Below are 144,179 nucleotides of genomic sequence, written 5' to 3'. Positions count from 1 at the left end.
AAGGAACCAGGATTAAAGCACACACAGCCGTTGGGCTCCAGGGACAGACACCAGCTGCTGCCCCCAGCAGCTGCCCCAGCCACACGCCTCTGAGGGGAGGTCAGGCGCCTGGGGGAGGCCTGATTCTCTCCCCCAAACCTGCCCACCCTTGGCCAGTGGCGCCCAGGACAGGGGTTTCCCGGCAGAGAGACAGACGGCAGAGAGCCTCATGACTGGTACCCAGGCTGCCCTGGACATCTGTCATCTGCCTCTGCCCTACCTCCTGCCCTGCTCCATGAAGCCTCCTCGATTCCTGTCCCCTTTGGTTTGGGCAAGAAATTTATGGCCCAGGTGCCCCAACCGGCCTACCCCTTCCCTCCATTCCTTAAGTGTTCCGTAAGCACCCACTCTGGTTGCAGGCTCCAAGCTGGGTGATGCAGCAAGATCTGAAGCTGATTCAGACAGGGTCTCTGGAAGTTCCATCTAGTGGGAAGAGGAAGACCCATGAATGAATCCTCAAAACACCCCTCAAAGGGGCAAGGAACTCTCCTGTGGATAGCTGTGAAGACTGCCCCAAGGAGGATGTGTGGGAATCCTTCTTCCTGAGGTGTTGGAGGGTGAACAGAGTTGCCCAGTAAGATCACTGGAGAGAAAGGCATTCTAGGCTTAGAGACCAGCCCAAGCCAGGCCAGAGGATGTCCCCATGTGGCTGACACTATCTCGGGTTCCTCTGGCCATTTGACACCTGTGGTCTGAGAGCCTCCAGAAGGATAAATGGGGTACCCTTCTAAGGTGAAGCCCACTAATTTCCCAGGTAGGACAATGGGTTCAGTCAAGGACAGACAGTGGTGTAAGGAGGACTTGCAGGAGGACAGCGCCTTTGTACAGAAGAGAGAGGCTGGACTGGAGCCCAAACCAGAGTGTTTGCTGTGCTTGGGGATGCCAGGCCCTGAATCCTTCCACACTCCTACTTGGGGCTCACCCTCTGGACAAGGAGAGAGACATTGGACTCCTGTCTCTACTCCCATTCAGGAAGGAGTTTGGCCGGGGGTCCCTGCCTGCCTGGCCTCCCCGCCTCCCTCTTGGGCCTCCCTTCTTGGCATGCAGAACTAAGGCCTGTCCTTTGATCTGTCCCCTGGCCCAGCGGGGCAGGGGTGAGTGAAAGGGAACCCTGAATGAGGGGGATGCTTGGCATAGATGTGGAAGCCTGTTCCACAGACTGGAAGGGCAGTTAACTTGAGGTCCCCACTCCAAGGAGCACGGGGGGCCGTAAATGTCACAGTCCTCGGCTTTGCTTGAAGGTGTGGCCCTCTCAGGCCCTGTCTGAACCTGGCTTTGGAGAATATGGTGCTGCTCTTGCTTGGCACAGAGACTGGGTCACTGGTGCCTGGGTCTGTGCTCCCAACACCTCCAATGGACTTAAGAGTCCGACGGACAAACACTCAAATGCTGGCGCTGCCCCTCACTTCCCTTGGGGGAAGTCACTTCCTTTGCAGTCTCGCCTTTCTTAGCTGTAAGGCGTGACTACTCCCAGTGCTCATCTCTCTGGATTGTAAGGGATCAATATGCCAAGGCTTGTGGCATCCTTGAGCGAGGCCCATCTCACGGTGCTCAGTAGGGGCTTGGGAATTATTTTTGCCTGACGAGCTCTCCCTTTGGATGGAAACTCTGAGTAAGCAGTGGGTGGGGTGAGGATGGGCAGTGTGGGGCCTGGCCTGGTTATTCTGGGCTCTGAACCTTTTGGAGCCAGGGGTCACGGTGGGAGCAGGGCTGCTGGAAATGTGGGGAACCATATAGCCGTGAAGCCTTGTCTGCCGCAGTGGGTGTTGCCGCCTCCACCGTGCACATGGGCAGCCTGCCAGTCGCCCCCAAACAAAGTCTGGCCCAGGGAGGGGAGCAGAGCAGGCTGATGACAGATGCAGCGAGGCTGGTGCAGGCAGGGCGGGGGGTGGGGGCTGGGAGAGGCCAGAGGAGGCAGCTCTACAGAAGGCAGCCCCGGAAAAGGCTGGGGTCCAGCAGAGCTTCCGGCCCAGTGGCCAGGGGCCCTGCCCCACCCCAACACCAGTAACAACATTCATCCCTGCTGTGTAGTGTAGAAATCTGAGGCCTGGGGTTCTAGGCAACTTGCTCAGGGCTCATTAAGTCTTAGCTATGGAGGCCCTGAGATGGGAACTCTGGTCTCTTGGCTCTACACATCTGGCCAGCTCTTGGAAGTCCAGATCTTGGAGACAGGGGAAAGGATTTGATGGCTTCTTGAGGGCCCTTTATATTCCTAGGATTCTCTGGAGAGATAAGGATCAGTTTGCCCCCACTTCATGCCCTCCAAGCAGGGATACTCCCATGTGCTGGACATGGGCAATTGTTAAGGTCACCAGAGGCTGGCATTGATTTGGTTTCTCTGTGGTCAAGAGGTGGCCACCCTTGCCCTGACATCTGACCCCTGATCCACCAGGCTCAGAAGTCTCTGGTCTCACTGTCCCTCTTTAGCTATTTGGGCTTGGGGACTCAGTGGCTTGTCCCAGAGGCCAGGGAGGTGGGAAGAACATGGAAAGAGACATCTGGGCTTGGGGTCCTGCTGGACCCATCAAATATGCTCCATGTCCATTCAGCCCCTCCTCTGCCTCTTATTCCCTCCCTAACCAAAATTTCTTCTTCTTCTTCTTTTTTTACAGTTTTTTAAAAATTATGAATAACTTCAAACGTAAAGGTTAAAGCGTCTGTCTCCAATGTGGGAGACCTGGGTTCGATCTCTGGGTTGGGAAGATCCCCTGGAGAAGGAAATGGTAACCCACTCCAGTATTCTTGGCTGGAGAATCCCATGGACGGAGGAGCCTAGTAGGCTACAGTCCATGGGGTCGCAAAGAGTAGGACACGACTGAGCAACTTCACTTTCTTTCTTCTTTTCAAATGTAGAAAGAGACATAGCAGCATAAAGAGCCTGGCTAATAGCTCTGACAGCCATTAGCTCATATCCAAAGCTGACCTGTTCATGTATTTTCCCTTTTTCCCATCCTGTTGTTGTGAAACAAATTTCAGACATTATATCATTTCACTTGTGCATATTTGATTATATATTTCTAAAACATCAGAACTTTTGTTGTCATAAGCACAATACCATCAAACTACCTAAAAAACTGATAGTAATTCCTTTTACCACAAAATATCTAAACAATAATCAAATTTCCAATTATCTCAGATATGTTTTTATTTGTTCATTTGTTTGTTTGACTCATGATCCAAATTTGGCTTACACATTGTGATTGGCTCATCTTTTTAAGCCTCTGTAAATCTAAATTCAATATCTTTCTTCCTTTGTAATTTATTAATTGAAAAACAAAAACTCCATTGTTTAGGGAATTCTCTGGTGGCCCAGTGTTTAGAACTGAACACTTTCACTGTCACAGCCCTGTTCAATCCCCGATTGGGAAATAAGATCCCACAACCCAGGCGGCGTGGCCAAACAAACAAAAGCTGGGTTGTTTGTCCTGCAGAATTTCCTATCGTCTGCAGTTTCCTGATTGCACTCCTGTGGCATATGTTTGTTTGTTTTGTTGCTGTTTTGCTTACTAATATAATTTTTAGACTGAAGCGTGACCAGAAGACTACATTTTCCAGATTCCCTTGCAGCTATCTGTAGCCATGTGAGTAAGTTCTGACCAATGGGGTATGAATGGAAGTAATTTGTAAGCAACTTCTTAGTTATGACTTCTCCTTTCCTCCTCCCCTTTGGTTGGAATAAGGGTGAATGACAGGAGTTGGAGTAGACATCTGTGTTAGATTAATGGGCCACCAAAGACGTCCATTTTCTAATCTCCAGAACCTGTGGATTACATGGCGTAGAGGACTTTGCAGGTGTGATGAACTTAGAGATCTTGATAGGGAGATAATCCAGCATTACCTAGGTGAGCCCAAGGTAATCACAAGAGTCCATAAAGGAAAAGGCAGAAGCAGGAACATTCAGAGAAGAAAACTGATTACAGAAGCACCAGTCAGAGTGATGTGGCCATGAGCCAAAAAATACAGATAGCTTCTAGAAGCTGGAACAGGCAAGGAAAGAATTACCCTCTAAAGCCCTGGAAAGGAATGCTGCTCTGCCAACACCTTAATCTTAGCCCTGTAAGGACACTTGTAAGATAATAGTGTTGTTGCTTGTTCTACACTGTCTTCTGAAGTTTGCTCAAATTCATGTTCATTAAGTTGGTGATGCTATCCAACCATCTCATCTCTGTTGCCCCCCTTCTCCTCCCACCCTCAATCTTTCCCAGCATCAGGGTCTTTCCCAATGAGTCAGTTCTTCGTATTAGGTGGACAAAGTATTGGAGCTTCAGCTTCAGCATCAGTCCTTCCAGTGAATATTCAGGGTTGATTTCCTTTAGGGTTGACTGACTTGATTTCCTTGCAGTCCAAGGGACTCTCAAGAGTCTTCTCCAACACCACAGTTCAAAAGCATCAGGCTTTCGGTGCTCAGCCTTCTTTATGGTCCTACTCTCACATCCATACACGACTACTGGATAAACCATAGCTTTAACTAGACAGACCTTTGTTGGCAAAGGAATGTCTCTGCTTTTTAATATACTGTGTAGGTTGGTCATAACTTTTCTTCCAAGGAGCAAGCATCTTTTAATTTCATGGTTGTAGTCACCATCCACAGCCCAAGAAGATAAAATCTGCACAGTTTCCACTTTTTTCCCATCTATTTGCCATGAAGTGATAGGACTGGATGCCATGATCTTAGTTTTCTGAATGTCGAGCTTTAAGCCCGCTTTTCCACTCTTCTCTTTTACCCTCATCAAGAGCCTTTTTAGTTCCTTGTCACTTCCTGTCATTAGAGTGGTGTCAGCTGCATGTCTGAGGTTGTTGATATTTCTGCCAGCAATCCTGATTCCAGCTTGTGCTTCATCCAGCCCAGCATTTCACATGGCATACTCTGCATATAAGTTAAATAATCAGGGTGACAATATACAACCTTGACGTACTCCTTTCCCAATTTTGAACCAGTCCATTGTTCCATGTCCGGCTCTAACTTACTTTCCAACCTGCATACCGGTTTCTCAGGAGACAGGTAAGGTGGTCTAGTATTCTCATCTCTTTAAGAATTTGCTGTGATTTGTTGTGATCTACACAGTCAAAGGCTTTAGCATAGTCAATGAAGCAGAAATAGGTGTCTTTCTGGAATTCTCTTGCTTATTCTATGATCCAACAAACGTTAGCAATTTGATCTCTGGTTCCTCTGCCTTTTCTAAATCCAGCTTGTACACTGGGAAGTTCTCGGTTCATGTTCTGCTGAAGCCTAGCTTGAAGGATTTTGAACATTACTTTGCTAGCATGTGAAATGAGCACAACTGTATGGTAGTTTGAACATTCCTAGGCATTGCCCTTCTTTAGGGTTGAAATGAAAACTGACCTTTTCTAATCCTATGGCCATTGCTGAGTTTTTCAAATTTGCTGACATACTGAGTGCAGCACTTTAACAGCATCATCTTTTAGGATTTGAAATAACTCAGCTGGAATTTTATTACCTCCACTAACTGTGTTCATAGTAATGCTTTCTAAGGCCCTCTTGCCTTCACACTCCAGGATGTCTGGCTCTAGGTGTGTGTGTGTGTTTAAACTGGAGGATAATTGCTTTACAATGTTGTGTTGGTTTCATTGTACAACAAAGTGAATCAGCCATAAGTATACATACATCCCCTCCCTCTTAAGCCACCTTCTCACCCCACCGTCCCCTGCCATCCCACCTCCTCTAGTTATTTTAAACCACTGTTTGTGGCACTTTGTTTCAGCAGCAATAGGAAACTAATATAACCATTTTAGATCATGTGATGGAAGTTATTTACTAAGGATCACAAAGCAACAAGATAGAAAGAAGCTGGATCCCCAGTATTGTTAAGCTTCCCTGTAAGTCTTTGGCCCCTCCCTGGAATTTTATGTAAGAAAGAAACAAACTGTACTTTTAGTCATCTTTGTTATTATAGCAGCTTAACCTATATCCTAATTACATGCATCTCCTACATGTCTGGAAATGACATGGGTCCTGAAAAAATAAAATGTATAATGCACATGGTAAGTGTGGTGGCTGAGACACATTCAGGAAATTACGTAGGCATAAACAAAGGAGACAAGAAATCTTTGCTGGACTAAATTGCTGCTTTTTCTTCAAGAAAAAAAGAATGCAGAAAGGCAAAATAGTTGTCTTAGGAGGCCTTACAAATAGCTGAGAAGAGAAGAGAAGTGAAAGGCAAAGGAGAAAAGGAAAGATACACCCATCTGAATGCAGAGTTCCAAAGAATAGCAAGGAGAGATAAGAAAGTCTTCCTAAGTGTTCAATGTAAAGAAATAGAGGAAAAAAATAGAATGGGAAAGACTAGAGATCTCCTCAAGAAAATTAGAGATACCAAGGGAATGTTTCATGAAAAGATGAGCGCAATAAAGGACAGAAACGTATGGACCTAACAGAAGTAGAAGACCTAAGAAGAGGTGGCAAGAATACATAGAAGAACTATATTTACGTATCTTTTTAAAAAGATCTTAATGACCTAGATAACCGCAATGGTGTGATCACTCACCTAGAGCCAAACATCCTGGAATGCGAAGTCAAGCGGGCCTTAGGAAGCATCACTATGAACAAAGCTAGTTGAGGTGTTGGAATTCCAGCTGAGTTATTTAAAATCCTAAAAGATGATGCTGTGAAAGGGCTGCACTCAATATATCAGCAAATTTGGAAAACTCACAGGACTGGAAAAGGTCAGTTTTCATTCCAGTCCCAAAGAAAGGCAATGCCAAAGAATGTTCAAACTACTGTACAATTGCGCTCATCTCACACGCTAGCAAAGTAATGCTCAAAATTCTCCGTAAACTAGGCTTCAACAGTATGTGAACAGAGAAATTCCAGATGTCCAAGCTGGATTGAGAAAAGGCAGAGGAACCAGAAATCAAATTGCCAACATCCGTTGGATCATAGAAGCAAAAGAATTCCTGAAAAATATGTACTTCTGCTTCATTGACTATGCTAAAGCCTTTGACTGTGTAGATCACAACAAACCATGGAAAATTCTTAAAGAGATGGGAATACCAGACCACTTTATCTGCCTCCTGAGAAACCTGTATGTGGGTCAAGAAGCAACAATTAGAACCAGACATGGAACAACAGGCTGGTTCAAAATTGGGAAAGGAGTACGTCAAGGTTGTATATTGTCACACTGATTATTTAACTTATATGCAGAGTACACCATGTGAAATGCTGGGCTGGATGAAGCACAAGCTGGAATCAGGATTGACAGGAGAAATATCAATAACCTCAGATATGCAGATGATACCACCCTCATGGCAAAAAGTGAAGAGGAATTAAAGAATCTCTTGATGAAGGTGAAAGAGGAGAGTGAAAAAGCAGGCTTAAAACTCAACATTCAGAAAACTAAGATCATGGCATCTGGTCCCATCACTTCATGGCAAATAAATGGGGAACCAATGGAAACAGTGACAGACTGTTTCCATTGAGCTCCAAAATCACTGCAGATGGTGACTGCAGCCATGAAATTAAAAGGCCCTTGCTCCTTGGAAGAAATCTATGACAAACCTAGACAGCATACTAAAAAGCAGAGACATCACTTTGCCAACAAAGGCCCATAAAGTCAAATCTACGGTTTTTCCAGTAGTCATGTATGGATGTGAGAGTTGGATATAAAGAAAGCTCAGTGCCAAAGAATTGATGCTTTTGAAATACTGTGGTATTGAAGAAGGCTCTTGAGAGTCCGTTGGACTGCAAGGAGATAACGCTGGTCAATCCTAAAGGAAATCAATCCTGAATATTCATTGGAGGGACTGATGCTGAAGCTGAAACTCCAAAACTTTGTCCACCTGATGCGAAGAACTGACTCATTAGAAAAGACCCTAATGCTGAGAAAGACTGAAGGTAGGAGGAGAAAGGGACGACAGAGGATGAGATGGTTGGATGGCATCATTGACTCAATGGACATGAGTTTGAGCAAGCTCCAGGAGATGGTGAAGGACAGGGAAGGCTGGTGTGCTGCAGTCTATGGGGTTGCAAAGAGTTGGACACAACCGAAGGACTGAACAACAACAGCAAACTCCTGCTAGGTAAGCAAGGATAGTTTTCTTCATTTTGCAGAGATGGCCAAGAGGTTGGTGACTGTTCCCCAGGCTAACAGATGGTGTGCCCCTGAGATGGAAGCAGAGATCCTGGAGTGACCTTTAAGGAAGATGAAAAATAAGAGCCACAGGAAGGGAAGTGATGTCGATAGCGTGGTTATGACTGTGGGCTCTGGGAGTCAAGCTGCCTATGATGATTCTGCTACTGACTATGTGACTTTGGCAAGCTCCTTAATCTCTCTGAGCCTCACTCTCCACATATGAAAGGTGGAGGTGTAAGTTTGTCAAAGTGCTGTTGTGGATATTAAATAAGAGCTTGTATGAAAAGTGGGTCCAAAGCACAGAGCTGGGAACATAGTAAGGACTCAATAAACTGCTATGTTTAAGGTCACACCTATCCACAATTCAGTGGTGGTTCCACCTGTTGAATGTTAGAGCGATCCCACACCCTTGAGTTTATGATTTCTGGAATGAAACCTAAATTTGAATCCCAGACTTGCCACTTATGGCTATGTGCTACTTAACCACTTTGTGCTTCAGTTTCCTCACCTAAAAATGGCATATCAAAACTAGAAAGCAACCAAGATGTCCTTCAGCAGGTGAATGGATAAATAAACTGTGGTACATTCAACAATGAATTATTATTCAGTACTAGAAAGAAATGAGCTATCTAGCCATGAAAAGACATGATGAAAACTTAAGTGCATATTGCTAAGTGGAAGAAAACATTACATACTGTATGATTCCAACTATATGATATCCAAAAAGGCAAAAAACAATGGTTGCCAAGGGTCAGGTGGGAGGGACACATGAATAGGCAGAGCACAGGGGTTTCAAGGCAGTAAGACTATTCTGTTTGAAACGATAATGGTAGATACATGTCACAATAAATTTGTCTAAACTTATAGGATGTAAGGGGCTTCTCTGATGGCTCAGATGGTAAAGAATCCACTGCAAATGCGAGAGATGTGGGCTTAATCCCTGGGTTGGGAAGATCTCCTGGAGAAGGGCATGGCGACCCACTCCAGTATTCTTGCCTGGAGAATCCCCATGGACAGAGGAGCCTGGTGGGCTACAGTCCACGGGGTTGCAGGGAGTCGACTGAGAGACAAAGCACAGTGCAGTGTGGGCTGTGAGACGCCAAGAGTGAGCCCTGATATAGACCATGGCCTTTGGGTGACTATGATGTGTCAGTGAAGGTGCATTGATGCTGACAAATGTACCAGGTGACAAATGTAGCAGGATGCTGATATCTGGGGAGGTAGTGTGTGTTAGGGGGATGGTGGATAGATGGGAACCCGCTGTACTTTCCAGTCAATTTTTCTGTGAATCTAAAGCTACTCTAGACATATATTGTCACCCTGCCTATTTAACCTATATGCAGAGTACATCATGAGATACGCTGGGCTGGAGGAAGCACAAGCTGGAATCAAGTTTGCCGGGAGAAATATCAATAACCTCAGATATGCAGATGACACCACCCTTATGGCAGAAAGTGAAGAACTAAAGAGCCTCTTGATGAAAGTGAAAGAGGAGGGTGGAAAAGTTGGCTTAAAGCTCAACATTCAGAAAACTAAGATCATGGCATCCGGTCCCATCACTTCATGGCAGATAGATGGGGAAACAGTGGAAACAGTGGCTGACTTTATTTTTCTGGGCTCCAAAATCACTGCAGATGGCGATTGCAGCTATGAAATTAAAAGATGCTTACTCCTTGGAAGGAAAGTTATGACCAACTTAGACAGCATATTAGAAAACAGAGACATTACTTTGCCAACAAAGGTCTGTCTAGTCAAGGTTATGGTTTTTCCAGTGGTCATGTATGGATGTAAGAGTTGGACTATGAAGAAAGCTGAGCACCGAAGAATTGATGCTTTTGAACTGTGGTGTTGGAGAAGACTCTTGAGAGTCCCTTGGACTGCAAGGAGATCCAACCAGTCCATCCTAAAGGAGATCAGTCCTGGGTGTTCGTTGGAAGGACTGATGTTGAAGCTGAAACTCCAATACTTTGGCCACCTGATGCGAAGAGCTTACTCGTTGAAAAAGACCCTGATGCTGGGAAAGATTGAGGATAGGAGGAGAAGGGGATGACAGAGGATGAGATGGTTGGATGGCATCATCGACTTGATGGACATGGGTTTGGGTGGACTCCGGGAGTTGGTGATGGACAGGGAGGCTTGGCGTGCTGTGGTTCATGGGGTCACAAAGAGTTGGACACGACTGAGTGACTGAATTGAACTGAACTGAAAGGTACTCTAAAAAATAAAGTCTATTTTTTGAAAAAGGTTTGTGTCTTTTATCTATTCCTATGATAACGCTTATATGTCATGTTCTACTCCACAACTCAGTGGCTTCAAACAATAAGCATTTAGTTTATGAATCTGCAGGTGGGCCATGCAGATAGGACTATTGTGGGCTCAGCTGGGCTCACTCACCTGTTGTGGCTGCTCCATGCTGGACTTGACCTGGGTGACTCAGTTCTTCTCTGCAGGTCTCTCATCATCCAGCAGGCTGGCTGGGCATGTTTTCATGGTGAGGGAAGTGGTGCAAAAGTGCCAAAGCACACAGCATTTTTTCAAACCTCTACTCAAGCCCCTTGAGAGCCACAACAAGTTACCTGATTGAACTGAGAACCGAGGGATGAAGAAAGAGGCCTCTTGACGTGAAGAGCTGCAGAGTCACATGACAACGGGGACAATGAGTGTTAGGCATGAAGAACTAGGTCTACTACTGTGATCAGTTTACCACATGGGGATAATAGTGTGCCTTTCCCACGAACATCAGATGCGATTAGATATATGAGTCTAACAGAGGCCTGCCTGGCCCATGAAAGGAACTTATAAAGTGGTTCGTTCCTCCTCACGCAGGAATCTCAGGCTGCTTCTGGGACTAGGGGGATAGAGTACGAGAATTGCCAGAGACACAGCAGCAAAGGGTGACACAAGATGTATGCTTTACTCTGAAGAGCCCGTCCCTCATGTTCCTGTCATGACTCTTTCTCGAGTTAGGTCTTCAGCATTGATGAGCACAATGTCACTGGTTGACAGACATTCACTCATCATTTGCAGTGTCCTGTTCATCTACATAGATTCCTGTCAAATGAGAGGAGTCACTGAAAGACTTTCGAACCATGAGCTTCCTTACTACTACACAGACACAAGTCCCTGACAAATAAAAATTCGCCTTTTGCCTTCTGAGCAATAATGATGATGATGATGTCAGTAATAATATTCATAGCTCCCACCTACTAAGTAGGCAAAACTGAGTCTCATCTGATTCTCACATTAACTCACTGAAGTTAGTACTATTACTCAGCCCATTTTACAGATGAAGAAACTGAGGCTGAGAGAAGTCACTCAGCTAACAAGTGGCAGAGTTGGGACTTGAACCCAAATCGCTCATTCGTGCCCAACTCTTTGCGACCCCATGGACTGCAGCCTACCAGGCTCCTCTGTCCATGAGATTTTCCAGGCAAGGATACTGGAGTGGGTTTCCATTTCCTTCTCCAGGGGATCTTCCCAACCCAGGGATCGAACCCAGGTCTCCTGCACTGCAGGCAGACTCTTTACCGACTGAGCTACAAGGGAAGCCCCTTTCTCCCTTAAAGCTCTTGTGTTTATTCTGCCCAAGTCAGGCTACTTGACATTTGTGTTACTTTCTGCAAGCCTGCTTCAGCCATTACCCACGGACTTCATGTCACACACTGACAAAGAACAGCAGCTCTGAAGTAAGGGAGTCATGGTTGAAGGGAATTTTTCCAGGTCCGTACAGGCAAGGGACCCCCAACTGCAGGGCTTCCTCTGCTCACTCCCAGAGTTACATTTGAAACCTCACCCTTCCCTTGAAGGCCACTGCCTGCTGGTCATTCCTGGGGACAGCCTGAGGTCTTGGCCAAAGTCAAGGCCTTGCGCTGGCTCTCCTCCAGGGCCCCGACATCTCATGGCTCGAATCTAGGGGTCAGTGAGGAGCAGGACTCTGGGAGGGGAGGCAAGTCCCGGAATATCAGCCCTGAGTTGGAGAAACTCGAGAAGGCCCCCAGAACAGCTGACTCTGGGCGCCACGTTTTGGAGGCGGCTGCCCCCTCCCCCACACTGGCTGTGCTGTGAGTCACGGGTTTTAGGCTGAGCACTCTGGGAGATTAACCAGCTTTGTGACCAGCTGCTGGAGGAGAATACTTGGCCGAAAGAAGCAGGATAAAGTTACCCTCTCAGAAGTTTATAGGAAGGCCCATAAATGCCCCCAACTGCTGTGGGGCCCATGATGCGGGGTGCTTCTGGATCCCCCCTTGCCAAGGCTCTCGGTGGTTGTACCTGTCCCCCCAACTCCTCACCCACCCTCATCTGGAACCCACTGGGAATGCCCGCCACTTAGGGTTCCAAGAAGGGTCTTGGGCCATGGGCCTTCCTTCGCCGGATGACACACATTAGGAACAGAGCCCAGACTGGAGTCAGTTGGGAAGGGCCTGGCTCCCTCCTGGCTCCGGCCTGGGGCAGGGGCTGGTGGGAAATGCCTGGAACAGGATGGTGGGCCGCTGGCACCCAGGGTGAAAAGAACAGGAAGGACCACATTGCATCATGGCTCCAGAATGCATCATGCTGAGGGTTTGGGAGGCTGAAAGGGAGCCCTGGGACAGGGAGCAGGAGGCCTGGGTTCAGCCCAGATCTGCTGCTGACTCTCTGTCCTCATTCACTAAAAGGAGGGCTGGACAAGTTGTTCCAAACAGTGCTTGGTGGAGTCCTGGGCCATTCAGAAGTGACTGGGGGCTACCACAAAGGCTGGATGAGCATTTCAGCCCAGTAGGATTCTCCAATTATCTTCGTGAGCCCCGTCCCCCATCTCACGTATCCGTATTTATCAAAATAACCTTATTTTTTCCCCAGCAATTGACTATCCATTCAGTCAACAATTTATTGAGTGCCTAGCATGTGCCAAGCTCTGTTGTAGCTGATAGAAAAAAATGGTGTTCTTTATAAGAAATAAGAACTATACATTTGAACTGATAAAATTAACTTGTAACAACAAAATGGCATGCCCACATCTGCTTTGTGGATCTGAAGGTAGGATTCTGTTTCTAAAGAAGTTTGGCTTGGGATATCTCCAGCGACTTCTGGTCCACTTGACACCATTCCCAAAGCCTAAGCTGCCAGTTACTCGGGGAAGACCCAGGAAAGGGCGAGGAGGAGGCATCTTGGTCCCAGGGTAGCCATTGGTGTGGGGGTTTCCCACACCATGGAGAAGGCTCTGTCTGCCCTCTGCCCTGGGACCTGAAGGGTATGTGGGCCAGGGGACTGTGCTGGTTGTTGCCCTTACCCTGGATCCAAAGATGGGTTGTCCACACTACTTTATATAAGAGAAACAACAAGGTACTATTGTATAGCACAGGAAACTATATTCAATAGCTTCTCAGGGCTTCTCAGGTGGCTCCAGTAGTAAAAAATTCATCTGCCAGTGCAGGAGATGCAAGAGACACGGGTTCAACCCCTGGATCAGGAGGATCCCCTAGAGGAGGACATGGCAACCCACAACAGTATTCCTGCCTAGAGAATCCCATGGACAGAGGAGCCTGGCAGGCTACAGTCCATGTGGCTGCAGAGAGTTGGATGTGACTGAGCAACTAAACAGCAATAACCCATAGTAGAAAAGAATCTGGAAAAGATTTAAAATGTTGTGTTGGTTACCAGTGTAAAGTGACTTCTAGGCTAGTGGGAGACAATACCAACAATAATATCTAACACATATACTACCAACTGTATGACAAGAATTACTTCTGAGTTAACTCCACTCCTAACACTAGTGGATGGTTATCTCTTCCATTTTATAGATGACGAAACAGGGACAGAGGATTAGTATCCCAGGGTCATAGAGCAGGTAAGATAGAGCTGGGACTTGAAGGCTACCACTTGCCATGCTAACAGCCAAGGTAACACCATCCCATTAGCATTTCCGATGCCTCCAATGGGGCAATTGAGAGGGAGCCTTGCCCACACCCGCCGCTCCTACCTAATATGGGAGGCAGAGGTCTACCATAGTTCCCATTCATGGGGAGGAGAGCAGCACCCAAGGGTCAGCACAGGGGACAAGGGCATAGACAGATCTGAGTGGGAATCCTCGCTCTGCCTCTGGCTAGTGAGGTGACCTTGGACAAGGCATCTGACCTCTCTGATTCATAACTGTGTCATCGGAAAGTTGGGGATGGTAACACCCACATTTTGGGATTGCTTTAGGATTAAATAGTGTACCTACAGCGTCAAGCACTGTGTAAGGCAGACAGTAAGCATACAGAAAGGGGCGCTAGTGGTAAAGAATCCGCCTGCCAAGGCAAGAGACATAAGAGACACAAGTTCAATCTCTGGGTCGGGAAGATCCCCTGGAGGAGGGCCTGGCAACCCATTCCAGGATTCTTGCCTGAGAAATTCCATGTACAGAGGAGCCTGGAGGGTTACAGTCCATGGGGTCGCCAAGAGTTGGACATGACTGCAGCAACTTAGCACACATGGAGGAGGCAGGGAGAAGGAGGAAGAGGAGGATTTGGGAACGTGTTTCTCTCTGAGTCTTATTCTTGGCTAGAGGCTGGCCTGCTGCACCCAGCCCTGCTCTCCAGCTCCAAGTCTGTCCAGGCACCTGCTGTGGGGCCTGGCTTCTGCAGACAGGACCGCAGAAGGGCCAGGGTGAGGCCGGAGGGCGGGTGAGGACAGCTCAGCCCAGCTCCTCACTGCTGAGAGCCTAGGGCTGCTCCAGCAGCTTGGAGCCTCCCTGGAAGGACAGAGGACACGAGTGTGTGTGGAGGAGTGACCAGACTCTCCTGCCTCTTAGAAAGGAAGTCCCCAGCAGCCTCTGTCTAGTTGTTGGTGGGCGGGTGCAGGATCCATACCTCTGCCTGCCCAGCGTTTCTGCTCAGAGAGCATTCTCTGTTATCATGTGTCTAGACCTGCCTCTTCTCAGGGAGCTCCTGTCTCCAGGAGATGCAGATGACACCGGAGTGGCCTAAGCCAGGTGTGATCCAAGGTTCTTCAAGGAGAGAGAAGAGCAGGCTGGGCTGGGGTTACAGGAAGGGCTTCCTGGTGGAGGTTGCTCCTGCGTTCTAGGAAAGGGAGGGGCCTTCCTCTAGGCAGAGGGAACAGCAGATGCAAGGGTCCAGAGGCTTATCTGTGACATTTGATAAGAATTTTCAATTCTGACTTTGCCCAGATCTGATTATTTTGGGCATGTAAAGCAAGTCTGGGGGCCCTGAGCTAAGGCCCTGGATTCAGGACGGGCTTGCGGAGGCAGGTCTGAGTTTAGGGAGCCCCACTCAGCACATGGCTGAGACACTGCTGTGGGGAAACAGCTTGAGGGAGGTGACTGCTGCAAAGGCCATGTCTGCAGAGGGGACTTGGGCAGCCCGGCCCAGGGAAGGTGGGCCTTCTTCCTGATACTAAAGACACCCGGAGACATCCCTGCAGTCTGTGGATCTCACAGTCGCCTTAAGGTCCTGGACAGTGGCACACAGTCAGCATAGGGTGATACTAGAAACTGTCACGTCGGAGAGACACGCCCAGCTCAGAGCCCCCGGGGAATCGGACCCGAGGGACTCCATCACAAGGCGACAACCGTCACAGTCTCACACAGTCACGTGGCCCTCACTTGCCCCTCAAAGCTCCGACACCCCTTCAAGCCACTGCCCCCGGCAGCTCATCGCTGAGACCCTCTCAGACCCGCGCAGCCTCCGGCCATCAGCGACAGCCGCAGGGCCCCCGGTGGCACACGCCCGCACGCCGCCCGCGGCCGCACACCCCCGCGCACACGCCGGCGCGGGCTAACGAGCCCACAGCCCTGCTCGGCGGGAGGGAGCCAGTTGTCGGGCGGGGCCGCGCGGTCACACAGCATTAGCCCTGCGGCCGCCCCGCCAGGTGCGGCCACTGCCCCTAATCCCTGGCCCTGGCCCGCTAAGCCGGGCCTGAGCGACGCCACAGCTGGGGGCGGCCGGCCACGCGCCGCCCATCACCGCAGCCCCAGCCCACCGCGGGGCCTCCCCACCCTCCACCCCGCTCCCACCGCCCCAGTCCCGAGCAACCCTCGCGCTCCCTCCGCCACCACTGACCTTGGGCTCCCACCCCAGCTAGCCCTTAGCGCCCCCCCAGCTCCTCCCACTACAGCCTCTGTCTGGGTCCTCCGGCTGGTTAGAGCTCCCCGCACCTCCCCGACCCCATTCCAGTCTCCACTGCAAGACCAGCGGTGCCCTACTCTGCCCCAGAGCCACTCGCTGCCAGCTCCATGCCCACTCCTCCAGCGGATTTGACTTGGACTCCACACTCCTCACGCCTCACCGCTCTCATTTACCTGCCCTGCCCCTTCTTCTGCTGGCCAGAGCTGGGGCCCCCCTCCCCTACTTGGGTTTGTAAAGTTTCAGGATCCCCTCTTCCCCCACCACACATATTTCCAGCCTCCACCTGCTCATCCTGTTCTCAGGCAGAAGTCATCTTCCCCCAGGGCAGCTGAACTTCAGTTCTGGATTTCTGACTCTTGCTGGACCTTGGGATGGATCCCAGGACCTTCAGAGGGATTCTATGGCCTCTTTGAATCTCAGTTTTCCCTGTCTGAAAAATAAAGAAGTGTGATTGAGATGACCTCTGAGAAACTTTTGTCTTTTCCAATCCCATAACGTTAGCAAGGTCATGTACTTCCTGTCATCTGAATGTTGAAGACAGCCATGTGTCCCCACCCCATCTCATCCCATTATTTAGCTTTCACTGTCTGAGTCACCCACGGCAACTTTAACCTCTGATATGGGGATGAGTGGGCTTCCCAGGTGGCTCAATAGTAAAGAATCTGCCTGCCAGGAGACACAGAAGTCGCGGGTTCAATCCCTGGGTGGGAATGATCCTCTGGAAGAGGAAATGACAACCCACTCCAGTATTCTTGCCTGGGAAATCGCATGGACAGAGGAGCCTGGTGGGCTACAGTCCATGGGGTCACAAAAGAGTTGTACACAACTGAGCGACTGAGGATGCATGAATGCATGGGGATGAGTAAGAGAGAATAAGGTGGAATCTGGGTGCTTAGAGCTTGGCCAAGGCTTGGAACTGGCTGTGGGCAGGGGGCATCTGCCACCTTGGGATGTCCCCTGGAAGGGCGCACATCTGGGACTGGCCTGGCGGGGGTCCTGGTCTCAGGCACTGTCAGCATTGGTGCTGATGGACAGCCCTGGCAGGTGGGAGCCGGCCGGTCACCCCCGACAGCCCTGCCCACCTGTCACCCTCCTGCTCGGGTGACCGGCTGCCTGACCCACTGACCAACTTCCTGCTGCTTTGCTGCACCCTGGGCACTGTATGATTAGGGCTGCTGTGTCCTGCCGCCTTCCTTCCAGATTTTTCCCAACAAGCTGCTGGTTCAGAACACACGAGCACACAAATATCAGGTTAATATTATGCAGATTCACACAACACAGACAGACACATACAGGGTGCAGGCATGCATGCCCATGTCTGAGCCTGCTTCATTCTCATGCAAGCTAAGCCAAGATGCTTCTTCCCAGGTAGGACAACATGGGCGTTGCTTTCTCTGTGGCCATAGGGCCCCATGATAAAGGTGAAGGCAGGCAGTCTGGGTTGCCAGCCGTGACTGTGATATTTTAACTGGGTGACTTTGTCAAGTGGCTTAATTTCCCTGGACCTCAGCTTCTCCATCTGTTCAAGAGAACTGATAATAAATACCCATCTTATAGGATTGCTTTGAGAATCAGATGAAACAATCCATAGAAAGTACTTAGAATGGTTCCTAGTATTAATACAATAGAAATCCATGATACATACTGTTAATATTATTATCTAGTGGGGGCTGATAGGTTTCTGGGATATTCTCATTGATAATTTTCCTTTAATTGGTCATTTCTGGCCATAACTGTTCAAATGGTTATAAATCTCCCTAAAAGTACTTTTATTCCACTTTCCACATTAGAAGATGTCAACTGGCAGAGGAAATCAGGATATGCCATTTCCACAGCCTTCCCTGGATCCTGGTCGGGTATGATTGCTCATGCTTTGCTGTTTAAAAACTAAGAAACTGCACAAGGCTAGACCTGAGTTGTTTAGGGAATGCTGGGCTGGGGCCTGGGACTCACCATCTTCTCTTTAGAATCTAGGCTAGACCCTATCCCCAGGGCAGGACCCCCAGTCCATGTGTCTATGGATCCTCCTCCTTCTTTCCGAAAATCAGGACAATGTCTGCTCCATCCCATACGACCCCTTCCATCCCCCAGATCTTCCTAAGGGCCACCCTTCAACAATCTCACTTTGCCTGCTCTTGGGCCCTGAGATTGGGATTTCTTGGGGCCTAAAGAGAAGACTGCACTTGGCAGAGTTTTGAGTTCTAGAACAATCTTCTTCAGCATCTCCTTCTTCAGTCTGCTCCAGCCAAACCAAGTCTGCTCTTGGCAGCCTTTGAGCAATGAATGAATGAGGCTCATAATCCCAGTGGAGGCTACAGATGCAGGATAAAGTTGGGGAGTTCTCCTGCTTTTCCACCGCTCTCGCTCACACGGGAAGTCTTCTTTGTTCTGCTTCTAAACAAAGCTCAAGAAATCCTGTTTTCCACCTTGAGCATTTTCCCGAGTCTCACTCCACATGAGTCCTCTCCCCTCCTGACTGCCTCCTCTCCAGCCCTGTCTTTGTTTTATCCTCAGGTGCGTGTCTTGCCTCTGATTTGGGGTATATTCTTCATTTATATTCTTTATCATAACTATTGTAAAGTACTGTCACTTCTAGTATAAAGCTTCCTGTGTTAGTTATCTATTGTTGCACAACAAAGTACAGTCAAACTTACCAGCTAAAAACAATAAACTGATTATCCTGCTGCTTCTGTGGGTCAGAAGTCCAGCAGCAGCTTAGCTCAGGGTTTATCCTAGGCTATAACTAAGGTGTTGGCTGGGGCTAATGTTATCTTGTGGCAAGACTAGGAGCAGATCCATGCCTATCTCACTCATATGGCTGTTGGCAGGCCTCAGTCCTGTGCTGGCTGTAGGCTGGAGATGTCAGTTCCTTGCCATGAGGGCCTCTCCACGGGGCAAGTTGCAACATGTCAGCTGGCTTCTCTTAGAGCGAGTGATCTGAGAGAGGAAAGAGACAGAGAATGCACCCAAAACAAACACTGCTGCCAGTGCCCCTGACCCTGCAGCAGGCCACTGTCAACCCACGCCTCCACAGGAGACTCCCAAACACTCACAGGTATAGAAGGACTGTTTGCCTCCCTTTTTCTTACCTGGGCCAAATCACTTCCGAACTACCAGTTGGTCTTAATGAGAGTGCTTCTCCACTCCAGGTCTCAAATGCTTGCTGTGGGTCATGGCTACTATACTGGACAGCATAGTCGTAACCTGACCTGGATACCTGGGGGTCACAGGGGGAGCAACACTGGACTGGATAATGTCTGTGAAGACCACTTAGCAGATTCTGGTGCCCCAGACAAAATATGCAGACAAAGACACCTGAGCTCAAATCCTGCCCTGCCCCCTTCCAGAAGACGCATCTTTTTATAATCTGATCTTGGAAGTAACTTCCATTACTTCCACTGATATTCATATTCAAAGGGGAGGGATTACATTAAACCAGGAGGCAGAGATCACCTATCACACTTCTCAGTGTGGTTGTCCCTAAATTAGCCCACCTATCACTGTGCTCTCAGTAAATGTTTGTTGAAAGAACGAGTGCAGTCACCAAAAGACACTTGGCAGAGGCCCTATTATCTAAATTGTTCTCCTTGGATACGACCCTCCCCTCTGAACCGCCCCCAATTTTCTTCTTGGGAGTCATTTTAAGTTAAACTTAAAAATAATGTTACCTTTGAATAACATATCTGCTCTTGGGAGTTTGTCTCCCACTTTCTATAATTTGCCTTTCCCAAACTGGGCATGTGCTTGGCATTATCTCATGCCAATAATCTCTGTGGTTATCACAAGTTCTAAGGTGATTGGTTACTTTCTTTCAGGGTTCCTATCTCTTCTCTTCATTTAAGTCAAGACTAGTTTCAAATAAATGGCCTCCCATGTGCCCCTAGCACTTGTACCCTCCTCTCACAGTGATCAGCACTTGAAGCTTTCCCATGTGTTTACGGTTCTGTCTTCTCAGCTGAACAGAGACCTACTATAGGGTCATGGAGTATATATCCTGCGCTGGGGCTGGGCGAGGGACCAGGGAGACAAGAGGGTCATTTGTGGAACTCCCAGCATCAAAATGGAACAGGTGCTCAGGAATGCCTGCTCCTCTGGGAGATCAAACTGTCAGCAAGTCCACCTCAAATATTTATCAGGTGCTGTTGTGACAGAATTTCTAGGAATGGCTCCCAAGATGCCACACTTTAATCCCTAGAATCTGAGGATGTGACGAGATACAATACACTCCCCTGATTGTATTATGATATGTGTTATACAGTTGACCTTAAAAAGGGGTGACTATCTGAGGGGGCCTAACCTACTCACATAAGTCATTGCCAGCAAGGAACTCTTACACCCTGGTGGCAGAAAGGGAAGTCAGAGAGATCTGAAGCATAAGGAGGACTCAAGAGCTCTGATCTGTTAGTTTGGAGGTGGAGGGGGCCATGTGAGAAGGAATGCAGGTGGCGTTCCGGTGCTGAGAGACGGCAGGCAACAGGGACCCCAGCTCTATAACCACAAGGACCGACTCTGCCAACAAGCAAGTACGTCTGGAAGCAGATTCTTAGAATATGCCTCATGCCACCCTCCACACCTTCATTTCAGACTTATAAGCCCTTGAGATTAGAGCCCAGCCAAGCCTGTCCAGATATCTGATCTACAGAACTGTGAACTAATTAATGAATATTTTAAAGTATATAATTTGATGCTTTTTAGTATATTCACAAAGTGTGCAACCATCATTGCTATATAATTTCAGAACATTTTACTCACCTCCCCCAAATGAAGCCTGTTAAGTAGTCATTCCCTGATCCTCACTTCCTCCAGCCCCTGGCAAACACTAATCCATTTTCTGTATATATGCATTTGCCTATTCTGAACATTTCATATAAATAGGATCATGTAATATGCAGCCTTTTGCATCTGGCTCCTGTTGCTTAGCATAATATTTCCAAGATTCATCCAAATTGTAGTATGTATCAGTATTTCACTCCTTTTTATGGATGAGTAATAATCTCTTGTATAGATGCAGCACATTATATTTATCCATTCAACAGTTCATGGATATTTGGCTTGTTTCTACTTTTTGGTTATTATGAAAAAAGCACTCTGAACATTCATGAACAGGTTTTTATGTGGACTCACATTTACAATTCTCTTAGGCTTATACCTAGGAGCAGAATTGCTGAGTCACATAATAACCCTATGTTTAAATTTTTGAGGAACTGCCAGACTGCTTCCCAAAGTAACTGCACACTTTTACACTCCCACCAGTTGTATATGAGGATTCCAATTTCTCCATCCCCACCAACCACTGTTATTTCTCTCTCTATTTTTTTAGATTAAAACCATCCTAGCAAGGATGAAGTGTTGCTTCTTTGTGGCTTTAACTTGCATTTCCCTAATGACAGTTGATATTGAGTAGATGTGGTTTAAATCCACTAAGTTTGGGGTGACTTGTTCTACAGCAATAGAAATCTAATAAAGGTGCTTCCTGAAACCCAGATGGCAAAATTAGAAATTGGAAAAAGTTAACAACAAAAGAAGCCATTTGAGTTGAGTGGCAAAGGAGTCAATAAATGGCACTGTCTTGAGGTAGGTCTGGACCACCCTGGGTGGGAGGACAGACATCTCATGTCAAGAGGTGGGACTAAATCAAGATCTAGGACAGTTATCCTGTTATAACAGGGCAGCATACATGGAATAAATCAGGGGAATATTGGGAGTAAGCTGCTTCTAGTTTTTGCCCTTTTCTGTTGAATCAGTCATAAATATAGCTGTGCTGAAGAAACCTCAGAGTCTGCAACATGTTTGACTTTTAGCCATAAGTCCCTGGTAGCAGGACATCCGGATGGATGGAGACCTCATCTGCTTAAATAGATCTCTGGGTCAGCCCTGGGACATGCTTCAATATTCCAAACTCCATTTCTATAACGCGGCCAGTGAGCTTTAGGCGATTTTCTTTTCCCCTTCACTACCTTGATTCATTCATGAATGGGCTAGGTTTTGTTCTAGGTACCTGGGATATGACAGTGAACAAAATACAGGTCTTGTGTCACTTACCTTTTAGCTGGGAGAGACGGCAACAAGCATAAAGGTAGTAAATAGTGAATTATATACTTTATGTGTATTTGTGTTATATATTAAAAAAAAGAAAAAAAGTAGATTGTAGTATGGGAGATCAGGCTGCTGGAAGACAGAAACTGATTGCAGTTGAAGGATAATCAGGGCAGACCTTGGCTTGTTGAAAAGGTGAAATTTGAGCAAAGACCTGAAGGAGTCTTTGGAAGGAGGAGTTAGGAAGGCAGATACCAGTGGGAGAATATTCCAGGCAGTGAGAAAAATTACAAAGGTGATTCCAAGGCAGAAGCATGTCTACCAAGTTTGAGAAACAACAAGGTAGTCAATATACCTGGGGCAGAGAAAGAGGAAGAGGAGCTGGAGATGAAGGCCAAGTGTGGATGAAACAAGATCATGTAGATCTTTGCAGGCATTACCAGGACTTTGGATTTTAGTTTGCAAGACATGTAGAGACTTGAAGAGTTTTGAGCAGAAAAATTATGAAGAACTAACTTGCATCTTCAAAAGTATTCCCCTAGCTGTTGTGCTTAGAACAGGTCGGGTGGGGAGGTAGGGTGTTGGCCAGGGGCCGAGGTTAGAAACAAGAGGTCTTGCACAAGGCTTCTGCAATGAGAGGCTGTCACAGCTTGGTCCAGAGTTGGGGTGGTGGAGAGGGTGAGAAGTAGTCAGGTTTTTGATACAGTTTTTGAAAGTAAAGCCAATAGGATCTCATGACAGACTGGATGTGGGAATGGAGAGGAGAGACAAAGAGAAGATTCAAAGGTAGTGTTTTGCCTGAGCAACATGATGGATGGAGTTGCCACAAGCTCAGATGGAAAAGGTTATTATATGTAGAGCAAGCTTCGTGGAGCAGATCAGGAGTTCAGTTTTGGATGGGTTAAGTTTGAGAACTTTATTGTATATCCAAGTGATGATATCAAGCAGGCTAATATAAGTTCAGAGTTTAGTTGAGAAATCTCAGCTGAAGATAGAAATTGGATAGCCATCAGCATATACGTGGTATTTAAAGCAGGGCTGAAACACAAACATTGATGCTTTTGACGCACAGGATTGTTTGTTCTTCTCTCTGAACAGATCCATTTTCTTTGTGCACATGAAATGTTTCCATCTGGTTTCTGAGGGCTGAGTCCTCATCCCACTGTCTCCATGAATTCTAAAAGATGATACTGACTTTGCTGACTTAAAATCTCAAGTTCACGGGGTTCATCACCCAACTCTGATCTCTACATCGAAAGCCAGTGAAATATTTGCCAGCTCCTCCTCCCAGGGTGCATCTCTGAAAAGCTGGGTAGCTCTTCTTTCTAGGTCAGACCAGTAGGTGCCACACCAGTTTTATCTGGCCGTCTTTCTCCCTCTTCCTCCAGTTTCAGTTTTTGGTAGATCAGTGTCAGACCAGGAAGCTCTTGGTGTGAATTTTAGTACATCATATGTGTAGAGAGTCTTAGATGGTGTTTTTAAGTCAGAGAATGACAGAATTCTAAGGTCGGCCCTATAGATCATGCAGTTAGGGGCAGGAGGTTAGCACAACTCCTTCCACCACAGCCCCTCAACACAGGGATTTGGGGTGGGTCCTAGAGTGGGGTGCTCCCTATTCTTGTCAGTTGACTATTCCCTGTCCATTTTAGGGATGGAGACATGAAATTAGGGGTGTGGCATGTGAAAGAGATGGGGTTAAGCAGTCAGGGCATGACAAAGAAGCTAACATGCAGGCTCCATGCCCTATTACTCTGGTGTATGGATTTGGGGCCTCACACAGGCGTCAGGGAAGGCAGTTGAGCTAGAACACCTCTAGGAGTCCAGCCTGGTTCTTCTGCATAATCCCCACACCCTTTCCATCCTCTGGGTTCCAACTTCCCTCTTCTGTCAGACCTGGTTCTCCTTGCCACCTCCTCCCTCACCCCAGGCAGAGAGGGGGCCAGTTCAGGGCCCTATGACTCAGGCACAGGGTGGGGGAGGATGTTTTGGATGCCGCTCTGCTGACGCTGGTGCCCTCTGTTCTTACATCCTCCTTAATTTACTGCCTGAGGAGGGGGCCAGGGCTCCAGAGAGGGGATTAGATGGTCCACACTGATCTGAGGCAACAGCTGCTGGGCTGGCGGCCGAGGAGCGAGGAGTGAGCAGGAGGCGGGGGAGGCTCATGCCTCCGCTAGGGCCGGAAGGGAACTAAGCGGGCATCTGGATGGGGCCCCTAGGTGAGGCTGGCTCTGGAAGAAGCTGCCATTGGCCTGAAGGGTGGGGCTAGAAGGTCTGCCTGACCAGTAAAGTCAAATCTAGGTGTCACACAGGAAGGCCAAGGGGGCCATCTGATCAACCATCTTGCCAGTTTTCTAAAGAAAATTAGGAAGTGCTTTCTTTAGCTTCCTGCAACCCAGGGAGGGGAAGATTGTCTTTGGGGCCTAATAGGCCATCTTATCAAGCCCTAAGATGCCACATAATTGTGTGAGAAGCTCCCTAACGTCAAGAATGCCCCACATCAGTTGGAGCAATTCCTTACAGAGAGATCTCTTCTCCCTCACTTACAGTCTACTCATTTGTTTCTTACAAAGCAGGAGGCAAACAGCAGCATTCCCATTTGACAGATGGGGAAACTGAGACCCACAGAAGTTCAGTGCCTTGCTCCAGGTCACACTTGGGGTCCGTGGTGTGGCTGTGATTAGAGCCCAGTGCTCTTAACTAAATTAGTCTGCATTTTGAATACCTGGGGACATGTGTTGACATTTTGCACTGGGGACTGGCCTCTTTTCTTTCTTCTAATCCATAATTCCAGGTGATAGTCTTGCCTAAAGGAAAATGGCCCAGGCATGGAAGCTATAAACCTGGAATCTTTGAATCAGTTAATGTCCCCTTTGGGTGACTTGGTTTTCCCATCAATATAATGGACAATATCTTGAATAGTCCTATGACTATCTTTAAAAGCCTAATAGGGTATTTGTCTTATTCAGCCAAAGGACAGGAAGGGCTTTGGGGATCATTAAAAAGGTAAAGATTTGACCTCTGGAGTTAAAATATCTGGGATCAAATACAATCTCTGCCACTTACCATTATTTCTAGTGAGTTTTCCCTCTCTTTGAATTCAATTATTTCATCCTCTGTAGTCAAGTGATAACAACACCTACCACAAATGGTTATTATGAGAATTAAAAGAAATCATTTATTCTAAAAGCAAAGCATTATTCTTGGTGCCTAGTAAATGTTAAATTACAGAAAGAGCAATAGCTATAGTAGTTGTTGGGTGTTACTTATTGCTTGCTTACAAGTAGCCACTGAGATTGGGCCAAGAGATCCTGGGCTAGTGGCTAGCTTAGGGCTGTGGTTCTCAACCTTGGCTGGCCAATCCGGACCACTGTTTTGGAGATGGATGCTTAACAAGGTTACTAGGTGACCTCGAGGATCACCCAAGGTTGGTAATCACTATCTAGGGGGCCTTCTTTGATGGTTGGATAATTGACATATCAGTTGTTTGTAAGTAAACAGGTGCTTAGTCATTTAATAGTTTAAACACTTTCCCTGATTGGCACTTCTACTCCTAATTAACTCCTAACAAGCCCTTCCTTCCCTGGGTCATGAGCAGGAATTCCCCACTGGGGGTTCCCAATTAATGAGGTATACCCAGCTTGGGGGCCTCTGGGAAGCAGGCAGGACTAATTATGCTCTTGTCCCCCAACCCCCTGGCCAAATCCTCTCCCTGTCCTTCATCAATCTTGTCCTGGCCTCCAGCTGGCTTGCATTAGCTCTGGTTTTCCAGCCCCCATGGCTGCGGCTGTAGCTGAGAGATTGAGCCAGTCCAGGCTGGATGGATCTGTCACCCGATCCTGGGTCTGTGCTGCAGCCAGTCCTGGAATCTGGGGCAACGTGATCCTGCCCTGCGGGAGCCCCTAGCCAAACCAGGGACGCCATGGCAGAGCTCAGGAAATCCCAGCTATCCAGGGACCTCTGCCTAGGCCCCCAAGGATCATATCCAGTTATTCTGAGAGCACCTCTTGTCTAAATGCCTTACCTTAAAGAACAGGAACTGGGGGCCAAGAGATGCGAGTCACCTGCCCAAGGTCACACAACCTGTGCATGGAAGAGCTTACACAGAGCTTGGATCTCTTTGATTCCAGTCCAGGCTCTTTCCCTGGCTCCTCCTGAAGAAGTGTTTCTGCAGACCATTATCTGGGTGATGGGGTCTGATATGGGGGCTCCCATCCAACCCCAGACACCAGGCAGAGGAGATCAGGGGAGGGAACTTTTGAACCAAAGCACATGATCCTTTTAACCCAGATTAAAGAAGTCCAATCTCAGGTCACTGGAATTTGGAAATGTAGGGAGTAGTGGGATTAAAAATATGGAAATAATTGAAATAAGAGCAATACATTTTTAATATGTATTTTATAGACATAACACTTTTCAGCACAATTGAGGAACACAGATGGATGGATCTGACACATAGGAACACTCATCTCTGGAATCTGAGTTTGCTTATTATCACGTTCACCCGAAGGTTATTACTTCATCCCAAAGTATGGACACCTAGACCATGAAACAGAAAATTTTATAGAGAATAGTTTGAACTTTTTCTTCAGTAGTTGAGCAAAAAGACAACTAGTTTTGTAAAGACTGACCTTTGCCACATAATTTCATTTTTTAAATACCCAGATTTTACATATCTCACTCACACCTGCTTTCCTTGTTCCTCCTAAATTACTTGAACCAAAAATCTAAGACAAGAAGTGGTTTTGTTGAGGTTCTGAGGGTGAGGACAGCAGAGACCATAGAGCTATCTGGTGTTGGCCTTCAAAGCCCCAGGATGTCAGGCAGTTCCTGACTAGAGAAGGAGAAATAGCCTCCTTCCCTCAGAAATGATCTGGGGCTTCGAGGTGGCTGAGGATGTGGAAAACATGCTGGCCCTTTGGCAAGAGCTGCCGTAAGTTGAGAAAGGGCTTACTACATCCCAAGGGCTTTGCACATCACTGTTTTTATAAGATAAGTATTTTTATACCCATCATATATTTGGGGAAACTGAGGCTTAAAGCAGTCAGGTGGCATACCTAATGTCACTAGTTTACTAAGTAGATTTGAACCCAAATATTTAGAGTTCAAAAGTCATATGTCTTTCTCCAATGCCTTTTGGGTAGAAGTGTGAAGTACTCCATACTTCAGTTTGGGTTCACATTTCTTGTTCCTTTTGACTTTATTTCCCTGTTGCTTTCCCTCAGAGTTTGTAACATTGTTCAGGAGGGCTGCAGTCAGGGTGTGTAGCCAGTGTCATCTGCTCTGCCAGCGCCTGGCCTGCCTCTGACTTCAGTCACAGCCGAAGAGGACAGACCTTTGTGAAACTATGTGAGCTCAGACTCATTCTCAATGTCCTCCCTCAAGCAGAGCCAGAGTCTTTCTGATTCTGATTCAGGGTTATCTCCTACACCACACGAGCTTGCTCACAGTCTGCAAATGCTACCCAGAAGCGTAAGGGAGTTAACTTGCCCAGGAACAACTTCCCAATCAGTGAGGCCGGGGCGGGGGTGGGGGGGAGTGGGGAGACAAACACTCCAGCTATCATTTATCAGGTGGACCCTTCTGCGAGGCATCTGCTGCCTTCTCAGAGGTTCCAGTGGACTCAAGCCTTCTATGCCTACAGACGTCAAGGAAACACACCCTCATCTTGGCTTCTCCTATTTCCCTGGTTTGCTCTTCCTACTCCACACTTCTTCCTGGGGTCACCTTCTGAGTAGACCACCTCCATCAAATCCTTGCCTCGCCTGTTCTGCTTTCAGGGTGACCCAAACTAACCTGGTGTGGTGCCTGGAAGGCTGTGTGAGTTGGGAGCAGCACCTTGTTTGTGTGCGGGGGCGGGGGGGGGGGGGTAGGGGCTATGGTGGCAAAGGAAGAAAGAACTTTGAACAGAAAATAAACTTAGAGGGACACAGGAGCCAGGATCTCCTTCCATGGAGATTCTCCATATATAAAATTCCAGGAGCTCTTGAAATTTCTGTCCAAATGGAAGGCATCCCCTGGCAGAAACATGTGATCTCAATTTGGGGCAATGGATGGGGTCATCAATGAGCAGGGTGTTTCAGAATGGGGCTGTCTCTATCACTAGTTAGGGAGGTCCCTCAGTCCTTGGTAGTGGCTCTCCCCAAGCTCTCACCAGTGCAGCTGTCTCCGGTAGATCATTACCTGGCCAGTTTCGGTGAGCCAGTTTCACTGGTCCCAGAGGCTCCCATCTTGCATGGAGTGGGGGACTGTTTTACCTGGTAATATCTTTGGAGCTGATATCCAGCCACATCCTAAGCCTCTGTATAAAAACAAAGGGGAGAATTTAACCAGCTGTAAAAATCAATTTAAATGCTTACAGAGAAACAGTAAGGCCTGACACTGCCGCCTCATTTTCACGAGGTGAGTCACTGAAACGGTTGACCTCATGGCTAATCTATGAGCAAAGGCGCGCTGGCAGTTACTGCTGGCGCGGGAATGGCCTCCGACCTGTTTCCTGGAACCCTGGCGCCAGTCAGAGCTCCGAGTGGCCTTTAGCCATTTGGAAGTCAGATTACCCCTCCAAGGAGAACGTTCCCAGCTCAGAGACGCAGGTCTAGCTGTGACTCCTCGATTTGTCAGTTTCACTGACTGGTGCCCTTTTTGAAGTTACTGATTGGTCAGATCCGCCACCCACTCCTCGCAATATGCAGCTTTCATTGGTCGCATCCACCATGTGCTCACCAAAGATCGCCTTTTCTGGTTGGTAAGTCCCACCAGCCAGACAGTGGGAAGAACCCTGCTCTCACACACCTTCGAAATAATTTCTACTTAAAGGGTAATAATTCCTGCTAGGATCTTCTGCATTTATGCAACTCTAATGCTGCTGCTGCTAAGTCGCTTCAGTCGTGTCCGACTCTGTGCGACCCCATAGATGGCAGCCCACCAGGCTCCCCCGTGCCCGGGATTCTCCAGGCAAGAACACTGGAGTGGGTTGCCATTTCCTTCTCCAATATACAACTCTAATAGATCTACTTTAAAATGCCTGTTCCCAGTCCTGTAGGGTGAGGAAGTAAGGACTGGAGATAGATGAGCTCTGGATTTGAATCCCAGATTAAACTCATCTTAGCTTTATGATTTGGAGAAGGAAATGGCAACCCACTCCAGTATTCTTGCCTGGAGAATCTCAGAGACTGAGGAACCTGGTGGGTCGCTGTCTATGGGGTCACACAGAGTCGGACACGACTGAAGCGACTTAGCAGCAGCAGCAGCTTTATGATTATAGACCAACTATTTGACTTTTGTATGCCTTAAATTTAATAGCTGAGAGCATTACAGTTAAATGGGTTCAAATATAATTTGCTGGCTGTGTGATTTTAGAAGGGTTACTTAAGTTTTCTGAGCCTCACTTTCCACAGATATAAGATAGGCGTAGTAGTAATACATAGTTGGAGAACGGAATGGCATCCCACTCCACTCTTCTTGCCTGGAGAATTCCATGGACAGAGGAGCCTGGCGGGCTACAGTCCATGGGATCCCAAAGAGTCAGACACGACTGTGTGACTAACACACACACACACACACACACTCAGTACATAGTATCTACATGTTATGAGGATTAAAGGAGATAATGAATATAAAATATTTGGCACATAATACATTCTCAACAAATATTAGCTATTTATATTGTGCATTTAGAGAGAAGGAAACTTGTAAAATAATAAAGACCCAGTCCTAAGTGGTTAAGGATACTGTCCAAAGATCAGCCAATGGGCAGACCTGGATGTTGGTCAGTGATCTCATACATGCAGTTCTTATCTTTCTGGATGTGGACAACGTCAGTGGCTGGTCCTACCTGGACCTGTTCTTCGTGAGTGGCAGGCAGAGTCTTCATGTGTAGACCGGAGGCTCGAGACAGGGAGGAGGAGGTATTAAGATGTTGCATTAAGACCAGTGCTCTGAGAGAACAATGTGTGGCAAGAATATTGGCTGTGGTTATTAAATACTCTAAAGCATTTTAAAATGAACATTAAAGCATTAGCAAAGGAAGAAATGCATACTTGCATAGGATTCAAATACAGGATGAAGAATCTGGCTTCAAACACATGACTATGGTATGATTATGTGCAATAATTAAACAACAGAGTAAGTAAGGTCTAAGGTGTATTAGAGTGTATCTTTGCACCATTCCATTAATACAACATTCTGCAATTGTCCAATAACACTTAATAACTATCCTCCTAGTCCTTACTTTGTTAAGCAGCTAAGAAAGCAAAATGCATTGTTCTGATAAAAATAAAAACACCAGTGGGTTTTATTTAAAGGGCATGGGAAATTGCTGTATTGGTCAAATCCAGCTTTTGGAATTTAGACTTTGTCAAAGAATGTTTCACCTGTATTTATTACTCTAAAATCTTGTGTTGTGTTAGTCACTCAATCATGTCGGACTCTGCCACCCCATGGACTGTAGCCTGCCAGGCTTCTTTGTCCATGGGATTCTCCAGACAAGAATACTGGAGTGGATTGCCATTCCCTTATCCAACTCTAAAATCTTAGGGTTAGGTTATCCTATGCAATCATTTTCATGTGCAAAAATAATATACATTTACCTGGTTAGTATATTGGAAGGTCCTATGTGAAATAAATGGTCATTGCCTGCTCTTTGCAAGAAGAATCTGGAAGCTTGTGTGAACATTTATACAGATAGACCACTGTGTCAGTATCTGTTGGTCTTTTGAGACTTCATTGCTTGTTAGCTGAAAGTATATGGAAATATGCAGAATGATGTGTCAGGGATTATATATGTGTGTGTATACACACACACTCACTCACACACACACACACACACACACACACACACACACAGTAATACCAAGTGGTTTGGGCTTGTGCCCTATAGCATTTCCACCATCAACCTTGTAGGGCTGAAGTGGGGAAGGAGGAGAGGATGATGTAAGAGCAGCCCTGTCAGACAGAAGGGGGAAGCCGAGAGCCCTTCAGTTGCTAGGAAAAGATAACATAAGATCAGGGTGCTGCCTTAGTCCAGGGGTACAGAGAAGGAAGATGAAAGATGCCGCAGAGGAAATACTTATCTACCACCAAGATCAGGAAATGCTGCAGGCATCCATGCCATTGTTGCACTTTCTGCCACTCTCACTGTCTGGCTGTAAGACGTATCTGGACTGGTAGCCTGAGGTGGTCTTCACATGCTATGGAAGAGATCCCAAAGTCTCTACAGGTCTCTGGCAAACAGAGAAGGTGGCCGAGAACGGAGGATTGGCGGCCGTGGTGTGGAGACACAAGGCCTCCCCCGTTGTGTGGAGGCATGAGGATCCCACGACAAGACGCTGCGGTTAGCAGCCCAAAACTGGAGGTCCAGGTAGCAACTGAAGCTGGAGAAAGCAGTCATCTCCCAGAAAACAATCACTGAGTTCTTTGCCTGTGCTGAGCACAGACTGCAAGATGTCCAGTCAGAAGCACCTCAGCAATGGATGAGGTTTGTGTCCAGGAGCCTGGTGGGTTGAGCTCCCCTTTCCCCAGGTGAGCAGAAGCCAGACCAGAGACCTCTCTCCTCCAGGGGTCCCTGTAGCACTCAGGGAGCAGGGCCAGAGGCGTGAGTGTGGAGCTCCTTGAAGAACCGAGTAACTACCACAGAGAGAACTTATGCACAGAATTTTTTAACTAGAAGAGTTGGAGTACAGTTTTTCTCCTACCTGCATTTGTTTGGAAACTTTGAATTAAGGGGAAAAAATGCTTAGAGAACAATAAACAGAAGTATATTTTCTTGCATATTTGACCTGTAATGCATAAATTGTAATCCAGTTGTTACTAAAGTGTACAGTGGCCAATGACATTGTCTTGGAGCCCCGTTGAACAAAACTCAACTGTTTTAAATCATATTTCCCACATTGTGGAACTCTCTTGGTTGAAAGGATAATACTTTAAACATTTTTGTGTCATCTGCTACAGAGCATATGATGGTTCTCTGATCTGCAGATTCTTTAGAGGAAAGGATTATAGTTCATCATTTTTCATCCTGTAATTGATACACTAGCTGCCTATCGAGACCAAATATTTCCAGAGGCAAAGTCCAGCTTTGTTTGCACTCCAAACCCACTAAAGCTGGGTGAAAAATCCAGCCTAGCAGGCACACTGACAATGTCAAAGGACTTCTCAAGCGATCCTTCAGAAGTATTATCAGTGCTGCTTTGTGTAAAATCATTAAATGCTAAATGACAAAAAATAAGCCTGAATTTGCTAGGATGGTTACTGTGAAATATTGCAGTCTAAGCACCTGGTATTCTGAAATGTAGTCTTCAGTTTGAATAATTTTTATGCCTTTTGACTTTGGAAGAATATTCATTCTCCAAATTAGAAAAAACTAAAATATTTTGAGGAACTATGGGAAGCAGCATCATTTGTGAGTGTAGCACAGCTTATTAAAAAAGCTCAAATAGCTGAACCCTCTCCCACCCAGAGGCATTGCAAAATCAAAGTATACCCTTTGTAATTTGTACAAAATTCTTCCCAGCAATAGAATATTGTTTGATTATTATATTGTCAAGATTTGTTTTAGATTTTCAGGGTTCTTTTTTCAGGAGGTGTATTTTTGTTTTAACCAATAAACCAATTATTGGTTATTACTAAAGTTATGTGCCTAGTATTTACAATAAGCTTTTATTGTGCTCAGTCCTGGATGGAGGCACCTGAAACTTTGCACTGCGATGTATTTTTCCTGCCAGAAGGTCTTGTTATTCCCTAAGATCTGCCTGGAATTCCTAGTCTTGGAGTGTTTGGGTTAAGGGACCTTCTTTATGAACTGTGCTCACCTGGGTGTGACCACAGTAGGGACAACACAAATTAGAACCTGACAGAAGAGTTAGGCAGGAGAAAACCAGACAGAGAAACACTCTTCCTAGGCTCTTACAGTGTGCTGGACACTGGGTCAAGCTCCTATCATTGTTTTTTAAAATATATTTTTATAAAATATATAATTATATATATTATATATATTTATTTTAGTTATTTAATATTTATGTAATTTATTTATTTTATAATCATATATGTAATTATATATATTATATATATTATATTTTAAAATATATTTTTTAGAAACTTTTTATTGAAGTATAGTATACATAGAAAAAAATACACATAAGTGTACAGATTGATGAATTTTCATAAAATGAACGTGTCTATGTACTTACCCCCCATATTAAGAAACAAACCATTACAGTACTGCAGAAGATTCTATGACCCCTCCCAGTCACCCTGACTCCCCCATGGGAAACTACTCTCCTGACTTCTTGCACCATTGATTTTATCTGTTTAAAAAAAATTTTTTTTAAACAATCTTAGACTCCTAAGCTGCAAAAGTAGTACAGAGAATTCCTGCTTGTTTTTTACTCAGCTTCCTCCAATAATGTATCACAGAACTATAGTATATTATCAAAACCAGCAAACTGACATCAGTATACAATGATAGAAACTTAGCTACAGATCTATCCCGCTTTCACCAGGTTTATGTACACATTTGTTTGGTATATCGTTCTATAAAATTTTATCACATACATATAACCACCATCACAATCAGGATACAGAAATGTTCCATTACTACAAAGGGTTTCACCAGGATTTGAAATTCATCTGAAAGACACCATACAGTATAATTTTATTTCTGTCTTTCTTCACTGAAAATTATGTTTGCAAGATTTATTCTTGCTGCTGTGTGTAGGTGTAATTTGTTTATTCTCATTGCTGTATTCTGTGGTGTCTCACAATTTATTTACCCATTGTACTGTTGGTAGACACTTTTGGTGGGTTCCAATTTTTGTCTGCTATAAATGGTGCTGTTATGAACATTCTGGTCTATCTCTGGGTGAATATATGTAAGCATTTCTGCTGGGCATATACTGAAGAGTGCAATTGCTGGACCTTAGCCTGTCCATATGTTTATCTTTGATACATACTGCAAATCAATTTTCCAAAATGATTCTACCAATTTACATTCCCATTAGCAGTTCACAGAGTCCTGGCTTTCATATCCTTACCAAATCTTGGGATTTTCTGTCATTTTCCTTTTAGTCATGTAATGGAATGCATGTGATATTGTGTGATAGGTTTAGTTTGCATTTCCTTAAGAACTAGTGAAGCTGAGCACCATTTCATACATTTGCTGGCCACTTGAAAATAGTTTTTTTTTTTTTTTTGAGAAGTATGTACTCAAGTTTTGATGAAGTTTTTAAAAAAATTAGTCTTTTCCCCCACCCCCCCACATTGATTTGTAAGAGTTTGTATATAAGTGCTTTGTTGGATATTTGTGTTGCAATAGCCTCTTGCAGTCTGTGTGTAGCCTTTTTTTAAGGCTTTCTTTTATTTTTTAGAGCAGTTGTAATTTTTCACCAAAATTGAGTGGCAAGTAAAGGAAGTTCCTAAAACCCTCTGCCCCTACATATGAGCTCCCTCTCCACTGTCAAATCCTGTGCCAGAGTGGTGCATCTGTTATAATCAGTAAATCTACATTGACACAGAATTATCATCTAAAGCCTATAGTTTACATTAGGGTTCACTTTTGGTGTTGTAGATTCTATGGCTGTGGACAGAGGTATGATGACATGTATTCGCCATCATAGTATCATACAGAAGAGCTTCACAGCCCTGAAAATCCACTATGCTTTGCCTATTCATCTCTCCCTCCCCTTCACCCCTGAAAACACTGATCTTTTTATTATCTCTATAGTTTTGCCTTTTCTAGAATGCACTACTGTATGTAGCCTTTTGAAACTGGCTTCTCTCACTTAGTAATATACCATTAAGTTTCCTCCATGTCTTTTCATGGCTTGGTAGCTCATTTGCTTTTTAGTGCTGGATAATACTATTTTACCTGGATATCCCACAGTTTATCTATCAGTTCACCTATTGAAGAACATCTTGGTTACTTTCAAGTTTTGGCAAATGAATAAAACTACTTATAAACATCTGTGTGCAGTTTTTCTGTGCGGACATAAGTTTTCAACTCTTTGGGGTATATATCAAGTGTGATTGCTAGATCATATGGTATGAATACATTTAGTTTTATAAAAAACTGCCAGACTGTCTTCCAAACTGTCTGTACCATTTTGTATTCCCACCAGCAATGAATGAAAGTTCCTGTTGCTCCACATTCTTGTCAGCATTTGGTATTATCTGTATTTAGGATTTGGGGCATTCTAATGGACTCTTGAGAGCCCCTTGAACTGCAAGGAGATCCAACCAGTCCATCCTAAAGGAGATCAATCCTGGGTGTTCATTGGAAGGACTGATGCTGAAACTGAAACTCCAACATTTTGGCCACCTCATGCGAAGAGTTGACTCATTGGAAAAGACCCTGATGCTGGGAGGGATTGGGGGCAGGAGGAGAAGGGGATGACAGAGGATGAGATGGCTGGATGGCCATCACCAACTTGATGGACATGAGTTTGAGTAAACTCCAGGAGCTGGTGATGGACAGGGAGGCCTGGTGTGCTGCGATTCATGGGGTCGCAAAGAGTTGGACACGACTGAGCAACTGAACTGAACTGAATGGTTTGTAGTGGACTCTATCTCATTGTCATTTTAATTTGCAATTCCCTGGGCTTCCTTAGTGGCAAAGAATCTGCCTGCCAGTGCAGGAGATGTGGGTTTGATCCTAGGGTTGTGAAGATCCCCTGGAGAAAAAATGGCAATCCACTCCAGTATTCTTGCCTGGGAAATCACTTGCCAAAGTCACAAAAATGTTCCTTTTTTTTTTTTTTTTTTTTTAAAGCTTTGGTGTTTGACATTTCACATTCAGATTTGTAATCCAAACAGAGTTGATTTTGTGTATGGTATGAGGTGGAGGGGTTCAGCATCATGTTTTTCTCTATGGATATCCAACTGACCCAGCACTGTTCACTGAGAATATTATCACTTCCCTGTGGCACTGCAGTGGCATCGTTGTCATCAATCAGGTGTCCATGAATATGCCTGTCTGCTCACATATATCTATTTTATTCTTCACCACAACCCTTTCTGAGGTGAGGGGTCTGCACTCAGGACCCCTGCCTCTCCTCAGCAGATATCTGGCCTGAGACTGGCTGGAAGTTGGGAAACTTCTGTCCTTGGAGTTAATCCTGTAGACTTTGTAATCTGGCAGATCTGTATCTCAGTCTCTGTTGTGGTTCAGTTGTTCAGTTGTGTCTGGCTCTTTGCAACCCCATGGACTGCAGCCTGCCAGGCTTCCCTGTCCTTCACCATCTCCCAGAGTTTGCTCAAGCTCATGTCTATTGAGTCGGTGATACCATCCAACCATCCCACCCTCTGTCGTCCCTTTCTCCTGCTTTCAATCTTTCCCAGCATCAAGGCCTTTTCAGTCTTTGTTATGCGGCTTAAAACAAGTTGGTTGACTTCTTTGAGCCTCATTACAAATGTGTAAAATGAAGATAAGGCTAACATAATGGCTCGATATTGAGAGGCTTAGACAATTAAATGTTTATTATTCCTGGTGTTGTTATTACTATGTATTATCTTAAGAATGATGAAGAGAGGACAGGGTGATTCCACTGCATCCTTTAAGGGCCTCAGTCCCACCCTTCTCCCCTCTGCTATTCCCATCTCCTTGGGGAAGTGCCTAGTTACTGTCCTTGTGAGGACAGGGGAATGGAAGAGGTTGTGAAGGTCTGCTTCCTAAGAGGAGCCAACTGTTTCATATCCTCAAGGGTTCTGCTTCCCCAGAGCCTCCACTCTTTCTTGCAACCATCTTTAGCCTTCTGCTCAGGGGATTGTTAGTTGCTTGCTATTCCAAAGAAGGTATGAGATGCCGAAAGCAAGAGCAAGGCGTAGCACTCAGGAAACCCTGGTCCTTAGACCTGGCTCAGTCGGTCATGTTTTTGAACAATCTTGAATGAGCTGCTCTTCTTCCCTGAGCCATGCATCCTCACCCACAATGGTGTAGCATCATTCCATCATGTCCCAAGTCTTCTTGGCACCATATTCTGTAGCTTTTTAATAAGATGTGACACCTGTGATCCCTGGTAAGATCCAGGGTAGGTTTCCAAGTGCGTTTGAGTGTGTGTGATTGTGTGCTCAGTCCAGTCTGGCTCTTTGTGACCCCATAGACCATAGTCCACCAGGCTCCTCTGTCCATGGAATTCTCCAGGCAAGAATACGGGAGTGGCTTGCCATTTCCTACTCCAGGGCATCTTCTCGGGCCAGTGATTGAACCTGCTTCTCTTGCATCTCCTGCATTGGTAGGTGGATTCTTTACCACTGAGCCATGTGGGAAGCCAAGAGGACCTGAAAGGAAGGCTTACCCCACTCTTGGGGCTTATCCTTTCCCTGAGAAAATCAGGTAGTCTGATCGCAGTTCTTAGTTGTCCCAAGGAAAGAATCCAAAATACAGAAATAGTTTTATGCACAAAGATGTTCATAGTATTGCTTATGCCAGTAAAAACACCCATTTTGGAAAGAATTGCTCTGCCTATGCCCTATCTGGGGGCAACTAGACTGGTACTCAGGATCCTCCATTCAGTATAGAAAAATTTAATATTGATTTTTTTTCAAGAAGGCAGCCACAATAGTTGATAGAGTGATCAATTAGTCAGACATCAGAGGGTTTTCATCACCCATTAAGCCCTGGGCTACAGAATAAAGAGTGACAGATTATTTTATGGGCTCCAAAATCACTGCAGATGGTGACTGCAGCCATAAAACTGAAAGATACTTGCTCCTTGGAAGAAAAGCTGTGACAAACCTGGGCAGAATATTAAAGAGCAGAGACATTACTTTGCCAACAAAGGTCCATATAGTCAAAGCTATGGTTTTTCCAATAGTCATGTATGAATGTGAGAGTTGGACCATAAAGAAGGCTAAGTGCCAGAGAATTGATGCTTTTGAACTGTGATGTTGGAGAAGACTCTTGAGAGTCCCTTGGACAGCAAGGAGATCAAGCCAATCAATCCTAAAGGAAATCAACCCTGAATATTCATTGGAAGGATTGATGCTGAAACTGAAGCTTCAATACTTTGGTCACCTAATCTGAAGAGCCGACTTATTAGAAAAGACCCTGATGATGGGAAACATTGAAGGCAGGAGGAAAAGGGGACAACAGAGGATGAGATGGTTGGATGGTATCACTGACTCAATAGACATAAGTTTGAGCAAGCTCAGGGAGGTGGTGAAGGACAGGAAAGCCTAACAAGCTGTAGTTCATGGGGTCGCAAAGACTGAGCCACTGAACAACAACAACAACAACAACAGAATGGTTATATGAAGATGACTCAGACATTATTTCTAATCTGAAGGAGATCACAATTTAGCCAAGAAAGGAGAACTCTAAGAGTTAAAACAGAAGCCAGTATAAATGTTGCATAAAAGGCAAGTGAAAGATGCCATGAGAACTCAGACAGGACGGTCATGTTTCTTGGTAAATTGGGAAGATTTCCTGGACAAGGTGGTATCTGGGTTTTCCAGACAAAAAGCTGGAAAGTAATTTTAAGAAGTGTGAGCCAAGGCATAAAGGGAACAGTACACCTTTGTGGCTGGATTGTAAGGTGCATGGGAATTGCATAAGGGGTAATATGTAAGAGAAATAAGCTATCACTCAGGACAGTAGACTAGAGGTAAATATAAAGGGCCTTGAATGGCAGGTAAGTGGTGTCAACTGCATCCAATGAATGGATTGGAGCTGAGGGGGATGTTGTCTAATATGAGAGCACTAAAGTGATGATCAAGTGATGTTTTTAGAAAGATGGATTGCAGAAGAGCAAGGATGGAGGTGGCATGATCAGATAAGAGCTGCTGATGATTTTTCAGGAGAGAAAGGAGGAAACATGGGGGCCGGAGGGCATTGAGGATAGAGAGGAGCAGAGTCCTAGTTCTATTTAGGAGGTAGAATCAACAGACCTTGTTTGCTGAAAGGATGTGGGAGGTGTGGTGAGTCTCAGATTTCTGACTCTGGCTACTGCATAGACAGTGGTGTCCTTTCCTGAGATGGGGAACTCAGGAGGAGAAGTTGGGGGGAAGATAAGGACCACAATCTGGGCTGTGCTGAGTTTTAGGTGCCTAGAATGGGCTCTCAGGAGGCAGATGGTTGGATAAACCAGGGGCTCAGAGGGAGACTGAGGCTTGTGATGTTGCTTTGGGCCGCATCAGCCTAGAGCTGGTGTTTAAAGACTTTGGAAGGGAAGACATGTGTCAGGGATCGTGTCTTGAGAGAAGGGAACTGAGGACAGTGCCGAGAGGGGCCCCCACCCCTAATGGAATGAAAAAGAAGGCATTGGAAAGGCAAAGGGAGAAAAGCCAATGAAGAGGACAGATGACGGACAGTCAGGAGACCAGAAGAGCTCCTCTGCAAAGAGAGGGATGCTCGAGGAGGGAGGTGCCAATTTGTCTTATAATGCTGAGAGGTCCAGACCATTGAGAACTGAGATGTGACATGTCCCTGCAATTTAGCAATGACATGGTTGGAACAGAAGAACTTCCTTGGGATGAAGAGAGTGATCCAGATGGCAAGGAGTTGAGCGAGTAGTGATGAGAAAGTGCAGGACTGGGAATAGAGACAGCTCTGGCTAGAGTCTTCCTGGCTAGAAAGAGAAGGAAAGAGATGGAGCAGTGACTGAGCCTGCAGGGAGATGGAGGGAGGGCTTCAAGCTGTGATGGTGGCTACAACCCTCTTTCCACCAACTTCTGGCTAGTGAACAAGCCCAGAGTGTGCTTCAGGACCTTTCTTTTCCAGGCCAGGCTTCCCATGGAAGACGGAGCCTGGGTCACATGTCTGTTCTCTTCCCCTTTCTGTGTGCGTGGGTGTCTATAGGCATGCTTATGAGCAGTTGGCATAAAGAGCCTGTAGGTAGAGTTCTGGCTCCCCAGCTGGTCTGGAGCCAGTCGTGGGGCACCCCAAGGTTCCTGAGGGGGCGAGCCTGCATCTCTTTCTCCAAGATGAGGGTGAGAAGTAGGAGGCAGGCTGTGGACCATCACGATCTGTCAGCGAGCTCAAGTCTGCCCACCATCTGGGCCCTATCAGATGAGAGGAGCGCTTCCTACGTTAATCTCTGATGAACTTGGCCTGGTTTTCATTTCAAAAGGCTCTACTTCTTTGCCTTCTTCCACTCAGCTCCTTCTTTACATCCCCTCCCCAAAATAGGACTAAAAATTATACCTTCTCCCCTCTTTGGTCTCCCCACCCAGCTGGGGCTGGGGAAAGCTTTGCAATTGGAGTAAGTCTCAGGATGGGGAGGGATGGGATGCTGATGTAGCTGCTGGGGAGGGGCTGGGAGAGGAAAAGGCCAATGGAGCTCTCAGGTGATGGGGAGAGAACAGAGATCTCTTAGACCAACTCTGCCCCCTTGGGATTTCCAATCCGCTCCTTCTCATCTCCCAAGTGTCCTTCCATCACCCTAGTCTTTCCTTTCCTCATCCCACATCCCATGTGGGATGAGGAAATAATTTCCTGGCATGTTTGTTCATCCCCTGGGTGTCTCAATAGACTAGGGAAAATCCTCTTGGCCAGTAAGGGAGTGAGTCCTGGCAAAGGCTGCCCTGTTATCAGCTGCCTGAAATCAGGGGCTTCCAGGGCCATGAGCCAGAGGCTTTGGAAACCTGGTCTTCTGTCTTCCTCCCTCCATGTTTATCATACAATATAGTGCAGGAGAACAGTGCTGAAAGGATCTGTGCCAAATGCAAAATGGAGTGTTGAGCTAACCAGAATAGATGGAGTTTATTGTATCTCGGAGTGGAGGAATCCTAGAATGGCAGAAGTAAGAGAGACCTTGAGACATATGGTCCAGCCCAATTACTGTACAGCCTTCCCTGGTGGCTCAGACAGTAAAGAATCTGCCTGCAATGAAGGAGAGCCTGGTTTGATCCCTGGATTGGGAAGATCCCCTGGAGAAGGAAATGACTACCCACTCCAGTATTCTTGCCTGGAGAATCCCATGGACAGAGGAGCCTGGCAGGCTACAGTCCATGAGGTCGTGAAGAGTCAGACATGACTTAGCAACTAATACTTTTATTTTCACTTTTCAATGTACTGTCTTCCTCCCTCAATGTTTATCATACAATATAGTGCAGTACTGTATAGTACTTTCAACGTAGAGGAAAGCAAGGGCCCTAAGAGAGGAGAGTCATCACACAAGGACAGATGAGAACAGGCAGCAAGGCTCTCATTTATGAATCTGGCTAGTGTGAGGCCCTGCAACAGGCATCAAAGATGCTTTACCTTCTGAAGCCAAGGACTGAATTGGCTTCATGGTCAGTGGGAGCCAGAGTTGTCCTGAAGGTGCTTCATGACAGCTCTGAGTTCCACTCATTGGAGATGAGGAGTGGGTGGGAGGCAAAGTTAAGGATCAGTTTGTAAAAGGGGGAGTGAGGGGAGGATAAGTGAAGGGAGTGAGGCTAAGGATAAAAGGCAATGTTAATGGGAGTCTATTCTTTTCTTTAATGGATGTATAGTTGATTTGTAACATGTTAATTTCTGGTATACAGCAAAGTGATTCCATTTTACATATATATGTATATATATATATATATATATATATATATATATATATATATATACATTCTTTATCATATTCTTTTCCATGATAATTTATTACAGATATTGAATATAGTTCCATGTGCTATACAGTAGGACCTTATTATTTATTTTATATGTAGTTGTTTGTACCAGCTAATCCCAAATTCCTAATTTATCCACCCACCTTTCCCCTTTGGTAACCATAGGTTTGTTTTCTATGTCTGTGCATCTGTTTTTGTTTTGTAAATAAATTAATTTATATAATATTTTGGATTCCACACATAAGTGATATCATGTGACATTTGTCTTTTTCTTTCTGACTTGTTTCACTTAGTGTGGTAATCTCTAGATCCATCCATGTTTCTGCAAATGGCATTACTTCATTCTTTGGCTAAGTAATGTCCCATTGTATATGTATACCATGTCTTCTTTATCCATTCATCTGTTGATGGACATTTAGGTTGCTTCCATGTCTTGACTATTGTGAGTAGCGCTGCTGTGAACATTGGGGTGCATGCAATTTTTTCAAATTATAGTTTTTTCTGCATATGTGACCAGGAGTGGGATTGCTGGATCCTATGGCAACTCTGTCTTACTCCATACTGTTTTCGATAGTGGTTGTACCAATTTACACTAATGGAAGCCCATTCTTATTAGGTTCTTATCTGTGTGATTCTTCTTCTGTTTGCTTGAAGTAGGGATTCATTCAGTAATGGAAGACTGACTACATGGGTACAGGATGGATCTCGCTACAGGAAAACACAGCTCAAACTGGATCAAACAATAAGAGAATCTAGTAACTCATTTGCAAGAAATTCAGAGATAAAGTGGGCCTCAGGATTGGCTGATGTAGCAGCTCAACCATGGCATTCAAGCCTCAAAATCTTTCTCAGCTTTGCTTTAATCCATGTCATAAGATGGATGTCTCCTAGTCATGAAGTAACTACCAGCAGAAAAGAGGAATTTTTACCTGTTTACTCAATTTAATGGGAACGAGGAAAATAATCTCTCTTCAACCATAGAATGTAAATATTTTTCTTGAGTCTACTTGAGCAACTTTGGGTCATATCGCCATCCCTGGACCAAAAGCAGTTATCAGAAACTTGCATAATTAATCCTATATAATACATTATAATAGATTAAAAAAAACACTCAAATTTTCTTGGAAATAAAAACCTGACTGGTAGGGGAAAAAATAATGGAAAGCCTGATGGACATAATCAAGGCAGAATCAGTGAACTAAAAATTAGTGCCAAGGAATTCTCTCAAAATACAGAGCAAATAAAACAAAGAGGTGGGAGGTGTAAGATAGGAGTTTAAATACAGAGTTTCGAGGCTTCTGCTTATGCCTGGGGTGTGGAAAACTGGAGAGTCCCTCATTGTTCCTGCACTAACAAAAAGAAAAAGTTGGATAAACTACAAAACCACTACATTTCTTGAAACTGTCTGTAGTGACCACCTTCCAAGACGGCCCCCAGTGACCCCTACTTCCTGGTATTTACACCCTTGTGTACTTATCCCCTTCCATTTGTACCAGGGTCAGTCTGTGTAAGCCATAAAATATTGCAGAAGTGATGCTTTGTCATTTCCAAGATTAAGTTATAAAAGAAGGTGGTATTCTGTCTTGAGTTCTCCCTCTCCCTTGCTATCTCTTCTTCTTCCCTCTCTTTCTCTCTCTCATCACTTACTCTGCAGTAGCAAGCTGCCGTTCTATTAACAGACCCACGGAAAGGCCCACCTGGCAAGGAATTGAAATCTCTGAACAACAGCCAGCAATGCACTGAGGCTGCTGACAACTGCAGGGGAGAGTTCTTCAGCCCTATTCAAGTCTTGAGCTGTCTACAGCCCTGGCTGACAGCTACACAGCAGCCTTATAAGAGACTCTGAACCAGAACCACCCCATCAAACCACTCTCATATTTCTGAGACATGGAAATGGTGAGATAATATTTCTCCTCTATTGCTTTAAGCTGCTACATTTGGAGGATGATTTGTTATGTAGCAGGAAATAATGAATAACCTATCCAGAGTGGAGGATTCAGGGTAACCAAGCAGGCTGAAATTTCAGGGAAGACAGGGTCCTTCAAGCAGAGACAGATATGAGCATTTGCTTACCTCTGGTAGAGTAGGAGAAGAGGTCTAGGTATGTGCGCTCAATCGCTTCAGTTGTGTCCATCAACTCTTTGTGACCACGTGGACTACAGCCCGCCAGACTCATCTGTCCATGGAATTCTCCAGGCATGAATACTGGAATGGGTAGCCATTCCCTTCTCCAGGGATCTACCCGATCCAGGGATCAAAGCTGGGTATCCTGAATTGCAGGCAGATTCTTTACCATCTGAGCCATCAGGGTGCCGTAGAGAAAGGTAAAAAGAAAAGAGATAGATTTTTATTTTTGATACATCAAATAAATTTATTTTTTATTGAGGTATAATTGACACATGACATTATTTTTGTTTCAGGTGTACAACCTAATTATTCAATACTTATATATATTGTAAAATGATCACCACAGTGTCTTATTAGTATCTGTCACCATACATAGTTGCAAACTATTTTTTTTCTTGTGAGAAGAACTTTCAAGATTTGCTCTCTTAGCCACTTCCAAATATATAGCACAGTATTATTAACTATAGTTCCCATGACTTTATTTTATAACTGGAAAGTTTGTACCTTTTGACCTCTGTCACTCATTTTCCCCATCCCCAATCCCCTACTCCTGGAAACCACCGATCAGTTCTCTATATCTGTATGCCTAAGTAAGATTATATAGTATTTGCCTGCGTGTGAACGTGAACCACCCTTTGAGACAAAAGTGTGGTTCAAGTTCACATGCAGGCTCTTCCTGAACCTTCAGTGGCTGCTGATGACAAAGACTTAGCAATGTAGGAGGGTGGAGAATCAAAGACCTCTGCATCTTGATCTTGGGCTTCCCAACTTTCATGACTATGAAAAAATAAATTTGTTATTTATTTATATGTTACTCAGTCTATGGTGGCCCTGGAGGATGCAGGACTTATTTTAAAGTGTAATTTCAAATTCCTTATTGATGACGTGTTGACCTTATATCCTACCACTTTGTTAAACTCACTTTGTTCTGTTGCTTCTTGGTTGACCCTTTGGGATTTTCTGCAGAGACAATTATGTCATCTGTAAACAGACACAGTTTTATTTTTTCCTTTCCACTCTTTATATCTTATATTTCTTTAAAAGTGTTTTAAATTACTTTATTTTTTAACCTTAAAAAATTTCTATTGAAAGAAAGATTCTTTAAATCCTATAATGCTTTACAATTTTCAAAAGTTTTGCACACATGGTTTCCTATAAACCCATGATAACTTTTTTCTCTTTTGTCCCCAACCCTATATGGCCTCCCCCTTCTGTCTATCTCCCCACTGGTAACTGCTAGCTTGTTCTCTGTATCTGTGAGTCTGCTGCTATCTCTTATTTCTTTTTCTTGCCTAACTTCACTGGATAGAATTTCCAGTGCAAAGTTGAATAGAAGTGATGAGAACAGATATCCTTCCTTCATTCTCAGATGTAGGGAGAAAGCCTCTAGTCTTTCATGATTAAGTGTGATGCAGTTTATACAGTTCTGTAACCATCACTGCAATCAGTAACGGCTCACCATCTGTTATCATGCTGTTTGTGCATTTAACTGAATTCCCAGAGCAGCCTTAGAATGGAAGATACTACAGTGGATGGAAGGGAGAATAGTTAATATGTTGAACCATATCCTCCCTTAAAAGTCATAACATGCCCTGGCTCTGTTAACCCTCATAGCCAGCCTGTTCTCTGCACTCCTAGTTTGGGTTACTTAACCTTTATGCTTGGCCCCTGTTCCCCACTTCTCTTGCTTCATCTGAAGTTTATCTCATGTGGAAGTTTGTACTCAGCCATCCCTTCTTCCACTCACAAAATTGCTGCTATTGTTTCCTGTTGTAGCCAGGTACACACCCTTCCTTTTCCTTGTGGTGGTGGTAGTTTAGTCACTAAGTTCTGTCTGACTCTTGCGACCCCATGGACTGTAGACTGCCAGGCTCCTCTGTCTATGGGATTCTCCAGGCAAGAATACTGGAGTTGGTTGCCATTTCCTTTCCCAGGGAATCTTCCTGATCCAGGAATTGAACCTGGGTCTCCTGCACTGCAGAAAGACTTTTTACTGTCTAAGCTATGGGTACTGTACCCTAAACTATGTCTACAACCAAGTCCTGCAGGAAGGTAACTTTCAGTGAATTTGATCTCCCTGGAGTGAATTATTTTGGAACCAGACACATGGTTGGCTTTGAAATCAAAACTCAGGAGCTGCTTAAAACTTCCCTGGATAGCTCCATGCTCTGGTCCTGAACCACAGGCCTCTGACAATGATGGGAATCTATTGATCACTCTAAGTGGTTAGAGCTTCCTTTTTTCAACCTGTTTATGTTTGTCTAGGAGAAGGAAATGGCAACCCATTCAGATATTCTTTCCTGGAGAATCCCAGGGACAGAGGAGCCTGATGGGATGCTGTCCACAGGGTTACACAGAGTCAGACACAACTGAAGCGACTTAGCAGCAGCAGCAGCATGTTTGAAGTGAATGCAATAAGAATTTTTCAAAATCCAGTGGATGTTGACATACCAGAAAGTGTTGCCTACAAGAAGTGTAGTCTTGTGTGAGGAAGCTTCTGTTGCATGTGTGTGTGGGCAGATACACACACATGTGCTGGCCAGTGATGTAGACTGTATGTCAAGATTGTGGGACTATCACAGCCCATGAAGCTGAACTATTGAAAGTATAGGAACTATGGGTTGGGCAGCATGAATGAGGGCAGAACACAAATATTTTTGATCGAACAAACTGATCAAGGAATGTTTGTGCTTAACTTTAAAAAAAAATTATTTATTTGTGGCTGTGCTGGATTGTCATTGCTGCGTTGGTTTTCCTCTAGTTACAGCAAGCAGGGGCTATTCTCTAGTTGTGGTGCACGGGCTTCTAATTGAAGTGGCTTCTTTTGTTGTGGAGCATGGGTTCTAGAGCTCGTGGGCACGCAGGCTCAGTAGTTGAGGTTCCTGGGCTCTAGAGCACAGGCTTAATGGTTGTGGCACATAGGCTTTGTTCCTCCCTGGCATGTGGGATCTTCTGAGACCAGGAATTGAACCGTGTCTCCTGCATCGGCAGGCGGATTCTTTACCACTGAGCCACCAGAGAAGCCCTGTGCTTAACTTTTAAAGCAACTTACACACCGATTACTAAAGTGGCTACATGATTTTACATTTTCACTAGCAATGTGCAATGAGGATTCCATTTATCCACATTCTTGCCAAAACTTGATGGGTCAGTCTTTCAGTATGTGGACATTCTAGAGGGTATGTAGTATAATCTCATTATGGTTTTAATTTGGGTTTCACCAATAACAAATGATGTTGAGACTCTTTACATGTGTTTATTTGCCATCATATATATTTAAATGTCAAATGAGATTTTGTTCATGGTAGAATTGCTTTTTTAAAAAGACTTCTTATTGTTATGTGGGTGTATTTCTGAACTTTCTGTTGTAGTTCATTGGAACCATACCATATTATCTGGATTACTGTCACTTTATAGTAAATTTTGAATAAAGATAGTGTAAGTTTTCCAGCTTTTATTTTTACCAAGTTGTCTTGGCTGATCTGAGTCTTTACATTCCCATATATGTTTTAGGATGAGCTTGTCACATTCTACAAAACAGGCTTGCTGGGATTTTGATGAGACTTTCTCTTTTTAAAAATCAATTAATTTATTTAAATTGGGTGCTAATTACTTTACGATATTGTGGTGGTTTTTGCCATACATCAACATGAATCAGCCATGGGTGTACATGTGCCCCACCATCTTGGACCCCCCTCCCACCTCCCTGCCCAACCCATCGCTTTGGGTTGTCCCAGACCACCAGCTTTGGATGCCTGCTTCATGCATCAAATTTGCACTGGTCATCTATTTTACATATGGTAATATACATGTTTCAGTGCTTTTCTCTCATATCATCCCACCCTTGCCTTCTCCCACGTTGTCCAAAAGTCTGTTCTTTACATCTGTGTCTCTTTTTCTGTCTTGCATATAGGGTCATCGTTACCGTCTTTCTCAATTCCATATATATGCATTAATATATTCTACTGGTGTTTCTCATTCTGGCTTACTTCACTCTGTATAATAGGCTCCAGTTTCATCCACTTCATTCTTGCATTCTTGCATCAAATGCATTCTTTTTTATAGCTGAGTAATATTCCCTTGTGTATATGTACCTAACTTCCTTATCTATTAGTCTGTCGATGGACATCTAGGTTGCTTCTATGTCCTAGCTATTGTAAACAGTGCTGCAGTGAACATTGGGGTACATGTGTCTCTTTCAATTCTGGTTTCCTCGGTGTGTATGCCCAGCAGTGGGATTGCTGGGTCATATGGCAGTTCTATTACCAGTTTTTTAAGGAATCTCCACACTGTTCTTCATAGTGGCTGTACTAGTTTGCATTCCCACCCACAGTGTAAGAGGATTCACTTTTCTCCACACCCTCTCCAGCCTTTATTGTTTGTAGACTTTTTGATGTCAGCCATTCTGACCGACGTGAGATGGTACCTCATTGAGCTTTTGATTTGAATTTCTCTGATAATGAGTGATGTTGAGCATCTTTTCATGTGTTTGTTAACCATCTGTATGTCTTTTCTGGAGAAATGCCTGTTTAGATCTTTGGCCCATTTTTTGATTGGGTCATTTATTTTTCTGATATTGAGCTGCGAGATTTGCTTGTATATTTTGGAGATTAATTCTTTGTCAGTTGTTTCATCTGCTATTATTTTCTCCCATTCTGAAGCCTGTCTTTTCACCTTGCTTATAGTTTTCTTCGTTGTGCAAAATCTTTTAAGTTTAATTAGGTCCCATTTGTTTATTTTTGTTTTTATTTCCATTACTTTGGGAGGTTGATCAATGATAGTAAAGATGATCCAAAATCTTGAAAACAAAATGAAGCTATAGATAAATAGACTAGAGACAAGAATTGATGAGAATTTCCATTGGGGTAAAATTGCCACTTTAACAATATCGAGCCTTCCAATACATGAAGAAGATATAGCTCTCCATTCATTCACATCTTTAAATTCTCTCAGCAATGTTTTTAACTTTTCCGTTCATAGGTCTTGCAGGTTTCTTAAATGTACTCCAAACTCTTTTATTCTTTTTTATATTATTGTGATTAGCATTGTTTTCATAATTTCATTTTCAGGTTGTTGCTATTATATAGAAATATAACTGAGTTTTGCATATTGAGTTTGAATTGTGTTAACTTAATAGTTCTAGTAGCTTTTTTTTGTAGTCCCTTAAGATTCTATACATAGATAATTATATAATTTTTTAATAAAGACAATATTATTTTTGCCTTTCCACTTTGTATTCTTTTAATTTCTTGTTTTACTTTATTGCACTGGTAGAATCTCTTAATGGAAAATATTCTGCCTCTGGTCATTAAGTGCGACATTAGTTGAAAATTTTTGAGATGCCTTTATCCGGTTTAAGAAGCTTTTTTCTGTTCCTACTTTTCTGAGAGTATTTTCTTTTAATGGATGGATGCTGGATTTTGTCAAATGCTTTTTCAGTGTCTATTGAGATAATGTTGGAACTAGTTCTTCACTTATTAATATTATTACTTGATTTTGAGATGTTAAACCAACTTGCATCCCTAAATACTCAACTTGGTCATAGTATAAATCCCTTTTACAAGTTGCTGGATTTTGTTTGCCAATATATTTTTTTAAGGAGTTCTGTACCCATGTTTGGGCTTCCCAGGTGGTTTAGTGTTAAAGAATCTGTCTGCCAATGCAGGAGACACAGGAGATGTGGGTTTGATTGCTGAATTGAGAGGATCCCCTGAAGGAGAAAATGGCAACCCACTCCAGTATTCTTGCCTGGGAAATCCCATGGACAGAGGAGCTTGGTGGGTTGTAGTCTACAGGGCTACAAAATGTCAGACATGACTGAGCATGCATGAATGCATGTACACACCCATGTTCATGTGAGACATTAAGATGTTTTGATTTTTATCATGTCTCTGCTGGCTTTGGTATCAAGGGAATACCAGCCTTATAAAATAATTTGGGAAGTTTTCCCTTATTCTCTTTTTTCTGAAAGAGTTTGTGTAGGAATTTGTGTTATTTATTTCTTAAATGTTTGATAGAATTCAACAGTGAAGGCATCTGGGCCTAGGGTTTTCTTTGTGGGATAAATTTTGCTTATCAAGTCAGATTCTTTACTTGATATAGGTCCTACATATTTTTTGTTCCTTTTTGAGTGATAATTAATATTTCTCAGAATTTTTTCTGTGTTTTCATTTTTTTTTTTCATTTGGGTATATGAAAACTACTGAAAACTGACCCATTGGAAAAGGCCCTGATGCTGGGAAAGATTGAAGGCAAAAGGAGAAGAGGGCAGCAGCATCACTGACTCAATGGACATGAATCTGAGCAAACTCCAGGAAATAGTGAAGGACAGGGAAGCCTGGCATGCTTCAGTCCATGAGGTCACAAATAGTCAGACACGACTTAATGACTGGACAACAATGGCAACAATAAAAACCATTTGATTAAAATTTTGAGAAACTATTAGGCCATTTGCAAAGTAACTGCATCATTTTACATTCCTGATAGCAATGTATAAGGATTTCAGTTTGTACATATCCTCTCCAATACCTTTTATTATCTGACTTTTTGATTATAGCCATTCTAGTGGATGCAAGGTGGTATCTCATTGTGCATTTTATTTGCATTTCCTCAATGACTAATGATCTTGTTTCCATGTGCTAATTGAATGTTTATACATATTCTTTGGAGAAAGCCTATTCAGATTTTTTGTGCATTTAAAAAATTGAGTTATCTGAGTTTTGTTGCTGTTGTTGTTTACTATTGATGTGTAGGAATTCTTTGTTATGGATAGTTCAATATGGATACAAGTCCATTATCAGACACATAAAGTTTGCAAATATTTTCTCCCATTTTTGTTTTTTTGTTTGTTTATTTTATGTTTTATTTTTCTTTTGAAGATGTCTTTTGAAGAATAAAAGTTTTCATTTTGGTGAAGTTCATGGTATCTATTTTTCTTTTGTCTCTTGAGCTTTTTATGTCACATCTAAGATGACTTTGCTTAACCCAATGTCATGGAAATTTACTCATATTTTTTTCTAAGAGTTTTATTGTCTTACCTCTTACATTTAGGTTTATAATCCATTTGGAGTCAATCTTTGTACATAGTTTATGGAATGGGTTCAACTTCACTTTTTTCACATGGCCATCCAGTTGTTCCAGCACTATTTGCTGAAAAGACTATTCTCCCTTGAATTGTTATGGCATGTGCGTCAAAAAATTAATTGACCACAAATGTTTGGGTTTATTCCTTGGCTTTCAATTCTGTTCCATTGATCTACATGTTATTCTTATGTCAATTTGTTATTTTTGTTTTTGTTGTTCAAAGTTGAGTCTGACTCTTTGTGACCCTATAGACTGAAGCACACCAGGCTCCTCTGTCCTCCACTATCTCCAAGAATTTGCTCAAATTCATGTCCATTGAGTTGGTGATGCTATCTAACCATCTCATCTTCCGCTGCCACCTTCTCCTTTTGCCTTCAATCTTTCGCAGCATTGGGGTCTTTTCTAATGAGTCAGCTCTTCGATTCAGGTGGCCAAAGTATTGCAGCTTCACCTTCAGCATCAGTCCTTCCAATGAATATTCAGGATTGATGTCCTTTAGGATTGAATGGTTTGATCTCCTTGCAGCCCAAGGGACTCTCAAGTGTCTTATTCAGCACCACAATCCAAAAGCATCAATTTTCAGTGCTCAACCTTCTTTATGGCTCAACTCTCACATCTGTTCCTGACTAGTGGAAAAACCATAGCTTTGCCTTTATTGGCCTTTGTCGGAAAAGTAATGTCTTTGCTTTTTAATACACTGTCTAGGTTTGTCATAGTTTTTCTTTCAAGGAGCAAATGTCTTTTAATTTTGTGGCTGCAGTCACCATCCACAGCAATTTTGGAGCCCAAGAAAATAAACTCTGTCACTATGTCAATTCCATGACTACAAGTTTGAGTGCACTTGTCAACCCACATATAGACCAATAAGCAGAGTATGGACTTTGTGGATTTTGAAGTGTTTAAGCATAACTTACGTCCAATTCATTGGCTAACCACAAAGCGAGGCTATTCTAAGTACCATGTAAGTGTAATCATACAGTATTTTTTCTTTGGTAACTGGCTTAGTTCATTTAGCCTGATGACTTCAAGGTTCATCCTTAGCAAGTGTTAGACTTTTCTTCCTTCTTCAGGTTGAATAATATTCCATTGTATGCATAAGCATTGAGTGTTTATCCATTCATCCATCAATGGAGATGTGGGCTGCTTCTGTGTTTTGGTTATTGTGAATAAAGCTGCTATAAACATGAGCGTACAAATGTCTGTTGTGTCCCCACTATCAAATCTTTTAAGTATATGCCCAGAAGCAGATTTCTGGATTGTATGCTAGTTTTATTTTTAATTTTAAGGGAAAGCCTTGTTTTCCATAGTGGCTATACCATTTTATATGCTCACCAACCACGTGCAAATGTTCAGGTTTCTCTGCATCCTCACCAACACTTGTTACTTCTTTTTTGAATAATAGCTATACTGATCAGTGTGGTATTTCATTGTGTTTTGAATTTCATTTCCCTAATGATTATTGATGGTGAGCATCTTTTCTTGTGCTTGTTGGCCATTTGGATATATACATTTCTTTGGAGAAATGCTTGAATTTGTCTTTTAAAAAAATGTGTGGTTTGTCTTTGTTGTTGTTACAGAAGTTCTATATATACTCTGGATTCAGTCATTATTTCTTTTCTTTCCCTTCTTCTCTCCTTCAGGGCCTTAAATTACACAGATTTCAAAGTCTCTTTGTCAGGCCATTGAGGCACTATTCATTTTTTCAGCCTATGACTTGTTTTAGATATTTTCTCTTATTACGTCTTCAAGTTCACTGATCTTTTCTTCTGAAATCTCTAATCTATTCTTAATCTCATTTTTGTTTAACGTTTTATGTTTTCGCCTCTGAAAGTTCCATTTTATTTAAATCTTTCTTTTTTTTTCCTTAGTAGTTTCATAATTTTCTCTGCTTTTCAAGCGTATTTGTAATAGCTGTTTTAAAATGCTTGTCAGCTTTTGTCATCACCTTTGTTGTTTCATGTCTCTTTCCATTGAACTGATTATTGTCATTGTTATGAGTCACATTTTCCAGTCTCTTTGCATGCCTAGTAATTTTTTATTGAATTCTAGACATTATGTTGTCACATGTCTGGATTTTTTTTCTAAAGAATATTTAGACTTTGTTGGGTCTTATAGTGAAATTACTTGTGTAACAACAGGGTCAGTTTGAGGTGTGTCTCTGTGCTTGATTAGGGTCGCCTTAGGGTAGGATTTACTCTAGGGCTAGGGTTTGCTCATTCCTATTTCTATTTATCCAGTCCTATTTCTAAGGGATGACCCTTTCTGGAGAGTCAGTTAAGCACACTGATGTTCAATGAGGTCTCTTCACTCTGACTGATCAGCACTTGAATTTCTCCCAGCCCTATATAAGTTCCAGAAACTGCTCAGTTTACAGTTAATTTATAGCTCTCCGCTCAACCTTATGAATGTGCACCCTACATATGTACACTTAGTATTCAGCAGCAGACTTAATCTATGCGGGTTTCTGGAGCTCTTTTTCTACACAACAACCTCTGCTCTGGTAGTCTGCCTCACAAATTCCAGCTGCCTCAGACTTTCTGAATTTGATCTCTATCTCCTCTGCTTCGTGGGACCACCATGCTCTTTGGGACTCCCCCCTCTCTGTACCTGTTCCAGAAAATACCTCCAGGAAGAAAGATGGAGCTTTCTAGTAAGATTCATATCACTTGTTGCCCTTACCTAGGGGATCCCAGCCCTGTACTGCTTGTTGTCTGATGTCTGAAGGCACAAATTTCATGTATTTTGTCCAATTTTCTAGTTGCTTATAATTGCCAGGCAAGTCAGCAATTGCAGAGTATTCTGTTGTGAGGTCATGTATATTTTCAATTGCTAAAACACACATGTTTTTTTATTGTGTTTTTACATATAAGCCTCTTATTCTATGGATACATAAATATCCTGGGAATGTTAATAAGAATGCTATTCATGTCCTTCTTGTTTCTTGAATTAGTGGTATTTCATTAAGGGAAATTTCCCCTGCTATCTCAGTTTGGACACTATTTTTGTCCAAATAGCCAGTGAGTTTTAATTGACTGATAATATATATAATAAAAGTCAAGATTAAATAGAATTGGCACCCTGTGGGGTTCCCCAGCAAATATGTAGGCGGGAAGTGGGGAGAAACATATCATAACCATTCATTCATTGGGCGATTCTGGTTCCTCTTTTGAAAGGATCACAATGATGTTTCCCACATAGGAACTTTTAAAATCTTTGCATAATTGTCATAACTATTATAATTATTATTTCAATTTTACAGTTGAAGAAACTGAAGTTCAGAGAAGTTCAGTAACTTGCCAAGGTCACAGAACTAGTGAATGAAGCAACCATAACTGGAAAACTGGCAATCTGTCTAACCTGTACAGTGTGCTTCACAGTTTTCAGAAATGTCATATATCTGGCCTATTGATGGAATTATTTCATATTTTTCATTACAAGTACATAATTTTGTAGTTTAAAATTTTTCTTTGTCATTTCATATGGCTTTTTTGAGTAATCTGAGCATAGTCAGGCCATTAATTTTTTTTAATTTTGAAATTATACCCCAGAATATTTTTCCAAATTATAAACTGCTTAAGTTACACTTTTCTTTAAGTGAAAGTCCATGATGGAACTACTGAGACAAAGGAATAGACATTTTTTGAAGGATTTCATACTTTAATAAATATTTCCTGAATTTTATCAAGACAGTTCCATCAAGCCGTGCATAAGCATGCCAGCTACTCCATGGAGTGTAGCTTTAATTGGTAGCTTTGAAGACCCAAAGTTTCTAAAATGTCTAATGGTGGAATTTGAGGCACAGTGACATATGGACAGAGGAGATATTTTTGGGAGCAGTCCCTTCCCTGTACCTCCCAAATCCCTTGCAGACCCCCTTTCTCCTTAGGCAGCCCCTCCTGCACATGCTGGGGGCAGGGCCTGGGCTGGGGCACCTCTGCCAGGGTCCTGCTGATCTATGTTCTTGTCTGACACTCAGCAGCTGTCGCAGAGGCGTGGGCTGCAGGCGCTGTTCCCCATGGGCCGTGTGCAGGCTGCAGGCCGGGGATCCTTTCCCGCCTAATCCGAGGGGCACTGGCGGTGGGGAGGGAGACAGCTGGGTGTAACTGATCTGCAAAGGAATGGAATGGTGCAGGCCTCCCAGTGCTGGGCTGGGCGTCTGCAGGCTGCCCTCCCCAGCTGCCAAGCCTTTAACCCTTCCCTCTCTTACTCCTCGCTCCCCTCCATCCTGGGAGTGGATGTCGCCCAGTTTGACCAAATCCCAGGAACATCCCCGGGTTGGGTGTGAACACCTTGCAGAGGAGCCAGCCTTGTGATCAATACTGTTGGGGAGGCTAGAGCAGGAGCAAGAGGCTGGGGCCCTGTCTCAAAGGGAGACAAAGCCCCAGCAAGTGTCTCAAACAGCAGCCGAGACTGACTGTGAGGTGGAAGCAGGGAGGCCCGCTTGGGTTGGCACTCAGGGAAGACTCCCTGGAGGAGGAAGTGAAACGAGCACTGGGTTTGAATTCATTTGATTCTTCCTCCACCTTTGCTTACTATGCAGTGAGACCTTGTATAAGTCACTGTCTCTCTAGGATCTATTTGCTGCTCCTGAAAATGTGGGGTTTGAAGCTGATCTTTATGGTTCTGTCCACAGTGGTAATAGTAGCTCCATTCAATGTCTACCATAGGCCAGGGGCTTTATCCAGAAACATTGTCACCATTACTTTGCCAGATTCTCCCATTTTAGTGACAAGGGAACTGAGAATTTGGAGAGAAGGTATCACACAGCTGCTCAGAGACAGAGCCTGGCCCCATAGTCCAGGCTCTTCCATGGCCTCCTGTTTCATCTTCATCTCCAATAGTCTGTAAATGGTGACCGAGTTCTGGTAGACTGGAGGCCCGGTGCACTGCTGGCTAGGGCCCAGCAGAGGCAAAGGCTAGCGATGAGCCCCAGAGCTCCTGGATGAAGGGTGGGCTGCAGCTGGGTGGGACTCCCTGCCCCTTTTATTCTCCTGTCTTGGGCACAGCTGGGCCGAGATCTCCTGGCTCAGCCAGGCAGCCTCACACATGGTCACGGCCCCTGCAGTTGTCCAGCCAGTTCCCATCCATGAGCTCACTTGACCCTCATGCCAAGCTTAGGATGCAGAACCTGTCAGCCCTCTTCACAATGAGGGATGGAGGCTTGAAATTTTCCAGCATTCCTATAACTGGTAACTAACTGAAGAGAGACTAGACCCCTCTTTCCACTGTCCCCTCTGGCCTCCTAGAGAAGGGGCTGGAATACTAGCTACCAGGCACCCCACGATCCTCTTCATGCTCCTGGTCCTCTAGAATTAAGAAGGAAAGTATGAGTGTGGGCTCTGGAGTTAAGCAAACATGGGTTCAAGCTCTGCCTCTCTCACTGTGCAGTTGCCTAACCTCCCTGAGCCTTAGCTTCCTCCTGTGTTGTAAATGAGATATGGGTGAACAATAAATAACTGCTGGAGGCTGGCCTGCCTCCCCCTTCCCTGAGCAGAGCACAGACACAGGCTGGCATGGGACATCCCAGATAATCAGAATGTAGGACTGGGGGTAGGGGGTGGTGCTAATGGCCACAGAGAAGGATCCTGTGCGCTGGAGTTTTGCAGTGAGGTAGGAGTCTGGGCTGGTCTGAAGGGTGGGAGGAGCTGCCTAGAGGGAAAGAGGACAAGGACATTCCGGGTGAGGCACAGGCCACAGGCAGAGGTGGGAACAGACATGGTGTGGGAGGAACAGAGATGGAGTTTGGGTTTAGCTGCCTGGGGAGGACACTTGGCCCAGAGGGAGGTGGATCTTCATGGAGAATGTGGGGCTGAGTAACAAGCCCAGAGGATGCTCAGCTCTGGAGAACAAGTTCTCCAAGGATGCAGGGGCTGTACCAGCACCCACCGTGTTGCCCACCTATCGCCTCCCTCTCCGCCCCCATCCATGGGTTGCCCAGACTGCTGGGCAAACGGCCGGGTAGGGTACGGTTCCAGCTTGGGAAAGACAGCTGTGCAGCCTCCTGCAGGGGATTAACTGGCACTGCTGCGGTATGTGGGGGGCACCTGGCTCCCGGCTCAGCCCACCCCATACCCTTTAACTTCTTGCTGCCTGGGCCCTTTGCTTTCATCTTTACAGGCATGTTGTTTCTCTTTTTGCAGTGCCCTGTGTTAGACATTGGGGGCACAGAGACAAATAGAGATCCAGGGCAGGGTCTATTCAGCCAGAGGCAAATTTGTCCATCCCTGTCTCTCCTTGTACCACCCACGGGACCTCTAAGACCCTAGATCTCTTTCCCAGCAAAACCCTTCTCTCTCCACTGGCTCCTTCTAGGATATATGGTCAAATCACTGCCCTCCTCAAACCAGCGAACAAGCAAACCTTCCTTTGACCTTATGCCCTATCTCTTTTCTGATTCCTCAGCCAAACTCCCCAGCATTGTCCATACTCTCTCTGCCTCCTCACTGAGAAGACACCGTCCACCAGACCCACTTCCACTTCTTCCCAAGCATACAGCTGGACTACGTCTCCCAGCCTCCCTTGCAGTTAGGTGTGGCCATGTATATGAGTTCTGGCCAGTGGGATGCGAGTGGAAGACAGCCAGACACTTTCAGTCCTGCTCCCTCAAACCTGCAGCGCATGCTCCCTGCACTCCTCCCGGGGTGCAGACAAGCACGGTACTTTTGGAAGGCTCGTGCTGAAGACGGGAGACCCTCCAGAAAGAGGAGCCAGGGTCTCTGAATCATTTTGGATGCGAGGTTCCAGTTACACAGGAACATCTACTTTTCATTTTCAATAGTAAGAGGGAGACAAACATCTATCATGTTTCAGCCCAAGAAAAGATTTGAGTTGCTATTCATTAAAAAAAAAAAAAAGAAAAAAAAGGAGCTGGGTCCTCTTGCTTCTCCATCTTCCCATGTTAGAAAATCCAAGAAAGCAAGGAAGAGGGGACCTGGAATTCTGAAAAGAAGGTTGGAAGAAGGAAACACTCTGCTCTGAGATTTCCTGAGGCAATATATGGCCAGTGAAGTTACTCAGGCAGCATTTAACCTTCGCTTTGGGTTGTTTCCTTTTGGTTTGGGGCTATGTTTGCAATCTGCCTCCCCCAAACCACCACGACAAATGTGTGAGGCTTCAAGACTTGTGTGGTCAGAGCCATAGGAAGATGTAAAAGTCAGGACCACAGGTGCATGAACAGGCCCCAGACCTAGGCCTGGGGGAGAAGCCTGAAGCCGGGGCAGGTGCTGACACAGCGGATGGGAGAGGAAAGGAAAGGGTTAAGGAGTCTGCGAGCAGGATTGGCTCCCCTCTAAGTGAGGGCAGTAAAATCAGCATGTCGCCTCCAATTTGCTCCGGCCTGACCTTGAACGTGAATCATTCCATCACAATGTCCTTATTGATTTCCACAGGAAGAGGATTAAGCCCAGAAAATCAGGGCGGGAACTTGAGCCTGAAGCACGGAAAATGGGATAGTTCTGGAGCTCAAAACCCCTCGTGTTGGCAAATACGTCACAGGGGGCTGCAGGCTGGACGGCCGCCCAGCTCAGCTCCCAGCTTTCTGGTGGCCAAGTCCTGGGCTCCCGTTGGCTTACCTGTCTGGTGTGTGGCCTCAGGGTTCCCTCCAGCTTTAAGTCAAGTGCAGAGAGAGGGGAGGAAACCAAGGATGGGGAGGTGCTATAGATATGCCTTAGGGCTCTTCGGGGGTGGTCACTTCAACCTTCTGACGCAGCAGCAGCCTTTGGGATCCTCAGGACCCAACAGGCTGTTCCAGGACCAATGTTGACATGGAACTAGCTGGCCCAAACAGCCAGGAAGGGCCTCCTTAGTCCTGAAAACCCTTTAAGGGAATCAGAGGGATATGGTGGGTAGGTGGGGTATGTGTGTGTGTGTGTGTCCCTGCATAGGTGCATGAAAGAAGCAGGTTATTTTTTGGGAACGAACCCACAATTTCCTTCTTTCATTTAACATATCCTGAAGAGCCCACCGTATCAGTTTATTAAAAGGCTATATAGTATTCTGTGGTGTGACTGTACTAGGTCATTTAATCATTCCCTACTGATAGGCATTTAAAGTTATCAATTTTTTTTTCTACTTAAGACATTGTGCCATAAACATCCTGGCACACGCCTCTTTGTAGAAATTACTTCTTTAGATGCTGTGTTCGTTTCCTGATGCTGTAACAAATTGCCATAAACTCCAGCCTCAGCAACTATCATTGCATCTCTTCTGACATTCATCCTGCTGTGATTCCGTTGGGCCCACCTGAATAATCTAGGATCATCTCCCCACCACAAGATCCTGAACTTAATCACATCTGCAAAGCCCCTTTACCATGTAAGGGACACATTCAGAGGCTCCTGGCACTGATATGCGGATGTTTTAGGAGGACCGCTGCTCAGCCCACCACAGCTTCCTAGAAATAAGATGGCTGAGTCAAAGGGTATGTGCATTTTTAATGTAAATCAACATCTCATAATTGTATCAATGAACACCCATATCAGCACCATGGGTACTGGCTTCTTGAGTGCCACTGAGCAGTGTTGATTTAGGTTTGACATCCTCACCCTTTGCTATCTTCCCCCAGTACAGAGCAGGAAGCATGCTGGTTGGTGATTTGCTTCTTGTTAATCTTTCACTTGTGTCTTAGCCTAAAAGAGTTGGTTCCCCAGGAGGAAGCTAGGGGAACAGGACTGGGAGTTTTAGCCATAGGGTTGGGATGTGAGGTGGGTTTCCAGGTGAAGCAGGCAGGAGGGGGTACTTCGGTGGGGATGGAAACCCAGAAACACTGATTCCAGAGATCAGTGTGATCATCAGAATGTGTGGCCGCCTGTAAGTGTATAGTGAGGGTGGAGCAGGAGAAGTCGGGGTGACCTCCAGGGTCCTAAAATAGAGTCTTGTCTTCAGAGCTGAAATTCCTTCAGATTCAAAGCAAACCTGACACCTTCAGAGATGCTCAGAGGCCTGATGGCTTCCTGTGGTTTACTGGATATACAAACAGAACACAGATACAGGCGCAAAGAGGCTGCAGGAACAGCTGGGGACCATCCTGGCACAGGGTCCCGATACCAAGGGCGCCAGGGCAGCCACATGTTTCCAGACACACAGGGCAGTGCTAGGGTCAGAACACCCTCACGTTCATACCCTTTGGACCCAGCAGCACAAAGTGGCATGTGGTGGGGTGCGGAGGGACCGCCAGGCTGGCTTTAGGAAGGACGCTGTGGCTCAGACACCAGGCTCTGACATGCTCAGAGACGGCTACACACGCATCGGGCCTCACTTCCCACTGACCGTTGCTCTCCTACTGGCCAGCCTCATGAAGCAGAGAGCTGGGCACTGGCTGAGCTACGAAACCGACACCTGGGCTGCTCCAGAGACCACGTACTTGGAGAAAAGGCAAACGGCAGAGCTGGGGTCTGCTCTGGCAGACTGAAGGTATCATTAAACACCCTAAGGCCCTTGGAGGGATGGGCTGTCCAGCCACATGGGGCTGAGTGAAGCTGGACCCTCATGGAGGGTCCTCCCACCACACCTCACCAGAGCCAGCCCACCGGCCAGGGAGGCTGGTTCTGAGGGGTGAGAGTGGGGGTGAGTATGGCCCTGTTCTTCTAAATCCTTTTCTGAATTACAAGATCAATGACAGAATATCAAGGCTCCCCTCTCTGAGCTATGGGAAACGAAGCTCACTGAATGCACTCTTCAGTCTCTGGACCTGACCTCACAGATACTGGTGAGAGCACATGGGCTTGGGAGCCCACCCTCTTTGCTTTTGGGAAGCCCTCCTGGACAGCACTGTGCAGATCCGGGTCTTGCAATTGAAGCCCTCTTTCCTTTTACTGAGTTTGTGGTTCTTCCGTGGTCCAGAGGGCCAAGGAGGAGGATAAGCCATCAGATTCAGACTCTCTGCTAGGTCTTGGCTATAGCCTTGGTCCCAGCTTCTCAGGAAAGCTGTGTCCTCCTCCACCAACACTGCAGCCAGAGTCTCCAGTGACAGAGGGTCCTTCCCAGACCTCAAGCCAGGGACAGAGTTGAACTCCCTGAGCCCCAAGCTGTGGCACTCTCCCGTACGTGGAGGAGGGAGAGGCAGGATGGGCCAGTGTGGCCGGTTCTGGTCACTCTCTGTGCTCTGCCCACCATTCCACCTTCAGCACGCACCAGCTCTTCATACTTTTAGTGCCCACCCCCACCCTACACTAGGCCAGCCAGAGCAGACAGCGATCTGGCCAGCCCTGGCCCCCAGGCCTCAGGACCACTGGCAGGCACAGTCCGTGGGCTCCTGCAACGTGTAGGGCACCCAGGTGGCATTGGTGGCACAGAAGAGCTGTACGGAGCGCCGCTGCAGGCCCACCTCGCGGCAGCACTTGCAGAAGCGGGCGTAGGTGTTGATGTTGTAGTTGTAGATGCTGGCGGATGGGCACCTCCCATCACAGGACACTAGGTTCACCTGGAGACAGGCAGGCCAGTGAGGCAGCCTGTGTGTCTTCCTTCCCCCCAAAGCTCCCTCCATCCCCATTTTCGGTTTGCCCCCCCCCCACCCCCACCGTCTTGCCAGGGCCACGCACAGGGGTGTTGCTCCTGCATTCATTCTTGCGGATGGTCATGCGGATTGTCACCTTCTTGCAGGAGCGCCCATCCTCTTTACCTGGGGGGACAGGGTGAGTGAGGCAGCTACGGCTAAGGAGTGCTCCCGGGGCTGCAGGCTGGGCCAGACTGGGGGGTTAGTGTCATGCTGGAGGGCCCCTCCACCAGCATTAGTGCCCCACATTAGAGCCCCTCCCCATCAGAGGAAAAGCTTGTGACCCAGAGCCCCGGAAGGGGTTGGAGGAGGCAAGGCAGGGGAGATGGTGAGACAGAGAAGGATGCCTGAGACGGCCTGGGGGCTCTGGGCTAGGGAAGAGGAGGATCTGGGGACAAAGCAAGCTGCCCCTCTACCCAAGCCCCAACACCTGTCTCTAACCCATTGGTGACCCTGGGTGTGTATTCTCCCCTCTCTGAGCTTTTGTTCAAGCATTCAGATCTTGCAGTTTCCGGAGTGACTAGAAGCCCCAGTCCCTAGCATAGTCAATGCCTGCACACAGCAGGATCACTCGGTTTCCATAGCTATCAAACAAGACAGGCCCACCTCACATAGCCATCACACAGACACAAACTGATAAGCATGGACCATGCCTATCACGGCCCATGATAAACCTGCTTCCTGGAGCATGCTTCCCACAGACAACCAATCACATAGCTCATGCACACCCTCACCTGCTCAAATATTTCCTCGCCAAGGCCTTTCCCGATCCTCTTCTTGGAACGACAGCTTCTTCCCTCCACCCAACCTCCTTCCCTGATCCCTCCCTTCCCTATTTCTATCCAGGGCACTGTCACCATCCTGAGAGACAGATTTGAAATGATGCTCTTGACACATAAGCTTTAGGATCTTCTTTTGCACAGGCTCCTTCCACAATTTGTTATGAGTTCTCATTCTAAATAAATCTTCACTCTCATAACTCAATATTGATTTGTAAGCTTGGGATCCTTTTCTTAATGAAGCCTACCCCCAGCTGCATAAATTTCAACCCCCATAAAACCAGTCACATCCATCTTACTGTAATTTTACTTGCTATTCTGTCTCTCTTACTAAGCAGTATGGCTTCCCTTGTGGCTCAGCAGGTAAAAAAAATCCACCTGCAATGCAGGAGACCTGGGTTCAATCCCTGGGTTGGGAAGATCCCCTGGAGAAGGGAGAGGCTACCCACTCCAGTATTCTGGCCTGGAGAATTCCATAGACTGTATAGTCCATGGGGTCGCACAAAGTCAGACACGACTAAGCGACTCTCACACTTTCTTTCACTCTCCCACTAAACTTCATGAGACTGTTTCATTTTTGCTCTATCTACAGGGTCTAGAACAAGGCCTGGCATATTGGTGCTAAACAAATATTTGCCAGATGCATAGACTCCCTCTGTGATCCCAGGGTGCCCACAGGAAATGGGGTGGAATCCTCTCTTCTGGCCTCTGGGCTTCACCACAGTGGGTTTCTGACCACACCTGCTGGAGGTCTCCTAGGCAGAGCTAAGTTCACTTTTTCCTCCTTCTCTGCTCCCAGGAGGCAGAAGAACCAAGGGCTGTCCTGGCCATGGTGTCAGGGTCCTGGATTGAGACCAGCTGAGTGACCAGCGGGAGAAAACCAGTGGTGGCACTGGGCATTGGTGGGCATGTGCTGCCAGGAGAGCAGGCACTGCTGAAGCAACCCCATGCAAGCCGAGGGTGCAGTCCGCTACCCAGCATGCACTGCCAGCCTTAAGGCCTTTGCCAGCGGCAGGGAGCCGGGGCACCATGCTCCCCTCCCCCACCCCCAGGGCTTGGGGCCACCTAGCAATAGGGACATTGTCAGAAACAGCAATGCAGCTACACGCCTCCAGCCCCATGGGCTTCCGAGAGGAGTACCTGGGTGGCAGTGGACACTAACACGTGGAGGAGAGGCGGAGCTAATGGGGACCGCGGGAAACAGGGTCCCCGGGAAACCTGGGGAGAGGCACATGGGTCTCGGGTCACATGGAGCACCTGGGACATTCAGGGAATGAGATGTGCCAGGAAACAGAGGCACAGGGATCACAACAGAGTTGTGATCTCAGGGAACAGAGATCAGCCAATGAGGCATTGAGCTCAGTGTCCTTGGAATATTCTACATCCCTCCACGGGAGGGTCGGGGGTCCTGGGGGATGGGAGGTATAGAGTCAAAGGTCTTCAGGCTGATGGGAACACGCACACACAGGCAGCTGGGGCTCTGGGTTCCTGGGGTGGGGGTGAGGAAAGATGCTCAGAGCTCTCACTCAGACCTCATCAGGGAACCCGTGCGCCTGAGGCCCACCCAGGAGGCACCTCCAAGACAGGGCTCCTGAGCATAGGGAGAATTCACGTGGGGGCATCTGGGCTGGAGGTCATGGCAGGCCCAGAGGAGGCGGAGTAGCTGGGGAGTTACTGACTTCCTGGATCCAACATCCCAATGCCCCCCATCTCCAACAAGAAGCAGAGGCCTTTTACTGGGACAGGGATGTGAGCATGGCCCCTGCCCACCTACAGCCCTGCATCAGCTCTGTGAACCCCATGGTGGGGGTGTTATCCCTTCATCTACTCCCCCAGGAAGAGCCACCACCAGAGGTGCCAGGCCAGGAACCTGGCCCTCTGAGACCCAACATGATACCCTGTGCCCCCAACCAAAGCCCCCTCCACCCCGTACCCTGGCCTACATGTGCTCACTCACATGTCCTGCAGCATCCTTCCAAGGAGGGTACCACCGAGCCCCCAACCTAGAGGAAGAGGAGGAGAGGTGGGTGGGAGGCCCCATCCAGGCCAGGAGGCAAGATGCCAGCAAGAGGCACAAAGATTCTAAGAGTCTTGACTTGTTTCCTCCCATGACGCTCCAGGGCAGGAGTTCTAGGCCCTGTGGTCCAGCAGGCCCAGGCCAGAGCGGGAAAGGCCCCTGGGCTGGCCATCATCCGAGAGTCACAGAGTCTAACCTGACAGGTTGGGACACTGGATCTAAGACTGCCTCAGCCCCCGTGAGGCTGGAGGCTAGGTAGAGAGGGGGCAGGGTGCCAGGGCCTCCTGTCTGTGTGGTGGTAGCTCTCCTGATGTACTCTGCCCCCAGCACGGTCAGCCTGCTTAGTGTTTCCTGCACAGAGGGTCAGGGAAGGGAGTGACCCATGTGAGCTGGGCTCTATCTCAGCCTTGGATGAGATGCCTCTTTCCTCTGGACTTAGCTTTGCTATCGCTCGTGCTTGTGCTTCTGCTTGGTCGCTAAGTCGAATCCATGGACTGTAGCCCGCATCTTTCCATGGGATTCTCCAGGCAAGAATATTGGAGTGGGTTGCCACGCCCTTCTCCAGGGGATCTTCCAAACCCAGGGATCAAACTCACATCTCCTACTTGGCAGGAAGATTCTTTACCACTGAGCTACCAGGGAAGCCAATTCTCCCACCTCTAAAATGGGACAATGATCCCTGATAGCCCTTCTCCTCTACAGTGCAATGGATAAAATGGATGTGACAGTTCTTTGTAAATAAGTATGTGTGTATGAGTGTGGGTCTCAGTATATGTGTGTGATTTTTGTGATTTATGTGTGATTTTGCATATGTGTGCCTGTATGAATGAGAGAATGATTGGATGTGTGTAATGGTATTCTAGGTGAGACCAGAAATCTTTAAAAGCTCAATATTAATGTCAATATCCAGGAGTCTCTGGCAGAGGCATGGGTTGACGGTGGTCTGAATCAGGCTACATCAGGGGCACTGAGTGGGGCAGTGTGTGTATGGGACCTCTTGAGGGAGGTCACCATTATCTTCATTACCTCCACTGTAGTTTGGCTTCAGGTCAAACAACAGGGAGGGAACACAGCCCCACATCAACAGAAAATTGGATTAAAGATTTACTGAGCATGGCCCCGCTCATCAGAACAAGACCCAGTTTCCCCCTCCGTCAGTTTCTCCCATCAGGAAGCTTCCATAAGCCTCTTATCCTTCTCCATCAGAGGGCAGACAGACTGAAAACCACAGCCACAGAAAATGAACCAATCTGATCACATGGACCACAGCCTTGTCTAATTCAATGAAACTATGAGCCATGCCGTGTAGGGCCACCCAAGATTGACGGGTCATGGTGGAGAGTTCTGACAAAATGTGGTTCACTGGAGAAGGGAATGGTGAACCACTTCAGTATTCTTGCCTTGAGAACCCCATGAACAGAATGAAAAAGCAAAAAGATAGGATACTGAAAGATGAACTCCCCAGGTCAGTAGGTGCCCAATATGCTACTGGAGGTCAGTGGAGAAATAACTCTAGAGAGAATGAAGAGATGGAGCCAAAGCAAAAACAACACCCAGTTGTGGATGTGACTGGTGATGGAAGTAAAGTCTGATGCTATAAAGAGCAATTTTGCATCTGAACCTGGAATGTTAGATCCATGAAAAGTGAAAGAAAGTGAAGTTGCTCAGTCGTTTCCAACTCTTTGTGACCCCATGGACTGTAACCTACCAGGCTCCTCTGTCCATGGGATTTTCCAGGCAAGAGTACTGGAGTGGGTTGCCATTTTAATTCCATGAATCAAGGCAAATTGGAAGTGCTCAAATAGGAGATGACAAGAGTGTACGCTGACATTTTAGGAATCAGCGAACTAAAATGGACTGGAATGAGTGAATTTAACTCAGATGACCATTATGTCTACTACTGTGGGCAAGAATCCTTTAGAAAAAATGGAGCAGCCATCATAGTCAACAAAAGAGTCTGAAATGCAGTACTTGGATGCAATCTCAAAACCACTGAATGACACGTGTTCATTTCCAAGGCAAACCATTCAATATCACAGTAATCCAAGTCTACGCCCTGACCAGTAATGCTGAAGAAGCTGAAGTTGAATGGTTCAATGAAGACCTACAAGACCTTCTAGAACTAAAATCCAAAAAAGATGTCCTTTTCATTATAGGGGACTGAAATGCAAAAGTAGGAAGTCAACAAACACCTGGAATAACAGGCAAATTTGGCCTTGGAGTACAGAATGAAGCAGGGCAAAGGCAAATGAAGTTTTGCCAAGAGAACGCACTGGTCATAGCAAACACCCTCTTCCAACAACACAAGAGAAGACTCTACACATGGACATCACCAGATGGTCAACACCAAAATCAGATTGATTATATTCTTGGCAGCCAAAGATGGAGAAACTCTATACAGTCAGCAAAAACAAGACTGGGAGCTGACTGTGGCTCAGGCCATGAATTCCTTATTGCCAAATTCAGACTCAAATCGAAGAAAGTAGGGAAAACCACTAAACCATTCAGGTATGACCTAAATCAAATCCCTAACGATTATACAGTGGAAGTGAGAAATAGATTTAAGGGACTAGATCTGATAGACAGGGTGCCTGAAGAACTATGGACGGAGGTTTGTGACATTTTACAGGAGGCAGTGATCAAGACCATCCACAAGAAAAAGAAATGCAAAAAAGCAAAATGGCTGTCTGAGGAGGCCTTACAAATAGCTGAGAAAAGAAGAATAGCTAAAGGCAAAGGAGAAAAGGAAAGATATACCCATCTAAATGCAGAGTTCCACAAAATAGCAAGGAGAAATAAGAAAGCCTTCCTTAGTGATCAATGCAAAGAAATAGAGGAAAAAAATAGAATGGGAAAGACTAGAGATCTCTTCAAGAAAATTAGAGATACCAAGGAAACATTTCATGCAAAGATGTGCACAATAAAGGATAGAAAGGGTATGGAACTAACAGAAGCAGAAAATATTAAGAAGAGGTGGCAAGAATACACAGAAAAACTATACAAAAAAGATCTTCATGACCCAGATAAGCACAATGATGTGATTACTCACCTAGAGCCAGACATCCTGGAATGCAAAATCAACTGGGCCTTAAGAAGCATCACTTTGAACAAAGCTAGTGGAGGTGATGGAATTAGTTGTGCTATTTCAAATTCTAAAAGATGTTGTTGCTAAAGTGCTGCACTCAATATATCAGCAAATTTGGAAAACTGAGCAGTGGCCACAGGACCGGAAAAGGTCAGCTTTTGTTCCAATCCCAAAGAAAGGTAATACCAAAGAATGCTCAAACTACCACACTAGCAAAGTAATGCTCAAAATTCTCCAAGCCAGGCTTCAACAGTACATGAACTGAGAACTTCCAGGTCTTCAAACTGGATTTAGAAAAGGTGGAGGAACCAGAGATCAAATTGCCAACATCCGCTGGATCATAAAAAAAGCAAGAAAGTTCCAGAAAAAACATCTATTTATGCTTTACTGACTACACCAAAGCCTTTGACTGTGTGAATCACAACAAAACTGTGGAAAATTCTAAAAGAGATGGGAATACCAGACCATCCGACCTGCCTCCTGAGAAATCTGTATGCAGGTCAAGAAGCAACAGTTAGAACTGGACATGGAATAACAGACTGTTTCCAAATTGGGAAAGGAGTATGTCAAGGCTGTGTATTGTCACCCTGTTTATTTAACTTATATGCAGAGTACATCATGAGAAACGCTGGGCTGGATGAATCACAAGGTGGAATCAAGATTGCTGGGAGAAATATCAATAACCTCAGATATGCAGATGACACCACCCTCATGGCAGAAAGTGAAGTAGAACTAAAGAGCTTCTTGATGAAAGTGAAAGAGGAGAGTGAAAAAGTTGGCTTAAAACTCAACATTCAGAAAACTAAGATCATGGCACCTGGTCCCATCACTTCATGGCAGATAGATGGGGAAACAGTGGTAACAGTGGCTGACTTTATTTTTCTGGGCTTCAAAATCACTGCAGATGGTGAATGCAGTCATGAAATTAAAAGATGCTTGCTCCTTGGAAGAAAAGCCATGATCAACCTAGACAGCATATTAAAAAGCAGAGACATTACTTTGCCAACAAAGGTCCGTCTAGTCAAACCTATGGTTTTTCCAGTAGTCATGTATGGATGTGAGAGTTGGACCATAAAGAAAGTTGAGCGCTGAAGAATTGATGCTTTTGAACTGTGGTGTTGGAGAAGACTCTTGAGAGTCCCTTGGACTGCAAGGAGATCCAACCAGTCCATCCTAAAGGAAGTCAGTCCTGAATATAAATTGGAAGGACTGATGTTGAAACTGAAACTCCAATACTTTGGCCACCTGATGCGAAGAACTGACACACTGGAAAAGACGCTGATGCTGGGAAAGGTTGAAGGCAGGAGGAGAAGGGGATGACAAAGGATGAGATGGTTGGATGACATCACCGACTCTATGGACATGAGTTTGAGTAAGCTCCGGGAGTTGGTGATGGACAGGTAAGCCTGGCGTGCTGCAGTCCATGGGGTTGCAAAGAGTCAGACAGGACTGAGCGACTGAACTGAACTGAATGTCAGGAACTCTAATAACTCAACTATAGCCCTAAACCCTCCAGGAAATCCTTTCCCTTTAGGTGTGTACAGAATGACAGCTCTCCATGCTCGTACTGGACACCCACTAGCTCACTGCAGGACTGAACAATACATGTGTGTAGTGCATGTGTGCAAGTGTGCCTTGGTGTGTGGCATGCACACTGGCCTGCTGAGGTGTTAATGGCCCTGTGGCGTGTGTGGTGCCTGTGAGTGGCTGACTGCGGGTATTGGTGAGTATGTGAGTGTGCCGAGAATGTGTGGCAGGCAGTGTGTGTCTGTGTGCATCTGGACATGCTCGTGTGATGTGTGCAATGCAGTATGACAGGGTCAGAGCAAAGATACACGGAGAGATATGGAGTTAGGGTGGAGTCAAGGTGGCTGGACAGGTCCAGGTTCCAGGGAAGCCCTCCTTCCACACATCTCCACACCACAAGACACCCCTGCCCCTACCCACCAGCACCATAAGACAGACGGTACCCCTGGCTTCCAGCTGTGCTGCCGGGAGAGGCGGCTGGCACTGACCTTGGCACACTCGGTCTCGTTGAGTGGTGGGCAGCTGATGGGCGAGCGGACAAGCACGGCGCCCAGGGGTGTGCTGCTGCAGTGGTGGCGGGTGCAGTGTGCGATCCAGGACGCCCCGGGCTGGGGGGACAGAGGTGGGTGATGGGGACTTGGGGACGATGGCCCCAGTGAGCCGGTAGGGCACAGCTCTCAGGACAGGTGCCGCCCAGAACTTGGCTCTGCCCGGGACCTCATGTGGACCCAGTCCCGGGAGCTGGTCCTGGGTGTCCCAGGCAGGGACGCCTGCCCAGTCGTGCAGCTGGGGGCTGCTTACCAAGAACAGGGAGGTGGTGCCATTGGGGAAGGTGAAGAGGCAGGACACGTTCCTGCAGGAGCCGCAGCAGGCCGCCAGGTCCCTCGGGTGCTCATACTCCTGGTTCTGCAGGACAGGGCGGGATGCGATGGCCTCAGCCCCAGGGCCCGCCTCCACCCTCCCACACTCCCACTCTCTGCTTGTCCCTGAGTCCAGAAACCAGAGGAGGGGCGTGGAGATGGCTAGAAAGGAAACCCCAGCGTCCTTCTATGTCAAGTAGGAAGGCCGTCCTTATGTCTACCCTGAGCCTCCTTTCTTAGGGAGGCTCCCTTCTTAGACCCAGCCCCGGTGGACCAAGAGATGGCATTGCAGCTAATTAAGGGTGACAGTATTCATTCCAGAGAGACTTTCGTTCGGGTCCCAGTTCCTGGGGAAAGTCTGACAAACAGATGGACCTCCCTAAACTTCAGTTTTCTCATCTGAAAAATGGGAATAATTTCATCATCTTTTACTCGACTAATACTGATTCAGGCCTTACTAGAAGCCAGTTGCTGTCCTAGGTAATGGGCATATAGAAGCACTCAAATGGCAGCAACACAAAGACACAAACCAAGACGACAGCGAATGTGCCAGGCATGAGTAGGTGCTTGATAGATGTGTATTTTCTCTGTCACATGCCCACCCTCGCCAGGCCTGCACTCTTGCTGTTCCCCGCTGGCCTCAGCACTTTCCACAGGGGGTCTCGGAGGTCCCCCACCATGCCCACTCTCTAGACTCGTTCAAGGAGCTTGGGCGAGCTTGAAGGGCCCTGCTGACACCCAGGGCACGAGGGTCTGCAGGCCAGCCCCCCGGGCCCCAGCCTCCTCCCCCTACCGCCTCACAGTGGACGTCACACAGCACGGAGGTGGTGTTGATCTGGTAGAAGCTGGTCAGAGGGTCCAGCACGTCAGTGCAGCGGGAGGTGTGGCACACGCCGTCTGCTGAGAGCTCCACCACCGTCTGGCCTGGCTGCATCACCCCCAGCTCGCGACTCAGACACACGGGGGCCTTCACTGGATGGGCGAGCAGCGTGGTGACAGTCAGCGAGAGCCCAGCACCCCTGCCAGCCCCAAGCTGACTGGCCCAGCCCGGGATCACCCAACGCGCTCTACCTCCCCGGCTCCCCGCTCCCCACTCACCGCACTCATATTTGGCGCAGCCACACACGTTCTCCGCGCTGCGCATGAACGCCTCGTCCAGCTGGGACTTCTCCCACTGGGTGGGCAGAGGTGGTCAGCACCCCAGGGAGCGGGAGGCCCAGCCCCACCGTCGGGAGCAGCCTGCCACCTGGGGCCCTCTCTCTGTCAGTAGCTTCCTTGCAGTGGGTGGGGAGGGGGCTGGCGGGCCTGTGAGCTCGGTCACCCTCTTACAAAGATGCCCGGGTGGCTCCCAAGACTCCATCCTGAGGAGTTGCTCCCCAATGTCCTCTTCTGGGCCTCGGGCCTCTCCTGTCATCCTGAGCACTCACTGGCCATATCAGCAGGGCCCCTGAATGGCTGGTGGCCCAGAGCCCTGCTCTGCTCATACACTTTCCTTCCTCCTACCCCAGTTAAAAGGAGAAGAGGCCGGGATGAGGGAAAACATGAAAAGACATGAGGGCTGGGTAGGAGGAAGGGAATACTTATGATCCAGAAAATCATGTAAACAACATAACTTTAAACACAACTTTCCATTTCTTAAAGTATTTTCAACTTTTCTCAGTGGCCACGCAGCCTGATAGTTAAGGGCATGCTTTCTGAAATCAGATTTCCTGGGTTTCAATCCTGGCTCTGAGATTTACTAGCTACATTGCATTAACCTTAGTTTCATTTTTTGCACTGAGACAATCATAGACTCCACTTTGTTTGGGTTATCATGAGAATTAATATGATAATGTATATAAAGTCTAGTCAAAGCTATGGTTTTTCCAGTAGTCATGTATGGATGTGAGAGTTGAACTATAAAGAAAGCTGAGTGCTGAAGAATTGATGCTTTTGAACTGTGGTGTTAGAGAAGGCTCTTGAGAGTCCCTTGGACTGCAAGGAGATCCAACCAGTCTATCCTAAAGGAAATCAGTCCCAAATGCTAGGAAAGATCCTTCGTGGGGAGGAGAAGGGGACGACAGAGGATGAGATGGTTGGCTGGCATCACTGACTTGATGGACATGAGTTTGAGTAAGCTCCAGGAGTTGGTGACAGAAAGGGAAGCCTGGCATGCTGCAGTCCATGGGGTGGCAAAGAGTCAGACACAACTGAGCGACTGAACTGAACTGAACTAAAACATTAGTTACTGTCATGAGTATCACCATCATCCCCACCATCCCCGCCATCATCCCTACCACCACCACCACCATCAGTGTCTTCCTTGTGGCACTTAATCTTCACCACAACTCTGAACTATGATCAGACCCACTTTACAAGTGAGGGTACAATGCCCAGAGAGCAGAACTTGATACAAGAATGCTGACTTGCAATTCAAGGCTCATCGACCAGATGAAAGGAGTGGAGAAGGGAAAGAGAGGAATGAAAGCGGGGAGGAAGACCAGGGGGAGTGGGGAGGGGCAGGGTCTTCATACCAGATGGCACCGGGGCACTGGGATTGTGTCGCAGTCACATTCTGAAAAACAGGAGGGGCCAGGACCCACCTCACCAGAGATGTCCAAGTGGGAGCCCCCTAGGCCTCCAAGGTTCCTCACCACAGGTGCAGTCTCTCTTCTAGCTTCCCTCCATCCCCACATGGGGGCTGCAGCTCCCCTGGTTGGGCAGGTGGAGTGTGATGGGCCCATAATTGAATGTGCAGGGAGGATAAGCAGGTGGATGGATCAACCCCAGGTTCCCTTCCATCATCTGGGCTTCATCCCTCCCAGTGCTACAGAACCCACTGAGCAGAGCAGAGTGGGGCCTCTCCAAGAAGGACCATGGCAAGGGTGGAATTTCTGATCATCTGCATTTTCCAAAGTATACACTCAGCAAGCTGAGCTCTACCCTGAACCTTTGCTTGTGAGCAGGTCCAGTTCTAAGCTGCGAAGGAGCTGACTTCGGAGGCACCATTGCCTGTGACTTAAGGGCTCCACCAGCTCTGGCTTCAGGGGGAGGAGAAGTCAGGGTCACAGTGGCTGTGAAACATGCTTTGGAGTCATCCACTCATGCAGCAAATAGTTTTAAGCACCTATACGCTTAGATTTGTCTGTGCTTTGGGGACAAATCCGTGGATAAGACAAACTAAAATCCCTGTCTTCGTGAAGTTTACATTTTAGTGAGGCCTGGAAAAAGCAAGCAAAATACCCAGATGCAAAACAGAGTTTTTGATCTCTTTTGAAAACCATTTTTATATAAAGTTTGCTGGTATTCATTACTGATCACTGCCACTCCCCATCTGCTTCCCAAAAGGACTTCAGGTGAATTTGAACGAAATCATGAGTACTATCCGATGGCTGCAATAAAGATTTTTTTTTAAGGTGGAAAAGTTCCTTTTTGTAACACGGAAGTTGCTTATTTCCTTCTTTTATTCTGGGGAGACAAAAAAATGTCCAGCACTCAGGGAGCGGATGAAGCCAGGAGGACCATTCGGAGGCTTCCTTCCCTCTGGTGACTCTAGAGGAGGAGAACCTGAGCCAGGTGGACAGTGGTGGCCCCGCTCCCGCCTCCCCCAGGGGCCCTGGGTCTCCACCTTTGGGGAGGGCGCGTCTCTGTGCGGGGACTTACCACAGGACTTGTAGGGGCAGCAGCGCTCTGGGCTCCACACCTCCACCAGGGCCGTGCCCATGCCGCACTGCACATACGGGCAGCGGAAGCTCTCACACACTGCGCGGGAGGGGAGGCAGGGGACGCATCAGACACAGACTCCTTGGAGCTGGAATCCTCAGAAACACTTTGGCCAAGGAGGGGGTACCTCCTGGCCCCCCTGCGGCCCCCTCAGTGTCCTCAGACACCCTCTGGCATCCAGGGGCGAAGTATGGGCTCCTGAAGTCTCCCCATGGCACTATGTCAGGACAGCCTAGCTCTGCTCCAGGAGGTATTAGCGACACGACAATGGCAGGACCTTCAACTCGCTCAGCTGGGCCTCCCTCGTGGGATCCTGTGTCACCCTGAGACTAGTGCTCTGAGGGTAGTCAAGAACCAAGGGAAGCTCTCCGGATGGACAGTTCCTCTCTAAGAAGAACACAGCTCCTCCCATGCTGTGGAGACTTCCTCCTCTGGTAGCCCATCCCAGCCCCAGTCTGCTCTGCTTCAGCAGATGCCACATACACTCCAGGACTCACACTTCCCCTCGTCCTGCTCTTCAGCAGGACCCCTCTTAGTTTAGGATTCCCTGGCCATTCATTGAGAGACCAAGACAAGGAGGAGGGAATCCCTGGACACAACCTTCTGGTGGGGAGGGAAGGTGCCAGGGACAATGCTGAAGGTGAAAGACTGTAAAACTTATTTTATCTACTAAAAAAAATTTGGCACAGGTAAGAATTATTAATCAATATTTCAAAAACCTAAGAGGTGAAAGGTGAGAAGGACATTTGTATAATGTCTAAGTGATAGGTTACTTTCTGTTTGAAAGAAGAAATTTGTAAATGTAAGATGGACAGGTCACCATAATCCAGGGCTAGCAACCACAGAGTATGTGCCTCTTGGTGTGATGAAGCTCAAGAATAGTATAGATTTTTAGCTTGAATCCAAGAAGTCTTGGTTCTAATTTCCAGTTTATAGAAGCACAGAAGACAGAGGAGCAATGTAAACAGTTCCAAGAATATGCAACCAGGTAAATCCAGAAGTGGGACTTCCTGCTGGACCATAACCCAAACTCCACAATTTAGCACCGCATGGAAGAAAGGGCACTTACTTAGATTCAAAGACACTTAAGAGACATAATGTTAATGTGTGGGTCTGGCCGGGATCCTGGATTGGACAGACCAGGCAAATCATAGACTGGGTGTGATAGGACTTGAAAATGTATTAGCAAGAAAAGTAAAGGTCATTCACTGAAAATCTGGCTTAAAAAGAGCATGTATGGTATAAACTCAATTTGGTAAAACACATTTATATTGTATAAAGGCATGAAAAATATCTGGAAGAATATGTACTGAATTGGAGGATATTGACAATGGAATACCTGGGAGGTAGGAAAATTGTGTTTTCATTTTCTTGTCTTTACTTGGATTCAGTGCTTTCTACAAGACTAAGCGTTTTTGCAAGAAAAGTGTAGTGAAGACTGGGACAAGGTAATATCAATGGCCTCTGTTGATCGAGGGCGCTAGTGGTAAAGAACTCGTCTGCCAGTGCAGGAGACAGAAGAGACACAGGTTGGATCCCTGGTCGGGAAGGTCCCTTGGAGGAGGGCATGGCAATCTGCGCCAGTATTCTTGCCTGGAGTATCCCATGGACAGAGGAGCCTGGTGGGCTATATAGTCCACAGGGTTGCAAAGAGTCAGAAATGGCTAAAGCGACAGCACGCACTATATACCGAGCACCATTATATGAAGGTAGTATGTACACAGCACACACTTCATGTGTATTATCTCTAATCTTCACAATATCCCCTTGAGGCACATACTATTATCAGCATTTTGCAAATGAGAAACCTTGGCTCAGAGAAGTCACAGCTAGTAAGTGACTGGCACTCAGAACAGTGACTGGCTCCATACCACTGTACTCACTCCACATTACTCGAGTCCTTCTTGAGAAACATGAGAGGGAAGCTGAGAAGGAGACATGAGGTGAGAGGCTGAAGAGGATGGAGGAGAGGAAAGATGCTGACCCTCTGCTCAGATGAGCTTTGTAAACACTTTGTGACAAGCGGCCTCAGAGCCCCTGGGTGCAGCTAGCTTGGTCAGGTACAGCTGGGCCTTTGGGGGAACTCTCCTCCATGGGAACCTGGATTGCTTCAAAGGTGGTTCTAGAAATGATCCCATGGGGGCTGCCCTTGGGGTATCCTGGCAGAGACCCCTCCCCTACACTGCTCTATGCCAGTGTGGTCCAGCTCACCTTTCTCCTAGAGGGGAAAGTAATTTTTGTAAATTAATTTGTATTTAAATTTAACCCTTTTATTAATGTTCATCCAATAGATTTGCTTAAAGTCGATGATACTGGCTGTACTATGACTATGCTTATTAGGTATTATTGTATACAGTAATACATTAAGGTATATTCTATATACATAGAGGTGCTATGTCTTATAAAAATATCAGAAAGGGCCCCCTTTGATTTATCTTTACAAAATAACAGGGCTTCAGAGGCTTCAGAATGCAGCCTTGTGTAGGGACTATGGGAACAGTGGCAGAGACCCTGAGGCAGGGGCCCTGGGTCAGCCAGAGAAAGAGGACTGTGGATCCAGGCTGGGTGGGTGGGAGTGGCCTAAGCATTTGTACCTCAACCCAGGCTCTTGGGGGCCTCCATGGAGGGGACAGGGACCTTCTTTAGGAAGCCTCAGAGCCATTTATGTGACAGCCCAGACCCTCGCCATTCGGCCCAGCTTCCTCAGGTGGGGCCTCCTTCCGTGGCTTCCCCAGAGGCCACCATCTGGGGGGTCCTCGCTGCCCCCTGTTGAATGCCCATGGGTCCCAGAGTGAGGACTTTGTGACGGTCCCCAGAGCTCCCTCCAGCCCTGGCCCCCACGTCCTGCAGGACTCACCGCATTGGTACAGAGGACAGCAGAGCTCCGTGGTGTTCCTGTCCACCGTGAGCGCCTCCCCTTCCTGACACTCGGGGATGGGATCCGGACAGTCTCCACAGGCTGCGGGGAGAGAGGGGCCACCCCTGTCACAGGCGGTCCTGGTGCCGGGGAGGGCAGTCCAGAGCAGGTGGTCGTGGGAAGCGCCTAGACCGCAGGTGTGACAGGAGCCAGACTCATAGCGTTACCAAACCAAACTTGGGTCTGCTCGCCTGCTCGCAGGAAAGCCAATCTAAAGACACCCGGTTGTGGTGAAGGAAAGTGCCGTGATTATTGCAGGCACCAAGCAAGGAATTCGAGTCTGAGCATTAACTGCCTGTTCTTACAGTCTTCCCTGGTGGCTCAGGCAGTAAAGAATCTGACTGCAACGAGAAAGACCTGGGTTAGATCCCTGTGGCAGAAAGATCCCCTGGAGAAAGAAATGGCAACCCAATCCAGTATTCTTGCCTGGAAAATCCCAAAGACAGAGAAGCCTGGCGGGCTTGGGATCGCCAAGAGTCAGACACAACTGAAGGACTAACGCTTTCTTTCTCCTTGCTTGGAGCCTGCAATAAAGGCTGCACTTTGCTTCACCACAACCTGGAGTCAGTAAGTGGGCTTTACTGCGGGCAGGTGAGGAGACCCAAGTTTGGCTTGGTAACAGGAGCAGTGTGCCTTAGTCCCACGTGACCCATCCTGCAGTTAGAACCGGGAAGTTCTCCCTCACCGCCACCTAAGTTCTTTTACTGAACAAGCACCCATGTTCCCGAGCTCCGTAATGTACAGCTTGAAGCGGTGGTGGTTTCCTCCTACACTTCTTCCTGGACAGGGGTCTCACCCTTCGCCCTGTGCCCCTTTCACCCGAAGATCCCCACCCTTGCCTCCCAGCCACCCAGGGGAGCAGGGGTGAGGGAGGCGGTGGCGGTGATCCGGGCGGGTCTACTGCCATCGGAGGGCACATCTACCCACCACAAAAGTAGGAGATGCAACACGAGTCCCCCAGGCGGCCCGCGATCAGGATCTGGTCCTGGCGGCAGCTGGGGACCTGCACTGCCTCACACAGGTCGGGGTCACACTCTGGGGGAAACAGAATTTCGGGGTTGGGAGCAGACCCTGCGTGGCCATGTCGGGGCCCCCACCCGAGCCCTGCTTTCATTTCCAGCCAGAACCCAGTCATTCCCAGAGCTAGCCATGCTCCCCGCCCCTGGGTGATAGGTGTCCCAGGCCCTCCCAGCCCCACCCTGGGCCTCTCACCACAGCTGTAGCTGGGGCAGCAGGAGTCCTCCTGGAAGTGGGTGAGGAGCCGGTGGCTGGGGCTGCAGGTGGGGGCGAGGCCCTCACACAGGGTCTGGTTACACACTGCCCGGGGGCCGCAGGGCCTGTCACCTGGAGGCCGGGGCTCCCCCCAGCCGCCAGCACTGCCCGGCCCCGGGACACCTGACCCCCAGCACCTCCCCCAGGACCCAGGACCCATGTCCCTGGAGAAGGCCCCTGAGGGTCACGTAGGGTTCAGGACTGAGACAGAAGAGCCATCAGAGTTAACATTCATCCAGCGGGCCATGTGCGGCTGTAGTTCTACTAGATCAGATTAAACTTCTATAATCCTCACAACAACCCAGAAAGTGGGTACTGTTATCAGCCTCATGTTACAGGAGAATGGAGCTCATGTTAAATGGTCTGCTGGGGCCACAAGGCTGCAAGGTGGTGGAGGAAGCGTCCACCAGGCTGCCTGGCTCCAAGCACACGTCATTAAGTCCTGCCCCACGCTGACTCAGAAGGCACAGCTCCCCTCAACCCCCAGGGTCCTCCACTCTCCCCAACACGCCCCCACAAGACACTCTCATTTCCCCAGGCCTTATCCTATCCATCAAGGTCAAGGAGCAGAGCTGCAGTCTTTTAACCATCTAACAATGGAGGTCTAAGGGTGGGACTCACCACAAACCGTCCCCAGGCAGCAGGGGTCCTCGGTGGGCTGCAGCAGGGCCACCTCCCCAAAGCGCGGGCAACTTTCAGGGCGGGGGCCGGGGCAGACCCGGTCCACCGGGACGATCGTGTCTGGAGCTTGGCACTGGTGCTGGCAGCAGCCACTGAGGGAGCTGTTCCAAGTCTCCCCCAGGGCCCGTGGCATGCCTGTGCTGTCTGTGCAGGCTGCAGTGGGCATGGCGAAGTGCCAGGGACTGAGGAGAGTGGAAAGACCCAGACCATCCCAGGCCAGACCCTCCCTGGGAAACTGACCACCCCCAGGGCAGACCTGGAGGGATGCAGGGGGCCTCGCCGTGGGCATAGGAGGGCGAAGGAGGCTCTGGGGTCTACCAGACTCCAGAGCAGACTCCCTCTGCCCGGGGAGGGGAGGGACTTACCGCACTTCTCCTCGGGGATGCAGAGCCCGGAGTGGCGCCGGTGCAGGATGGTGCCCTCGGAGCAGACGCAGCCCTCGCCCAGCACCTGGCACTGCTCTGGGTCCAGCGGGCCCAGCATCCCATCCTGGCATGTCGTGGGGGGCTCGCAGGCTGACACACATGCCTGGTATGTAGAATCGCTGGAGCACAGGAAGGCTGCAGGGACACGGCAGTGGGCGCCAGGCCCGGCTCAGACCCCAGGAGGGTGAGCAGGGGGCTCATCTGTGCCCCAGCAGAGAGTATTAATTCAACGGGGTTTAGTGCATTGCCGCCTCCCTCTAGATCAGGAGCTAGCAAAGCACGGTCCACAGACCAAATCCAGCCTCTACCCAGTTTTGCAAATAAAGTTTTATTGAAACATAGGCATGCCCATTCACTTACTATTGTATCTGGCTGCTTCTGTACTATAAGAGCAGAGCTGAGCAATTGTGACAGAGACAACTAAAAGTCTCAACTATTTGCTAGCTGGTCCTTTACAGAAAACATTTGCCAACATCTTGCTGTAGATCAGTGCTTCCTTGACTGTAAAAACTAGATCTTACATTGTGGTCCAATATACACTCGCACATAAACAGTGGCCCTTAAGCCTTACTGCAAAAGGGAGCTTTTGCAACGACCCCACCCCAGACCAATTAAATTAGCATTTCTCACTGTGGGGCCCAAGCATGAATACTTTTTGAAGTTCCCTGAGTGATTTCAAAAGGTAGCTGGGATTAAGAATCAGTGATACATTGTAACAAAAAACCTTTTTTCACAAAACAATACTTAATCTTTCCAGGTGTAGTACACACTAGTGTTTTCTTTTTTTTTCCTAATTCTATTGCATTTTTAAATGTTGATGCTAACCCCCAAATTAGTAGGTATGCCGATTTCATACCCACTGACTTGGGATCTACAGTCTGAAAAACACTGTACGTGTCTGACTCTTTGTGACCCCATGTACCGTAGCCCACTATACTTCTCTGACCATGGGATTTCCCAGGCAAGAATACTGGAGTGGACTGCCCTTTCCTCCACCAGGGGATCTCCCCAACCCAGGGATCAAACCCATATATTCTGCAGCTCCAGCACTGGCACGTGAATTCTTTACCACTGAGCCACCTGGGAAGCCCCTGAAAAACACTACCTTAGATAAGCTTGTCTTCATCTTTTGCCTGTCATATTATAGATGTGACCTTCCTTTGAGCTGTCTCCAGCCTTTCTGGATGTGTTCATATTTACAAATCAAACTACTCTAGGCTGGTCCACTCCACCTACCCCACCAGTGCAAACCTAATGGGGGGTGTAGAGGAACAGCTCTCACATCCATCCTCAGCGAAGGAGAGGAGAGATCGAAAGGGAAAGACAACCAAAAACTAAGAGAGAAGGACTAATATTTACTGGATGGAAACATGTGATGGGCCTGTGCAAGGCACTTTGTATACATTATCTCATGTCGCCTTCAAAACAACACTCAAGGGACTGCCCCCATTTTACAGATGAGGCAAGGAAACAAAGAAACTAAATAGTAAACTAATAATATTTATTTGATGTGTTCATATAAATTAAAATAAAGTTAAAATTTTAAATTTGTTAGTAGTTTATAGATTTATTTAGAAAATATTTGTAAACCTATTAATTAATATTCATTAGTGAATGAATGAATAATTGAACCTGGGAAAGCCCAGACCTGGACTCAGGTCTGTTAGCTTTTCTGCCCCTCTAACAAGGGTGAGGGGTGAGAGCAACAGAAGGCACGGAGGAGACCCCGGGGTGCCCTACCTTCGCCGCCTCCCTTCCCCCTCCCCTCCCCGACAACTCACGGCAGTAGTCGGAGCGCCGCCACTCGATGCATACGTGGAACTTGTGGCACATGGCCACGTACACGGTCAGGGCCACGCAGGGCTGCTGCACATATTTGGTGTCCCGGATCCATAGGTCACAGAACGACTCCGGGGAGACCTGGGCCGTGTATCAGATGGTGCTGCCACTCCAAACCCCCACATGCCAGGGCTCAGCCCCTCCCAGCCTGGCCCAGAGGCAGCAAGGAGCTTCTGCAGGCTCCCAACCCATCCCAAGATCACCACCTCTGGGGAGTTCGCCCTCTGCAGACAGGAGCTGCTGTTCTCAGCCCAGGGGGTCCCCCCTGCTGAAGTCCAGTGACACCTACAAAGCGGTGGCAGGCGCTGAACGTGCGGTTGGACACCATGCGAAGGCAGGGCGAGCAGTCGGCCGTGGCACAGCTGTCTGGGCGGAAGCGGGTCTGGCCAACTGAGGTCAGGGAGCTGGGCACCTGCCAGCTATCCAGAAAGGGAGCGGGGTCTTCGGCCTCACCCACCACAGAGCCGTCCTTCAGGGTGAGGTCATTGGCCGCATCCCCATCACAGACACCTGAAAGCGGCAGAATTACCCCAGCGGCCACAGTAACCTCTACCACTCCCAGCTCCCCAGCTGTCACACTGAACATTCCTCACAATAACTCTTTGAGGCTGGTATTACTGCTATCCCCATTTTATAGATGAGAGAAATACAACACAGAGAAGTCAAGAAACTCCCTGTGGAAGAAACTGTCTTTGTGTAGGAAATACACATCAGAGTACCTAGGGATAAAGGGACCCATGTCACAAACATCTTTTCAAATGGTTCAGAAAAAAATGCATTTATATAAACTGCATATGCATAGAGAACTGAATATATAAAATGAATATATACATATATAATGCATATTTACATATACACATGCATATATACACACATACAAGGAGAGAGAAAGAAAGAGAAGCAAATGGACAAAATGTGAACACTTAGTAAATCTGGGTAAAAAGTACATGGGAGTTTCTTATACTAGTTTTGCAACTTCTAAGTTTAACACTATATCAAAATTAAAAATTACTCCAAAAAATCTGCTTTAGTAGAGATTGCTAGCTAATTATAGCACCTGTCTCCTTTTCCTCCTGGACGATCCGCTAGCCTACTTCTCCCAGGCTCTCTTGTGGCTAGCAAGACCATGTGATGAGTCCCCCACCAATGGAACATGAGTGAAGGTGATGGGTGCCACTTCCAGGCTGGATGCATAAAATTTGTCCAATTCTTTGCCTTTCTGTGCAGTTGGAAGCTTGTGTTGAAAATGGCAGGGCCACGGGTTGGAAGGAATCTCCATTTTAGGGAACTTATGTGTGCAAGAAATAAACCTCTACTGTGGTAAGGGACTGAGATGGGGCTCAAGTTCATCTGTCACAGCTTCTAACATGACCTTAGCCTCCAGCTTCATCTCTCACAATCTAGGCTTTGAACACACACTTCCCTGCCCTTGTCTTCTGTCTGAAACATGTTCTCTGAAGTCCTTCCTTCACATGCCCTTCAGATGCATGGTTCCTGACCTTCCCAATTCTGTGTGACAGGTTCAGTTTTACAGGTCTATCTTGCTTTCTGAGTGCAAAGATTCATTTTCCTTTATAGTCTCACTCTTTAAATATTTCCCCAAGTTGTCTAGCAGGTGCCCAAGACACCAAGTGTTAGTTTGGACAAAATAGAGATAAATTAGCTGACTTCTGCTCTGATACCTCTAGCCACTAATTTCATGAATATAAAGCATAATTTAACACAACATCCTCAGATTTTTATCAAGAGTCCCAATGGTCAGATTTTTGGTGTCTTGGCATTGAGTCATGGAAGGGAGTCAAAAAGGCATCATAGGGAGAAGCTGGCCCACCAGAGGCTGACTACAGCACCCTTCACCAGTCATAAACAGTGGAAGGAAGAAATGGTGAGAAAGGATGGCAGAGGAGGGGCTGATGGTAGTGGAAGGGTGTGTGCCTGTGCATGTGTGTGTGTGTGTAAGAAAAGATGGTTATATCAGTAGGAATGGAAGCTTCATAAGACACACTTTGCCTGTTTTGCCTACTCCCTAGTGGCTGATACTCAGAAAACATGTGGTGCACAAATGAGAGAATGAGCAGGGTGCAGACAGACATGTGTTAGTGCATATGTAGAAGGCATTTTGACAGAGTGTGAATGAATAAAATGGGTGCAGATTTATGGATGGAGGGCATACAAGTATGTGTGTTTAATTATTCCTGTGTCATCCATCATTATAACCATGGCAGTCTGTCATGGGGTGTCTTATGGGGGTCCTTCTGTATCTGCAAGGAGCAGCAGTTCACGTTTAGACTCCTGTACCCCTTTTTCTTATCAAAATACATCCAGGGTCTTAGGGAAAGCTCTCTGTAATCACGCTATGGTCTGAACAGCACTAGTTCTGTGTTGTGGCAGCTCTGCTGTGTGATCTTAGGCAAGCCACTTAACCTCTCTGAGTCCCCTTTCTTCCTTAGTTCAATGGCTATCCTTAAAGGCTATTGTGTGGATAACCTGGAATAAGTGAGATCAGAGTGTGGAAGTGCTTTGTGAAGTGCCCAGGCGTATGCAGACAGGGGGGGTTATCTGGTATTAGGAGGCTGTCAGGGAAACTGACAGACCATCTCGGCTGAAACGACAACTGGCTGAGGCCAGAGCCCTGCACCATCTCCCGGCTGGCAATTTCAGCCCCAGGACATAAGACATTAGGTCTCTGCTCCAGTGGCTCCGCTGGTCCCACCTCTGGCACGGCACTCTGTCCCGGCTTTCCCTGTTTCAGGGGAACTGGTGTCTGGGGACAGAAGTGGACCAAGGAGTCATCTCCTTCCACTAGCTGGGTCCCCTCTCACCGCATAGGCCACGGCCCTGGGCCTCGCTGGCTCTGCTGGCCTCCAGGATCATGAGTCCCGAGCTGTGGAGCCACTGGATCTGGATGTGTGACGGCGTCTGGATCATGTACATGTGGCCTGTGTCCTCAATTCTGAACCCGTGCCAGCTCACAGGGGGCCACACGGGCTGTGAGTCCACAGACACCTTGTGAGGAGGGGGGTGTTCAGCGTGAGCACAGCTTGTCTGCGTGTCCATTCATCCCTCCACCCATCTACCCAACTAGCAGTTATTAAAAATCTGCTGTGTGACAGGCTCTGTTTCAAGTACATGCAGCCAAGATACAGTCTAAGGAGGCATAGAAAAATTCTGAAATCATTTTTAAGAACACAAAACAATGAAACAAATGCAATAGCCAGAGGCAGGCAATTTCTATATGCCCAAATATGCCCAAATCCTGAGCCCTTCTTTCCTGATCCTGCTCAGGTCATTTCTTCTAGGACAAGCTCAGACATTTAGCTTCTCAGTCACGTCTGACTCTTCATGATTCCATGGGCTGTGGCCCACCAAGCTCCTCTGTTCATGGGATTTTTTTCCAGGCAAGAATACTGGAGTGGGTTGCCATTTCCTCCTCCAGGGAATCTTTTTGACCCAGGAATCAAACCCACATCTCCTATGTCTCCTTCATTGCAAGCAGATTCTTTACAAACACTGAGCCATGGGGGAAGTCCTTTTATTCTGGGAGATTTTCCCTAAATTTCCAGCCCCTAGGTTGGGTACTCCTTCTCTGGGGTCTCCCCAGATTTGTGCTGGCCTTTAAGACAGATTTGTTCCTTCATCATGACCCTCAGGGCACTATGAGCTTCTTAAAGGCAGAAACTATGTCTAGTCACTCACCCCTTTGAATCTCCAGCACCTGCCTTGAGGCCTGACATAAACTGGGGGCTCAAGCATGTTTGTTAAATATGCAACACTTTAAACTCAAAGCTACAACTCCTGTTACATACAGACAAGGTTAAATTTGTATGTATTATGGATTCTCAGTTTTACTCTGTAGAAATAGGAGATGAAAAGATTAGGATTTTAAAATATTTATAATGACTTTATACTCTCTCACCCAAGCATCACTGTTTTATTAATCACTTAGCAAATTATCCAGTGCATAAACTGTTGTGCTGCATAGAGGGAGTCCCAGCCCAGCAGTCAGAAAACTTTAACCTTGGGCAAGTCCCTGGCTCTCTCTTATCCTGAACCTTTTGAGCTGTACAGATAGTGCCATGAACTCCACAATCCTGAAGCATGTGGAACAAAACCCAGGGAGTATTATGCTAAAGTCTAAGCAGTAGGTTTTTCTGAGAGCCTCACAAGGCATGGACCTTGTGTTCAATATTCATGAGCAGATTCTACTAAGAGGGCTGCAGGTCTTGCCTCAGGAAGAGGTGGGGAGGGGGTGGGGGCTCCGGGACCTGAGGAGGAGTAAGCCCAGCTCACTCTCCCACTGGGAGGAGCAAAAGCAGGGTCCTTGGGGAGGGTACCCCACATGGGGGGGTGCTGTGGTCAGGCATTGGCCTCCTTGACAGAGGTGGGCTTAATGGGAAGCCAATGCAGCTTAAATTCAGGGCTCCTTGCTTAGACAGTCCCCTTCTTGGAAGAGCCCCTAGTAGTGTGTTCACCTGGCCTTCTAGTTTTGTAAAAATTGCAAAAGTGAGATATTGGATTGGCCAAAAAGTTCATTTGGGTCTTTCTGTCACATCTTCTTACAGAAAAACCTGAATGAAGTTTTTGGTCAATCCAATATTTTAACCACAATCATTTAAGGCTACTGTCTCTTGCCATTTCACTTCTTTTCAGTTCCTCCCCTGACATTAGAGTGGTCACAAATATCCTAATGAAAATCACCTCCAAGTATATCTAATTTTGCATTACTTTTTCAGAGGGTCCCTCCCCACCTTTATCCCAAGTTATGAATAAGCTTCAAAGCCCCTCCTGCCCCTCCCCTGATTGCTGCCCTGACCTGTGGGCTGGCTCCCTGATGCACTCACCTTGCGGTTGAAGCGGTCAATGGTGACCTCATGGGTCTTGTGAGTCACATTCAGCATCACCAGACAGAACGGGGGCCAGTTCAGGTGCCCCTACAGAGAGAACCCAGCCCTCATCAACCCGGAGGCCAGTGCCGCTGGCTCCTCCTCCTGGGGAGCAGCTCTTCCCATCCCCCCAAGCCAACGCTCCTTCAATATGCTAAGAGCACCCACTGCAGCCATGCAGATGGTGCACGGAAACCTACAGAACACTCTGGTTCCACCTGATCCCCTGCAAGTCCCCCAAAAGCCGTCTCCTTCCACCTGGCTCATGGGAGCACCCCAGTAGGTGGTTCAGGGCAGCCAGCACCCTTAACCACAGACCACATCCTAAAGATGGCATTCAAGCTCCTCTGCATTTCAGAGCATTTCAGCACCTTTCACAGGGGCCTAGGCTGCTAGGATGAGCAGTGAATGGTGCAGGCCCTGGGAAGGGCCAGGAGGTGGCGCTCCACTCACTCTGTCCCCGAGTGCTGGCTCCAGAAGACGCCCACCCCACCCTTGCCTGAGAGAGGAGCTGTGGGCAGGAGCCTCTGATAACCCTCAACAAAGCCAACTCACTGCTCAATCTCCCCTCCAAACCTAGTCAAGTCCCGAGGTCCCAGCAGGAAGGGAAGCAGGGGACAGTCACCAGGTTGGCACTTTTGCAGTCGAGGACGTGGACGGTGACCATTTCTTCAGGTCTCTGGCTGAGGATGTAGATGGCCTCTTTAAACAGGGCCACGTGGCTCCCATCAAAGGTGACAAAGCTCAGGTCAGGGAAGATTGAGCACCGGCCTGGGGAGGGGAGAGATGAGAAGAATAAACAGATGCCCCCAGGGACAAGGCCACTCAGAAGCACCAGGCCTTTTCCGGGGTGATCCAGAGGCCCTGGGGGGGCTGGCTGGAGGCTCCCACAGAAATCAAAGGTCACAGGGGTAGGAAACTGCCAGGTCAGAGGTCTTACTGAGGGTTCATGTCAAGGTTACCCCGAGAGCCAAGAGCACACAAGTGAGGGGCGGCGGTCAGGCTAGGGTAAGGGCACGAGGGAGACACGGGAGGTGCCAGCAGACCCCACGACTCACAGGCGCACTCCCAGACGGGGCAGCAGCGGTCTCCGCCCACCCTCACTGCGAGGCCCAGGACCCCACAGCGAGGGGGCACGGCGCTCTGGGGACAGTGCTGGGACTGGTTCACTCGGATCAGCTCGCCCTGCAGGCAAATGTGGCGGACGCAGTCCTGCTCGGCGATCGGCTGGGGCACAGGGTGGAGGAACAGCTTGAGTGCCCCAGTGCTCCCCCAGGGTGGAGGAACCCCCTTGGTGCCGCAGCCACTCACGCCCCCTGCGCTGGCCCACCCCCAGCCGTGAAGGCACAGATCCTTACCCTTGTAGGTTCTGGCAGGCGGCAGACCCTGAGGCACGAGGAAATGGTGCCTTCACCCTCCCTCCACCCACCCAACACAACATCGAGGGCCTGGGGCTGGGCTGAGCGTGAGACTGGAGTCAGGGACTGAGTCCCAGAGAGTCTAAATAACCGCCTGGTCCTACAGACAGCTCTAGGTACACAGGCGTGCAGACCACTAGCTCAGACTCAGAGAAACCCAAAACATGCACACATACACACTTTATATCTTTTGCTACAAACACACATATACCATCTTGCAACAACATACATGATACGCACAAGTACACACATGCAGATAGATGAGTGTTCACATGGAGCCCCATACATGTAAACACAAACGAGTTCACACAGAGTCCCATGGGGGTACACAGACACAAACATGCTATGCACACACCAGCACACCTTGCTGTCACACTGGCTGTCCCACCAAGCCATCCAACAGGCCCCTGGGCCCCAGGTGGGGTATGTGGGATCCGCTAAGGCATCAGGGGCCCAAGGAGCCTGGGGTAGGGGCCAGGATGGTGGCTAAATGGTCATCTGGCAGCCTGGAGGCTGGCTAAGGAGAAGCTGCAGCCAGTCATGAGGCTGTGAGAGCGTGATCGTGTCCAAACCCTGGGGCACAGGAGCGGGGAGGGCACAGGGGGTCTACAAACGGGGGCAGACCCCGACAAGTCACTCACGACACAGGGGGCGGATGTACTGGCCCCAGCGGTGGTCACCAAGGCCTCGGCTGAGACCGCCGAGATGCTCTGGACTGCGGGGGCTGAGCGCCCGGACGGCTGGGTGGTGGCCTCTCCCGCCGGCTCCGCTGGGGGCTGAGGTCCTGCCGAGGTGCCGTGGGCCTCAGCCAGCTGGGGGGGCAGAACGAGTGGGCTCTCTCGGGAGGCCGTCCTGGCCGAGACTCGGCTCAGCGGGTAGGATGTGGGTGCTGGAGGCACCGTGCCAGCCCAGGGGCCCTCGGCCCCCGTCACCAAGGTAGCAGCAGCGTGGGCCACCGCAGGCATGAGCTCCGTGGGGCCCCCCTGGGTAGAGCCAGATACCCGAGTGGGCAGAGACACCTGCTTGGACAGGATGGCCGTCTTCTCCATGGTGCTCTTTCGTGGGGCAGCAGATACTGTGGAGGCCGCCCCTTCAGCCACGGCCACGACCCCAGGCGTTGGCAGTGTGGCTCCCACAAGCAGGCCTGGAGCCGTGCCTGTTGCCTGCGGGACCACGTGACTGGGCGGGTGAACCTGGGCCAGGACAGCCGGGGTTAGAGGCGGTGCAGGACCGAGGGTCCCAGCAGGCAGAGTCGTGGCCATGGCGAGAGATGTGGCCTGTTGCTGGAGTGAAGGGGTTAGGGTAGAGCCTTTGGGGCCAGGCGTGGCCACTGGGGCGGACGTCCCCACTTTGGCCAGGGGCAGGCTGGTGTCAGGAGGCAGGCCGGAGAGGAGCTGGGCTGGCCGGGTGGACTCCAGAGTGGTGAAGGGTGTGGCCCTCAGCCCGTGAGCAACTGTAGACAGGCTGGCGGCAGCTGCAGTCCCCGAGGGCCAAGCTCGGGGCCTGGCGGCTGTGGTGGCGTGCTGGGTGGGGCGGGCTGGGGCCATGGGGAATGGGCTTGGAAGTGGGGCTGCTGGTAGGCCTGTGGGCTGGCTGGGCCCGGGTTGGACCTTCTCTGGGGGAGGCACGGTCTCCATGCTCTCAGTCACCAGGGGATGGGCAGGAATCTGTTCTGCAGCTGTTCTGGCCTCAACTGGGGGGCTGCTGGGACTGGAAGGGCCCTGGGCCTGTATGGACTGTGGGACCCCCGTCCCGGTCATGACCTTCGTCATTGCAGATGTCAGCAAAGCCTCCCGGGCTCCTGAGGAAGTGGGGGGCCCGGAGGTCACTGCGGGGGAAGCCACAGGCCTGGAGGAGGGGCTTGCAGGCAACTCCAGGCTGGGGAAGGGCTGGAGGGGCGTCGTCTTAACAGGCAAGGAGCCAAGGCCTAGGACCGTCACAGCTTTGGTCACGAGGGGGAAGAGAGGAGCAGGGGGTGACAGAGAGGAGACTGTGATGTTGGGGCTCTCAGCCAGGATCACGGTCACCCTGGTGGTCTCCATGGCACCTGACCCCATGCCAGATGTGGGCACGTGCCGTGAAAGGGGGAGGGATGAGGGCTCTGGGGCACCGGGGCTGGCTGGGTGGCCAGCGGTCACTCCCTTGCTGGCCGGGGCCTCTGTGGGGTGCTCAGGGAGGCTAGAGGCTGTGACTCCCAGGAGCTGTTGCTGAGTGGACTGGGCAGCGCCTGGAGACAGCGCTGGCCCCGCCGTGGCTGCTGTGGGTGGGTTCAGGGCTGTGGTGAGCAGGGCAGTTGGTGTGAGCGCTGGCCTGTGGGATGAGGCCCCGGGAACTTCCTGTGGAAACTGCAGCTCCCTGTCACTGGGAGTGGGCAGCGCTTGACTGGGAGGCAGGGTCTCATTGCCAAGGGCCTCCGTGGGAACCAAAACCACAGGCTCCACACCTGGGGCAGACAAGAGAAGAGGCTCAGCCAGTGGGGAGACTCCTGCGTCCAGGGGTCATCACTGGGCAGGGCTGGCATCCTTGGTGAGGGGGGGAGGCAGCTGCCAACGGCCAGTCGGGCTGCCTGACCCATCCAGGGCCTCTGTCATGCGGTAAAAGATGACCCAATAAATCAGTAGGTCCCTGCCCCACACCTCAAACCCTGAGTCCAGAGCCCAGTGACCCCAGGTCTGAAACTGGCCACATTCTCAATACAGGACCCCGAGCCAGTCTCTTCCCCACATGGGCCTCATTTTTTTCTGTGAAAAATGAGGTAATGGACCGGATGAGTCCCTGCCCGCTCTAGAGGATCGTCACCTTCCAGAGGCCCTTCTGCTGACCCTGCTTCTCCAGGGACCAGGGGGCCCTGGTGAGCATGACTGGTCAGTGAGACCGGGGGATTTACAGGACATAGGAGGAAGGGTGAGAAGTCCAGGCCACTCACAGTCCTCCAAGTGGACGCATCTCTGTGTGACTTCATCCAGCACCTTGGGGGTGACACACGCGGGCACACAGCCCTCCACCCTGAGGACAGAGCAGGGCGCTAGTTAAAGGTCTGGAGCACAGGGACGCTCCTTCCACCTGGACGGAGCACAGGCCTCATCCTTCCTTGTGACACACGTGTGTGCGTGCATATCACGTACACACCCACACAAACCTCCATGCACACACCAGGCCCAGGAGCACACACACTTTAACATGTGTGCTGCATGCTCCGCCCCAGACAGAGAGGGAAACGCAAACAAGGGCTGCTTACGCACACCTGGTGCCCACACTCACACAGGTGCACACTCACACAGGTGTCTTCACTTAGGCACATTTTCATGTTTCTTCTCCACACCTGCAGGACTCAAAAACATTCACACAGACACTTATATGGCCACAGTCTGCCAAAACATCAGTGTACACACTCCTATGCACACACACCCCATTACACCAACACCCAAATACTTGCAGCTCATATACAAGTACATACACACAGCTGTGTACACCTGTGCACCCATAGCCACCCTTTACACCCACATGAACACACACAGGGCTCAGCTATATGCACACATGCACAAATCCGTATTCACATATGCCCTTATCAGTCAGGTTCACCCTGGTTCACACGCATCCCTGTATCCAGTAAACAAAACATATATATACAAGTATATATATGTGAATACACACACGTCAGTACAAGCTCATGCCTAAACTCACAGATGGCATACAAGCCCATTCACACAGATGAATGCTCAAACACTGATGTACGCACCTTGACTCCCACGACCCCTCACCTGGGCACATCCCGGCAGCCAGCTGCCCGTGGGTCCCGGCAGGTTTGGAAGCAGGGGCTGGCACAGGCATCATAGTGCCACTCACAAGTGGGGTAGGCAGCCCCCGAGGGCTTGGCATCTGGAAAGGCACCCCACCCCAGGGCCCTGAGACTGAGTGACAACGGGCAGCAGCTCCTGACCAGATGCCCGAGCACAGAGGTCATCCCCGCTCAGCCCATGCCCACCCTGCTCCATGGACGAGATGAATGGACTCATGAAAAAAAAGTGAAGACTGAAATGAAATTTAAAAATAAAGTGAAAAACCAACCCAAGGAGAAACTGTATTCTTGAGAGTTGTTGTCAAACAACTATTCGTCAGTGTCTGGGGGATCCTTGGGTTGGGACTCTGGGACCTTGGTTTTGTGGGGGCTGAAGTCTCGGCAGGGTGGGTCTATGGAGCAGGCAGTTGGGGCTGGACTTTGAGAGGCGGCCAAAGAGGCTGGGGCCCCTGACCTTTCCACAAAGCTGCCCTGTCACCCTGCCCCTCTGAGACAATGGTGGCCAGAACTGCCCCCTCTGACCTTGGTGGCTAATGGTAGCAACAGCCAACTCTTAACAGCAAGCACTACACCCAACATTTCACAAGTATTTACTCACTCATCCTCACAAGTAGCACTATTTTAAAGATGAGGAAACTGAGCACAGAAGATGCTGGGAATATTAAACTTTCCCAGAAGTGACTTCCTCCAAAAAGGCCTTGTAGCCAATGCCTTGACAAATGAAGGATCTTCAGGGAAAGTCTGGAGACCACGGGGGGTTTCCAAGTAGTGTGTTAGTCACTCAGTCATGTCCAACTCTTTGAGACTCCATGAACTGTAGCCCAACAGACTCCTCTGTCCATGGGATTCTTCAGGCAAGAATACTGGAGTGGGTTGCCATCTCCCTTCTCCTTCTTCCTGACCCAGGGATCGAACCCAGGTCTCTTGCACTGCAGGCAGATTCTTCACCGTCTGAGCCACCAAGACCCCAGACCACAATGGCACAAGTGAGCAGTCTCTGAAACCGTGGCCTGAGCTGGGAGGTGTGGGCAAGCTCCCCAGCAGGCTGGAGGGAGCAGCCCCATCCTGACTGCCCAGTCCCCAACACTGTGCTGACTGTAACGAAGCCTGTTTTTCTAAGATCCTTGAGACCAGGACTAGGAATTTACATCTGAGGAGCACCTACTGTGAGCCAGGCCCAGAGCAAAGCCCAGGAGACAGTCAATCCTCAACAACAACCTTCTGAGGCAAATGTCCCCATTGTACAGGTGACGAAATAGGGAGAGGGGTCCTGGTGCTCTGCCAAGGACCAGGGTCAGGGGGTCAGGATTCGAACCCAAGGCTGTCTGGTTTCATAGCCTGGGGTTTTTCCCAGGTGATTTCCAGCAAGGGACACAGCCCTGGCATCATAGCTGGTGATGAATCCATGCTGGGTGGGGTCCCTGGTGGATTTGACAGGTGACCACTGCCTGTAAGAATGAGCTGGCCCAGCCCTGGGCTTTGAGGGGCAGGGGATGGTGAAGGAAAGGCGGACTGGGGACACTTACACACATGTGCATGTAAGTGGGTCCATTCATATAGCACAGGTGCCCACACAAGCGCAAACATACACGTCCACATACAGGACAGACAGGCCAACCTGGAGCAGTAAGGACATTATAATCACTGTCTCCAGAGTGTAGGCAGAGAACAACTACTTTTGGGGCAGACCCACCTGGCAGGGGTATGGCAAAGCCTCGGAAGCCATTGGTCTCGGCTAGAAAAGGGCACGAAGCTGCCCCATCGCCCAGGGCCTGGGGCCTCTCAGGAGGGACAGGGGGTCTGCGGGCTCCTCGGCCTGTGCCCCAGTGGGCAGCCTTTGAGCTCACAGGGCAGGCATGTGCCCCCATCAGCAGGAAACCTGAGCCAGCAGGCTACGCAAACTGTGGCCAGGATGATCACTTTCCTCCCCGCTTCCACAAAGGCCGCCCTATTTTTAGACCATGTAAATGGCCTGCGGGAGTGGGCAGGACCCAGGAGGCTGGCTGGGCGCCAAGCCACACTGCCCAAGGCTCCCTGGGCCACCAATACGGAGGCCAGGCCCCCTCCCATCTCAGGGGTGGCACCGTGTGGCCTCCCTGCGGCAGGAGAGTGAGGGTCTCGTCTCTCAGGGGCGATGGGAAGGGTGAGGTGGGGACAGGGCAGGGAGGGTGAGGCAGGGCAGACACCCACCCAGAAGGCGGAACAGCGTGCCCCAGCGGAAGGCCTCCGTGTGCTCGTACAGCCGCAGGGCCGGCACCGGGCCTGACACGTAGAGGAAGGCCCCGGGCTCCGCCAGCGACTCCAGGGCCACCAGGCCCGCCCGCCACGTCCCCCGGTGCAGCGAGAAGGAGGCACGGTGGCGGAAGGCATCCCCGGCCTGCCACTTGGCCAACTCCAGAGACCCGTTGGCTGTGACGTGGAGGAAGAAGTTGGGTCTGTCCGCTGCCTCCAGGGACACCACATCTGGGTCTGCAAAGAGCCAAGGGGGGTAAAGTCCGCAGAGAGGGATCTAGGTGGGTGGGGGCGGGGCAGACACCCAGGCACCATCTGCAGTCTCAGCAACCCGGGCCTGGGCCCTGCTCCTCCAAGCCGGAGCCACCTCCCCTCGGCCCACCCATCTTGGCCTGCTGGCCACCCCTCTGCACACACCACCTCTGCCTGAGGGGGTGGTGATGGGGGGAGTTACAGTCCCAATTGCAGAGTCTTGTGCGGGTGACTGAACCATCCCCTCCCTCCCTTTCTTCCCTCCCCTCCTTCCCTTCTTCTTCCCTCTTTCCCTCCCTCTCTTCCCCCACCTCCTCCCTCCTGCAAACATCTCTGGGCCCCTCCGTGTGCCAGGTGCTATTCTAGACGCTGAGGAAACGGCGGGGAGTGAGACAGACAGAGACGGCCGTCCTGGCGGATTCTGCTCCACGGGACGTGCTAGAAAAGCTGGGCTTTGCTGATCTGCCAGGGTTTCAGTTTCCCTGGTCTTGCCCCTCACAGAATCCCAGAGGGTCAGAGCTGGGGCACCTGGGGACTTGAGTCCAACTCATGGAGGGGAAACTGCTCCAGAGCTGGGCCCCTCTGTCCTCTCTCCTGTCTCCACAAAGGCCTATTTCTAGAGAGAGTGCATTGTTGCTGGGCGGATCTCCCTTCCCCCCCACAAACATGCACACACACACACACACACACACACACACACACACACACAGGGCCCTGCAGGGTCAGGACCCAAATCCACAAGCAGGTGTCTGGAGTCCCTGCCCGCCATGGCTGGCATGTTGTGGGCAAGTGAATTAACGCCTCCAGGTTGTGAAGGATGAACAATGTGTGAAAGCCCAGCACCAGACCTGGTACATCTCCCCCATCACCACCCCTCCCCTCGTGGCCCCAGGAGTTCCTGTTAGACCTCCCTGGGCAGCTGTGAGAAGACATGAGATAACTTGAGGAAGAATTCATTATTAATGTCAACAACAACTGCAACTGATCAAGGACTTACTCCGTGCCAGGTGCAATGCTAAGCAAGCAAGCCCTCTGCTTGCTGCTTGTACTAAATTCCAAGAGAGCCCTGTGAGGTGGCGAATTCACTCATTCAGCAGCTAATATTACTGAGGGCCCATCATGTGCCAGCCACTGTTCTAGGCACTGGGAACACAAAAGAGAACAAAACGGCAAAATCCCTGTCCTCATGGAGCTGACATTCAAGTGGCAGATGTGGAGGGGCAAGGGAAGTAAACTTAGAAATACTTAGAGAAGTAAACTTAGAGAATAAGCAAATTCTGTATAATAGCTTAGAAGGTGATGACACTGTTATTCCCATTTTACAGATGAGGGAAGTGAGGCCTAGAGTCACACTGATGGTGGGCGAGGGAGGCAGGATTGGAGCCCAGACTCTTAACCATCATGTAGTTCGTCCTAGGGACGGGATCCAGGAGTGGGCATGGGTCATCCCAGAGGGGTGGAGCATGAAATTCCTTGCTGTGTGACCTCAGGCAAGTCACTCCCCATCTCTGAGTCTTGGCTTTCTCCTTTGTGAAGACTGGGGTTGGCCTAAATCAAGTTTCTCAATCATTTGTCCTTAAGTTCTCCTAATAGGGGAGAGGCTGAAACCAAAATCTTGAGGTACAGTCATCCCTCAGTAGCCCCAACAGCACCAAAATCTGCAGATGCCCAAGTCTGTTATGTTAAATGTCCTAGCAGTCATCCACTACGATCTGTAGGTTTCACATCTGAAATTCTGCCTGCAGTTGGTTTTAATTCGTGGATGTAGGACCATGGATACAGAGGACTGACTGTACAAAGTCTTGTGTTTTACCTTAATTAATCAAGTGATTTTCACCTTCCACATTTTAAATTTTATTTCTCTTTTAATTTCTCTGTTTGGGAGGCAGCCTATCAAAAAGTGGGCTGCTGTCACTTCCAAGTGATGTGCCCTTCGGTAAGTTACCTAACCTCTCTGGGCCTCAGTTCTCACATCTGTAAACTGGGAAAATAATTTAAATGATAGCACCTACTTCCTAAGACTGCTGTGAGGATTAAATGAGTTATTACAGGTGAAACTCTTAGAAACTTAGAACAGTGCCCAGCACATGGTAGGTACTACAGAAGAGTGAGATATTATTAATAATAAATAATAGAATCAATAATAGATAACCTCCTCTAAAAATCTTGAATAAAAATTGATACTCCAGGGAGACGGGCTGCCGGGATGTGGCAATGTGTCCCTTCAGTACATTCCATAGGCAGTCAAGACTGCCAGCGAGAGGCTTAGGCCTAAATGACTGCTGAGTCCTCCTCTTTGTGACCTTTTCACATCTGTGACATTTCTTTCCATCACAGTCTTTCACGTTCTTCAAGGACAAGTTCAAAGGACACCTCCTCCATGTAGCCACCCAAGAGCTTACCTGGAAGGGACGTTCTCTTCTGCTATCCAGTACTCTGGGCTCAGCACGGGGAAGGAGCACAGGATGGGGTGGGAGTGGGAGCCGGGGTCCTCCCTGGGTCCTGCCCCCAGCTGCTCAGGAAACCCAGGTCTGACCGAAATGGAGGCTGGCTTTCACAGCCTCGGGGCATCCCATCCACAGGGACATTCTCCAGGGTCAGGCTACTGTAGGTTCTACTTAACATGCCATAAAACCACTGGAAAAATCAACACCCCCTCTCCACTAGACCTTACTTCCTGGACCAAAATACTGAATGGGGAATAGAGAATTCCCACTAAGCAGATGGCCCATTACATCTGGAAGGTTGTAAGACACCCTTAATTCTTCAAGCAGGACCACACAGATCTGAAGGTCAGGAATGTCTAGGGAGGAAGCGTTCTCTTTGGGGGACACTGGGGGTGCTTCTGGCTCTCCCATGGCCTAGTCCCTGGCTCCTCAGGCCCACATTTCCTTGTGCAGTGATGGGATTCCTCCCGGCACTTCATCCTATACCCCTGGCTCACCCTGCCATGAACATCACCCCGAGCTGTGCTGGGATGTCCCTCCTCTCCTTAAAGCTGTTCCATGGCTCCCCGCTGCCCTCAGGATAAAGACCCACTTGGATTACAGGTCCTTCCCTGGCTCCTTCCAACCCCTCGAGGAACATCACTTATTCTAAGAAGCCTCTCTGGACTCCCCAAGACTGAGTTAGGGGCTCTGCCTTCCCACAGGCACTGTAACTGCCTTTGTGTCCCCTGGGTGGGACAGTGGGCTTTTGGTGGGCAGGAGTGATGCCTCTGACACCACTGGTTCCCTGGTGCCCAACTCTGTGCCTGGCATGGGAACAGGGTTCAGTGAAAGCTGCAGAGGAGGAAGAGGAAGGAGGGAGGAGGGGAGAGAAAGAGAGAGAGGGAGGATGATCCTCATAACTAGACAAACCACAGATCCTAAGAATGTGAGAACTTAAGTTCTCAGGTTAGAATGAACTCTCTGAGACGTGTTTTGGTTCAAGACTCCAGTCCACGCTGGGATTGACTGTATGAACCATCCTCATGATTAGGGAGATGCTGACCAGTTGGGACCAACAGGATTTGGGGGAAGAAACTCTGATTACAGTGACCGCACGCTGGGACATGCAGAAATGGTCACAGAAGAGGTTCCCCAGCACTGGTGAACTGAAGCTTTGGCTGGCCCAGGACCCAACACAAATACCACCCGGGGGTCACTCCCCACTGGGCAAGGTCCTGCCAACCCTCGGGCACTACTACTCTCTGAAGAGAAGACGGTGCCCACTACAGCTAAGCCTTCAGGTCTGTTGACAGTCTGAGACTCAGGATATGGGCTGTGTGCTTCAGTCTGTGTTGACCCACCAGTCCAGAATTCCAAACCACAACCTGAGCAAATCAAAAACCCGCTCCTCCATTCACAGGAGAAGTTCTTCTGGAGTCAATACATTAACCAGCTCCCCTCTGGCACTTAAAGTCTGTCTAATCTTAAAAATAGAGGGGGCAGAGGAGGAGGAAGAGAGACAGAGGGAAGGGGAGGGCAAGTAGTAATTATTGCCACCCTGTTTTTCTGCACCATAGCTGTTGTGTGAAGCAGGGTGCACATGTTCATCTGGACCTTGACCTCCCTGATCTCTCAGGAAGAAGATGGACAGTGTCTCTTGAGAGAGGCTGAGAGGCTGACCCAGAACCCTGTCTCAACTAGGAAAGAGGCGCCTGTTGGAATCCCACATTTCTACAGCTACCAGAGCTGGCTTAGGGCCACAGCATCAGCCCCTCCTTCCACCAGGGGCAGAGGGTGGGCCTTACCGTGGGCCTTGGCCTTGTACAACGCAGCTGTCAGCAGGAAGTTCACGATGTCCCCCGGCGCCACGTCCTCTGCTTTCACTAGGACCAGGGCACCGCCTGCCACCTTCACGGCCACCAGGGCACCGCCGGCCGCCAAGCTGGCCAGCTGGTAGGGGCCTTTCCCTAGTGCTGGAGAAAGGGGGCCCAGTCATAAGCCCTGCTTCCCTGGGCCTCTGCCCACCTCCTATCTATCCCTACCTGCCAGCCTTGCTGGAGAGGCGGGAGAAGAGAGGCCCAAGAGCTCCACTGGGTCACGTCCCTCGCCCCAGGCCCTGGGGACCTTGATGTCCATGAGAAGGAAGGGACGGGAGGCCCAGGCTGCCAGTCACTGAGGAACCCCCTTCACAGGACCCTGAATCACTTTGCAGGAAGCCTGGAAACAAGGCCACCCCTACAGGGATGGAGGTAGGGGGGTGGGCATGTGGGTCCGCAACATCTCTCCATGGGCCAGTCCCCCTGCCTGAGACTCAACCACCCCAGCTGCTGAATATTCAGAGTTGCCCCTGGGAGAAGACGTCCGCTGGTCTCTGCCCACCCGAGGTCTGGAGAGTAAAGGCCAGAAAGGCTTGGGCTCAGTGTTAGCGTCTATCCACTTCTTTCAAACATGTGCCACTTCAGGGTCTCTCAGGTTCCTGGGGTTGTTGGCACAGGCGGGACAGGGGCATGGGTTTCCCAGACAATCACAACAGCCCTGAACCGACCTCACAGGCTCTGGTGTGCCCTGCCTTCCAGGGTCCTCTTTCCAGTCCCTGCTACAACTCCTCAACAGCTCCCCTCTGCCCTTGGGATAGAGTCCAAGAGCCCGGCCTGAATTCAGGGACCCCTCAAGCTCCAACCCCTGCCCCACTGAACTTCTCTCGCTCTTCCCTGTAAGAAGTTACGGCGCTCCACCTCCTGTCTCCACTCGTGCCGTCCCACCCACGCAGCACAGTCCTCCCTGCCTGCGCCCGCGACCAACGCCTCCTCCATCTCTGGGGCCCAGCTCAAATGCCGCCTCTGGTGCGGCTCTCTCCGCACCCTCTCCTCTCACACACAAGCATCCTTCCTCCTATGTGCTCCAGCAGCGTTGGTGCATGGCACACGCTGATCACAGCTCTTACGAGGAGGGTCTCAACTGGGGAGTCCACATCTGTCTCCCCTACCAGATGGGACACAGGCAGTGTTGTGCTGAGAAATGGTTAACAGTCAGCTCTCAAAAAAATGAATAGACAAAACCCCATTTGGTAGTTTGCTGATTTCCATGGTGTGAATACTCCCACCAGTGGTCAGCTTCAAACTACCGATGGAATGTGGACTGAAGAACACACAGTGGGTTCTAGAGAGTTGGGGTGGGCTGGCTCCAGAGCTCCACTGGGACAGGTCTCATTAACCATTGCATCCCCAGCACCCGGCAAGGGCCTGGACCAGAGAAAATGTTGGCAGAAAAGCCGAGCAGGGAATGGATGGGCGGGTGGGTGGGTGGGTGGGTGGAGGATGCTAGAAGCAGCTTGTCCTTTGTCAGTTACTGCCACCCAAAATGCCACAGAAGGGAAAAAACTCTGCTCAGAGCTGTCTTGCTGAAATGTCTTGCCTGGTGTCAGACAGACCCTGCCTGTGAAGGGACTGCAGTCCTCCAAGTACAGATTCATGCCTCCAGGAGTTAAAGGTCAGGGGCTATCAGGAGCCCCTTGAGGCTAATATTTTGAGTCACAGCAGGGACCGTGGCTGGAAAGATGACCCTGGAAGGCAGGGCACACCAGAGCCTGTGAGGTCAGTTACAGGGCTGTTGTGATTGTCTAGGAAACCCGTGCCCCTTGAGCTGCCCCTGTAGCTATTGTGAATGATCATGCTATACCTGGTCCAGCTCTCATCTCATGGACCCCCTACCTGATATCCTTGTCCCTCTAGTCAGGCCCCCACTATTTCACCTGCTATACTCCCTCCAGGGGGATGTTTCACAAGCCAAAATCTGATCATGTGGGTAACAAGGAAAAAAGCCTTGAGCTTGTACCCATATAGATCTGCTCCTGGCAGGATGGTACCTGGAAGCAGGGGCAGAGGGGACCTCAGAAGTCAAGGTGAATGGCACCAAGGACTTGATGAGCTTTTAATTCAGCCAACCTGACCCCACCACACAAAGATCGGTGCTGAAAACTACTCCTGGGCAACCCTCCAGTCCCATCCAACCCCAGTGATTAAACTGACTAATTGGTTCTAACGCTGGATATTAACCTCCCTGGAGTCTCAGTTAATGAGAAGTTGGAGTGCATCCTGTTACCCTGTGACCTTGGTTAAAACTGAAGATAAATCTGATAGACTGTGCTGGACCACAGGCTTTGCCCCAACAAAGGAAGAGCAGTTTGCATCTGCCTTTGCCACCTCAAAACTTCAGGAAACCCAAGACAAGATTCCATGGGCCTGAGGAGCCAGATGATAAAGGCTATGGGGCAGAAGGTTGGGGCAAATGGGGTTTTCATTTGCTGGTGAAGCTGCCACATGAGCACACCCAGGAAGCTAGCCTGCCCTGGGCTCTGGACAGAGGCAGCAGAAGCTGCTGGGCAGAGTCCCAGGGCATCTCTGGGCCCTGCACTGTTAGGGTCCTCTCTGCATGATGGAGTCTTCCTGCCCCACATCACTCAGGGCCAGCAGGGCCTCAGGATGGCTGATGCTGTGGCACCAGGGCACAGACCGCAATGCCCCAGCTTTCAAGGCTGAGCTTACCTTTGTTAAAGAAGTCACAGTCATAGGCTGAAAGAGAAAGAACAGAGACCTCTTGAGAAGCCTGGAACAGATGGACAGGGCTAAGGGCCCTAGCATCCCAGCTCTCCCTCCTTCCCCAAGGGCTGGACCTGGCCTGCCTCCCAAACTCCAAGGTTCAGACATGGTCCTTGATCCAGATGTCTTAAAGTGTAGGAAATACAATGGCTCCTCTCTTTGCCCTCAGCATAAAGCTCAAAGGCTGCCCGAGAGTAGGCATTCAGCAAGAACTGAATGAATGAATGAATGTTGGGACAGAAGGGTATACTCTGTGTGATCCCCAAAGGCAAGAATAGAATCAGGAAATGGAAGTTAGGTTCAGGAGGGAGGGGACATATGTATACCTATGGCTGATTCATGCTGAAGTTTGGCAGAAACCAACACAATTCTGTAAAGCAATTATCCTTCAATTTAAAAAATAGATAAAATTTTAAAAAGAAAGAAGGAAATGGAAGCTCCAATCGAAAATGTTGTGGAAGGTCCTAGAGAAATGCAAGCACAAGACAGAAGTTGGTCTTTCAATAGCATGGATAGGAAGGGCCCAAAGGCCTCCCGGATCCAAGCCTTTTTCAGGCCCCCAGTGCAGTTTCCATCAGGCTTTGACGCGCTCCTCCAAGTATGTGCTCCATACGCCCTCTAGTGGTCTAGTACAGCACCACAGCCTGTTCCCTTGGCAAGTCAGCCATGGATTAGTCCATTAGGATAAACTTGGGAACTTCGCAGGGGGCTTCCCTGGTGGCTCAGAAGGTAAAGAATCTGCCTGCAATGCAGGAGACCTGAGTTCGATCCCTGGATTGAGAAGATCCCCTGGAGAAGGGAATGGCCACCCATTCCAGTATTCTTGCTTGGAGAATTCCATGGAGAGAGGAGACTGGAGGGCTACACAGTCCATGGGATCTCGCCCCATGGGTCACAAAGAGTTGGTCACAAAGGTCACAACTGAGCAACTATCACTAACACTTTGCAGGGGGCACCTAAACTCAGGAGCAAGACCATGAGAAGTCAGCTGACCCAGTAGATTTGGGATACAGGCTGAGGAAGGGCCTCCCTCACTCATAGGCCACCAAGGCCACCCCACACCCTCCACACCCCATGATGAGCACTTCTCCTCAGCATTTGGCACTGCCCTCTGGAAAGAGCACTAGGAATCAGTAGACTGACCCACCATGTGGTTATGGGCAAGTATGTGCTTTTCCTCACTTGTGGATTCAGAAGATTGAACTTCAAAATCAGATCTCCAAGTCTCTGTTTTCAAATGTGCACCAGGTTGCCCAAAGACGCGGTCAAGAGCCAGCTCTCTAGAGACCCACAGACCTGGGTTCAAATCCCATCTCTCACTTGTCAGTGCATACTGGGGACAGGTTTCTCAACCAATCTGAAATTTAGTGTCTTCCTCTGTGGGATGGGAACCACCACAAGTATTGCCCCATACACTGGTAAAGTCTGAACTGGAGTAAAGGAAGTGGTCATCTCAGGTGCAAAATTTAAGGGAGCCTCAAAAAAAATCTCAGTAATCAGGATATGTCATACTTTAATACAACTTTTAAAATTTCAGAATGAATGAAAAATATCCATGATGAACAGCATATCAAAATTTTCAAACCAAGACAAAATCAGTGACAGCACCTTGCCGAGCCATATTGGAGCCTGAGGTGAAAGGAAAAATCAATAATATTGAACCTGTTATTACTAAAATTGTTGTATTTCATTCATCGAAGATTTTCTTGCATTAGTTTTGATTTTTAAAAAGCATTGCCTGAAAACGTGATTTATCTTGATTACTGAGTCCTTTGGTACTCCTTTAAATCTTAGGCTCCAGGCACTGGCCTCACTTGCATTTCCCTAGTCCTGAATATTAAATGATTTAATGCACAGAAGGCGCAGGGCCTGACACACAGTGGATCCTCAGTAGACATGTTCCCTTCTCCTTCCAGAAGTGCACGCTCAGTCGCTTCAGTCCTGTCTGACACTTTGTGACCCCATGGACTGTAGCCCACCAGGCTCCTCTGTCCATGAGATTCTCCAGGCAAGAACACTGGAGGGGGTTGCCATGCCCTTCTCCAGGGGATCTTCCTAACCCAGGGATTGAACTTGCATCTGCCTGTGTCTCCTGCATTGCCAGTGGATCCTTTACCCACTGAGCCCCTGGGAAACCTCCTTCCTGAAGTAGAAGGAGAAACAGACTGCATGAGAACCCAAGGACCCAAAGCAAGACTGCATGTGGTGGAAGGGTCTCAGGGTAAAACAGGCAGAGGAAAGGGAAACCAAAGGGGATTCTGCTCCATCTTCTTCCTGAGGTCATCCTGCCTGGAGCTCCTAGGGCTCAGGACATGCCAAGCACCCATGTCCCCATGAAAAATGACAGCAACATCAGCTCTAGCGCTAGTGCTGTGTCCCAAAGTGAGGTGTCTTGTGCCAGGAAGATCTTTGGTGTGCAGGAACAAATAATAAATCATTTAAATTTCTATGTATTTTACTTCATCTTTTAAATATTTATTTTTGTATCTGTTTTGTGGCATACTTTACACTACTAATATTATATATATGTACATGTACCTATGTATATATATGTATGTGTGTGTGTGTGCATATGTTTTTACTTGATAGGAGTGTGCAACCAAAAGCATTTTGTAGATCACAAATGGTCAAAAAAACACTACTATCTTGTGGTGCCTCTGATGGGCCTTATGTGTCTCAGCTGACATGGGCTTTCATGCTCACTATCTCCTTTGACCCCTGCAATAAACCTGGTGGGACAGGTCTGTTCCTATTTTTCCATTTTCAGATAAGAAAATTGAGCCCCAGAGAAGGTGGAGATCTAGTTTGAGGTCACACAGCTTGCAAATGGCAGCTCTGAGTCTGGAACCCAGAGCTCCTGACTCATCTGGTGGAGTGGTCAGGAGCACAGTCCGAAGTCTGCACCCAGGAGCATCTAGAGACGAGCCCTGGCTCCTCCACCAACCTGTGTGACCTTGAGCATGTTACTGAATCTCTCTCCCTCTAATCTATTTCTCCAACTGTAAAACAGGAATAAACAGTCCTACTTCACAGGGGACATGCGTGCTAAGTTGTTTCAGTCGTGCCTGACTCTTTAGCACTCTTTGGACTGTAGCCCACCAGGCTCCTCTGTCCATGGGATTCTCCAGGCAAGGATACTGGAGTGAGTAGCCATTTCCTTCTCCAGGAGATCTTCTGGGCCCAGAGATCAAACTTGCATCTCTTATGTCTCCTGCATTGGCAGGCGGGTTCTTTACCACTAGAGCCACCTGGGTACTTGATAATTCGATGAATTATACATACAAGCCATGCTAATGCTTGGCACATAGTAAGTACTCCATAGATGCTCACCAGAGTGATGGGACCCCACAGGCCTGCCCACAGAGGGGGCCCCACTCCCCCCCTCAGATGATGGGTCTGGACACTCACGGCAAAGGCGTGGGGTCCTCCAGTCGACAGCCACCCCATGCTGGCAGCACTGGTGGGCATAGGCGGACACGCTGGCACAGAAGCACTCACAGTCACCGCCCCGGCTGCACCCGCACGTGTCTGTCAAGCAGTTCGAGTAAAACCAAGTGACGTCAACCTGGAGGAGGTCAGAAGTCAGGGGTCAGAGGACAGGCCTTAAATATTAGCCCTTCAGCTTTTGGGCTGATGCCACTCAGCCCCAGGAAGCAGCACAAGCATGAAGGATGGTGTGTGCTGCCTGTGTCGGGTGAGGGCAGAAGGCAGGCAGCTCAGAGGGGAACGTTAACTCCATAGCCTGGGATCAGACCCGGCTTTTGAGAACTAAGCTCTCTCCTTTCTGGGCCTAAGCTATAGGATCCAGGGCTTCAGAGTGTGGCTGAGAAACAGACATGGGGTGTGAACTCCCAGCCAGGGCCAGAGACAGTCAAGACAGGCCCGACAGCAGCCTTTGAGGCCCCCAAGGGGGCCATGCAGAGCTGAGCACCAGCTCTCCTCCGTCCCCATTGAGGGCTGCTGCCGCAGCATGAGGGATCTGTGTTCACCATTCGGAAGAATGGCCTGATCGGGAGGAAGAGCCATAAGGAGATAAGCTTGAAAAGGGCACAGAAGCTGTTTGACTGTCTGCCTGTCCAGGGTCATCTGGGGAAACAGGACAGAGTCATCAGAGCAGGCCAGAGGCAGGGGAACTGCAGAGGTGAGTCTCCCCTCTAGACCAAGACATGGCAGAGGGTCTGAGGGCAGAAGGGACTCCAGGGAGTCCCTGGAGGTGGGTCAGGGGGTCTCAGGAGCAGCGGAGCCCGGCATCCACTCACCACAGGGTGGCAGGTCTCAAACACCTCGCTGAGCAGGACACTGCATTCCTTCTTGGCAAAGGGTTCTCGGAGAGGATTCAGGACACAAGTGTCTCGGGGGTCAAGGGTGTCTGGGCACTGAGGGGGCAAAGGCAGCATGGTTGATCTCCTGACCCCTCACATGCCCACTGCCTGATGTGGTGGAGGGACTCCTGGAGCAGCTCTCTTGATGCTGGTCTCCTGTGTTCATGTCCTTGGATAATCCCCTGCCCTTGAATGTGGGAGGGACCAAACTGACAAGCCAACAAGAGATGGGAAAGGTGACGCGTGGATGTGGTTATGTGTCAGGGATTGCATATGATCATGTTACATAAGCCTGCAGAGCCCATCTGGCTGGAGTCCCTCTCTTGCTGACTGTGAACGGCACATGGCAGGAATTGTGGGTGGTCTCTAGGAGCTGAGGGTCATCCTGGGCCAACAGTGTGCAAAAAAATTAAAGTTCTCAGTTCTCTCAGATACAAGGAATGGCTGTCAACAGCCACATGAGTGGTCGGAAAAGGAGATCCCTCTCCAGGGGCACCTTCAGATGAGAGTCCAGCCCCGGCTGGCACCTTGACTTGCAGCCTGTGATACTGTATGCAGAGAACCGAGTCTGAGCCCTGATTCCTGACCCACAGAAACTGAGATAATCCGTATGTGTGACTGGATGCTGCTAAGTCTGCAGTTATGTTGTTATCCTGCTAGAGTGAATGAATACAGACCACCCTGATGTCTGCGGAACCTCTACCCTTGGGCCTACATTGTCACTTGAGCCCCCCAGAGTATGCCCATAGGAATTATTGAGAGAGAAATAACATTAGGGGGTGGGTAAAAGGAAGGAAGTAATGAAAGTTAATCACCCATTCAGTGTCTCTGTTAAGAGCACACTTTTTTGAGGCTTTGAGAAAAGATTTGTCCCACCTCAGGATTTCACTGAGCTCCATGCCATGACTAGCTGCTCCCCTGACTCCTGTCTATACAGGCTTCTCTCCATCTACTCTCCAACAGAGAATCAGGAACCGAAGATCACCCAGTCCAGGAAAGGCAAATATGTAACACTCACATCACCACTCTCTAATGCAGCATCCATGGCAGACATAACTAATCAATCGCAGTCCTTCCAGGTGAGCCTGACACAAGTGTTGGTATTTCGCAACATGGCTTCCCAGGCAGCCTCATCTGACTGATCAGATTTGTCACACGAGGTAAAATCTATCCACCATTCCTCTTCCAGCTCCTTCACTTCACAGAGGATCATAGAGAAGCTGAGGCTTATTCAAGGTCACTGAGCAAGTCCCTGGATGATCTAAGACAAGAACCCAGGTCTACTTCTCTCAGTTCAGTGCTGCGTCCCCTCACAGCTCACAGCTTGGCAGCCTCAGTCAGACATCTCCTATCACTTCTGCCTCTGATAATACCGTCCTCCCTCTCAGAGGTCTTCTCTCTGATACATTCAGCCATCCAATATGGTCTATCTTTTAAGTATCACACTAGTCCCACCACCTTCAGGAAGTCTTCTCTGATTGCCTCAACCCATGTGGGTCTCTCTTGGTCTCTCCTCTGTGCTAGACCTGTTGGCACAGAGATGGGCAAAATGGTCCTGCTTCAATAAGCCTCATCTTCCCTACTAGATGGCCAGCTCTCCTAGGGCAGACTCTGTCTCCTTCCCAGCCCCAGCTCTCCCACCAGGTCTTGGTCCAGGGACTGACTTGTGAGATGGGGTGATGGTGCATGTCCTCAGGCCACAGGGCTGAGGACGCCGGGTCAGAGGCTGATGGGCTGCAGGAGCAGCCTTGCCAACGTCCTTCTCCCCTGACCTGTGGCCAGGTTCTCTCAGCGCTGACTAGGGTCCATCTGGGTGAGGGGAGTGAGCCAGCTTGGAGAGGCTTTACCTCGACTGCAGCCCAACTGCCACCAAACTCCTGGGGGTTAGTTAACTCTAAGTTCTCTGGGGTCCTCATCTCATTGACGGTCTTTAAGTCAAAGTTCCCACAGAGTCCTGCCAGCTGGCCCTGAAAGAAGACAGAATGATCAGTTTCAGGCATCCCAAGGGTGGACCATAGGCATGGGGGTCGCCATGAGCCTAGGAGTCTGTCATGGGCCTAGAAACAACTACTGGGGTCACAGAGTGCAGAGATAGATAGGAGCGTCAGAAGAGAAGGGGCCCAGGGCAGGGCGGGGCAGAGAGGACAGAAGGTACGGTGCGTCTGGCTCTCTGGCGAGGGTACAGCTCGTGCAAGGACACCCATGGGCCCCTTGGCCCTAGGAGGAGCACAGCACCGATGAGGGTCACTGCTCACGTGACTACCTGCCACTGTGGCCCGGCCTGGACGTGCACCGTGGTTCTCTGGTCCCACAAGAGGGTGATGTGCTCCCGTGGGAAATGCACCAGCGTGAAAAACCCTGCCCGCCACGTGTGGACCTCCTGCTTCTCGTCCAGGAAGCTCTCCGGACTCTAGGGGGACAGGGATGGCCATTCTTGAGGCCAGAGCATCCCCCTGTAGCTGGGTCAGCTGGGCCTGGCGACAAGTCACTGCCCAGCCCCAGGAGTTCACCAATTCCTCTGCCTCCCTCGTGTCCTGACAGTGACCTCTGGGTTCCTGGCCATGACCAAGGAACTCAATCTGGGCTGATCACTCAATGGCTCCAAGAGAAAGTGCTGTGATAAGGAAGCCAGTCCTTAACCCTCTTCTGCCCCCTATCAACCAGCAAATTGTCCATACAACCTGCACCTGCACCAGGCCTTACGGGATTTCCTGAGTCGTCATCGAAGATAATGAGTGAGTTTCCCACGTTGATGGAAATGAATTTCCTGCAGATGATGCCAGAGCTGTAGCAGTTTACGTTTTCTACAATCACAGAGAAGCTGAAATCCGATGTGCTCTGGGGAGAAATAAGTTAGTGCAATAAACCAGGGTGAGAAGAGATTCTGCTGAGAGGCACGGGGTAGAGGGACACAGACTATGAAGTGGTTTTCAACCCACTCCTGCTACATGTGAGTGGTGTGACTTTGGGCAACTTACTTCAGTTCTCTGAAGCTCAGTTTTGTTTTGGGTACCTGATGCATGTAGGGACCCTCCAAAAAGTGTTTGATGAGTGAATGAATATATAATAGGGTCACCTGGTGTTGATGGGAGTGTGAGGGAGGGAGCATTGTCTTACAGACACTGATGATGGTAGTGTAAGCCTTTTTGGAGGGCAATCTGCAGGCACCATACAATATTCTAAAGGGATAACTTTTAGAGAAATTCTACTTTTAAGTGTCTAGAGACACATCTACACAAGTATTCACTAAGTATTTAAATACTGGTGGATAATAAAACAAATTAGAGCACATCCTTTCTGTGGAATTCTATAGAAAGAAGAGAAATTTACCAATCATATGAGATAATGTCCAAAGTATACTATCACGTGATGAAAGTAAATTGCGGAATCCTACTCATGTTCCTGCAAGATTCACACCTGTCTGTTATTCAGCAGGCAACAGGAACGGAAGAGATGTGAAGAGGGATATTCATTTTTAATATATGACTCTCCATTGTTTTAAATGTTAGCGAAGAGCATGCAAAGCCTTTGAGATTTAAAAAATAAAATAAAACAAGGTCTATCATCTTTGTCTTGTGGAGTCATTTAAATTATATGAAAAACCCTAGCACAGTACCATAGATAGGGCTTATTCCATAAAAAGTATTGAAAGTGAAAGTGAAAGTTGCTCAATCATGTCTGACTCTTTGCAACCCCATACAGTCCATAGAATTCTCCAGCCAGAATACTGGAGTTGGTAGTCTTTCCCTTCTGCAGGGGATCTTCCCAACACAGGGATCAAACCCAGGTCTCCAACCCAGGTCTCCCACATTGCAGGCAGATTCTTCACCAGCTGAGCCACAAGAGAAGCCCATAAAAGGTATTACTATTACTATTATTTAATGAGATGGACAGGCCCTTTGGCTAAGGCCTCGCCCACCTGCCCTGTTGGTACCCTCTTCTCCTGAAGGGGATCCTGCCTCTAAGATGCTCTCCTACATCACCATTTCTTTTCCTCTGGGTAAGCTGGTGGCTTTAACACATGACTCCTTTACACACCAACTCTCCGGTCAGATTTCTTGGTTTCAGCTTGAACCCAATTCTGTCACTGACTAGTGTGAGACCTGGATGAGATACCAACTTTCCTTAGCTCAATTTGCTCCATCTCTAACACCAGGCTCAATAAACTCTGTCATTTAGGGTTGCTGTAAGAATTAAGTGAAATAATGCTTTAAAATGGTTTGGCAGACCACCAGGCATCTAATGAGGGTCCAGAAAGTGTTCGTTTTTACTATAACAGCCAGAAAAACCATTGGCACCCAAGAAGGGCAAGGTTATAATGGTGAGTGGACAGGCATTGGGGTATTTAAACTGGTGGGCTCTGTCCAGCCCTGATCTTGCTCCTCAGCAGCTTTTTGAGGTACTGAATTGCCAAACACCAGGGCTTAGATCCTCCCGCCCCAACCATCCAATTATGCATCAGTTGCTCTGGAGGCCCATGGAGCCAGCTGTGCAGACGTACGCAGACGCTCACCTTGACCAGATGCACTTTGCACGCCCCCACGAAGTCAAACGGGAGCCCATCAAACGTGCGGTAATGCCGGTCACCATAGGCTGTGCAGGTGGAGGCGCAGGGGTGGAGGGTGCACTGGAACGAGCCGCGCTGGCACACGCTGAAACACACAGACCCCTCACAGGGTGTGCCCCGCCCCACCCTGAACATCCACGGTGGGGCCACTGCCCATCGAGTGCCCACTGTGTACCCCTGGGCTGAGTGTCAACAAACACCATCGACTTCCAACAAAGGCCCAAAGGGTACGAGGGGCGTCCCCATTTTATGCCAGAGGCACTGGGGTTCAGAAGGTTAAACCAATCAATAACAGAGCCAAGACTGACCCAAGATCGATTCAACTCCAATATCCACACTATCTTTGCCACTTCAACCATTCATTCATTCAACAAGTAATAAGCATCTACCATATCCCAGGCATTATTCTAGGAGTCTGAGATACATCAGTGAACAAAACAGCAAAAGATCTTCTGCCTTTGTGAAGCTTGTATTCTAAAGGAGGAAGATACACACTAAATAATAAAAAATAATAAGCAAGCATGAGTAGGTAATGTGTGTGTGTGCTCAGTCATTCAGTTGTGTCCAACTCTTTGTGGCCCCATGCACTGTAGCCCACCAGGCTTCTCTGTCCATGAAATTTTTCAGGCAAGAATGCTGGAATGGGATGCCATTTCCTCCTCCAGAGGATCTTCCCAACCCAGGGATCGAGTCTGCATCGCCTGCATTGCAGATGGATTCTTCCACTGCTGAGCCACCTGGGAAGCCCTGAGTGGGTAATAATTGGAAGGTAATGAATGCTATGTTGGAGAAGGCAATGGCAACCCACTCCAGTACTCTTGCCTGGAAAATCCCATGGGCAGAGGAGCCTGGTGGGCTGCAGTCCATGGGGCCGTGAAGAGTTGGACACAAATGAGTGACTTCACTTTCAATTTACACTTTTATGCACTGGAGAAGGAAATGGCAGCCCACTCCAGTGTTCTTGCCTGGAGAATCCAAGGGATGGCAGAGCCTGGTGGGCTGCCATCTATGGTATTGCACAGAGTCGGACACGACTGAAGTGACTTAGCAGCAGCAGCAGTAGCATCAGCAATGAGTGCTATGTGGGGAAAGGAACAAGATAAAAAGGACTGGGAATGTGTGTAGGGTGGGTTGCAATTTTAAATAAGATGGACAGAAGGACAGGTGAGCAGATATTTAATGGGTATGAGAAAATTAAGTATATGGACATTTGGAAAGACAGTGTCCTGGGCAGAGGGTACAGCCTTTGCAAAGGTCCTGAAGAACACTCCGGGCGACAACATGGCTAGAATAGAGAGAGTGGGAGGAGAGGAGGAACTCAGGGAGGTAACAGAGGTTCTGATCCCGTAGGTCCTAGAAGGCCACTGTAAGAATGGTAGCTTTGCTAGGAGTGAGAGAGGGAGCATTCAGAGGATTTCATCATGGGAATAACATGATCTGCACGTCCATGTTTGATACACATGAATGTGCATATACACTCACATGTTCAGTCTATGCACTTTGGACATGTACTGACACATATCCATATAAATACGCAAACACATCATCACAAATACACATACATGCATTCAAATACACATATGAACAAACTCATATTGATATTTATGGTCACAAAAACATCCCTCAAATTCTTTCTATGCCTATATTTGTATGTATACACAAACCCCTACCGAGCACACAAACACACAAGGTAAATATGAACACGGGAATGCTAAACCATACTCACAGTCATGCAGCCCATATCCACACTCAGCCCCAACAAAAAGTAGAGCCTGGATGGGGCCCTCACTTACCAGGAATGGCAGGGAGACATGACCTGGTCCCCAGGGTAGTACTCCTTCCCTTTCCAAGTACAGGGACACTCCTCTGGCAGAAAGCATGCATCCCCATGTCTGAGCAGGCTATAAGGACATAGCAGGCAGATGGTCAGGAGAGCACCCTTCCATCTCTGCCACCTATGGACGATCTTGTAGCTACATGGATGCCCTGGGATGGCTCTCAGCATTTACCTTGGAAGAGAGTGACCATGTACCTACCACCATCCTGCCCCTGCCCAGTGAAGTTCAGAGCTTCCTCAGCAACTGGAAAATGAGAGGCAGACTTGGCCCAGCTCAGAAGTCTCTGCCATCCATCTGGAAGCAAGGTTCAGTTCTACCAGCCACATCCCCCTGGACAGGCTGGATGCCAGCTGTCCCATGGACACTAGCGGTACACTAATGAACACACCATGGGCATGGGCATGGACCCTCCTACCCAGGTGTCTCATGGAGTAACTAGTAGATTGCACTGGAAAGAAATGTGAAAGGGAATTTTTCAGGAAGATGGAAACTCAGATCCACATAAAGGAATGAGGAGCTCTGAAAGTGGAAAATATGGTGGTAAACATTTTTTTAATTATTTCTTAATTTCTTTAAGCAATAATTGAGCATTTAGAGCAAGATTAATGTCAACTGGACGTGAATTGGGCTTCCCTCGTGGCTCAGCTGGTAAAGAATCCGCCTGCAATGCGGGAGACCTGGGTTTGATCCCTGGGTTGGGAAGATCTCCTTGAGAAGGGAAAGCTACACCACTCCAGTATTCTGGCCTGGAGAATTCCAAGGACTGTATAGTTCATGGGGTCACAAAGAATCAGACAGGACTGAGTGACTTTCACTTTCACTTAATGTCAATTAATTGTGGGATTTCTAACACAGACAGAAGTAAAATGTATGATAATAATAATAAAAAGGACAAGAAGGGAGTAAATGAAGCAGACTGTTGCAAGTAGTCTACACAAAGTGGGAAAACATTAATTCATAATAGATGGTGATAAATGAAAGACACATATTATAATCTTTAGAGAACTACAAAAAATAAAATAAAAAAATCAGGATATAGAGACGTCCCTGGCAGTCCAATAGTTAAGACTCTGCACTTCCAATGAAGGAGGCACAGGTTTGATCCCTGGCTGGGGAACTAAGATTCCACATACCATGCAGTGCAACCAAAAAAATAATAAATTTTAAAAAAATACAGATTAAAAATACTAATATATATTTTTTAAATGAAATAAAGGAGAAAAAATAAGAGACTAAAGTTACTTAACTCAAAAGAAGAAAGAAAAGAAAACAAAGACAAATAACAAATAAGATTGTAGTGTTAAATTCAATCCAATTACATTAAAGGCAAATGCATAAACTGTCTAATTACAAGGGAAAAACTGTAACACTGGCTAAAAAAGCAAGACTCAACTGTACTCTGTTTCCCAAAGATATAGTTGAAATATTAACATAATAGCACAAATAAATGAAAAGCAAAATGATGGGGAAAGATGCCATGGAAACACTAGTTACAAGAGAGACTGTGGCTATATTAACCTTACACAAAGTATACTTCAAGACAAATAACATTAACTCTAATAACAAGGGGTATTTCATAATAATAAGAGTCAGAGATTTCCCTGGCGGTCCAGTGGCTAAGACTGTGCACTTCCAATGCAGGGGGCCTGGGTTTGATCCCTGGCCAGGGAACTAGATCCCATATGCTGCAACATAAAAAAAAGAAAAAGAAAAAAAGACCTCCACATGCAGCAACGAAGATCAAAGATCCCATGTCCACAACTAAGACCTGGCACAGCCAATAAATAAATTAATTAAAAAAAAAAGAATCAGCATGTTGCTGTATGGCAAAAATCACCGCAATATTGTAAAGTAATTAGCCTCCAATTAAAATAAATAAATTAATTTTCAAAAATCAGTTTATCAGCAGAACACAAGAATCTTAAATGGGCATGCATCAAGTATCAGAGCTTTAACAACAGAAGCAAAAACTCACGGAACTGAAGGAGAAAAAAAGAATTTTAACATTCTTCTCCATTAATGATAGAACAAACAGGCAAAAAAAAAAATTATCATTGATGTCCATATAAATTTGACAACTTCAGTGAGGTAACAGCCAAAACACCAAATATCTATAAATAAATTCAATGACAAATGTGCAAACCTCTGGGTGAAAACTAGGAAACACTGCTGAGAGAAATTAAAGAAGGCCAGGAAATGGAACAATAGTGACCTACTTGTAGATTAGAGGACCCACTAGTACAAAGATGTCAGTTCTCCCAAACTGATCTATAGGTTCAGCACAATCCCAATCAAAATTTCAATGGCCATTTTGTAGAAATTGACAAGTTTATCATAAATTTACATGGAAAATAAAAAACCTAGCAGTGTCCAAAAAACTTCGAAAAGGAACAAAGTCAGGGCACTATCAACTTCTGATTTCAGGACTTACTATAAACCTTCAGAAATCAAGACAGAGTGATATTGGCCTAAGGATAGACAAATAGATCAATGAAACAGAAGAAAGAGTCCTGAAATAGACCCACATTTATACAGTCAATTGATTTTTTTTTTTAAGGTGCCAAAACAATTCAACAGGGAAAGTCTTTTTTAAATGGGGCTAGAACCACTGGATATCCATCAGAAAAAAAAATGAAGTGACTCCATTTTATAGCAGATACCAAAATACAATAACTTTAGATAGACTATAGACCCAAATGTAAAAGCAAAATTTATAAAGCTCCTAGAGGGTATATAGAAGAATATCTTTGGAATTGTGACAAGATGTCTTAGCACACAGCATCATAAGGGGAAAAGTGCCAAGGTAAGTATCACCTAAATTTTAAACTTCTGCTCATCACAAGTGTTTGGACATATTAAGACATTTTAAATAAATGAACAGGCAAACCACAGACTAGGAGAAAATATTTGCTATACATATATCCGACAAAGGACTTGCATCCAGAATATATAAAGAACTTCTGCAACTCAAATTTTTAAAAATCAGCTAAAATAAAAAGTGAGCAAAAGACTTAAATGGACACTTTACAAATGAAGATATGCAAATGACCAAACAACACATGAAAAAGTACTCATCACTAGTCACTAGGGAAATACAAATTAAAACCATGATGTTATTTGACTATGTTCTCACTAAAATAACAAAATTGAGAAAGACTGAAAACATCAAGTGTTCGTGAGGATAAGGAGCACCCAGAACTCTCACACAATGCGAGCGTGAAATTGTACAAATGCTATAGAAAATAGTTTGGCAATTGTTACTTAATGAAATGTACATTTACCCTAGCACTCAATTCCACACTGAAGTGCTCTTCCGAGAGAAAGCAGCCTTATTTAAAATAGCCCAAACTGCAAATAACCTAAATATGCATCAACATTTGAGTGGATAATTTAATTATAATATGTTCATACAGTGAAATACTACTGAGCAATAAAAAGAAGCAAATGACTGGGAAATGCAACAATGTGGATCAGTCAAAAACATATGCTAAGGAGAAGTCAGACATCAAAGGGTAGATACTGGACGACTCTATTTTCACGAAGTTCTAGAACAGGTAGAGCCTATTTATGCCAAAAATAAAGAACTTTGGTAAAGGGATATGGGGAGATACCAACTGGGAAAAGACACAGGGCACAAGAAATTTTTTGAGGGGGAAGAAGTGTTCTATATCTTGATGGAGGTGTGGGTTACGAGAGGGTATAAATTTGTCAAAGCTCAGCAAACTGCATGCAGCTTCCTGAAGGCACTGGTGGTAAAGAACCTGCCTGCCAACGCAAGGAGACACAAGAGATGCAGTGGCATTAGACTCCTGGGTTGGGAAGATCCCCTGGAGAAGGAAATCACAACCCACTCCAGTATTCTTGCCTAGAGAATCCTATGGATGGAGGAGCCTGGAGGGCTTCAGTCCACAGGGTCACAAAGAGTCAGACATGACTAAGCGATTGAGCACACATGCACAGCAAACTGTATACTTATGATCTGTGTGTTTTACTGCACATAATTATGCCTCACTTTTAAAAATTGAAAAGAAAAAAGACTGAGACATGAAAAATTGATTGGAAGCTCCATATTTAAGAGGGGGGGCTACCATTTTGTTGAGGATGCCCCAAAATGTCAGTTTCTGGGGTTTTTTGTTTGTTTTTGTTTTGGTCCAACCAATTTTCAGGATTACAATCCTCTTCCATTTCTGACCTGGGAGGGCAAAAACTCTGATGCCACCATCCCAGGAACCAAGCTGGGGAAGAGGGCTGGGCCACAGTTAGCTTTCACTCATCTCCCTATCGTCATTCTGCATCTCATCCCTGCCTCTGTCCCCAAGATCACAGTCTCGGATTTGACGCTTTTAGAAGCTCTTACTGTCTTTCTCCTGCTAAATGGGGTAAGGGAATCTGGACATTTAACTGCTCCTTACACAGACTTGCCACTTATCCTATTGTCTTGTTCCCACCACTGCCTCTTCTGAGACGCCTGGAGCGTCCTGTTCCTGAAGCTGTCAACACCATGTAGCCTGTTTCTCCTTGGCCCTCCCCTCTACAAGCATCAGTCCATCAACCTCTGCTCTGTGGGATCAGTTTCTACACAGCCACCCTTGTTCCTTCTTCAAAAACTATTTGCCTATCTCATGCCACTGTCACCCCATTCTCGTTCCCTTTGTCCCTAGTGATTTACACATTTTTTTTACTCCATTACCAACATTTCACTGTGGTTGTGAGAGGACAAAATAAAAAAGCATGTGCTTAATCCACAATGTTTCACCTGAGGCCACTTAACCTTTCTGTCTCTGTTTTTTTCATAGGTAAAACGGGGATAATGACACCTTCTTCCGAAGGTCATTAAGAGAATTTAATTATAGACCTGGGCACACTGCCTAGCACTTCATAGATGATAAATATTGATTTCTTGTCCTTCCTTTCCCCATAATCGCATCAGACATCAGTGATCAGCTGGCTCATCACCTTCCATCTTCACCCCCAGGCCCTTCCTTGCCACCCACCATCCACCACTCCCTCCTGGCCTTTTGCAGACCTGTGTGTATCCTTAGCACCTTCTGTGTGCCCACCACAGACAGGGACACGCAGAGAGGCGCTCCGGGCCATCTTCAAGGTGTCCTCAATTTGTGGAGTTCTTTCTCCTTAACTGCTAAGGGATTCTCTCATTTCTGGTCCGCCTCAGGGGGCATTTGCAAATGCATAGGATCCAAGTGAAGGAAGATGAAGCTATCACTCACAGAGAGTGCTTACTCTGTGCCATTTTCCAGATGAGGAAACTGAGCCTCAGAGAAGTTAATTGACCTGCCCAGTAAGAGGTGGAATCAGGACACAAGCCTGACTCCAGAGACCATGCTCCTAACCACTGTGCTACATTGCCTTGTGACCCCAGAGCCCTTGGCTCAGCACCAAGATGCAAAAGAACTGGGAGCAGCGCAGACAGTGCCAGATGCCTGCTGTGGCCCAGGAGCAATACACACACCCAGAGACTCTAGGAAACTCTAAGGAGGGCGGCAGGGGGACCAGGGCCCCAGAGGCCCCCAGGCAGGGGTTGTTACTTATCATCGGGAGCACTATCCCAGCTCCCAGGAGAATGTTCCAAGATGCCTGTCCTTCCTCTACAGTTGAGACTGTAACAATTTCCCTTTGACAAGCCCCTGTGGAGTGTGGAAACTCCTCAGAGGGCATTTAATGCAGAGCATGAGTCATTACAGCAAAGACCCCAGGAGCTGAAAGGGGTTCAACACTAATAAGCGGAAGAGGACAAGGTTCTCTGGAGAACTGAGTGTGCCCAGCCCCTCACAGAAGACAATGAAGCCATTGTCTTCATCAAATCTCATTAGAGTCCTGCACGGTGGGTGTTACTGCCCTCAATTCACAGAATGAGCAAACTCAGGCTCGTAAACATTAAGTGACTTGTCCAAGACCACGTAGCTAGTGACAAACACTAAGCCCTCTGGACTGTGGATGCTCTTGGCACAGCACCAGGGCATGGATTGAACTTTGAGAGGCTTGGAGCAGAGGAAGAGGATTCAGGTACTGTCCGCTCAGACCAGTCCTGCAAACAGCAGCAGGGCCTCACAGGCAAGAAGACTGTCGCCCAAGTGGTCATGTCACTTGTCAAAGGTCACCCAGCCCTTGGAAATCTTCGTATCCTAGCCTATCCTTTGAAGCCTGGGGATTGGAAAGGGAGCTCAACCCTTCAGGATCTTTTGAGTTAAACTAATCCCTAATATCAGGCATTGCTTTAGAAGCTTGCTTCTCAATGTATGGTCCCCAGACCTGCAACATTGGCACCTTGTGGGAGCTTGTTATTACTAGAAATGCTCAGTCTCAGGTCTAGGATCCTATGTGAGTTCTCCAGACTTCACAGGGGTCCCTTGTGGATGTCCTTGTCTGGTAAAGGGCAGGCTCATGACTCATATCATGACCTCTGTGAAGGGGACTAGACCCCAGGCCTCCCAGAGCCAGCATGCTCTAACCAAAGGGTAGAGTTTGGACTAAGCAGAGTTGGATTTGGGTCATGGATCTTTGGGCAGACCACTTCGCTCCATCCAACGCTTGGCCTCAATTTCCTCATCTGCAAGATTGGAATAATGATCCTCCTCTTTCTTTCTCCGAAGGATGCTCTGAGATTGAAAGACATCATTATACCAAAGTGTTTTATAAAGAGAAAAACTCCAACTGACTGTTCCCTCCCCTCTGAACCCTAGAAGCTCTAATCCTCTTCTCACTTTCTCTGGCTGCCGGGCCTGGCCTGGGACTCCAACATGAGCACTGAGCTCTGTACAGGTGGAAGGATGCAGACCCATGCTGCCAAGTTATGAGATGAGGCACCCAGCTGTCTTTTCAGCCTAGACCTGAAGTAAGACCAGCATCAGGAGTGGGCAGAGTGAGGCACTGGACCTTTGCAGTCACCTCAGCAAGCAGAACACCCATGAGGCAACCCATAAAAGTCAGCGCACGCAGATCACACAGCTGTGATGGCAGCATCTCGGACACCCCGGAGGGGGACCACTTCTACTGGGTGAGGCCTAAGGCCTCAACCTGGTCAGAACTTTGCAGGGATGAAGGCTGAGAGCTAAACATGGATTTACTCTCTCATGGTCTTCAGCCCATGAGACCTCTAGGGCAGGCTCACACCTACTCAGTGCATCCCTTTCAGCACCTCATTTAATTCTCACAACCATCTCTTGAGGTAGCAGGTATTATTATTATTCCCGTTTTACAGATGAAAAGCTGAGCCTCAGAGGAGCGAGGCCCCTTCCTTGTCTAAGGCCACACATTGGTGAAAAGCAGAAGGAGGTAGACACCACTCCGGCTTGGCTCCCCACCCTCCTGTTCTTTCTCAAATTCCTCGCTGGTTATGACGCTCGCTGTCCCTGGCCAGTCCTAGACAGCATATTAAAAAGCAGAGACATTACTTCGCCAACAAAGGTCTGTCTAGTCAAAGCTATGGTTTTTCCAGTAGTCGTGTATGGATGTGAGTGTTGGACTATAAAGAAAACTGAGCGCAGAATTGATGCTTTTGAACTGTGGTGTTGGAGAAAACTCTTGAGAGCCCCTTGGACTGCAAGGAGATCCAACCAGTCCATCCTAAAGGAAATCAGTCCTGAGTGTTCATTGGAAGGACTGATGTTGAAGCTGAAACTCCAATACTTTGGCCACCTGATGCGAAGAGTTTACTCATTTGAAAAGACCCTGATGCTGGGAGGGATTGAAGGCGGGAGGAGAAGGGGACAACAGAGGATGAGATGGTTGGATGGCATCACTGACTCAATGGACATGAGTTTGGGTAAACTCCGGGAGTTGGTGATGGACAGGGAGGCCTGGCGTGCTGCAGTCCATGGGGTCACAAAGAGTGGGACACAACTGAGCAACTGAACTGAACTGGCCAGCCCTGGGCTGGCGCCTCCCTGTAAGACTGTGAAGTTTTCCCTGTCCCTCGCTCCGCCTGGTGGTCCATGGTTCTGCCAGCCTTTCAGGTATAGGAACCCAGGGCAACACGGAGACATACCCCTGGGGACAGGCGCATCCTGAGAGGCAGGGCCCACGAGCTGGCACACTCAGGTTCAGCAGCTGCTGCTCACACGTCCTCTCTCTGTTCAGCTCAGGGTCGGCATGCAGGTCGCTGCAGTTCACAAAGACCTGGCCCGCTGGGCAGGCGGCAGCTGGAAGAGAGGAGGGTGGTGCTGGCCAGAGCCTGGACCCTCAGAAGGATGCTTGCAACACCTGGGCCTGGGGTGGGTTCCTGGGAGGCAGGGGTGGGGCGGGCAGGGAGGCCTGGGGACTAGCATCTGGGGGATGTAGGCAGAGACGGGGCTCTGAGGCTTTCTGCCGCCCTGGCTGCCCCTGAGTCATCCCTCCGGTTCCCAGGTGCAAATGACAGTGGGCTGGAGGGATGTGTGCTGTGCCACAAAGGACAGCCTCCACCGGTACTAGTTACCGGACATGTCATTTCACCAGGTACTGCTCCAGGCCCTTCACCTGCATTTTCTTATTTATCCTGCCACAACTCTGCGAGGTATCACTATCCCCCACTTTCCCATATGATGGAGAGAAGCCACTTCTGCTTTCAAAAGACACGATAAAGAAAGAAGCAGCATCCCGGAGGGACCAGAAGCAGAGCCAGGAAGAGGACAGCCACGCAGTGTGACAAAGTGGCCGGGAACGTTTAACAACAGGAAAGTCAACTTCCCGTTCACCTGTATTTCTGTGACATAAACCCACTCTCTCCCCCAGAGCCTTCAGTCAAGTCAACCTTGTACACTTATACCAGGCGAGTGATCTTTCTTAGGGAAATCAATAAAATGGGGCTGAGTTCTATGCCAACCCTGGGATGGAACAGAGAGAAAGGGATAGGCATGGGAGATGAAATAAAAGTCCCAAAGAGAAGAAATCTGAGGACAGGAACTACAAAAAGAAGCACTCTTTGAGGGATATACAGGAAACGTGGGAAGAACGCAGGCATCCGGGTTATACAACAAGAGAGGAAGCGAAGGCTCAGGGTGGTGAGGTGAGTTCCTCGGGGCTGCACAGGTGAGGGCTGGGCAGGATGTGAAGCCAGGGCTCTCCGGGTCTGGGGGCCCTGCTCTTCGCCACCTGCCATGTGATTTCTCTCCGATCCTCTCTGTGCCGGTCCCCATACTTCGTGGCATCCTCTGCTCTCCGAGGCCCTCTCTGAGGGTTCCAGCTCCTTGCCCTAGCACCTCCGAGACACTCCCCGGCCGACCCACCACTGTGTCATCCAGCAACCCGCCCCCCACTTCCACTGCATGTAAGGGTCTCAAAGACCCAGCCTATCCTCCCCACTGCTGTGACCCCACATCCCGCACAGGCTGGATACAGAGTCAGCCTCAGCTGACATGCAATGGTTCAGATGGAGGAAATCCAGGAGCCAGGGGAGGTCAGGACTGCCCAGATATCCCAGCTGGTCACCGCTGAGGGAGACAGAATCTCGGCATCTCCTTGAGAAGCAGGAGGGACAGCCTCTAGAGTGGAGCTGAGGCTGGGACAGGATCTCATGACGCCACGCTCTAAGCTGCAGCCTCTCCCGAGAGGACAAAGACTACAGAAGGCTTGGTCTGGCATGAGACCTGGGGTGGGCCCTCCTCGCCCTGGCCTGTCCTCTAGCTCCCAACCTTCCTCTCTCCCCCATCCCACCACCATGATGGAGCCCCTCCCAATCCCCCTTACCCGGGGCTCCGCTATCACAGCTCATGACTCCATCTTTGCAGCGGCTGCAGAGAGAGAGAGAGGCACTGGGATCAGCCCACCAGTCACTGCAGGGCCCAGAGACCCCGAGTCACCGCACTCAGGTCATTGTGGGGTTCGAACAGACATCCCACTGCTGTCTCCGGCTCCTTGCGCAGAGAGGGAGGGTGTCGCTTCAAGGAAAGTTCCACACAGCTGCATTTTCCTTAGTCAGCAACTTCCATTTAAAGACAGGAATAATAACGCCGCTGTCTAGAAAGCTCACCAGTGGCCCAGAGTCGGGACGTCGCTGTCTCCAGGGGGATAATCCATTCCTTGGAAGTGGCAGGAGCACTGGTTCCTATAAAAGCCGGGAGCGGAGAAAGGTGAGCCGACTCCAGGGTCAGGGAGCCCGCCCTGCAGTCAGCCAGGGGCGTTCACCCCCAGCATCTGTTCTGGTAGCTCAATGCCTATACCGCATGGGTGGTTAAAATATTTTGAACACCAGGCTAGGCCCCCCTTTCTCTTCCTTACAGGGCACCTGTAAAGTGGGGATCCTTACACGACCCTCTTCACACGTTCCTCTTTGTAGGTCATTTGAGGGCAAAGACCGTGTTTCCTCCTCCCATACCTCAAACAGCTGGTTACCGCCAAGTGCAGGCCTTGGAGCAGAGCAGCTGAGGGCTGGACGGGTTGTCTGAACTCATCCAACCCCAGTGTTCCTCTCCATCTTCTCCCTCCCTAACTCCTCCTCCATCCCACATAACCCTCACAGGCTCCCCTCGCTCACAACACTCAACCTCAAGGGGTGGGGGCATGGCACACATCTGGATCTCAAGCGAGGACTCCAGCTCAAAAGGGCTCTGAGCGAATCAAATATGTCCCCCATCATTCATGTTGATGTCCCCCACATTCAGTTGAATGTGATACCATTTTACAATTAAAAAAAAAAACAAAACAGGCCTGGAGGGGACCAGGGGTCTTGCCAGTCAACCCTGAGATCTTGTGGGGTCACCACCTCCCACCTGCCCCTTCCACTCTGCCCTCCAGCCGCACGGAGAACGCCCACAGCAGGTCTCAGGATGCTCCCCGAGTCCCCTTCGCCGGAAGCACTCCTTCCTCAAATCTCCACTCACATGCCACTCCTTAGAAAGGCCTTCCTCCCATGCTCACCTCATATGACATAAGAGCAACCCCTCCCTCCCCAGGACTCCCTGGCCTCACTCGGCCGTATTTGGCGTTGTAGCTCTTGTTACCACCAGATCCGTTGAGTTTCTGTTTATTTGCTTATTTTATCTGTCTCACTACCTAGAATGTGAGCTCTTTTGAGGGCAGGATGTTGGGGGTGAATCTGCTTGTTGCTGAATTGTCTAGAAATGTCTGGAACATACCAGATCAATCAAGATGTGTGGAAAGAAGGGGGAGATGAGGGCAGAGACCCTCTCAGCTCTGTGGGGTTGTCCTGTCTTGTGGCAAAGTCAGACTGGACCCAAGAGCCAGAGATGGGGAGAGAGGCCTGGGCAGGAAGTGGGGAAGGCGTCCAAGAAGCCCAGCTTATCCTCCAAGGCCTGCCCTGCCACTGTGAGATGAAGTAGGCACAGGAGAGGCCCAGGCGGGCACCCAGTATCATATGCTCTGGAGACCCCAGCTTCACTACCCCCTGACAGAGCTCAAGCCAGCCTCCTCACCTGGGGACACAGAGGTCAGCCTGGGTGTCCAGATAGGTGTCTGGTGGGCAGGCACAGCCCTCCACACACTCGTCCCCGTTGAGGTCACTGCCACCAGCAACCCCACAGGCCTCAGGGCCGGCCAGGTCCTGGCAGGTCTGCCCACACGGAGCCACACACGGGCTGTACTCCTTGGTGGCCTCACAGGACAGCGCTGTAGTGAGAAGTGTGACCGTGCGTGGCCTCCCTCGCACACCCACAAGTTTGTGGAGTGGGGTCACCATCATAAAGAAGAGAACGGAAAGCCAGAGGAGTTAAGACATTTGCCCAAGGTCAACACAGCAGGTCAAGGTCACAGCTGGGATTTGAACCCAGTTTCTGCCTCCCACTCCCCCAGCGTGGTAGAGCCACAGAGGTAGATCCCATCTCCCGAGGTCAGCCTGGACACTACCATCGGCATTTCCGTCTCTCGGCAGGGCATTCCTCTTAGGTAGTGATTTTGTGGGGGGAGTGGAGGTGGTCCCCTGATAGTCCTGCACTCACCCCATCACTCACACATAGACACACACATGCAGGTGTGTAAATACACACACACACTCTGCCTCTCTCACTTCCATGGGTTGCGAAGATCAACTGTGCTCCCTCCAGCAGCCTCTCAGGGCCTTGACTTGGGGCTGCCCCCTCTTCACCTGGCCACCAGTCCACTCCCTGGGGTCTGCCACAGCCAGTAGGGGGGCAGGGGCAGGTGGACACTCAGATCTGGAGCTCCGGCTCCTCCAGCGCCCTCCCAGGGCCACACAGGCGTGGGGCGCTCACCGCAGCCTGGCAGGCGGGCACGGAAGTCAACGGGCAGCCCGTGGCGCCGGCACAGGTGGGCGTAGTGGGCCAGTGTGGCACACAGGCAGGCCTGCCCGCAACGGCAGGCATCTCGGCGGCACTGCTCGAAGTAGGGCACGGGGCTCAGGTACGCGGAGCAGGGCGCAAACAGCTCCCCCGTGAGCACGCTGCAGGCCTGCAGGGCAAAGGGGGCTGGAGATGGACGAATGGGCGGGGGTCAGGGGTCTGATTTGCCCGGTGCTCCGGGCCCCAGCTTCTCCCTCCCTCCCTCCCCACAGCTGCGGGGACTGTACACAGGAGTGTGTGTGCATGTGTGTATGTGTATATACATGCGGTATATGTGTGCGTGAGCACATGCAGGCACTCACACAATGCACTCCTCATGTCAGGCATGAATCCATATGTGGAAGGAGTCACAGGAGTGAACAAAACAGGAAACAGGCAAAAGTCCCTGCTCTCATGTAGCAGACATTCTGGGTTGGGGAGACCATCCCTAAACAACTTAAACAGTAAATTCAAGGTGAAGAATCTAAGGAGAGAAAGCTGGGAAGGAGAATGGGGATTCCAAGGTGGGGGCAGGAGGGGAATTGTGATTTTAAACCCAGTGGTTCGGAAGGCCTCAGTGGAAAGATGATGTTAGAGTAAAACTTTGAAGAGGATGAGAGAGTCAGGCGTGTGTTTATGAGGAAAGAACATTCCAGGAGAATGGAACAGCAAGTGCAGAGACCTGGAGAGGAGACAGACCAGGCTGGGTCGGAAGAAAGCAAGGAGGCCAGTGCTGCTGAGCTAGGTGGAGGGTGGGTGCGCGGAGGAGGTGAGATATGGGGGATGGGAGGGGAGTGCAGGGCCTGGCAGGGCCACTGTGAGGACCTGCACTTTTGCCCTGAGAGCGGGAAGCCCGTACAAATATGTGTGTAGGTGACAGGGGTAGAACGTGAAGTTTGCTTCTGATCCTCAGTTTGCCCAATCCTCATCAGAAGGGAAGGCCTGTCCCCTCCCCACAGCTCCTCCTTTCTGATCACTCCTACCCAATGTGGTTAACATCCTCATGCCCAGGTTCCCATCACATCTCTCTCAAACCAACTCTACCCACCGCCTCCCCCCCCCATCCCAAACACCTCACCGGCTTGCAGGTGCACATCGCAGGGGTCCAGCGGGGAGCCAGAGACCAGCGGGGAGCAGGCGGACAGTGTTTTCCAAGAATTGCCAAAGAGTTGTGGAGTGCTCTCAGGCACACCCACTGGGGACCTGCAGCCATGGTAGAGCCACATTCACACACTGGCCCAAGTGCACCCAAGTGAACACAGAGCATACACTCAGGGAAGCATCCACCTGCTCATGTACACATGCATGTGCACACACACACACAGGCAAACATAAAGCACGAGCACCCATATTCAGATGCATACATATCCTCGCAAATACATAACAGGCATAGGTCCACATATACCACCTGTGTGCGCGCACACACACACACACACACACAGCACAAATATATACAGACACGCAAACAAAAAGGAGATCTACGCAGACACATTCAAACACATACTATTACAAATGCGCATGCATACATTTACACATCACATTTAACAGGCTCCATACGGGCTTGGGGCCATACACTAGCTCACACTCCCTACGCACCCTTGGGTCTTCATGTCAGAAAGAGATAAACAGGGACACCAGGAACCAAACTTCACCAAGTAAGGACTTCCTTCACCCTCTTCCATGGACAGTTCCCCCAAACTCTTTTTTTCCCTCCCTCTCTCTCCAGGTGGGAAATAGTCACATGAGGGGCAACAAAGGGTGGGAGATACTCAAGTTTCCTAGATATCATCAGTCTCCAAGGGTTACTGAACTGGGTGTAGATGGTACAGTGGCCAGAGGTCATAGGTCCATGAGGGGCAAATTCCACCTGGTGCCCACCACATGCACATTCCTGCTCCAGAATAGTGAAAACACAAGTTACACAGAGCACTATTTCCACCCAGGATTCCTGGCTAGGAGTATGGCAAGCAGCACACACAGTAAATAAACAAGGTCTGCTCCCCTCTTTCTGACCAGGTGCCCCGACACCAGGCAAGGAGCTGTCCACCAGGCAAGGCAGAGTAGGATGTTACATTTTAAAATGTACCTGCAGGGAAGAGCTCTCAAGTTTCTTGTATTCTTCATTTTCCAAACAAATTTTCATTTCTGGCTGAAGAAAGCCTCTCACGTTTCTATCTACATCACCCAATGCGTGTAACTCGAAGGACTGACCAGAACCTCCAGCCATCAAGATCAATCATTTGTTTTCCTTTCTGGAAAGTCTGACTTCTGTCCCCTCCCAAGTTCCCAAACTGTCCATGCCCAGGAGTCAGCATTTTAACATGCTCTTGGGATGACTCTTTGGCACAAGAAAGACTATGAACTCCTGCCTTAAAGAAACACGTGCTGTGCTTAATCGCTCAGTCCTGTCTGGCTCTTTGCAATACCATGGACTGCAGCCCCGCAGGCTTCCCTGTCCATGGGGATTCTCCAGGCAAGAATACTGGAGTGGGTTGCCATGCCCTTCTCCAGGGGATCTTCCCAACCCAGGGATCAAACCAGATGTCCCGCATTGCAGGCAGATTCTTAACCGACTGCGCCTCCAGGGAAGCCCAAGAATACTGGAGGGGGTAGCCTATCCCTTCTCCAGAGGATCTTCCGGACCCAGGAATCGAATCAGAGTCTCCTGCATTGCAGGTGGATTCTTTACCAGCTGAGCTACCAGGCAAGCCCTAAAGAAACATACTTAAAATTTACATGTAGAGGAATAAACAACCAATGATGCACCTTTTGCACAGTGAGAACCCATGGGGGTTCTGGAGAAATGTTACTAGAGAGTGTCCAGGTGCATATAGTCTTAAGAGCCCCGCCTCCCCCTCTCCTTCCGGTCCCAGGGCAGGGCACATACAGGAAATCGTCCTGCGTGTTGCCGTTGAAGGTGCCGCAGAGGCCCACGGTGTCCTCCACCCACCGCTGGTCCACCTGCAGGTAGAGCCGCAGTCCTTCGCGGTCGTAGAGCACCCGCACACCCACGTTGGTCCTCACGCGCAGGAACACGGAGGACAGCCTCCGGATCTCAAAGGCGTCTACGCAGAGAACGGAGAAGGGATGTAGGAAGTTGGGACAAGATCACCCCACCCACCGCCATCACCCGCATCTCCCACGCTCGCCCCATACGCAGCCCAGTCTTCACACACAGTAAAGCTCTGCCATAAAGAAGTGAAGCTCTGGGTTGGTTTGGGGAGCCCTGAAGAAATCCTGGTCAATGATGAAATCAAGACCCAGGGATAAGCTACGGTAGCAGCCCCAGATGAGAAATCTCATGATTTCTCATTTACTTGGCACTGAGCATTCAGTGCCAAGTAAAGGCTTGCTTCCCTAAGAAATTGGTATGTTTTCTTCTCTAGCAAAAAAGAATTCTGTAACTACCCGTTTTTGGTTTTTGTTTCTTCATAGTGGCCACCAGGAAGGTGAAAATATGATTTCAGATTCAATTGTAGCAATTTTAAATTTTAGATTTAGTTGTAGTGAATTTTACACCTTTTGTGACTTGCTTTTTTTTTTTTTTAAACCCCTTTACACCCCTTGCATTTTCACTCTTCTCAGGCTTGAGCCCTTATTCTTTATTTTTTCTTTTTAGTTTTTTTGACGCTATTTTATTTCTTAATCGTTCTGCCATTTTTGTTAGATTTTGTGCTTCCTGCAAGCTATCACAAATCCCTTGTGAAACCAGAAAGGATAATAATAGAGTGGAGATGGAAGGCAGCTTCATTAATATCCTTAAGTTAGGAGAAGCCATCATACTGCCATGAAACCCACTGCAGTGGGGGCAGAGACAGTTCTACAAGTCCAGAGTCCGTGTTCCTGGGACAAGGCGTCCCCTGGCCTGATTCACCCAGTACTAGAATGTGAGCTCTTGCCCATGTATCAGTGCCTTTGCCAGAAGAGCCTGGGCTGCTAACTTTCAGCTAGCTCTTGTCCACCAGGGCCATACCGTCTGTGTAGGGTGGAGTGACCTTGTACTGGTCAAACAGAAGAACATCCCCTGCTTGGGTCAAGGTCACCTGCCTCCGAGGGTCCTGATGCAGAATTACTGACACTGACTGGACACAGACTCCATCCTGGTTCTAGTGAGAGAGGAAGGCCAAATGGGAAGGATTAGTCTGTCTTGCCTGCTGATCCCAACAGAACCCTCCAAAGGCAGGAATTTCAGCACGGTTTGAGGCCAGAGGCAGGCTCCTCACGGTGTCAGAGACCCAAGGGACATTGCTGCTGCTAAGTCACTTCAGTCGTTTCCGACTCTGTGCGACCCCATCCCTGGGATTCTCCAGGCAAGAACACTGGAGTGGGTTGCTATTTCCTTCTCCAATGCATAAAAGTGAAAAGTGAAAGTGAATTTGCTCAGTCATGTCTGACTCTTCGAGACCCCATGGACTGAAGCCTACCAGGCTCCTCCGTCCATGGGATTTTCCAGGCAAGAGTACTGGAGTGGGGTGCCATTGCCTTCTCCACAAGGGACATTAGGGGTCCTCTAACCAAATGCTCTGATCTGGGGAATGAGAAGGCAGAGGCCCAGGCTGGAGAAGGTTAGTGGCAGAACTAGGATAATACAAATAAAAATGGTAGTCAACCCTCAGGCCATGATACACAGCAGAGTTGGGCCCCAGATGGCTCAGAGTCCAGTCTGAAACACTGGCCTCCCCACTTGACTGCAACCCAGGACTTTAATTTCATCCTTTTATTGGTGTTTGTGTAGCTCTTTCCATGTGTCACACCCTGTGGAATATCAAGTTCCACTCATAAGCAGGCAGGAAATGAGCTAATATTCTCTGGACCTCAGGGTCTCATCCTTGAAATGGGTAGTACACATTGGGTCCATTTATACTTCCCTTCCACACAGTCACACATGATGAAAGTGATAGATGTAGTCCCTGACCTCATGGAGAATACATACTCATGAGGGATACAGATTTTAAATAAGGGATTACAAAGTTGGTTAATGTGATCAGTGACGAAAACAGGTGTAGGGTGTTAACGAGACTTAGCCTGCAGAGATAGGAAGGGACATCCTGGGGAATGATAATAATAATAATGTAAAAATAATCACAACAATAATATAACATGTAGTAATACTTTCGATACAGTATTATTATAGGGCTTCCCCGGTGGCTCAGTGGTAAAGAATCCGCCTGCCAATGCAGGAGACACGGGTTTGATCCCTGGTCCAGGAGGACCCCACATGCACAGAGCAGCTGAGCCCATGCCCCACAACTATTGCGCCTGTGCTCTAGAGCCTGGAACCAGCAACTATGGAAGCCCATGTGTCCTAGAGCCTATGCACAGCAACAAGAGAAGACACTGCATTGAGAAGCCCGTGCACCACAACTAGAAAGTAGCCCCTGCTAGCCACAACTGGAGAAGAAGCCCGTGCATGCAGCAACGAAGATCCAGCACAGCCAAACATAAATTGAAAAAGAAAATGTTTCAAGTCTACAAACAGTAAATGCTGGAGAGGGTGTGAGAAAAGGGAGCCTTCCTACACTGTTAGTGGGAATGTAAATTGATACAACCACAATGGAGAATAGTATGAAGGTTCCTTACAAAAACTAAAAATAGAACTACCATATGATCCAGCAATCCCACTCTTGGGCACATCTCTGGAGAAAACCATAATTTGAAAAGATACAAGCCTGTCAATGTTCATTGCAGCACTGTTTACAATAGCCAGGACATGGAAGCAATCTAAATGTCCACTGACAGAGGAATGGATAAAGAAGATGTGATACACACATACAAGGAATATTACTCAGTCATAATAAAGAATGAAATGCAAGTTGCAGCAACACTGGATGGACCTAGAGATTATTATTCTAAGTGAAGGAAGTCATACAGTGAAAGACAAATATGCTATCACTCATATGTGGAATCTAATTTTTAGAAAATTATATAAATGAACTTAATTACAAAACAAAAACAGATTTTGAAAACAAGCTTATGGTTAGCCAAGAGGAAATGTAGTCTGGAAGGAGGGATATATTAGGAGCTTGGGATTAATATAAACACACTACTGCATATAAAATAAATAACCAACAAGGACCTACTGTGCAGCACAGGGAACTCAATAATCTGGAATAACCTATATAGGAAAGGAATCTGAAAAAGAATGAATATATGTATATGTATAACTGGATCACTATGCTATACCCCTGCACTTATCATAACATTGTATGTCAACGAGACTCCAGTAAAATTTAAAAAACAAAACCAGAAAGAATGACTCAGTTTGCTGTACTGCAGAAATTAACACAACATTGAAATCAACTGTATTTCAATAAATTTAAAACAAAAAGCAATGATGGCCAGGACAGGGAAGTGACTCGGCCAACAGATATTCTGGAGCAGGAACCCAGTCTGCTGTCGCCTGGCTCTGCTCAGAAACAATAGACTGCAGGGTGAGTGGGTGTGGAGGGACCCGAGGCCCTGCCCTAAACCCCCAGCCTCTCTAGGGGGCGGCAGTCAGGGGTGGCGGGCTGGCTGGGGCCTGGGGTTCCAGCCCTTACCAGGCCACATGGGGCGTTCTGCAGAGTCACTGTGAAGGTGCCCGAGGAGCGGCTCTTGGCCAGGATGTACTGACACGTGGCGGGGAACGTGTAGCGGCGGCCGTCGAAGGTCGTGAAGTGGATGTCACCAGTCACTGAACACTCAGCTGAGGGGCAGAGAGAGGCAGCTGACCCGGGGGCTGCCCCTCGGGGTGTGCCTCTGCCCTGCGGCTCTGAGCACCCAGAGGAGATGGCATCCTGTGCCTGGCGCCCTGGCCCTCCCTTTGAGAGCCCCGGTTACTGGGGAGAAGCCCCCCACGTCTGAAGGGAGACGCAGCTCTCCCCTCCTCTCCCTCTGACCAGAGACCAGGCCCTGAGCATGGAGGCCAGTTTCGGTCCAAGCCCCTACACTCAGGAGGGACCCGGTGAAAAACCCTCCCTGCCGGGGCAGAACAAAACCCTTCACTAGTCTGAGCAGTTCTGAGAACCCAAAGAGGGGCAGGCGGAGCCAATGGGGCTGAGTGTGCGCCCCACCCAGCAGCCGGCCTGGCCCTCTGAGCTCCCCGGCCCTAAAAGCTGCGGGCTGAGAGAAGGGGTGGAGCCCAAGTGGGGCCAGACGTACCTGGGCAGACGGACGTGCTGCACACCCACTTGCCCGCAGTGCATGTGCTGAAACGCAGAGACCAAGCGGGTAGGGACTCACGCCTCCAGGGCTAGGACGGATGCTAGAGGGTTGCAGAGCTCCTTCCCAGCCCTCGGTCTTCCCAGCTCTAAAATGGGTGGTGGAGATTCCACCCACTGAGTGGATCTGATGAGATCTGTGACTCAGAGGTGCTGAGTGCGTGCCCTATGTGGTCAGGCTCCTAGACGGTGGAGGGGTAGCCCTGATGGAAAGCCCCAGAAGCCACCGCTCCCCCTCCCCAGCAGTGGACACAGACCAGGAATTGCAGTCTTCTTTCACCACAGAGCCAGTCGGGTACAGGGTCCCATGGAACTCACAGGGACACTCAGCCGGTGCCACACAGCCCCCATCCTCGAAGATCAGCCCTAGGGTGACAGCAAAGGCCCACTTAACTCACCGCCACTCCTGTTCACAAACCTTTCCTGGCTCTCCAGGGCCTGTGATAAAGATCACCTCATCCACACTCTTTCACCACTCAGTTCACTTTCAAACTTTCTCCTGTATAAATGCATGGCTCAGGCCAGATCTGAATCCCCTTTGAGCAAGTAACCCCACCTCCAGACCTTTGCTCTGAGAACGACTCACCCCACACAAAGTGCATGCTGACTAGCTTCTCCTCTTCATCTCTCAGAAGCCTGTCACTGTATCTAGAACCAGCTAAGGGGCCACCTCCTCCACGAAGCCTTCCCTGATAATCTCTCCCCACAAATGAATTCCTATATCTTTTCTTGTCTGAACTCCTGAGCTGCTCCTCACCATATTATGCCTCAGACTGGAGTTATATGTGTAAGTATCATCACTGCAACCAGACTCAGATTCCTAAAGTCAACAACTGTATATTTTTTATCCTATTCTCACCAAGCAAGCTCTGCACCATTAGACGTGTTGCACATTTATACACCATGAAAAACAGTACATGGATGAAAGTTTAAACAAATAAATACATGTGTGATAAATGAATAAATGAATGACTGAATAACTTGTCCCCATCTACACACCTTAAAAAGCTCAGTCTCAATGAAATTAAATATCCTGATGAATCTGCAAGAGCTATGACTCTGCCCCTAAACTTACCTCCCTTAAGCCATTCATTCACTCATTCATGTATTGTTTGTTCCTTCCTTCCTTCATTCTACAAACAGACATACTCTGACCCCTGGCTTCACGCCCATCTATGCCAGGCCAGAGAAATGCTGCCAGGCACCCATTGAACCACTAGCATACCATCAGGGCAGTAGCAGCCATCCACACAGGCTATCTCACTGTCCACACAGGATGCCCGCGGCTGGCAGGAGGCTGGGCAGCAGGCGATGCACTCGTTGTAGACAAAGGCCTTCTCCTTGCAGAGCACCACTTGGAAAGAAGGCAGCATGGTATGGCCTGCCCGCTCCCTTCTGGCCCCAGCTCTGCCAGGACCCAACCGGGGCCTACCCAAGCCCTAGGGTGGGGGTAGGAGGGCTTTCTTAGTCCCAGTGGGAGCACCAGGTGACCAGGAACTTAGTGAGAACCTGGAAGACCCTGGAGCCACCTTCATCGTACTCGGTGGCCCCAGGCCAGTCCCTCCCTCTCTGAGCCTCAGTTTTCCCATCTGTCTCATGGGGATGGAACCTCAGGGCTTAACACTGTTGATCACTGTGGTTCTCAGCCAGGACAGGACATTGACCTGAGGCCTGGGAATGCCACCCACAGCCCCAGGACAGAGCTTGTCTGAATCCCTCCCTGCCCACAACCAGGCTGCACCTACTGCATGACTGTAGCTGGTTCCTCCACCCCTGCAGCGGCCGACCTGCCTGGGCACATGCCCGGGCATACTCTGCCAGTGCTCTGCACCAGGTGGCTTCATCACCTGCTGATCTGTGCAGGGAAGCCAAGGATATAAGATTCACCCTGCCGCCAGCCCCCCAGCACCAGATAGAGTCTGCCAGGGCTCAAGGTACCCCTTCCCACCGGAGCTGGGAAAGGGAGCCAGGGCAAGCAGCTAGGTATACAGACCCTAGACTGGAAGTAGGAAAATCTGGGCTCTAGTCTCAGCACTGCCCCTGACTGATGAGACCTTGGTGGGGGGCAGTCAGGCCCCATTTCTGGGCCTCGACTGAATGAGGACAGTCTGTCCCACCCATGCAGATACATAAGCATTTCAGAACTTTGGGAAGCATATCTGACTGGGATCATCAAGCTCAGTGGCCCATGTGCTTAGCCCCCACCTACTACTGGGAGAGGTCTCCCCACAGCCCAGTACCACCCTCACTCCTGGGTCCCCACTCACTGGCAGAGATCGCTGGTACAGCTGGCCATGAAGGGCAGAGGGCTGACATAGGCATGGCAGGTGTCAAAGGGGGATCGCAGCAGCGCCTCACAGCGGTCATACACACCCTGGGATGCGGGCCAGGAGCCAGAGCTGGAGGCTGGCAGGGCCACACACAGCCCTCTGACTTCACCAGTCCCACACAGCACTCCAACTTGGGCCCGAGGGAGAGAAGGAGGAAGGGGGAGAGGAGACGGAAGGGGTGTGGACACCAACAAACTTGGTCCCCTGCAGCCAGTGACTTTCCAAGAAGTAGACAGGAAACCAACCTAAGCCAGACACCAGGGTGGGGGTAGGGGGCCGGAGGAGGGGGGTCGATCCAGGAGCCACACCTGCATGGTTCCTTGGCTCTGCTGCAGGCATGGAGGACGGGGCAGGGAGGAGGTCGTGGGCCCTGGAGGCTGGTTGGGGGCCTGCTCCTGCCAACTGTGCACGAACTCCACCACATCGTCTGTCAGCTTCCCTGTAGGGCAGAACGAACAGGACCGCAGGTGGGGGCCACAGGGGAGGCAGGTGGAGCCACAGAGAAGCCAAGAGAAAGGCAAGACGTTGAAAACCGCAAGACGTTGAAAACCAGCCTCCTGAGCTACCATCCCCGTTTGCATTTCCCTGCAGAGCAATTCTCCTGAAAGAGTTGTTTGGTAAGAGTAGTCAAGAATGCTCAAGACCCTCAAGGTTCCCTGGAGCGGCTCCCTGCTGCTCTAAACTCAGAAAAGCAACACCATGCCATCGACAGGGAACAAACTTGTGAGTCTGAACAAGCTCCCATGCCTCTCTGAGCATGAGGGTCCTGTGTGTGATTAGGGCAAATCGTCCCCTTGTGAAGTTATTGCAAGGACGATACGAGATGCTATGGGTAAAGTGTTCAGTGTGTTGTGGCTACTCAGAGGTGTCACTTCCTCTCTTGCTGGAGTCGCTATGATTTGGTCTAAACTCTTCAACTTCCTGCCTCTCCAGCTGGAGCCTTTCTCTCCCTGGCTCCCTCGGCCCCTGCAGCCTGCAGTCCCCTCAACCCCTCCATCCCCCAGACAACTTGCAGGGCCAGCACCACCTGGCAAAGTGTCCATTAGATCCTCACACAACCTAAGTAGAAATCCTCATTACAGGTATTTTACAAATGAGGAAACTGAGGTCCAGAGTGGTTAAAACACACTTGGAAGAGGCCTCTGACCTCCCACCAGGTCTTCATACCATGACCCCAGGGATCTGTGCCAAGTCCCTTTCCACTCCTCCCAGCCCAACCTATCCCCCACTCCAACAAAAACCCCTTTGGAGGCCACCTGGCCTGCGCCTCACCATAGCTGGTCACCAGGTCATCCTGGGGGTCGGCATTGTTGTTCCCACACAGCCCATGGGTCCAGCCTAGGAACTCTGGACTCATTTTAATGTAGACAGCTGAGGTACCATCCCAGGCAAGTGTGAAGGCCGACTGATGTCGCACAAGGATATAGCCAGCAAGCTGCTGTAGACGCAGGTTCCCCATCACGTGAGGCAGCTGGACCCTGCAGGATACAACCCAGAGCTTCAGGGCATCCACACCACCTCCACCAGCCCAGGCCCTTCACCAGAGGACCACCATCCTCTACCCGTAGGACCCACCGTGTGCAGAGGATCAGCCTCACCCCCTGGCCACTGACTCCACAGGGTCTAAGGTCTCTATTTTCCTTCCCCCTGACTTCTTGGGTGCTTGGAAGTCCACAATTAGAAAGGGGTTCTTTGGTTTTCAGAGTTTTAAAATTGCTTTTCAAAACTACAATTTCCCTTGCTATCTGGAATCACGGTGAGGACAATCATGGGATTTTGAGCACTAATAGTAGTGACTTTTTATACAAAAATTATTGACATATTTTATTGATGGTGTTTCAATAAATAAAGGGCAGTTAATTAAGCAGAAAATAATACTTAAAAAATAAAATTGTGATTTCCCTGGCAGGAATAAATCTTAGAGTAACTGAAATTGCCAGTTCCTTTCCCTAGACAGGAGTTTTGGTATAAACAGACATCCACTTTGCTTATATTTTTGGTGGGAAGCAAGAAAGGAGTTGGAAGAGAAAAAGAAAAGGCCAAGAAAGAAGACAAATAGGACATAAAGGAAAGAGTTCAGGGCTCCAGCAATGTTGATATCCTCCCGTTTTATTGGCACAGATTCTCTTAGCCGATCTGGAATTTGGCAACATTAACACAGCTGAAAATCAGGAGGAAAGCAAAAGGAGTGTCTAACAAGTCAAAGCTGGAACCAAAAGAGCCGTCTACCAAGGCCATTCACAGGGAAACACTTTGGATCTTCAGTTCTACACTTAGCACCAGAAAGCTTGGTAACCCTGTTTCCAGGTCTGAAGCAGGAAATGAGAAAGGGGAGAAGGGTCAGTGCAGGAGGGTCCCCCTGACAGCAAGATGAAGTGGCAGCGTATAGCCAAAGAAGGAGAAGCCGGTGAAGAAGAGATGCAAGAAAGATTTCCGAAAGGACCACAGTCTGGGGCCTTTTGATGTAGGAAGCTGGGACTTCACCCCTTAAATAGTCCCTCAGTCATCCCTGAGGTCCCAACAAGGTAAGTGACATTCAAATGACTCCATGCCATCAGAAAAGGGTGAAAGTGTGCTCAAAGTCTGCCCTGATGAGGCTTGAACTATGCAGGATACATTCAGGAAGATTTCCTTCAACTTGTGAAAACAAAAACCTGTTAATCATGCCTATACAGCTATCTGGGAAACTTCACTCATTGCCTGCAAATCCATTGTCTGGAAACCCACAGGGCCTGAGAGTTCCAGAAAGTCTTGAGGGACTCATCTTTCTGTAAGCCCAGCTGACTAGAAATTCAGCTGACCTGCCAGTATGTTTCTGCCATAGTGGTGGAGATTCTGTTTGCCCCCAGAAAACAACTTGAGAAGGGCAGATGCTCAGCCGTCTCCCACCACCCATGCCAAGGAGTAGGGGAGCTCAGGGCAGAAGGTGTTAGCGTTACCTCACGCCTCCACGGGTGACCTCCTTGGCCAGATGGATCTCCTGCTCACCCGCAAAGAAGAGGCTGACAGACCTGGAGCAGGTGTAGGGGAAGGAGCCACACTGCGGGTCGTTGTGCACCTGGCGGGGGGGAGGGGCATTTCAGAGGCCAGCGTGCAAGCTCCTGCCACTCACCTGGTCCCCAGCTTCGGCTGTGGGCCCAGAGGCACCCTGTTGAGCTCCCACTGATGCTGGATTGCCTCCCGCTGCATGGCAAGCCCCTTTCCTCTATCATCTCTCCCAGTCCCCACAGCACCTTTACCTGCACCTCAGGGAGGAGGTGGCTCGTGCTCAGAGAGGTGAAGTGATACAGGTGATACACACACAGCCAGGATTCCAATCCAATTGTGCTGCCTCCCTATTTCTGGACGTTTTTGTTTATCCACCCCAGCTTATCCCATCAGATTGAAAGCCCAGTTACACACTCACACCATCTCACACTCATAATGAACACAACATACATCTCATAGGTATATCACAGGGCACTCTCAATGCTCACACTATAAACACACACTCCTATCACCACTCTGGTAGGGGTAGCTTAGCTGTCCCCTACACACACGTATCACTCCTGTGTCGCCTGTCACATGCGCATCTCCTCTGCCCCCCTCTCAGACAGAACCTACACCTCCAAAGCCACAGGACTCAAGCAAAGTAGGCAGGGGCTGTCAGAGTTTAGGGAAAAGTCTGAAATGTATCTCTGCCAAATGTGAAAATCCATCCCATGAGTGAACAAACCTTCCACTAGATTGTTGTTAAACATGGTTAGGCAGGCTGGAGCCATTTCAACTAAAAGTAGGACCTGTGAAAGCCATTCCATAGCCTAAATATTTTTCAAACGTTTGTGACCATGGTCCATAGTGAGAAATATATACACATATAAATTAAATAAAACAAAAAGTTTTACAAAATAATATTCACCACTATTAATGTGTAATGCATTCCTACAATATTTTCTATTTACACTCTCTTTTTTCTTTATTTTCATGGCAGCTATGACTTATTAAATTCATTTCATAACTTGTGAATGTGTGGCATCCCACTGATCTAGGTAATCAAAACACGTGTGTGTTAGTCACTCAGTCATGTCCAGCTCTTTCTGACCCCATCAACTGTAGCCCACCAGGTTCCTCTGTTCATGGAATTCTCCAGGCAAGAATACTGGAGTGGGTTGCCATTCCTTTCTTCAGGGGATCTTCCCAACCCAGGAATCAAACCTGAGTCTCGCGCATTGCAGGTGGATTTTTTTTTTTACCATCTGAGCCACCATGAAATGACATAGTCATGATGTGTGATACCCATGCTACTCTGAGGCAAAGAGGGTCAGGGTCCCCGGTCCATCCAGGACCTGGCCCCCAGACAGTCCCTTGGCAGGCCTATGCCTGAGACAGAAGGGGCACACCCAGCTGGCATAGGGATGACAGCGAGCACCATGGTCTCCCCCATCTCCCAACCTCTCAGCCTTAACTCCACACTGGCCAAGGTGCCCTCCAGCAGAGCAGCCTCCTCAGCTAGACTCTTCTCCAGGTAGAGAGTGTGCCCGCAGGTGACTGTCCACTTGACACACAGGGTAAATGTGAAAATCAGATCTGTCCCACCATGAGACTGTGACTCTCATATGTGTTCATACATAAGACAAGCTTTTAATGAGCATTAATCCAGGTACTGGGAACAGCAATTGAAAAGACATGGTCCCTGCCCAGAAAACTTGTATCTGGAAAGGAGACCAACTCAGAAACAGATTTTTGTAAGACAGACACAATGATAGGGTAATGGTGTGGAACTCTGGTTCCACAGAAGGGAGCCCCTGAGCCCACTCAGGAGGTCAGAGTGTGCAAAAAGTCTGCTTAGAAGAGGTCATCCTAAGGTGAGTCATTCAGGACCTCTACCATCTCCTCTGTGGCACCACGCTCTTTCTTATCTAAGGTTCACACCATAGCACCCAATGTTCCTTTGACCTAGAGTGTTCTGTCTATCCCCATCCCTTCACTTGTCTAGCTCTAATTCATTCTTCCAATACCAACATAAATACCACTTCCTCCAGCAGGAAGCCCTCCCTGATCACCATCTTTCCCAATAGGCGAGGTTAGGTTTCCATCACATGCTCTTCTAACCATTTGACACTTCTCTGTTGCACTCAGTGGCATTTGAAATGATTCATTTGACTTGATGCCTGCTTTCCCCGTTAGACTGTAAGTTACATGAGGACAGAGACCACATCTGTGTTGTTGTCCACAGGGCCAGCACCAGGCCTTGTGCCAGGAAAAATAGTACAACTATGCACTTAATAAACACTTGGAGAATGAGAGATTACGTGAACTGCCAGGGGCAACCAGAACCATGGAGTGAGAACCATGGAGCCTTCAGCTCCCTCCGGGTGCAGAAGCCCTGAACAAGAGCTGGGAGGGTGAAGCAAAGTGCCAGTCTCTTTAACTCTGCCGAGCAGAGCCCAGGCCATCCACACCTTCAAGGCCTAGAGGAACCTTCCCGAACAGGCAGGGAGCAGTGAACACCTCACCTGGACTGAGAAGATCTGCCCCTCAGGTTCATGGCGCCCCACCAGAGTGTAGCTGCCCTTCCCAGACAGGTAGTAGTAGAGGCCATCAAATGTCTCCACGTGATGCTGTCCCCACGCCCGGCAGATGCTGTCTCTCTCAGGGCCGGCATTGTACACTGAGCCAGGGACAAAAAGGGCATCTCTGTGTAGCAGCAGTGGACACTGAGCCCAGGGCTAGTGGGTTCCACCCCCACTCCCTCTAGCCCAGACCCCTGAGTCTCAGGTCCATAGATTTTCTTAAACCTGTGGCCCCTCCCAGAGGTGGAATGGAGCCCAGACTCACCCATCTGGCAGCGCGGCCCAGTAGCATTGAAGCGCCTGCAGTCACAGAAGGCCGGGTGCACACATTCGCCCCCGTTGAAGCAGGAGAACAAGTCTGCAAGGAAGACGCAAGGCATCGCTCCATCAAGCTGAGAATGGCAGAATCCACTGACGTAGCACCTCTGTCATGATGGGACCCCAAGCCCGCACCCTCCCAGAGAGACATGGAGCTCAGATCCCCATCACGGGTAGCCCCAACTTTCCTCAGGAGCTGGCTTTGATGGGGGCAGGAGCAGGGTGCCTCAGACAGCTGCCCTACCCTCTCCCTAATAGGTTCTGAAGTCTCAGAGTACTTCGGTATGTATCAAGTAGACCCCAGGCCAGCCCCACCTAGGCCTTCAGTTTCCTAAGCTAAAAGTTCTTGGCCACTAGGCAAGGCATCAAAGCTGTGAATACGGAGCATGAGGGGCGAGCGGGGGCCTGCCAGAGCTCTTCATGGACTGCTCTTCCTCGCTGCTCCATAAGCTGAGGGGAAGAGTCCATAGCGTAAACCAGGGGAAGCGGAGGGGCCTCGCATTGGAATGTAGTAGAAAGGAAGGCCACCGAGCATGCGAGGACAAAGCAGAGTGGAGTGTGGTGGGGGAGGGAGCCATAATGTGAGAAGAGGGGCCACAGAAAGAGACCAGGTGAGAGGAGAGGCCACAAAAATGTAGAGAGAGGCTACAGACATAGAGTGAGATCCGGGGGGGAACCACCACTAAACAAGAAGCTCAACCTCACTGGAGTCAGCCAGTGTGAGGGGGGACGGCCGCCGGGCCGTGGTCGTGAAACAGGACATTCCTCAGCCAGGAAGGAGAAGCAGAGTAGAACTGGAGGCTGGGGACAGTGGCAAGAGACCCCCTGCAGGGAAAAGAGGTGCCAGGAGGCCCCGAGAAGAGCCCCAGGCTTCCCTCACAGGCCTTTCTGCAGGCGAGGGCCTCCCAAGAGCCACAGGGAAGGAGAGGCACTTACAGGATGGTGCACATTTGGCCCGATGGAGCCGCCTTTCCCAGGAAGACATGGCCAAGGAATCCAGGAACTCAGCGTCCTCCTTTTACAGATAGGAGACGGAAGAGAATTCAGTCAAGAGCTGACCTCAGGGATGGCAGGCTTCCTGGAGGTCCCAGCCCTTCCTGTTCACTACCTGGAGGAAGACAGTCCCGCTGCTGCTGGGTGCCAGTTACCCAGCCCACCTCTGAGAGGCCTGGAGGCAGGATTTTCAGGTGGTATGAGGCCTGGCTTACACCCTCCCGAGTGGCATCTCACTGGCAGGCTGGGGAGGCCTGTAGCCTGAACACAACCCCCTCCCCTCCAAGCTCCAGCGTCCCCCAGCTTCCCCCGACTCCCTCCCTAGTAAGCCTTTGTGTGCTCCACAGCCCAGCACAAAACCACCTTGTCTGGAGAGCAAACACAACACCTCCTCACCACAGAAACCATATGGGGCAGAGCTGAGAAACAAAGGCAGCCCCTCAACCCAGGGCAGGGGAACATCCCCCACCCCAACTCAGCTTTTTGGGCTCTTCTATCAGCAAAAACAATGCCTCACGGATCACTGCCTGCCGTTCTCAGAACTCGTCCAAGTCGGAACTCTCCCCAATACCACAAATCTGAGGACAAAGGCAAAGCCCTGCTGAGATCCTATTTTCCAGACCAGAAACCCCATCCCATGGTCTCTTGAGATATGAACATCTGAAATCAGGACTTCCCCGAACATCATTTCACTGTGTTCAATCCCTCTCAGGACTCCAGCCTGAGGGTCTAATGTCACCTAGGACTGGGACCCTTGGCACAGTAGGATCCTCACTCTCAGGGCCTAAGTCCTCTCATTTGTACAACTTCTGGGACTGAGGGCCCAAACTGGCCCAGGTACAGGGAACAAGAGCACGTGTTCTTGCTCACAGGGCTGATAAGACATGAACCACACTGAGGGTGTTTGTCTCACGTATTTTCTCCCTCACTGTCACCTCCTCCTCCCTGGGCTAAATCCCCAGCCTCTAGCAAAGACTGGGAACACAGAAGTACTCAGAACCCTTGGTCCCTGAAGCCCAACCCCAGCTCTTTGTCCCTCCTGTGGGTTGTATCTCTCCACCTCCTGCCTGGCCTGTGCTGCAACGAATCGAGGCCATTTCTGGAGAAGTATTTTAAATCCTTTCCAAATGATTCATCTTCAGTATAGATGGGGAGTTTTTAATCATTTTTATGCCATGAATCCCTCTGACAATCTAGGGACGATTATGGGCCCCCTCTTGCAACAGATGTTTCTAGATACATAAAATAAAACATAAGATTATAAAGGAAATCAAACATATTGCAATGCAGTGATCAAATATTTTATAAAAGTGAGTAATGGTAATATTTGTGCTTCTTTATTAATACATTAAATCACAGGACCAAGCGACAGGCCATACCACTGCCAGTATGCGGGAGCAGTGAGCATAGATGCAATCTGGAGATAGCGACAATTGCAAGCTGATAGGAAAATACCTGTGATTTCTATTAATAAGAGTCACAGACACTGCTAATATTCTGTGGTCTATAATGTCTAGCAGTAATTAAAGGGAAGACTAAAATTCCAGTTCCATTGAGGTTCCCATAAATAACAATGCATTTCCCCCCACCCCCACCCGATCCAAGTTCATGGACTTCTGGTCTACACCAGCAATTCTCTAGAGAATGGCTGAGCTCTATAGAGTGAGGCAGCACAGAAATGAAGGGTGGTAAGCTACTGGTCTGAGACCTCCCCTTCCCTTATTTAAGAGGGCATTCCAGGCAGAAGCCTTTGAGGGATCCCCTGGTTCACTTTCTAAGTAGCCTCATTCCTGTCCAGCCTCCTCCAACTCCAATTGCCTTCAAGGAGGGCCATTCTAATCCCTTGTTTGTTCTCAGGAGTAATGTGAGAAACCTATTGGGGTGGCCTGGTCTAGATGCTTCCCCAAGGAAAAGAAGGGGAGGCGTACCCTGGAATCCAGTAAGGAAAGAAGTCCTCTAGGGGAATGAAGTGCTTGGGTAGGATCACTGCCCCACTAAAATGCAGGGATCCCTGGAGTCCAGTGGGGGCATTTATGATGCGGGAGAACACGCTCGCTAGGAGACCATGCTCTGCCTGTGCCCTGAGGGCCCGGCAAATCATCCACCTGCCTCAGTATCCCCATCCATAAAAAGAATGATGAAAACATTTTAAAAATAAAATAAAAACTAAATAAAAAGAATGACAATATTTTCTTTCAGTTCAATCTGGGGCCTGGAGAAATGGGAAAAAAAGATACAAAACCCCCACATAATCCAGACATTCCAAAGTAAGCATGCCACCTCCTTCCTTGGGATCTTCATATCTATTTCAAAAGGGCAGGTATTTGGGACCCACTGTTTTCTGTTATAAAGGATGCTTCCATTCTGCTGGCACAAGGAGCTCCCCAGAGCGAATCCCAAGGGCCAGGGTGTGTGAACTGAGGCTCAAGATTCTCTGGGGGGCCTGATATCAGGTGGGCTGTATTTATATTATGTTTGTGGTTGTAGAAAGGAGACAGACGCAAGCCAGGACTAGAAAAGAAACCTGAGTCACTTGATCCAGAGACCGACTGAAGTTTGGCAAAGAGAGAAAAGTACCACCTCTTCCTAAAGTACAGAGGATCTGATCTGACAGAAAACCACGAAATTCTGTAAAGCAATCATCCTTCAATCAAAAAAAAATTTTTTTTTTAAGTAATAAAGCACAGAGGACCTAGGGAGGGTGAGCAACAGGGGATGGTCAGGATTTAGAGGATGGCTCGCTTCTCAACCAGCCCTTCCTTGCAGGCCCCACCAGGTGACCCGGTTTCGTCTCTCCCCTCAAAGCAGCATTTCTGGGGCACTGCTCAGGGGATGAAGAGGGACCTCTCACAGGGTTTAGGCCAGGCAGGGAATAGAGAATTCCACTCTCCCAAACCCTCACCTTCCTGCTTTCACCCAGGAAAGGAAAGAGCTCAGCTGTCTCCTGATGGCGACTCTGTGCCCTCTTCCTCTAAAACACAATTTATAAATAAACAAAAGTTGGCTATAGGGCCCCAAGGGATTAGGAAAGCAGAAGTAGAAATATCCTAAGAATTTGCATTCTTCAGACATGTACTAAGAATCTTGTTGGTTCCCTTTTGAATAACTGTAGAAACATACTTCCTGCCACCTACAGAGCTCCCAGACAGCCTCAGACCCAGACAGAAATAAGCCCCTGCCCAGTGCCCCCTTCCCCAGGCCTCCCCTTACCTGGCCTCCCATCACGGTGGTAGCATCCCCTATGTCAAGGACTGCCTCCTGATGGCTGTGGCTAGGTGAGAAACAAGCCTGGCGTGGGTGAGGGGAGAGGAGTGGGCCATGCCTCCCCACCACCCAGGCCCATCCCACCCCCTGTGCTAACCTCTGAGGTCACCCATGCCAGGAATGAAGATGGAACCAGTGAGTGGGGTAGCTACCAGTTCTTGCCTACTCACCTGGGATCCTGGGCTGGCTCAGGCTGCAGCTCTGCATTGCCCCGGGGTGTGGGTGCTGCGGCTGGAGGTGGGGGGATTACTATCCACTCAAGCTATGCCCCTCACCCCTTCTCAACCCGTTCTCCACCTGATGGGAAGCCTCTCTCATACCTGCCATCACCCCCATTCTCTCTCCCTGCAGCCTTCTCAAACCCTTTCTCCCCCTCCCTGGGGACACTTTTACAACAAGGATCTCCCTCCTCCTTCCTACTCTCTGTGCCCTGGTTCTCTCTGGTTCCCCCTCCTTGGATCTCTTCCATGCTGCCCAGCTTGAGAGCCATTCCCCTGACTGCGGATGGCCTTTCTTTCCTTCTGCGGTCCCTCTCCCAGGGCCCACTCCCTGGCTGTCCCCTGCTTTCCCTCAAACCTTCTTTCCTTCCCCTCTCTCCAACTGGCCCAGGCCTGTCCCTCTAAACGTTCTCCAGGTTCCTGGCCTCCCCTAGTCCACACCCCTCTCACCGAGAGACTGCAGTGGTGGAAACTCCCCTGCCGGCTCACCCCGGGGCAGCCAGACGCAAGCTATGAGCAGGCAGAACACTGGCGCCGGGGCCCCCATAGGGGCGCGCGGGGTCTGGGAAGCCTGAGCGCAGGACGGAGTCTGAGCGCCTCTCCCGCGAAGGTCGGGTCACCCCTCCACTGGTTGGAGGCCGCCCAGCCTCTCGGCTCTCTGGCCCCAGGGTACCCTTGACTCCGCCTCCCAGGCACTTGGCCCCGCCCCGAGCTAGAGTGACAGGACCGCCCAACTTATTACCATAATTTAGGAGCCTGACGGGTGGGGGTGCCGCCTTTGTCCTTCTTGGCCTGTGGCTACCCCTCCCCAAGGGAGGTTGGATTCAGATCACACTCAGTGCTAAGTCCGTTGGGGGAGCAAGGAGGCAGGCAGTCTGTGCAGCTTCCAACATCCCTTGCTCCTCAGAGATCCCTGGCTCAGGAACCTGGTTCTGGAAGCTCCTTACTAGGTTCTTGGAGACCCAAGATGCTGGTATGAGTCTGGTCCTATGTGCTCCTTTTACAGAGGTCCCAGGAGGCACAACTCAGTGGTCAGGGGCAAAACCATGGCTCAGGCCTGCAGAGTCCTAGCCTGTGCTTACACCATTTCCCACTACAGCCTCCTGGGTCCCCAAGACCCCACTCTATCCCTAG

General features: G+C 48.7%; 1 protein-coding gene across 1 annotated transcript; it reads right to left on the bottom strand.

Annotated features, from left to right (window-relative positions):
• Window positions 1-59,439: 59,439 nt before the first annotated feature.
• Window positions 59,440-143,652, bottom strand: OTOG (otogelin). Its single transcript, XM_065945204.1, has 56 exons — window positions 143,496-143,652; window positions 142,998-143,058; window positions 142,774-142,834; window positions 139,507-139,585; window positions 138,518-138,610; window positions 138,196-138,350; window positions 135,640-135,758; window positions 133,973-134,178; window positions 133,009-133,139; window positions 132,638-132,744; window positions 132,116-132,225; window positions 131,596-131,724; window positions 130,628-130,736; window positions 130,312-130,358; window positions 129,711-129,856; window positions 127,145-127,277; window positions 126,059-126,236; window positions 124,250-124,374; window positions 123,106-123,318; window positions 122,311-122,503; window positions 120,909-120,983; window positions 120,626-120,669; window positions 118,947-119,100; window positions 110,897-111,004; window positions 109,050-109,188; window positions 107,240-107,374; window positions 106,800-106,946; window positions 106,384-106,503; window positions 104,474-104,590; window positions 103,623-103,779; window positions 100,161-100,187; window positions 97,422-97,589; window positions 92,894-93,172; window positions 90,666-90,783; window positions 89,831-89,910; window positions 87,546-89,347; window positions 86,545-86,713; window positions 86,112-86,257; window positions 85,445-85,534; window positions 83,426-83,609; window positions 80,893-81,113; window positions 80,546-80,684; window positions 78,705-78,899; window positions 78,280-78,492; window positions 77,599-77,703; window positions 77,314-77,421; window positions 76,327-76,428; window positions 73,410-73,508; window positions 72,281-72,321; window positions 70,866-70,941; window positions 70,561-70,739; window positions 69,709-69,813; window positions 69,396-69,515; window positions 64,236-64,281; window positions 61,546-61,625; window positions 59,440-61,427 (listed from the first exon to the last, which is right to left on the bottom strand). Exons 1-56 carry the CDS (start codon window positions 143,590-143,592, stop codon window positions 61,227-61,229), a joined length of 8,781 nt encoding a protein of 2,926 aa, XP_065801276.1. The 5' UTR covers window positions 143,593-143,652; the 3' UTR covers window positions 59,440-61,226.
• Between the last annotated feature and the right edge of the window lie 527 nt (window positions 143,653-144,179).

This window comes from Muntiacus reevesi, chromosome 9 (assembly GCF_963930625.1).
Source record: "Muntiacus reevesi chromosome 9, mMunRee1.1, whole genome shotgun sequence".
Lineage (NCBI taxonomy): Eukaryota > Metazoa > Chordata > Mammalia > Artiodactyla > Cervidae > Muntiacus > Muntiacus reevesi.
Note: the sequence above shows the minus strand (reverse complement) of the source record. Positions and strands in the feature narration are given on the sequence as shown.

Coding starts and splice junctions, on each gene's coding strand:
- OTOG (XM_065945204.1), bottom strand. CDS start 143,592: ATGGGGGCCCCGGCGCCAGTGTTCTGCCTGCTCATAGCTTGCGTCTGG. Junction 132,226..132,637: donor TGTACCAGCGATCTCTGCCA/GTGAGTGGGGAC, acceptor TTCCCTGCACAG/ATCAGCAGGTGATGAAGCCA. Junction 100,188..103,622: donor GAGGACCCCACGCCTTTGCC/GTGAGTGTCCAG, acceptor TTTCTCTTTCAG/CCTATGACTGTGACTTCTTT.